The sequence below is a fragment of the Letharia lupina genome (genome assembly GCF_014066315.1).
Source record: "Letharia lupina isolate WasteWater1 chromosome Unknown contig_6, whole genome shotgun sequence".
Lineage (NCBI taxonomy): Eukaryota > Fungi > Ascomycota > Lecanoromycetes > Lecanorales > Parmeliaceae > Letharia > Letharia lupina.
The window spans coordinates 1,806,559-1,947,027 of record NW_023502975.1 but is presented as its reverse complement, the minus strand read 5'-3'; the positions used below and the strand labels follow the sequence as shown (position 1 = coordinate 1,947,027).

The window sequence follows — 140,469 nt, the reverse complement described above, 5'->3', positions numbered from 1 at the left end:
TCGCTTTCTTTTATTTCTAATAATCTTTTTATAGGAAAATAGTAATTTTTCTTTAAACGTATTTAAAGTTATCTTTATACGTTTAATATTTAAAAGAATATTTCTTTAGTTTTAATCGTTATTAATAGAGAAATTCTTACTTATAATAAGTTTTTTATTAAGTTTATAAAGTTCTCTAATAAGTAAGAGTCTCGAATTAATAAGAATATTTTATATATATAATATACTTATATAAATTATTTAGATATTTAGAATATTAAAAAGATAATTAAAATATATATTAGAATAAATCTTTCTAAATCTCTTTTTAATAATATTTATAAGCTATACTTTATAATTAGCTTTAAAATAAAGCTTTATAAATACTATATTATTCTTAAGAGATAAGAGAATAACTTAATTTATATCGATTTTTAGAGATTATTTAATACTTTTTATAACGACTATATATTTATAATTATCTTTTTAAATAATTTTACTTTACGCTTTAACGTCTATCTTTTATTAAATAAATTTAATAAATTTATTTTTATTATATTTAAGCTCTTTCTTAATAATATAAAATATAGTAATTATTATTATATTCGCCTTCGTTTTAATTATAATATAAAATATTAGAATTATAAAATAAAAGTCTTTCGTTTATTTAGAGAAATTATTTAAAAAGATATTATATTAAGAAATTTTTAAATAAATAATAAGTTTAAATAATTAGACGCTATTATTTAATGTAAAACTAATATAATATTTAAAAAAAGCGATCTATTATAGAAATATTAGATTGAGTTTATTTATATTAAGAATTATTTATATAATTATTAATTTATAATTAGATGAGATATTACTTCTTTTAAGGCTTATATTAATTTCTTTTTTAATATTTCTTATTTATATATTATTAGATAAATAAGTTTTTATTAAATTATATTTAAAGCTATTAGTTAAAAGAAGTATTAAGATTATATAATTAAGAAATAATTTATAAACTATTAAGATTATTTCTATTATATACTTTTAAGTAATAATAAAATCGCTATTATTTTAAATATTAAGTAATTTAATAATATTTCTTTTAAATTTATATCTTTTATTTTAGAAAAGGATATATATAATAATATTAAAATAGTAACCTACCGTAACGATTGTTAGCTTATTAAAATTATTAATTATCTCGAGAGTTATTTTCTTTTTTTATTTATAGTTTTAAAGAAAAATCGCTAAAAGAGATAAGTAACTTTCGTTAAAGATAAAGTTAATAATTTATTTAATTTTATTTAAGTTTTTAAAAGAGCTTAATTAGTAACTTTAGCTAACTCGAAGCCTTTAGAAGAGTAATTATTTAATATATTTAGTAATAAAACTCTCTCTATAATCTCTATAATGACGCTTTCTAAATCTATTACTCGCTTTATAAGTAATTATAATTTAATCTTAGCGATAAATTACTTATTCGATATCTTAAGAGTATATAAAAAACTCTTTTTAAATCCCCTAGCGCTATTAATAAAAGTCTTCTCTTTCAAATTTTATAAATCTCGAATCTATAAAAAGACTATATCAAACTCTTATTATAAGATATATTAAGAAATTATTATAAAAAAAGAAGTCGACTCGTTTATTATTAATAGGATTTAAATTCTAATAAATTTCTTATTAAATATATATATTTTAAGAGGTTAATAAATTTATAAGCTTAAGTGTAATTCTATAAAGAAGATTATATAATATAAAGCTCGCTAAATTATTCGCGACTTTAAATAATAAGAAAAGATCGACTTTAATAAAATCTTCGCTTTTATTATTAAATTTATAAGTTATAAAGCGATTTTTATATTAATAACTATCTTAAATTAAAAGTTTAAATAAATAGATATTAAAATTATCTTTCTATATAGTAATATTAAGAAGATAATTTATATTATTTAATTTATTAGCTTTAAAGCTAAAGACTAAAAGAATAAGATATATAAGCTTATTAAGACACTTTATAGTTTAAAGTAATCTCTTAAAGTTTAATATAATATTCTTCTAATTTATCTAAAAAAATTAGATTTTAAATCTATTACTATTAATCTCTCTATATTTATTAATAATATTATTATTATCGCTATTTATATAAACGATATTCTACTTATAAATCTTAATAAAATCGAAATATAGAATATTAAGAATAAGCTTAATAAGAAGTTCGAGATAATCGATTTAAGATCTTATATCTATTATCTTAATATAATAATTATTAAAAATTATATTAATCGAATTTTACGTCTTAGTTAAAAAGGCTATATTAAGAAATTTTTAGAAAAATATAATATATTAAGCTCTATATTATTACTTACTCTTATTAATAACGATAAATTTTATATCGCTAAAGATAATTTTATTTCTATTAATTAATCTTATTATATCTATTAGTTAATTATAGAATTATTTATATATATAATATTAGATACTTAACTTAATCTTATATTTATTATTTTAATAATCTCTAAATATATTTTAAACCTCGATAAATCTTATTAAAAGATTATTAAGTGTATTTTTTAATATTTAAATAATATTAAGAACTAATAATTAATATTTAAAGAAGATTTAAAATTATTTACTAATTATATAGATATGGACTAAGTAGATAATTAAGATACTCGATATTTTATCTCTAATTATATCTTTAATATAGATAGTATTATTATTAATTAATTATTGAAATAATAGTCTATTATAATACTATCCTTTTACGAGGTTAAATATATTAGCTAAATATAGATTATTAAGAAAATAATTTAATTATATAAACTTCTTAATTAATTTAATTTTAGCGTTAAATATATATAGATTATTATTATTTACTATAATAATTAGAATATTATAGCCCTTATTAAAAATTCTTAATTTTATATATATATTAAGTATATTAATATTTAATATTACTATATATGAAAGTAAGTTATTATTAATATCGTTATTTTTAAATATATCTCTATTAAATAATAGATAACTAATAGACTTATTAAGATACTATCTAAGAATAAATTTAAAAAGTTTTATATATTAATTAGGTTAGAATATTATTTATAATATTACTTATTTAAAAGAGTTGACTTCGAATTTAAGAGAGCTATTTTATTAATTCCTATAATTTAAATAATTTATTCGAGTCGCCCGCTAAGCCTTAGACTTAATACTCTATAAACTCGCTATTTTATATTAAAATAGCTATTTCTTTAGCGCTATTACCGCTATCGCTATTAAATCTTTAAAGCTCTTTTAAAATACTTTTATCTATATTACTACTATTATCAGCTACTATTACTAAGGATTAAATACCTAGAACGACCTTATAAAAGCTTTATAGCTGGTCGTAATGTATAAGACGGAGAATTTCTTTTAATTATTTTATTTAGTTATTCCCACGAATATTCTCCAGCCTTAAATCGATCGATTTTTGGTGTGTATTAGATGGTTTGGAAATAAAATTTTCGAAAAACCGTTTTTTAATAAAAAGTGGAATTTAGGGGTTTGATATAGTCGTTTTTAGATTTCGATTTTTCACTTTAATTATCCAGCGCTAAACTTACTTTAGCTATTTAACTCTAACTTCACTTTAGCTATTTAGCGCTAAACTTACTTTAATTACTTAGTTTAGACTTTATTTTAGCTATTTAGCGTTAAATTTATTTTAGCTATCTAGCTCGAACTTTACTTTAATTACTTAATTTAGATTTTACTTTAATTATCTAGCGCTAAACTCTAATGAAAATCAATTAAATTATTTTTTATCTTATTTACTCGATTTTAATACTATTAGTGTTAAACTTCGTATCTATTAGATTTCGCGTATAAAAGGATATATGTGAAGGGGAGTGTTGAAATTCGAATTATGTAACTCTTAGCGTCTTGGCGATTATGTGATATGGTTATATGATACGCCTTAGTATGTTTATATCTAGTCGCTCTTTTCTTCTATAGAACTCTCTAGTTAATATAACTAAGTGTTCTACCTTATATTTTAATAATAAAGAAGATTAATAAAGCTCTTTATAGTTATAATTATCTTTATTATAATAGATATAAATACTTAAAGATAATTGTAGCTATAGCGATAAATTATATTATTATTAAAATAGTTATCGAGTATCCGATAACCGCCCGAAGGCAATAAATGCGATTTCTATTATTATTATTAATATTACCACTCCATAACTACTATATAATCTACACTCAATAATTTAAATCCATTCTATAGACTCTATTTAATTCTTTCTATTATAAAATCGTTTTATATAGTCTCCTTTACGATATAAAGAGACTTTATATATAGCGTATTCCTCTCTAGTCTTTAATACTCTTTTACTATTATCACTAATTTCTCTATTAAAATATCTCTTCTAAATATCGAAATAATATATAAGATATTATCGAATAATATTTAAATCTTATTAGTTATAATTATCTCGTAGTAGTTTTAATAGAGTAATAATTAAGGTGAAAGACGATCGAGATTAAATATCTTCTCTATCTTTTTTAACTAATTGTATTACTACTAGTTTAAGAAACTTCTAATATTTCTAATAAAACGTTTTTATCGATTTATAGAGCTTTAAAATATTTAAAAGATTTCTATCTAAATATTAATAAAGTAGAAGTATTTAATTTTAATTATAAGCTCGTTAAGAAGAATATATAGTTATTAGAGTATTAAATTGATTAATTTCCTCTATATATTTATTATAGTAGTAGAAAAGCTTAAAAACTTAAAACTTCTTTTTTTATATATTCTAATTATTCTCTTTAAAAGTAAATAGAACTATATAACTATTTATATTAATCTTACTAAAATATTTTCTCTTTTTAGAGATAGAGTTATTAATCTCTCTTATATTATATATAGTAATTAGAGTTAAAATAAGATTGTTATCTTATTAGATTACTATTAATATATTATTCTAAATCACTATAGCGAGAACTCCGTATAAAATATCTCTTATAAAGACTTATTTTATCTCTATAAGTAATTTTAAGAGATCTAATTAATTTAGCTTTATAATTTTATATATTATAATTTCTTTATCTTTTAAAACTATAGCTAGTTGAAATTTAATAAAATAATTATTTATAAAGAGAATAGAGTTACGAGATAATATATTAATAGCTAATTTAAATATTATAATTAATATATCTCTAAAATCTTTAACTTTTAATTTATTTTTAAGGCTTTATATAGAAGAATACTAGATATAATTATAGATATAATCTTTATCGCTAATTACGAATAGCTTATATTTCTTCTTAATTAATTTATTTAAAGCTATTATAAAATAGTATATATATTTTATCTTCTTAATTATATATTTATTAATTATAATATAAGAATTTAGAGTATAAAGCTTCTTTTAATTACTTCGTATCTTACTTAAAAATAATTAAAGCTTTTTATATTATATAGATTATTTATATCTATCTATTCTAATAATTCTAAAATTCTCTTTAATAGAGTCTAAGTAATAAATAAATTTCCGAAGAAGAATATAATGATTTTAAGTTATATTTCTAATAATTAATAAAGTTATTAAAATAATTCTATTAATTCTTTAATAATTATAAATAGTAGGAAAATAAAAGATTTTCATATAGATTATAATAGCGACGAAGATTTTTAATTTTGAAATATTAATAGGCTTTTAGATAGAATCTAAAGTACTTTATAGAGAGATATATAAATTAATATTTCTATAAAGTATATTCTAGATAGTAATAATTTATATAAGACTAAATATTATATATAAAATAATTTCTATATTACTTAAAAGATAATTAATAACTATATAATACTTAATTTTTATTAATTAATATTCTGATAGTAAAGATATACTCTAAAGAAGAATATTACGTTATTTAAATCTCTCCTTTCTTATATTAATTTAGATATCTTTTTTCTAATATTTTATAATTTAATTTAATTTTTTTTTATTAGAAGTAGATAGAGTAATAATTTTAGCTATATTAGACTTAATATAATAAAGTTATTATAAAGAATAAAAGAAGTCGCGTGATTAAGACGCGGAGAAAAATTACGCTAATTTATTATCTCGGTCTAGGCGGTTATCGAATAGCTCGAGCTAATAATCTATTAAAATATAAAGATAGAATATTTAATTATTAACTATAGAGTTACTATAAAGGAAAGAGCGACTAGATATAAATACGCTAAGGCGTATTATATAACTATATTACATGACCGCTAAGAGTCACATAACCTATATTTTAATAAATTTTAAGATTTATATAACTTTAAAAGCTTTAATAGAAGAGAAAAATCTCTTAAAAATTCTAATTTCCAATTAAGATTTAATTAAAAAAAACTCTATTATTATATTAACTATAAGAATATTTTTAGATATTATATTAAACTTTTAATATTATTTATAAATATCTTTTAGAAATATTAATAATTTAAATTTTATATTAATATTAATTATAAATATAAGATTAGAAAATAATAAGAAATATAATATAGTATTTAAAGAGTTTTCTAATATTATAAATAGTTATTATAATAAAAATAAATAAATATATAATTTTTATATAAATTCTAGCTCTAAAATATTCTTAATATTTAATTAATATTATTTAGAATTTTTTAATTAGAATAAAGTTTATCTTATATCTAATAAGAGAAGACTTCGCTATAAAAAAGTAGAAGCTAGTATACTACTATTATAAAATTATATATATTTCTTTATTAATATATATATAATAACTAGGAAAAAAAATAGTCTTAAAAGAATTTTATATTATATTTAATTTATAATATAACATAATAATTAACATTAATATTAATATTCTAAAATAAAATAAAATAAATATTCAATAGAAAGAATCTAATCTTGTTATTATTAAAAATAAATTTAAGATTTTTATTCGAGTAACTTGAAAAAATTTAAGAATTAAGATTAAGATTATTAAGCTAGTATTTATATCTATATTATTAATAAAAATATTTTTTTTATAAATACTAAAGCGAAGAAAGATTAATATCTACGCTATATCGATTATAATTTTTTAATTAAATATAAATTAAAATATTTTTATTAAATATTAATCTCTAATATTAAAATACTCTTATTTATTTAAATTTATTTTTATTATTAATTTTTAATTTAAAACTTTTATATTAGATATTTAAATTATAATTAATAATAATTCCTAAACTATTTTCATAGCTAATTTTAAAAAATAGTTTATTAAAATTTATAAGAATTAGTTATTAGAAAAATTATCTATTTTTTAAAACTTAATTAAATTTATAAAAATAGATTTTTATGTCACTTATATCTTTATAAGAAAGTTTAAAAAGAAGTTAAATATATTATATATTATAGATTTTTAAAAAAAAAAGTTATATTATTATAAATAGATATTCTCGAATATTAGAAATTAGAATATAAGAAATAAATTAAAAAGATATTTAAAAGATATTAAATACTATTTCGATTTAATCTAAAATATTTTAATAATAAAATTAAAATATTAATATTTTTTCAAGATAAGACTAATTTTATTAAATTTAAATAAAATTCTTATAATCTATTTTAGCGAGATTATTAAACTATAGATTTTATTTTAAATCTATTAATAAAATAAGATTATATTAAAAAGATATCTCTAGAAATTTCTTTAACTACTTTTTTATTAATTTTTATAATATAAAAAAATAATAAATTTTAAGTTATCGTCGATTTAAAAAAGATAAATATTAAATTATTTTTTAATATTTATTTATTTTTTAAATAAAATACTATATTAAAAGCTTTAAGCGAATTAATAATCTTCTTATTTATTAATTTAATTAATTTTTCTTTTAATAATTTATTAAATCGTTTAATTAATAAGAAATTATTTTTATTAATTTTTATTAAGAATAAGAATAATTAAAGATTTTTATTATAGACTTTATAAATACTTTAAATTTTTTCTAATATTAAATAAAAAGACTTCTTATTTTATAATTTTAATAATTTATTTTAATTTATATTAATAATAATATTATTTTTTTAATATTTTTTAATAATTATATTAAATATTCTAATTAGATATTAGATTTATTAAAAAAAGCGAGATAATTTTTTAATTTTTTAAATATTATTTTATATATTTAAGTATTATTACTTTAAAATATTATATCTCTAAATTTAGCTTTAATATTATAAAAGAAAAAGTTAAAGTAATTTTAAAAATAATCTTTTTAAAAAAAATTAAATAACTAAAAATTAGATTAGATTTTTTTAATTATTATTATAAATTTATAGAATATTATATAACTATTACTAGATCTTTAATTAAAATTAAAATTAAAGATTTTAAAAAAGGTTTTAATAAGAGTAAATTTTAATAAAATTATATAAAAAAGAAATAACTCTTAATTAATATTAATCTAGATTTTATAAAAATAACTAAAATTTTAATTAAGTTTATTATTAAATTATTAGATTTATAAATTAATCTAGAATATTATAATATCTAAAAGATTTTAAAAAATAAACTATATAACGTATTAATACTAGTGTTCTTAAACTTTAATTATTCTTTTATATTATATATTAATAATAATAAAAATTAATTATAAAATAGTATTATATTAAATTAATATCGATAAAATTAAATAATTAATTTTATTTCTATCGCGTAATTTTAGTAATATTAAAATTTAATATTAAGTTATAAAGCTAGAGACTAATACTCTAATTTAAATATTAATTAAACTTTTTTAAATTTTCGATAATAGAGATTTTATAATAATTATTAACTATCTTAGAGGAAATATACCATTAAGATATGTCACGTGACTATATTATTAACTCGATATTTCTTATAACTTTCAATTAACTTTCAATCAACTTTTCATTAATAGTAAATTTTCTATAATAGTCAAATATTGGATATTCGAAATAAATGGATAATTATTTAGTGATTCCCTTATTATATATTAAGATTTAAACTAGTTCGAGTATCTCGCTTCGCTTATAATAGCCTATCCATCAACATCACGTGATTTATTATTCGATTTTTCGATTTTTCTCGAAATTTAATATATAAGTAAGATATATAGCCCTATAGGGCTGTGGGACTTAAAGAAATTTTCGAAAAATTTCATATATTACCGCTACTCATTAGTTCTCTACTAGTAATATATTAATGTATTACTTTATAGCGTAGTATTGAAATAAGAATAAATCGATATCTCTTTCGTATGTTATTAACTGTTCATTAACTATCCATTAATAATAAATTCGACTTAATCTTCTATAAATAGAAAGTTTTATATAACTCTATTCGATATACGTTATATAGAACGTAAGATCTGAATATATCCGGTGTGTAGTCCTTATTATACAAATCGTATTATTATCGCTAATAACTTATCTATTTTCTATTAATAGTAAATTCCTATATGTAGTAGCTCCCGTAAGGTATATTATTCTAAAATTTACTTTTTAAAATAAAATTATTAATTATTAATCTATACTTATAATTAAATAAGTAAATTTTATACTTATTAACTTTTTAATCTAAAATAAAAATTATATATAAGATTAAAAAAACTTATAATAACGCTAATAGATTATTTTAGCTTTTTATTAAAAATTTATTTATTAAAAGAAGTATTAATAAAAGATTTAGATATAATTAGCGTTTTTTCTATAGTAATATTATAAATTAAAAAAATTTCTACGACTTTATCTAATAATTTATATTTTAATTATATATATAAATAAATTTAGAAGTAAATAAAAAAGATCGAAGATTTAAAATTCGACTTATAAATCGTTTATTAATTCTATTATTTTAATATTAACTCGAGATTACTTTATATACTAAATAAATAAATAAATAAATAAATAATTTATATATTCTTAAAAAATTAATTTATAAAATCTTGAAGTATAATTATAAATATTATATTTATAAAAATATATATTAAATATATAATTAACTTTATAATTTATTTTATTTTTTAAAAATATAAATAATAATTTAGAAATATATTCATAGTTATCTAATATATTAATTATTAAAATCTTTTTAATAACTATTATATAAATAATTTTAATTAATAAAAAAATTCTAATAGTTATTAAAAGAATTATTTATAAATTTTATAATTAAATTATCTTTAATTTTTAATAAATATAATTATATTTTAATAATCATTAATAAATTCTTTAAATTTATTTAATTAATATTAAGAAATAAAAAAGATATAGTAGAAGTTTAGATAACACGATATTTTAATTACATTTTTAATTTTTAAGAATTTTCTATAAATTAATCTTTAATTAAGATTTTAAATTTATTAATATATTTTAAAAAATATTATTTTTAAAATATACAGTAATATTTAGAATAATAATAGTTTATTATCTCTCCGCGAATAAATAAATTAAATATATAAATTAAATAATAAAAATAATTTTATAATATCTACTTATTAATAAATAAAAGAAAAATTAAAATACTTTATTAGTACAAATTAAATATTCTCTAAATATTATAAAAAACATTTTAACTTCTATTATCTATTTTAAAACTCTCTATAAAATTAAATTTAAAGATTTTCTAATAAATATAATTTTAAAAAAGAATTTAATATTTATAAACTTTATTAAAATTTAAAAAATAATTTAAAATAATATTTGTAATATTATTAAATTAATATAAATTAAAATAATTATTAGATATAATATTAAATATAAAATCTCTAATCTAATTAATAATATATATTTTAAATTAATTAGAATTAAAAAAGTAAATTATTATATTTCTTAAAATTTCTTATTATTTATTAAGAAAGTTAATTTATATAAATTTTTTAAAAAGATTAATATTTTAATTTATAAGTTAAAATTTCTATCTAATATATTTAAAGTTTATTTTATTATTTTAATTATTTATCTAGAGTAAATTAAACTAGATTCTTTTAATAGAGATTTTTTTTTATATTTATAATTATTAAGAGATAAAAGAAGTATATAATAGAGAAAATTATATATTAAGAAAAATAAGAGAAAAAGAATAAATATTAAATACGCTAAAAAGAGTACTTTAAAACTATTTAAAAATTAATGAGTATACTCTAAGAGAATATATTAGAAATAATTAAGAAATTTAAAAAGTTAAGAACTCGAAAATAAGATTTTAAATTCTCGCTTTCTAAGTAACTTAATTTATACTTTTTAAATAAAAATAAATTAAAATAAATCTAAATCTTTTAAACTTATATTTATTATATAGTTATTATATTTTTATTTTTATTATATTAATATATTTATATCTTATCTTATATTAGTAATATTCTACTCTTATTATATTTTATTATTCTTTATTAATATATAAATATTACATATATAGATATTATTATAAAAATAATAAAATTTTTACGATTTTTTTATAATATTATTTATTAAAAGCTTAAATATAGATATAGCGATATTTCTAAATAAGATATTAACTCTTATTTAATAAATTAATCTCGAATTAAAGTAAATAAAAGCTATATTTAACGCTTTTTAATTATAAATTATTATTATCTAAAATTTATCTAAAAAGAAATTAAAAAATATTTTTTAATATCTAAAGAAATATTATAATTAATATTTCTTATATAAATAATTTTAAAAATTATTTAATATCGATTTTATAATGTAATAATATAATATTTTTTAACTATCTCGCTAACTTTAAATTCAAAAATCTTTTTAAACTTTATAATAGAATTTTTATAATATTAAATAATTAATATCTCTACTTTTTTAATTTAAAATATTTTATAATTATTAATTTAAAAATTATTTTACTATATTATAAATAAAGCGCTTTAATAAATTTTTAATAATATTATTAAATTTTTAAATTTTAATAAAAAAATTTATTAGATAAAAAAATATATTAATTATTATTCTTTTATCTTTTGATTTATTTATCTTTTTAATTATAATAATTATTCTCTATTTAATATTTTTTAATTAATTTACATAAATTTTACACGAAAACGTTAAAATAATTAAAAACTTTAAAAACTTTTTATATTTATTATTTATAAGATTATTAAAAAATTATTAATCTATAAAATAAAAGTAAAGACTTTTTATTTCTAAATCTTAATAATTATTTATAAATTTATTATAAAACATTATTAATTATAATTTTAAAAATAAAATAAAATTTAGATTATTTTAAAAAAGTAATTAATATTATTTCGAGAATCGCTTTTAATTATATTAATTTTTAGAATTTTGAAAATTATTATTTAAGAAGTATAAATAAGCTATTCTAGTATATCTATTATAATTTAAAAAAATTATTAAATATTAAGTAAAAATAAAAATAAGAAATTTTTTAATTATATTTTTTATTAATTTTTAATTTAATAACATTAATATTATAAATATTATATTATTTATTAATTTTTAACTTATTATTATTAATAATATTTTTATTAATATTTTTATTAAATTATTTATTAATCTTTAACTTATTAATATTAATATTAATTTATTTATTAATCTTTAAATTATTAATATTAATATTATAAATTTTAAATTATCTATTTAATATAATTTTTATTATTTTAAAAGAATTTAAAATTTTAATAATTAATATAAAGAATAAAGATATTTTATTATTTATTAAGATTTTAATAAATTAACAATTTTTTAAATTTTTAATAATTTAAATAATAAAGAAAAATTTAAGAATATTATATTATAACTTTAAATTAATTTATTATTAATAAATTTATTCTTAATATTATTATTAATATTACTAATTATATTATTAAAAAGAAATTTCTTTATTATTATAAGATCTTTATAATCTTATTTAAATTTTAAAAACTTTATACAATAAAATTATATATTAAAAATAAATTTAATTTTTAAAAATTTAATTTTAATTTAAAAAAATAGTTAATTTAAAATTTTATATTTTATAATATATTAATTATATAAAAAGATAAGAATAGTATTAGACGCTTTATTATATAAAATATATATTAATTATATAAAGATCTTAAAGAATATATAGAGCTTTTATATAAGCTCTCTATTATTATTTAAAAAAATATAAAATATAAAATATACTTTAATAAATTACTAAAAGATATTAAAAAAAAATTATTATTATTTAGAAGATATTTATTCGAATAATTATAAAATTTTAAAAAGTCTTTTATTAAATAAATAATAGAGATTTAAAAAATTATAATCTCTTTTAATATAATTTAGACTAATTTTATATCTTAGCTATATATTAATTATAATCTTAATATTAAACTCTCTTAAATATTTATTAAAAGCTTTATTAATCGATTTTTTTTTCTTTTATTATTAAACTCTATTTTAAAAATTAGATATTCTAAAAATAAGATATTAATAAAATTAAAGAGTAAGATTATATTATTTAGAAAAGTCTTTAAATTATTCATTATTATTATTTTCGCTAATTATAAAATTTAAACTTTAATAATTTTTAATTTGTATTAAAATAACGCGATAGTAATTCTAATTAATAAATTTTTAATATTAAATATAATAATAACTACGATAGAAAGAGAATAAATTAAATAAAATATTAATATAATTCTATAAAAAAGTAATAATATCGTTAAAACTCTCACGGCGAAGTTCTTTAATCTAAAATTATTAGTCGCTTAATATAAAGATTAAAATTTTAAAATTAGCCCGACGCTTGACGAATAGATAAATCTAGAAAACTATATCTAAGTCGATAAAATCTCTAAATAATTACTCGCTAACACCTATCTTAACCTTATTAATACTTTTTACGAATTTTTCTTTAACGCTTAAGATAAGCTTTTTTTTAAAGAAGAAAGATATTATAGCTATAGCTATATCTATTATCGAAGATATTAAAGAGGCTTAATATAACTTAATATAGTTTAATACTTAATATCTTAGCTATAGCTTTCCTTAGAAGAATTATTATAACATTATTATTAAAATATTATACCTATGCTTATAATATAACAGTTTTTATATTAACTTTATTAGATATAATTATTATAAATATATTAATTAAACGCTTTATTATAAAATAGCTATAATTTTTAAAAATATTAATCTTTATATTAACGCTTTTAAATCGATATCTAAAAGATTAGAAATTAATTTAAATATATAGAGCTATAAGTTACTCTATAAAAACTTATAATATTATAATTTATATATCTATAATTATTCTATTTTAAATAAAATTATTATTATCTAAGAGAGTAATATCGATAATCTATTAGATATATCTAAAGTTAAAAATATATTAATAGAGATTTTAAATTCTAAGAGATTTAATATTTAATATTAATATTTAATCTATATATTTCTACGCTATTCTCTTATCTTTTTATTTAATAAATAATTATAATATTATAATATATCTAATATAGATATTATATTAAGTAGAAGTAAAAATAGCGAAATTATTTTATAAATTAAAGGAATTATTAATTAAGATAATTTTATATAAATAACGCTTATCTTATATTATAAATCTATCTTATTTATTCTTTCTCTTTTATTAATCGCTAACTTTTTATATATATATAATATAAAGTTATTTTAATAAATTTAATCGTCTTCTTTACTATAATAGATTATTATAATATTTTATTTATAATATTTATATAGCTATTAAAAGTAATAAACTTTATTAATTAAAGATAAATTAGAAAATTATTTAAGTTAATATCTATCAAGTAATCGTTAATATTTATATTAATAAAGCTACTATAAGTAATTAGAATAATAAATAATATATTATTCTTCTTTTCTTCTATTAAAAAAATTTATAATTTATAAAAAAAATCTATTAGAATACTATTATTTTATTTATTAAATTTGATTAATTAAATCTCTTAATAACTTTTACTTATAATTTAAAATAGATTAAAATTATTAAAAATCTTTTATTCGATAAATAAGTTATTAATCGATTTAATTTAATTATTAGAGTATTTAGATTAAAGCTAAATGTCTTTATAAATAATATTCTAAAGAGAAAGATATTAGATATATTTTAATTTTTTTTACTTCTTATTATAGTATAATAGTGTTTTCTTTTTTTATCTAATAAGATAGTTTTTTAGATAATATATTAATTAGATAATAAATATAGATTATAATCTCTAGAAGTACTTTTAATATAATTTAATTTTTTATACGCTATAATTTCTATTAGTTAGTCTTATAATATTATTTAATTTTTTTTTTATTTCTATAAAGACGAAATATAATTAGTTAAAATATCGATTAGTTTTAATTTTAATTAACTTTATAAGTATTATGGCTATAATTATATCTATTATCGAAGAGACTTAATACGACTTAGTATAACTTAGCGCTTAATATAGTTTAATACTCGATACCTTAACTATAATTTTCTTTAAAGAAATTATTATAATTTTTATTATTAAAATATTATATTTATATTTATAATATAATAATATAATAATAATAATAATATTTAATTTAAAGATAATATATCTAGCTATTATCTTAAATTAAGATTATTTTAATAATAAATTAATTAATAATTTTCTTAAGAGATTTTAAAATATATTAATCGCTTTCGCTTATATTTATCTTATTCTTTTAAACTTTATTATTTTTAAAATTATTTTTTATTATTTTTTAATTATAATTATATCGTATTAAGAAGCTTAAAAAAATATTTTTTAATTTTTTAATTTTTTAATTAAATTAATTTTAAATATATAGATAATTAATAAAATTCTGAAATTATTATTTTAATTATATAAATTTCTAAAAATAAAGTTATTTTAAAAGAATTTAAATCTTATTAATCTCACTAATATTTATATTATTAAATATTTTTTAAAAAATAATTTTAAATCTCTTTAATTATATATAAGTTATTAATATTTTAATTAATCTATATTTTAAATAGAAGACTTAAAAGATTTTTAATTAATTTTTTTTTTAAATAAAATATTAATTAGATTTTGAATCTTTTAAAAATATTTTTATTTATAAAAATAATTTTAAAAGTTTTATTAATATTAATTTTATCTCTAATAAAAATAAGAGAATCTATTAGAATTAAAAGAAGTAATTTTTTTAATCTTAAAAATTATTATAATATAAATCTTAATAATTTCATATTTATCGAATTTTCTAGAATAATAAAAAAATATATAATAACATAATTAAGTATTATAGAGTAGGTATATAATTAATTAAATTAAAGATTTAATTAAGATTTAAAAAAAAAATATATATATAATATTCTAAAAATATCTATTAATAAGATTATATAATTATTTTAATAATTATTAATAGATTAATTAGAAAGAAATTAGATTATAAATTATCTTTTTTATATAAATCTTTAATTAATATTAATATAAATATTATTTAAATTATTTATAAACTTTTATTAAAAACAAAAATAAAATTATTAATTTAAAATTAATTAATAGCTTTTAAATTAAGAATTAATTTAATATATATTAAATAATTAAGAAGATTTTTAAACTTAATTTAATATAATAAAAACAGAATCAAAAATTTTTTTTTTTTTTAATCTATCTTTTAAAATTATAGAGAAAATTATTAATTATTATTAAAATTAAATAATTATTAAAATTAAAAAATTAATTATTTAAATTTATATAATTAAAAAGTCGAAAAAGATTTAATTAGATATATATTTAAAAGATTTATAAACTCGATAAATTTTTTAATTACTAGTTTTTAATTTTAATATTAATTAATTTCTTAAATTATTATCTTTCTATCTCGCTAGAATATAAAATTTAAAAATTTAAAAATTTATTTAAATCTTATTTTAGAAATTCGTTAAAATTCGGAATCTTAAGAATTTATTTAAGAATTTTATTAATAATTAAAGAAGTTTAATCGCTTTATAATTAAGAATAAATTAATTTATTTATAAATAAAAGTTTTTTAATAAGATATAAAGCTTTATTAAAATTATAATCTAAATTTTAAATCTAAATTTATTTTTAGAGAAAATTATTATTTAAAATTAATTCTAAATTATTATTAGAATTAAAATAATTATTTATTTTAAGAATATAATTATCTATATCTAAAATAATTACCTCTCTTAAAAATATAAAAAAAATTTAAAAAAATTTAATTATATAAATATTTAAACTATTAAAAATATTTAAACTATTAAAAGTTTTTAAATTAATGAATTTTTTTTAAAGCTTTACTCGAAGAATATTATAATGTTTAATTTTTAAAAATACTTTATAATTTTTTTTATTTATAATTTTTAATATATCGCGAAGCTAATGTTATAATATCAGCCCCTTCGGCTATCGCATATATGTCGCGTATTATTAGAGCTAGTAATTATTAGCTACTATTAGTTACCTATTTTATATATATAAATATCCGTACATCCTATAAATTAATAATCAGTCTTTTAATTAATTTCTAATATGTCTGATATTCTACTTTTAATAGATTATAAGCCCGGAAGCGGGTAGGGTAGTATCGAATATTCTTACACTTTCTAATATGAATATTAAACTAAGTCTTCGATAATCGTTTATAAATAGATACATCTTATGGCGATAGCCCATTTTTTTAACTTATATTTATCGACGAGAGGGCTATCGCTATTCAATCCCTACACAAAAAATATCAAACTAAAATCCTTATTTTATCCGAGGTTCCGAAATAATATAAGTAAAAAACCCTTATATCATACGAGGACCCGAATTAATTAAAAACCCTTATATTATTCCGAGGTTCTAAAACAATACAGACAAAACGTTAAAACTCTTATTTTATTCGAGGTCCCGAAGTAATACGAGACAAAACAATCAAAACGTTAAAACCCTTATTTCATTCGAGGTCTCGATCGAAATAGATATTTAAAGCCTCGGCACTCTTTCTATTTTCTCTATCGAGGTTTTTTATAGATTTAATAAGGCCGGGTAAATAATTAATTTCGAATTCAAAGCGTAGATATAAAAACTAATATAAGATACGATGTGCTGAGATTTAGGAAATTAGTTTTTAAGGCTATCGAGAAGTGTTATAATATTAGCCCCTTCGGCTATTATATATATATCGCATATTAATAAAACTAGTAATTACTAGCTATTATTAGCTATCTATTTTATATATATAAATATTCATATATTTCATAAATTAATAATTAGTCTTTTAATTAATTTCTAATATATCTAATATTCTACTTTCAATAGCTAAAAGATAATACTTTTATTTTTTAAATATTTTTAATATATTTAAATTTAATAATATAAGAAGATAAACTTCTTTAAAAGTATTAATTAAATAATTTTAAATTTTTAAAGAAGATAAAAAAGATAAAGTTTCGATTTAATAATTTTTTTATTATATTAAATTAATACTTAATAAAAAAAAAGTATCTATATAATATTAAAATTGTTAATAAAAATATTATTATTAAATATCTTTAATAAAGACTAAATACAAATTTAGCTCTTATTATAGTTATATATAAAAAAGAAATTAAGAATTTTAATAAATAAATTTATAATAATAAGATAATAGCGAAACGCGTTTATAAAATAAATAAATTTTATTAAAAGCTTAATTTATTAATAGCTTTAATATTAATTAGAATTTAATAATTCTTTAAAAATTTAATAATGAAAAAATCAATTTAGATTATAAAGTCTAAATTTAATTAATTATTAAAAATATTTAAAAATAAAATATATAAATATCGATTTAAGAGATTATTTCTTTCTGTTTATAGATATTATAATAGAGATTATTGAAATAATTATTATTAGAAAAGTAATTAAAAGATTATAAAGATTAATTTAAAAAAAAATCTTAATAAAGAGAATAATAATAATAAAGATTATAATAAATAAAAAGAAAAATCTTAATATCTATAGTTTTAAGATTTATATAATTTCAAAAACTTTAATAAAAGAGAAAAGCTAGAGAATTTTTTTAGAACTTTAATTAATAATTAAAAGTTAATTAAAAAAAACTTTATTATTATATTAATTATAAAAATATTTTTAAATATTATATTAAACTCTTAATATTATCTATAAATATCTTTTAAAAATCTTAATAATTTGAATTTTATATTAATATTAATTATAAATATAGAATTAGAAAATAATAAAAAATATAATATAACTTTTAAAAAGTTTTTTAATACTATAAATAATTATTATAATAAAAATAAATAATATTATAATTTTTATGTAGATTTTAATTCTAGAATATTTTTAATATCTAATTAATATCGTTTAAAAAAAATTAATTAGAATAAAGTTTATTCTATATTTAATAAAAGAAAGCTTTATTATAAGAAAATAGAAGCTAATAAAATAAAAGAGTTATATTAAAAGTATATATATAAAGTACTACTGTCCTGGCCATTACTAAAGATATATTACCGTTATATAACGGTTCTATAACTAATAATCGATAAACAACCGATGTATCACCGATATACAACCGATATAAAACCCAATTCATACTCGTTAGAAGAATTATTCTGACTTATGATATCACATCGGTTGTTTAACGGTTACGTGACGGTCACGTGATAATCACATAACAGTTGTCGAATGGTTGTAAAACGGTTATAGAACGGTTATACGATTTTTATAGAACTATAAATAATCTATATAATAATTAAAAATAAATTTTAATTTTAAAGTTCTTTATAAGGCTGAAAATTCGCTTAGTATATATAGGTTTAAATATTAACGCTAGTAACTTAAAATTGGGTTTTTTTAAATTTTTACGAAATTTTTATATTAGAAGATATATTATATAATACTACTAGCCTATTCGAGACTTAGTAAAAAAAATAAAAATAAAAATATATTATTATAACCATTATAAAACGATTATAGAACGGTTGTAAAACTATAACCGTAGTGGGTTCTAAGGGAAGAGGTCTTTATTTTACGACGGTTGTAAATCGGTTGTAAATCGATTCTAGAATGGTTTTCTAACTAGCATAGAACCGTTATAATATCGTTTTATAACCGTAATACGCTAGTTCTGAAACTTTATAAACGGGCAGGACGGTACGTATATTATTAAAATATTAACTTTATATAAAATTATCGAAATATAATTTTAATTATAATAAAGTTATTTTTTTAAAATTCTTAATAAATTAGCGTAATATTTAAATAAAATTATTATATATTAAAATTATTACTAAGTAGCTAGAATTAGAGTCTATTAAAAATATTCTAATCTTTCTAAAGTTTATAAACTTTTATTAATAATTTATATAAGACTTTTTATAAATAACTATATTTTTAATAGATTTAATCTAAAAAGCGAAAAAAGATAAGATAAAATTACTCTTTATATTTAATAAAAAAGTATATAAGACTTTTAAAATACTCAAATAAGTATTTATTATTATATTTATATTAGAATATTATGATCAAAAAATATTATTTATTATAAAGATTAATACTTTTAATATATATATAAATAGCGTATTTAATTAATTAAGTAAAAATAGATAATAATACTTTATTATAGATTTTAATTATAAATTTAAAGATATTAAATTTTATTAAAATATATATAATAAAAAGCTTTATATAATTATATTAAATTTTAAATTTTAAAAATAATATTTATAAGATAGTAAATATCTTATTTATATAATCTTAGATTATAATAATAAAAGAGTTTAATATAAAGTATATTTACTAGTCTAAAAAATTGGCTATATTTAACTTTATAATTAAATATTATAAAAGAAAATTTAATTTTATAAATATATTATTAAGAAGATTTAATATTATTAAATTAAATAATAATAATAATAATAATAATAATTTTTCTTCTATCTTATAAAATAAGCTTTATAATTAAAAATATTAATCTAATTTATAAAAATATAATAGTATATTTATTATAACTAAATTAATAATATTAATAAAGTAATTAGATAATATTATTATTATAAATATTTAAATTATTAATTTAAATAAGAGAGTATTTAATAGATAAATACGTATTCTAAATATTATAATATTATCTTAATTTTTAATTTATTGAATTTTAGAGTTAAAGAAATTTTATTTAAAGCTATAAAAATTAATAATAATATAATTATTTAAATTATAATATAAAAATACTTTTATTATAGATAAGAAATAATATTAAAAATATACTATTAAATAGAATAAACTTTTCAAATAAAAAGTTAATAAAAATAGATTATTATATTATAATTTTATAATTTATATTTCTAATAATCTTATTATAAAGAAAGAGATTTTTTATTTAGATTATAATAACTCTAATATTAAATACTTTACTTATAAATATATTAAAAAAAATTAAAATTAAATATTATTAGATAGATATAATAAGCGATATAATAGAGTATATTTATATTTATTTTAATTATTAAAAAATATAAATTTACTATTATAAGCTATATAGCGAGCTAACGTCAATTTTATTAAATAATTAAAATTTATTTTATATTATAATATTAGATTTTATTATAGATTTATATATAAATAAAATTTATAATATTATCTTAATCTTAATAAACGAGTAAAGGCCTATGAATTAAATTCATAATCATTTTTTTTAATTAGGGCTATCGAGTAAAATAGATAAGCGATCTTTAAATCCCTTACGCTTAAACATTTATAAGACTAAATTTAAGATTTTTTTTTTCTAAATGCTTATATTTCGTTCTATAATTTAAAAAAAATCTTAAAATTTTAATAGAAAATCAAAAAGTTATTCTAAAATCAAATAATGTGTATCTATTTTTTAATCAGGGCTATCCGGCTGTCGAGCGAACTTTGGTGAGCGAACTTTGATGAGCGATATTTGAATTCCTTGCGCTTTAATAATTATAAGAGTAAAATTAGGAATTCTTTTTTTATCTAAAAGCCCATATTTTGTTCTATAATTTAAAAAAAAATATCAAAATTTTAATAGAAAATAAAAAAGTTATTCTATATATTAATAATATATACCTATTTTTTTAATAAGGGAGGCGCGGGAGAGCGAGATTTTGATAGTTACGGACGCTAATTTATTTATTCGCGATAATTTAGTTAATCTAATTAAAGAGCGTAGCGAACTTAAATTTATAATTAACTATATATATAAATTTAAGATTTTCAAACTTAGTTCTATCTTATTCTTTTATATATTTTAATAAGTTAATTAAATATATAATATATATAATAATTATTAAAAATCTAAAAACTAATAAACTTATTAATATTTTATAATAAGAGTTTATATTATTTTATAATATAATATATAACTTAATTTTAAATTAAGATTCTTTATTTATAAATAAGTTTTAGATAATATTATATTAATATCTAAATACGAAGCGTAGATTAAATACTATATTTTATTCTTAAATTAATAATTAAATTAAGAAATAAAATTAAGTTTTTTAAATATTATTTATAATTATATTATAATTATAAATAATATAATTAATTTAAAATTTTATTAAATTTTTTATTTATATATAATAATAATATATATATAAGTATTAATAAGATATATAATAGACTTAGAAAATAGTTTTAAAAGTAGAATTTTAAGAAAAAAAATATCGCTTATTATAGAGTAAATAAAATAATTATAAGAAATAAGATTATATTTAAAAGAATTATAAGAATAAGTATTAAAGTAATAAATAAAGTATTATAATAGTAATTATAAAGCTATAATCTTTTAAAAAAAGATAAAATACTATTATAAAGTTTAAATATATATTAGTATATATAAAAGAATAAGATAGGGCTAAATTAGAAAACCTTGAATTTATATATATAGCCAATTATAAATTCGAGGTTATTACGCCTTTTAGCTAGACTAACTAAGTTACCGCGAATAAATAAATTAGCATCCGCAACCATCAAAATCTCGCCCTCCCGCGCCTCCCTTATCAAAAAAATAGGCGTACATTATTGATATATAGAATAACTTTTTTGTTTTCTATTAAAATTTTGAGATTTTTTTTTTAAAATTTTGAAGCGCTATTTATACTTTCCGAATTTTTAGGAATTTTGAAATTAAGTCTTATAATTATTAAAGCGCAAGGAATTCAAATATCGCTCATTAAAGTTCGCTCGACAGTCGGACAGCCCTAATTAGGTACACATTATTTGGTTTTAGAGTAACTTTTTTGTTTTCTATTAAAATTTTAAGCTTTTTTTTTTAAATTGTAGAACGAAATATGGGCTTTTAGAGAAAAGAAGAATTATTAAATTCAATCCTATAATTATTACAGTGCAAGGAATTCAAATATTGCTCACCAAAGTTCGCTTACTAAAGATCGCTCACCTACTTACTAGATAGCCCTAATCAAAAAAATGATTATGAATTTAATTCATAGGCCTTTACTCGTATTTTATAATTAAAGAAGAAACTTAATTATAAATAATTTAAATTTTTTAAAGTACTAAAGAAAATAAATGTATAGATTTTTAAATTAAATATTTCTATTAGATATAAAGAAATCTATTTTATATTTTATATTTTATTATTAAAGCTATAATACTCGCGTAATAATAATTTAGAATTTTAAATAATTTTAAATAATAAAAAAGAAGAGTTTATAAAGATAAGATTAAGTATCTTATTAAGTAAAAGAATTTTTTATCTTATAAAGCTTTATAAAAATTAATAAAATATCTTAAAAATACTAAAGCCGTAATTAAAAACTTCGAATAAGTAAAAAAATAATATAAATTAGTATTTAAAATAAAGTTAAAAATATAATTATTAAAAGAGATTAAAAAATAAGATAAATCGCGAAAGTAATAGTAATAGAGAGTTTAAATAAATAAATAAATAATAGTTAAAAGACTTAATAAAAATGATTAAAAGCTTATAGATTTATATATAAATATATAATCTAACGCGTTAAAGCGTTATATATTATAAAAAAGTTATAAGAGTTATAATTATTATTAATACTATTTAATATTAATCTATCTATTCTCTTATACTAGAAAATAACTTTTTATTAATAAAAATTATTAAAAGATAAGAGAGTTTAGTAATAGAAGTAGTAGTAATAATAGTAAAAAGAGTAAAAATAATTATCTAATAGTAAAGAATGGCGATACGATAAATAATTATTTATATTAACTATATACTCTAATATATATTATCTTAAACGCGTAAAGTATAATAAATATTTTCGCTAAAGATAATTATAGTAAATATAATTATTTAATAATAGAGAAAAAATAGATTAACTACGTAAATATAATCTTCGCGAAAGTATTATTTATATTTATATTAATATAAACTAATAGATAAAGTAATATAGATTATATAAGAGTTATATACGAGAGTATATATATAATATAAATATATAAGATCTTTATATATATTAGCGTAATCTCTTAATTATTTAATATCTCTTTTATTTATAAAAGATATAGAAATAGCGATAGAAGAAGCTATTAAGTTTTTTTAATTAAATATATTTTTAAAATAAATATAAATATTTATTAATAGTAGTAAGAGTAATAGAAATAACGATAGCTATAGCTATTTAATAATCTATAGAATTATATAAATAAAGATTAAGTGCTATTATTAATACTAATATACTTTTTAAACTATTCGAAAAGTATTATAAAGTATTTTTCGAGATATTTATTATATATAAAGTTAATTTAATTAAGTAACTTTAATCTTACTTAATTATTATCTTAATCGATATATATATTATATTATTATAATAATATATATCTCGCTATTACGATATTATAATAAAAAAGAATAAAGATAAAAGAATAAATATAAAGAAAGGCTTAGTATTTATTAATAATATTATTAATATTAATATTATTAATAAGAGTAAAAAGTTAAGATAAAAATAAGATTTTATATTTATTAATACGATTTTTAAAATTATAATAATAAGATTATTACGATTATAAAGTAATATTAATAATAATAGCGTATAATAATAATAATAATAGCGTATCGTAATAAAGTAATTATATATTTATATCTTATTAATTAAGATAATAATATATATAGCTATACTATTATAATTTAATATATTAATATATTAATATATTTAAAAAGATCTTAAAGTAAATAGTTTAAATACGCTATTATTATATATATTAGTTTAAATTATATTTAAACTAATTATAAATAATATATAAGAAATTAATAAGTTTATAAGTATTTAATTATAAGATATAATAATAATAAGATTTAGAGATTAAATCTTTTAAAAAGAGAAGTAATTATAAAAATAAAAGTACTTAGAATCTATTAATAGATCTTATTTATACTACTTACTAGCTTATAAGCTATATAATTAAAATAAGTATTTAATATATTTAATAAAAGTCTTAAATACTCGCGAGTTCTTTTTCTTTTCTTCTTTTTTTAGTTATTAGTTTATCTAATAATTAATCTATCTATTCTTATAACTATATATCTAGATCTTATAATTATATAGCTACTACGGAGATCGACACTAAAAGTTCTAAACAGCGCTAAAATACTTGATACTCTTAGTATTCTTAATACTTTCTATATAGTTATATTTATTTAATAATAATGCTTTATATAATTGCCTATATACTTATTAGCTCGCTCGACGGAGTCGTATAATCGTATATTATCTCTTTTACGATCTTTTCTATACTCGTTATTATCTTTAAAACGTATTACCTTCGTAATATATCTCGATATTTATTCTATTTACTTCTAAATTCTCTTTTAAATAAGCTCGTAATTTTAATAACATAGTTATTATCTTTCGACTTTCTTATAAGTTCTTAATATATCTTTTCGAGTAATATAACGTTTTATTTATAGTTAATAAGACTTAATAAGTATTTAAATTTAAGTCTTATTATTAAGATTATAGATATAAGAAGTATATATATACTTCGAGAAAGAAATTTCACGAAGAAGAAAGGTGTTTCTTTATATAATTCTAATTAATTAATTAAAGAAACTTCTAAGCTATAAAGAAACGAAGAAAGTAGTTACACGCTAAATCAAGTTACGCTAGACTAAACTACGTTAAGTTACGAAAACGTAATACTTATTATTATAATTAATACTCTAAGTATTAAATATATTAATAAAAGATAATTAAGATAGAGAATAGAAAGAAGATTTCTATTTATTATATTATATAAATAAGACTTATATATTAAAAGTCTTTATACTCTTTCTCTATTTTCTTATACTATAATTAATACTTTAATATTATCGCTATTATATATTCTATTAATATCGCTATTATATATATACTTCGTATATATATACTACGTCGCTATTATATAGAGTATTAATACTTATTAAAATAAAGAATAATAATACTATCTATGAAATTTGGAAGTATGCCAAGCACTCAGCCCTACCTGGACCCTTGTCTTGGCATGTCCAGGACTTTTGATGCCGACCTCCGTACGTAGTTTTATTAAAAGAGATCTTACTATCTTATAGATATCTAATTAAAAAGCGTAGATCTATTAAATTTATAATTAACTATATATATAAATTTATAAATTTATAATTTAGCTTTATCTTATTATTTTATACGAGTAAAGATATATAAATTAAATTCATAATTATTTTTTTGATTAGACCTATCGAGTAAATTTGATAAGCGATCTTTAATAAGCGATCTTTAATGAGCGATATTTGAATGCCTTGGCTTTTAATAATTATAAGATTAAATTTTGAAATTTTGAATTATTTAAAAGCGCAATCTACGCTCTATAATTTAAAAAAAAAATCTTAAAATTTTAATAGAAAATAGTAAAGTTATTAAATTATTAAAAGTAGAAATAGAATAAGAGATTTTAATAGTTAATAACGCCAATTTATTTATTCGCGATAATTTAGTCTATCTAATTAAAGAGCGTAGTAACTCTAAATTTATAATTAACTATATATATAAATTTAAGATTTTATAGCTTAGCTCTATCTTATTTTATTATATATACTAATATATTAATAATCTTAATAAAGTAGATAAATTTTTAATAAGTAATATTTAAATTCTTTATATTAAAATAAGTAAAGGTCTATAAATTAAATTTATAATTTTTTTTTTAATTAGATCTATCGAGTAAATAGATAAGCGATCTTTAATAAGCGAACTTTAATAAGCGATATTTGAATTCCTTACGCTTTAATAATTATAAGACTAAATTTAAAAATTCTTTTTTTATCTAAAAGCTTATATTTCGTTCTATAATTTTAAAAAAATTTTAAAATTTTAATAGAAAGTAAAAAAGTTATTTTCAAATTTAAATAATATATATCTATTTTTTAATTAAGACTATTAGTAAATTTAATAAGCGAATTCTAAAAAAAATATTTAAGATTCTTACTCTTTAATAATTATAAGATTAAATATTATAATTTTTAGATAATTAAAAAGCGTAAACTATAATCTATAATTAAAAAAAAATTAAAATTTTAATAGAAAATAAAAAAGTTATTCTATTTATAAATAATATATATTTATCTTTTTAATAAGAGATCTTAAGAGAGTTAGCGAGCTAACTTAGATAGTCTAGCTAAAAAGCGTAATAATCTTATATTTATAATTAATTATATATATAAATTTAAGATTTTATAACTTAGCTTTATCTTATTCTTTTATATATATTAATAGAAGTATAGAGAATATAATAAGTATATTTTTATACTAGTTACTCGATATTAACTTATCTTAATTACTTAATATTAATTCTACTTTTATTATCTAGCGCTAATTTACTTTAATTATTTAGCTTAAATATTATTATAATTACTCGATATTAATCTTATCTTAATTATTTAAAATTAATTTTATTTTAATTATTCGACGCTAGTCTTACTTTAATAATATAGTAAAAATATAATAAGTTATTTTATTTTATCTACTCGATTTTAATACTATTAATATTAGACTTTATATTTATCGAATTTCGCTTAAAAGAGAATATATATAAAGAAGAATATTAAGTTTCGAATTATATAACTTTTAGTAATTATATAATAAGTCTTAGCGATTATATAACGCGTCTTAGCGCGTTTATAATAAATCGCTCTTTTCTCTATAGTAACTTCATAGTTAATATAATCAAGTATTCTACCTTCATATTTTGATAGATACCTCTGCCAAGATACGCTAGGACCGAATAAGCAATAGGGCTACATAGTGTGTTAAGGAAGATGCAGGGTACGCTCGTAACAGTATGTTGTCTAAGGTACGCGCCTCACTCTTTTTCTTGTATAGTGGATGCGGGAGCAAGTCTGCAGTGTCAAAAAAGTACAACGGTATTGGATACACTAAATGACAGCTGCAGCATCTGCGAAAATTCTTTTCTATGTAAACGCGGAGCGACTGGTCACTGCTATGTTAGTAATGAGACTGTCAGAAATCCTGGTATAGAGGGCATAGAAACGCTAATGGGGTAATCATCGCTCAATAAAGTGAACCACCAAGCACATAGATGTCAGGTTGATCGCTTCAATGCGAATCATTAATCCCTATTGGCAGCAACAGACTTCTTGAGCTGTTCCTCGGCTAGACTTTGCTTCTTGATATATGCAAGCACGATCTCTTCTTCTGTCTTTGATTTGCTCAGGCCGTACTCGTGCTCTTCATGGGCTTTCTTGGAGAGTTCAATTGCCGTTTGAAAGTCATCCTCGTCGTTTCCAGCTCTTGGCTGTCCTATGGGCGTAGGCTTTGACCTTTCGATTGCAACTTTGATGTTCTCATCATCATCGGTATCGACGCCCGAGTCATCGAAATCGGCATCAGCGAGTGGGTGTCGTGCTTCCGACTGTTGGTTTTCCTGCACGCTGCGCTGCAAAGCTACCGCGAGCTCCTTCTCGTGATCGCCGGCTCCGTCCAAAGTGGTAGGTCGAGGCTTTGAACGGTCTTCACTTCGAGCTTGAGTGGCTTCAGCTGCACTTGCTTGGATCGCTCTCTGAATGGCTTCATCGTTGTCACCTTCTTTCGACGCCAGGTGAAGCTCCATTATACTTGCTCTGATTGCTTTTTCAATCACCTGGTCTTCTTCGGGGTTCCCATGAGACGTGGCTGCGACAGACGTCCGGATAGCTTCTTCGAAGTCTGCGCCATCGTGACTTGGGTCAGATTCCTTGGACTTCTGCGTCTGAGCTACAAGAGGATGAGAAGCGCGTATCTCTGCAAAGGCATCTGCGGTGGCATTGCCTTTCGCATTTTTTTTCCCTTTCTTCTCCGCGGACGACTTCCTTCTCTCCTCAATGGTTGTTTTGAGGTAACAGTGATGTCCATGGAAAACGCCGTGCCGTGCGAGCTGTTTCTCTTTCTCGATCTCGACCTGGATTGATTGCCATCGGCTGACAACATCGAGTCGCTCCTCCGGGGACGCATTGTGCCATTCGTCGTACCCTTGCGCCGTACGAGCTGCAACGATATAATTCTGAACACTTGAGCCTAAATGCTTCTGGAGTTCTTTGTATATTCCCTTAAACGTGTAGCCCGGGAGTCCCCAGATAGCTATTGAGTAAGTGGGTGTATAGAAAGGCTCATCGTGGAAATGCTTACCTGCACCCGGTTTCAAGACGACTCCTCCGATGCCCTTTCCGAACCCCTTGATCAAACCTGCGACGCCTTCCTTCTTCGCACCCTCCAAGGGCTGAGTAACTAGGCCAGATATACCATCGTAGAACCCAAATCCAAATTCCTGCGATCTTTAGCTCGCGTTGGCATATCAATTAGGTGATCCATCCATACCTTGCCAGCAGCCTTCAAACCACTTTGTAGACCAGTTACCTTGTCTGCCTGACGGACACTCTCATCGCCATAGAGCTTTGGTGCGTTGTGAAATCCTCTTGCCAGGCTAAGCGTAAAATCCATAGGCGATTTTAAACCTGCACCAACAATTTGCTTGATGCTCTTACCAGCTCCAACGGCGGCTTCTAGAGATATTTGACCTGCTTGACTACCAGATAGAGTTCTATGGGGGTGTGGCGCTCGCCTGTTGGGGCTCGAATTCCGTGAAGATGACCTTGATAGAGAGCCTCTCAGGGCACTCTTCATCGAATTCGGACGATGCGACCTGGCTCCTGGTCGAGTCAGACTTTGGCGATCCGTGTCTGTAGGCGACAACGGTGCTTCATTGGAATCGCCGAGTTCCAATGGACTTGCAGGGTCAACCGAGTCCTCGCGATTTCCTACGCCTGTTGGCGCTGAATCGAGTGATACCTTGGAGGAATTTGCAGACTTTGTTTTCTCTCCAGCTGTTTTCTCTCCAGCTGATGGGACTGCAGCTCGTGGGACAGGCGATCAGCATTCCTACTGGATCGGGAAGCAACTTCAGGATAGTGACACGAACCTTCTGAATCAGCGATGTTCTCTGATGGCTTTATCCTTAGCGCTCTCAATATCTCGACGGGGAAATCAGCAAAACCCATCATAAGGCTGCCGAGAGTCCCAAGAAGCGCTGATGCACCACCAGATATGGGATCCCACGGACCATCCTCGGAGTCGTACTCTCGTGGTCGATACCTTGTGCTAGTCAGCATCAGATCTAGACGGTTGAAGTACCGAGGGACTTACAGTTTCAGGTTGTTGAAATCCAAAAGATTTTCGTTGAACAAGGTTGTTGCTGCGAATGCACTAAGCCTAATGGTTGTTCGTTTGACACGCCATACAGCGGCGCGACTCGGTGAAACTAGGCAACGCATAGAGTCGACGTCCAATTTCTCGTGGAAGCTCTGTGCTCCAACATCTGTACCCTTCTCGGAACCTATTCGCGCTCCCAGCTCCTGTGCTCTCTGCAGCGTGTCTGGTTTCAGAGCTTCGAGAATCGCCGCCGCCAATTTGTCCGCGGTGAGTTGCTTGCTGGGTACTGGTAAAGGTCCCGCTCCTGCTTTTGCAACCATCGCTCCCCAGAAAGGCTGATCTCCAAAGAATGGGACTATCACAGTCGGTTTGCCGAGTGCGATTCCGGCTGCAGTTGTGCCAGCGCCACCGTGGTGAACCACACATGAAACATGCTTGAAGAGCCAGTCGTGAGGCACATTGCCGAGCATAAATACACCTTCTGGAATTCCAAGAGCGTCTGCTCCAAATCCACCCCAGCCTTTGGATACTAGTGCTCGTTGACCTGTTTTCTTGACAGCTTCGAATATGAGCCTCGTCATGGCATTTGGATCATCGACAACAATGGATCCAAATCCAATGTAGACTGGTGGTGGTCCTGCCGCAAGAAAAGCGGCAAGGTCATGCTCAGGCGTGAAGCTACTGGCCAAAGAAAGGAAATAGAAGCCCGAAATAGAAATGTGGGGACCCCAATCTTTGGGCTTAGGGATCAAAGCCGGTGACCTGCAAATCAAAATGTCAATCCCGTAATGGAAGTGGAGCGGTCACAAAATACAAGACTTACCAACAGTACGTATATGGAATACGCAATCGACTCGCCATACCAGGTGCCCACATAAGACTCACTGGTTCTAGGTTCAGGCTCTTCTCCCTGAACCTATTGATTATATCGCCGAGGCCCTGCCACGTCATCATCTCTACCAAAGCGTACGACATGAAATTTGTTATGCTTGTATCGGCATTGGATGATTGGATATTGGCCAGAGGATGAGGGAAAGCCTGCGTCGGTGACCAAGGCATACTGTTGGTTTGGTTTAGCCTACCCAACGGCTGGAAGCCACTCAAAGTACTTACGTGAACATGAGGTGCAAGGGGATTCCCAGCTTCTCGGCGCAATGTATATGAGCAAAACTCGGTGGGTTTGCAATGATCGCGTCGGCCACGAAGGGTTTTGCGGACGGGTCACTGTCCATACCAATTCCACTGTCGAGACTGGAACGACTGTCCAGATGATCGTCTGAAGCTCTTATACCAGTACCATCACCAACTTCAATGCAGGATCTCCAGCAACCTTGCACAATCTCATACATACCCTTACGTCGTTTACCAACGTCGCCGCTGCGAAGGGAATCCATTCCGGGCATTAAACCAGGATTCTTCACCATGAATGCCATGAGCTCCGCAGGATCGCCACCAATGCTAAAGAACTCCAAGCCATTCTCCTCTACAAATTGTCTGAACGTCCCATGGGTGGCTAGCCTTACGCGATGTCCATGGGTCTCCTTTAGAACCTTGCCCAAAGCAATGAAGGGCTGGACGTCTCCTCGTGAACCAACAACATGAATGACAACATTCAACGGCGGAGGAGGCGCTTGGCCAGGAAGTCCGCCCAGAGCAGGGGGAATGTAGCCAGGAGGGTGGTCCGCTGGATGGTCTACCTGCTGCAGGTTAAGCTGGCTTCGCAAAGCTGGCACCAGCAAGTCGGACAGGCCTCGAGTCTTCTGATTGATTTTAATGTTGAGACGACCATCGTCTGGGCGCGATTAGTCCAGTATTGCGCCAAAAGCCAGAAAAGGACATCTTTACCTGCAACCTTCGCCTTTGTGTCGAACCCGTCTTGGCTGAAGTCAACCTGACCCAGTTGCGTACCATAGGCCACTGACGGTACTTGTTCGATGGGCTGTTCTGTACTCGCTGATGGTTGGGCGTTGCTGGATCGAGCACCATCTATCCTATGTGCTTGTGAGCCTCTAGCACAGCTATTGCCAAGCCCGTGAGTCTAGCAGGAGGAATACAAGGGATGTGCTTAGAAGGATCTCAAATAGGCGTACTTTTGACGGTTGGCAGTAGAGTGCAAATGGGTTTCCTTTGAGCCCGAGGCTTCGGGTGTCTGATCTGAGGCAGATTGAGAATGACGTTGACTGTCTTCCGGTTGATTTGAGTTGGCAGCAGCTTCGGCTTGAGCGATGACTGCTTGGGGCACCTCCACTTTACCACCAGTGGTATCACTGATTTGAGGATAATGGGGTGACATGCTTCGTGAGTGCAGGACGACTTAGAGAGCGCTATTTAGAGCATCGTTATTAAAGGCAAGATAAGGCTGACCCTGTCAGCGGGCTTGGAGATTCATATGACTTGCCAAAAAGAGGAAAATCTAGGACTAATCAGAGGCTTACAATGTCAAGAAACTGGCGGGGGGAAGTCATTTGTTTATTTGCATTCTGCAAGGCGAAGTACGGTTAAATTAACTCGTATCGGAAGCCTAGAAACACACTGGGGTTTTGCCCCACGGAGGGGCCCATCTTGTACTAGGATGACTAATCAAGTATACTTTAGCGAAACTTTCTTACCTCAGTTCCTTAGAATATACTAAGATCGCTAAGCCCCTTCGGGTTAGCTCGTCTCGCTAAGCCCCTTCGAGTTAGCGCCTTTTACTTATTGCGAAATCTAAAAAAAGCACGTTTAAGGGCAAATTCGAAATTTATATTTAAATTCATCTTATTTCTATCGATGATTATTAAGATATATACGCTTTATTACTTTAAGATTAAATATATCCTCTTAGCGATATAATATAAAATAAAACTTATTTTTATAGTTCTATATAATATTTATATACTATAAATATTATTTATATATAAGAGTAATTTTATTATAGATAAATTTTAATACGATACTTTATATAGTATTAAGTATATTTATATATTATAAGATCTTTTAGCGATTTATATATTAACTTAATTAAATATATATTTAATAGAATTTATTACTTCTAAAAATTCTATGCGAGATCTATATAGATTTATTTATTAACTATCTAATAGAATTTATCTAGCTACTATATAATTAAGCTATAAAAAACTATCTCGATTATAATTAATCTCTTATTTAATTTCTTTATTAAATGCTATATTACTTAAAGTCTTTACTTTATAAATTCTTAGCGAAATTAAATAAAACTTTATTTTTTTTTAATCTCTTAGATATCTTCTCTTTCTTATTTAAAATAGCTTTCGCAGATATAACTTCGCTATTCTTCTTTTTTAGAATTAACTATATAAAATCTAGTATAAGAGAAAATACGTTATTATTAGAATAGCTAGGCGTAGATTAAATAGCTATAAAATAGCTTTTTTTAAAAGTTACTTCGATATAGAGATCTTTTTTAAAATTTAATTATTTTAAGTAAAGATTTTTATTTAGACTCTCTTAATTATCTAGTATATAAAGTCTTCGATATTAAAGATAATATTAACTTTTATTCTTTTTAATAAGAATCTTATTATTAATATCGATATTATTCGCCTTTTTATAGATTTTCATAATATACTCTAGAGAATTATAAAGATTATAAGTTATATTATTCGAATTAAATTTAGCTCTTTAAAACGTATTTAGTTATTTCTTATTAAACTATTTAGATTTAATAATAATAGTAATATATAGATTATTAAGACGAATATCGCTCTAAGAAATAAGTTTAGAATCTTTAATATCCGCGAGTATAAAGAGGGTATATAAAAAATAATTATCGAATTTAATATATGGATAAAAGACTAAATTATTTATATTCTCCTTCTTCGAATTATAGAGAATATAGTAATTCGTGAAGAATTTAGCTATTACTATTTTAACTAACTTCGTTATATCTAATATTCCGCATTTTTTTTTTATAAAAGTTAGCTCGAAAGTTATTATATTATTAATTTCGTTATTAATAAATTCATTATACGCTCTCTTTAATTCTTTATTTTTAAACTTTTAAGTAAATTTATTCTTTTAAAGTCTTTTCTTCGACTTTAAAATTATTTTCTTCTATTTAATCGACTTCTTAATAGCGTTAGAAGAGTCTTTTAATTTTTTAATATAAGACTCGATAAGAAGAAAGAAAGAAGGCGAATCGAATAGGTTCTCGATATTCTTATTACTTATCTTAATCTCCTCGTTAATTAAAAAAATATCTTTTATATATTTCTCGAGTTAAATTACTTTTAATTTAGAGTCGAGATTAGACTAATAGCTATATTAATAATAATATATAGAAAAGAGATATTAAATTCGTATTAAAGCTTTATTCTACTTCTTATTACTAGCTATTTCATCGTATAACTTATTATTAGCTATTTTATTATATAACTTACTATTAGCTATTTCATTATATAACTTATTATTAGCTATTTTATCGTATAACTTATTATTAATTATCGCGATAGCAATTACATTAAAAAAAGTCTAGTCGTTATTCGCGATTATATTTATATTAATTATAGTAATAAAATAAAAGAAAAGATTATTAAAAGAGTGAATAAATTTATTTTAATTAAATAACGATAATTAAAGTAATATAATTTCTAAAATAGTTTAAAAAAGTTAAAAAAAAAAGTAGATTATAAGTTAAGTCTAGTTTATATATTAGAGAATAAGTAAAGATAAATCGCGATTAGAAGAGAGCTATAGATAATAAAAGCGTGTTATATAATTTTATATCTTAATATTAGACTATATAATCTATATACTATTATTTAAGATATAAGCTTCGATATTAATCTAAGTTAATAATCTATATATAATAAAATCGCGCTACGCGCTTTTATAATTTAATATCTATCTAGAGTCTAAAATTATAATACTATTATCTTAATTATATATTCTATCTTTAATATAATTTAAATAACCCTCTCCCCCTTCAAATTTCAACTTTTAATTTTAAAATTTATAATTTTTTTAAAGAGATTAAAAAGCGCTAGCAAAATATACTAGTTAATTAAATATAATAGTTATTATTTATTAATCTAATTATTATTATTATTACCTTTATTAATATTTACTTTTATTATTTATAAGTTTTCTTTTTTTATATTTTAAAATATTTTAAAATATTTTAAATTAACTTTATCTTTCAAATTCTTTTAATAATTTCTTTTAATTCTTTAAGCTATTAATTTTATTTTAATCTTATATTATAATATCTAGCTTTATTCTTACTCTTAATATTAAAGCTTTAGAGAAAATATTAATTTAAAATATTAAATAAAGAATATATAATCTAATTATATAAGCTAATAATAATAGAGTATAATTAATATTAATCGAAAATATACTAAGAAAGATTATAAATAGCTTAAAAATTATAAATAAGATATTAATAGAGATATAGAGAATAATAATAAATAACGAACTTTAGAAAGCTAGTTTTAATATAAAGTATAACGTCTATAATATCTTAAATTTAATATTTCTAAAGAATCTACAAAAGCGAGTAAGCGAAAATTGAAATTATAAGAATAAATATATTATAATTATTTAAAAGGCCTAGAGATAGACTATTAAGGGCTAGGCGTTAATAGATTTAAATAAAAACTATCTTAAATATATTAATTATACGACTAAGCGATTTTTATATATTAAAGCGATATATATAATAATCGCATTTATTATAAGAAGATTAAGATATACTTAATTTAAGCGTTTTAATATTAGAGAAATTATTTTTAAAGATTAATAAAATCTTTAGAATATTAATAATAAGAAGATTATTTAATTTTACTTATTATTATTATTTATAAATATTAAATTTAAGAAGTTAGATATAAAATATATAAGCTTAATATAATTTAAGCGAAATCGAGATAGCTATTTAACTTCTCTTTTTAATAAAAGATAATAATATTCTTTTTATAGAAAGACTATAAAGATAAGAAGTAAAAGCGATATTATAAAGCTAATCGATTAATAGAGTAAAGATATTAATAATAATAAGAATTTAAATAGCGAAGATATAGATTATATAAATAATAATAAAGATATTATTATAGCGAAATAGACTTAATCTATTTATAAGTATAAGAGTCTTTTTAACGATTTTCTAAAGCGAATAAAATAAAAGAATTCTATTATAATCGATATAGTAGATAATATAAAAAGAATAAACACGCTTTATATTCTTATCGCTTTAAAATTAATATTAATCTACATTTATTATAATTATCTAAGTTCTTTTAATACACTCTTCGATCTTTAAATTAAGTATTATAATATAAAAGACCTTTAATATCGATTAAGAAAATATTAAGATTATTATCGCAATCTTAATATTTTTAAAATTTATCTAAATATTAAGACTTAATAGTAAATAAGCTCGCGATTATAGCGAGAAGAAGATGTTTATAGCGTATATATAAAGCGAGTAATAAGAAATAACGTTATTAATCTATTAATTATTAAATAAATATAACTTATTATTATCGAGATTAGTAAAAAGAATATATAAGATATCTAGATTAATATAAATAATTTTATTATTAAGAATATATTTTAATAGTTATAGAATAAGATTACTAGTAAAAAGAGTTATAAAGCTAGAATTAATAAATTTATAATCGACGAGTTTAATATATATCTTTATTATTAGACGAAATAGAATAGCGTCTTAAATAAAGATTAAATCTAAATAATATTCTATTTATTAATATAATAAATTATTCGATAAGACTTAATCTATTAAGCTCTTTACGCGTATCTTTAATTAGATGAAAATATATATTTAATATTATATCTCTATTATATAAAATTTTCTTAGCTTAAAGACTCTATATTCTTTTATTATCTCGATATAAATATTCTAATATATCTATAATATAATTATAACGCGAATATTATTTAGAAATCGATTTTTTTAAATAATAAAATTATTAATAATTATATCGAGATAGTTTCTAGATTTTATTATTATATTAAAGAATAGTAAGATAAGATTAAATCGCGCGAAGTATTTATAAATAGCTTAATTTATAATATAAAGAGGTTTTAAATAGAAAAGAGAGATAATTATTAATTCGGATACTTTATATTAATATTATTATTATAGAGTAATATATAAATTATAAAGCTTAAAATTCTTTATAAATCTATTATTATTAAGTTAAGCGCGCTAGCGTAATATATAATACTATTTTAATTTATATATATTTAAGAGAATAGCGAGATATTAAATAATATAGAGTTTAATATATAATTAATCTTAGCGCTTATATACGTTAAGTAAACTATATTAATTAAAACGCTATTAAAACTTATTAATAAATATAACTCTATTTTTTATAAGTTTTTAATAGAAATCTAGCTTTTTCTAATTTATCTAATTAGTTAAATATTAATATATCGAATAATATAAGATAATCTAATCGTTTAAAAATATATAAATATAATTCTAAATAAAGATTAAGTAATAGCGAAGTAGATAGTATAAGCTTATTATCTTAAGATGTTATAGATATTTAAATTAATATAAATTTAAATATAGACGATAGAAAGATTATTCTATAAAATAGAAAGTTATTTTTGAAAATAGATATTTTAAGTATTTAATAATATTAATAAAGAACTTATCTTAATTAAAAGTAGTCGTATTATACTATTAAACGCCGGCAAAATCGCGTTATACGATTTTATCTAATATTAATTTTTTATCCCTCTTCTCTCTACGCTATAATACTTTCTATTAATATTAATATTAGCTATCTACACGTAGTGCGCGTTATAATAATTACTAATATTTATTATTAAAATAAAAACTATATCTTTACTTATTAGACTCTTAATAAATCCTATAACACTCGCTCGCTTTTTATTATCCCTTTTTAAAATCTTTAATTAGCTATTTAAAAGACGCCGCCGCGCTTTAGCTAGTAATATTAATTTTATATCTTTAAATACTATAACGCCTTTCTTTTTTTAGCTTTTCTTTAGTAATAAGTATTTTTAAAATAATTAATAATTAAAATCTAGAAGCTAGTTAATAGAAAAGAAAAAGTGTTATTTTAGATACTCGAATAAAGGAAAGATAAAATATATATTAAAAATACTATATAATGTAAGTTGAAATATAAAGCGCTTTCTTAAAGCGCTATATAAATATTAAAGTATATATATATTTCAAATAGCGCAAAAGTATTTTCTAAACTTTATATATATTAAGTTTTTTAAGAATATTAATTTTAATAGAATAGTGAAATCTAAGAAGCGCGAATCTATTATAATCTAAGGTTAGAAATTAGTTATCGAAGTATTATATCGAGAACTCGAAATATGAGCGCGTTATTAGGCGTTTAGCGATTTCTATTCTCTCGCGAAAGAGATTAAATCTAATAATTTATAGCTCTTTAAAAATATTATTCTTATAATAATCGAGTTAATATCTCATTAGCTTTAACTACTTTAAGCTATTTATTAAGAGAATTATCTCTTCTTAAAAATAAATTCTCTTAATATCTTAGTTTATTAGCTAGCTACTCTTATTCTAATAATTCTTTACTATTAAATACGCCTCTATAGATTATTAAATTTCTAGATTATCTTAAAGCTCTATTTATATTAAGAGAGAATTTAATAACGAATATTTAATACGTTATATTAATTTAATTTAGTTATTTTTTATTTAATATTATAATATCGAATATTTAATTTAAAAAAGAAAGCGAAGTAATATATATAGATGATAAGATAGATTTTAAGTACTATCTTAATATATAATAATTTTAAATATATAGAAAAGCGGTGTAAGAAAAGAATTGATAATTATCGCGAATTTTAATTAATTATAATCGCTTTAATATTAGAAGAAAAATAGTTTAATTAGAGATTATTAAGATAGTATATATAGTATCTTAATATAACGCTATTATTAGTTAAGCGAATTATTTATAATATAATATCTTAATATCTTAATACGTAGATTAGTTATATTTCTTTTATAATAAAAGATATATTAATAACTTAATATTAATTACGCGATTATTTAAATTTAGCTATACTATATAAAATCGGCAATTTTCGTAATATATATATTAATATTTTAAGATATAAACTCTCTATAATTAGTAGTAATGCTAATAATAAAATAGCTAAAGTTAATTAAAATAAAATATTTTCTAATTATATTAATTTTTAAAAATAAGAGTATAATAGCTAATAATATATATATATTAAATAATATATTTAAGTATTAGCTTAAATTAAAAAAAGATAATTTGATATTTAATATAATTATTTATCTTATATATAATAATCTTAAAATATAATTAAGAATATAGTCTATTAAGACTTTACGCGGCGAGATATTAAAACTTCTATTTAATCGCTTTAAATAATTATTATCTAACTTAAAACTTTAATATCTCCGCCTAAATCTATTATAGCTACTTTATAAGATTTACTAAAAAAATAAATAACGCTATTAATTTATTTACTTTATAATATATAATAGATTATTAAAATCGCTTTAGAGTTATTTAGTTAAAGAACTTTTAGATATTAAAGAACTTAATTATTTATAGTTATTAAATATAAATAGTAGAAATATAGATTAGATTATTAAGATAGAAGTATATTAATTTAAATAGAGTAGAAGATATAAAACTCTAGCTTAAAGTATAAAGTATTAATTAAGGCGACTTTTAGCTTTAGATATTAAATTAAATATTAATGAGAATTTATATCTTAGTGTTATTTATAACTCTTACTATATAACTCTTAATCTATAATTAATAGTATTAAAACTATTAAAACTTTTATATTTATATTAAGCTCTACTTAACACTTAGCTACGCTATTAAATATATAGATATTAATCTTTTTCGCTACGCCTTATATTATATAGTAATTCTCTTTTAAGCGAAAATTGCTAATATCTTAAAGTATATATAAACTATACTTTATACGCTTTATATTATAAACTTATCGATAATAATAAAATAATTATAGCGATATATATTAATAAATAGTCTTATTAATCTATAAGATAAATCGAATATAAGCTTTAAGCTTAATTATCTTCTTAAGCTTCTAAATAATAATTTTAAGACTTTTTAATATAATTAATTTTACTATTTTAAATATAGCGATATCTTACTCGAGAATTAGATATTTAATAATTTTTATTTTTTAGAATTAAAAAGAATAGTAAAGCTTATCTTTAATAAATTAATATTAAATATTTATTTAGCGAAGTTCGCTATAGAGAATATATAAAGTATAATTATTAATCTTATATATAAGTCATTTATATAGTATAAGAGAAAAGATAAATTCTCTCTAAACTTAATAATCAATCTATTTTATTTAGAACTTAATCGCTTAAGTAAAAATATATTTAAATATAATAAGCGCTACGTTTAAGGCTTTTCGGCGATAAACGATAATAATTAAAAGAGTGACTTTTTCTCGAATCTTATTATTATAGATATCTTTATATTTAATAGCTCGATAATTTCGATTTCAACTCTTAATTCTTAAGATAAGACTTATATCTATTATAAATAGACGATAAATCCGCGCCATATAAATTTACTATCTCTTACTCACTTATAATATCATATAAAAACCTCGCGATATTTACGAGATCGAGTCGATAATAACTTTATATATTTATTCGTCGATAGTTTTTATAGTAGCTATCGTGCCCGCCGCGGCGTTATTAACTATTTTATTAATCTTTTCGCTTTTTCTTCTAAGCTCCCCCTTAATATTAAATCTTCTTTATTATAAGACTTATCGACTTAATTATTAACAACCTACTTATCTCTTTTTTTTATAATTTTAACTAACTACTTTAATCTTACTATCTTCTTATTAAGATTATTACTCTTTATACTTATATTATTAATAATATTATATATCTTTCTTATAGCCGCCCTTTTAACTTTTATTATAATAATATCTTTATATTTATAATCAATTATCTAACTATTCTATCACTTATCGAAATTAACCTACTTTATATTTACGCGTAAATCTAAATATCGCTTTCGCTTTATATCGTTTTAAAGTATTTATATATTAAATATTTCTTCTTAATTAAAGTTTATTACTCGCCTTTACTTTAAAATCTCTAAAATCTTTAAATAATATAATAAAAGTCTAGATTATTTATCGCTAATTTACTATTATATAATCTTTTTATTATAAATATATTTCGCCTATATTATTAAACTCTTTAATACTTTATTAGATATTATTAATAATAAAAAAAAGCGTATATAAGAATTAATAAACTTTTTATTTATCTTATACTCTCTTTATATATTAAGTTTAAAAATAAATTAAGATTATATAAGCGAGTTTTTATTTACTAACTTATTTAACTCGATATAGATATCTATAAACACTTATAACTTCGAATTATAAACTAAATAATATAAAAAAGACTTAATATAATCTAACTATCTATACTCTTTATTATTAAAAAATTTAAGATTAATATTATAAATATAGCCTTTAGCGGATATATTAATAAGATTATATAATTTAAATATTATTCGAGCTCGCTAATTAGTCTTCGTATAATTTATATATAACTTCTTCGATTTAGAAAAGATCTTTATTATTATATTATTCTTAATTATAATTATATTACTTTTAAAATTTATATATTAAGATAGATATAGTAAAGTAAATTACGCTTATCCGCGATCGCAGTGTATAATATAATTTAAATATTAATATACTTTCTAAATAGACGACGATAGTAGCTATTAAATAACTCTCTAAATATTTAAATTATTAACTTTTATTCTATAGATATTTATTATAATAATAATATATAGCGATAAATATTATTCTAATAATATACTAAAGCGCGCCGCGATATTATCTTTATTATACTTCGCTATAAACGCGAAATAAAATATAATTAACTTATTACACTCGATTAAATAAGATAATATTTATATCTAAATCTATATTAGTTTATATATATTTATAATAACCTTTACGAAATTTATAAAGATAATTATTTTTAAAATATTTTCTAGAGATAGTAATTTCGAGTAAGAGAAGATATTAGAGATTAAGTATATTATTTAAAAAATAATAGATAAGACTTAATTATAGATATATTTCTAGTTAATTAAGCGATATCTTTATAATAATTATATTTATAGTAAAATAATATCGATTTTATATAATTTTAAATATTTTTATATTAATTATTATTAATATATCTAAAAGTAGAATCTAATCTAATAATTATATATAAAGAATCTTAAAATTAAAATACGCTAATCGAAAGATCTATTATTTATTAATTAGATATATCTTATTAATAGCTAATAAATATAGATTCGAAAAAAAGCTAAAATATCGTAATATATCGATATTAAACTCTACTTTAATAGTAATTTCTAAACTTATAAAGATTATATAAGTAAGCTTTCTATTAAAATAAAGCTAATACTAATCTTATTATATATAAATTAGTTAAAGTATATAGCTACGATATTAATAGAATTATTATTATCGCTATTTAAGATAAATAATTAATATTTAGATATATAACTTAACTTAGTATATTACTTATCTAATAAAATATTTAGAGATATAATAATTAAAGTTATTTTAAATAATACGAAAAGTAGTAATATAAGTTAAAAGATAATACTCTTTTCGAATCTCGTCTTTATAATTAAAATTAAATTCTTTACCTTATTTATTAATATACTTAATATTTTTTATTACTCCTTCTTTAATTTTACTTCTAAATAATTTATAACGATATTCTCGATATACTTTTAATTTATATATCTCTTAAAAATATTTATTCTTATTATTAATTAATACGCGATTATTTATAAAATAACTTTAAGTATTAAATTATTATAATCGAGTTAGATACTATAATTAAATATACTTCTTAAAAAGTTATATTATTAATATTAATTATTAATAATAAAGAATTAAAGTTAGTTAATAATATTAAATATTATATTAAAAGTCGAAATTCTATATTAATTTAGATATTTTTTAATTATATATATTAATATCGCGATATTCGAGTTATATAATATTTTAAAATAGCGTATTTAATAAAATATATATAAAAGTATTAGTCTATATAGCGTAATATATTATAATAATTATAGAGTAATTATAATTATATCGCGAAGATAAATATTAATAAAGAAAAAATATAACTTAAAAATTTATATAAGGCGTATACAAAAATAACGCGGATCTAGCAAGATTACGGGGTTTTATACTCAAATCTATTATCGTTTAGCTGCGAAGTTAGTAGGCTAACCCGAAGGGGCTTAGCGATCTTGGCAGGTCTAAGGGACTGAGGCAAGGAACTTTCCAGCCCTAGGTCTGAGAGGTCTGAGCAAAAGCAGGGTAACAGTAGGAATCCTCGAACAAAACCGAGTCTTGGTACAGTAGGGTACTTCTTAGCATTAGTCTTCCCTACGTCAGCAAAAGAGAGTCTCTGCTCAACGTCTCATCGTGAATGCGTCAGAGCTTTTCCTATTCGATTTCCTTAGCCTCTACTGGGGGGGGGCCGGAATATTATTAGAAAGCTTGCTTTCTTAATGCTCAAGAGTTGAAATCCTAAATGGCTTCTACGCTAAGAGGCTAGTGACCAATCAGATCATCGGATTTCACCATTTTCAGTCTAAAATATATCTTATTTCTTTATTTTCGATCTAAATGCGGATACACACGAGTATATCCAAAAGAGAAAGCTAAAAAAGAACTTTAAAATCTTCAAATCCATCTTTTTTAATTTCTTTTCTTTTATTAAAAATATAATAATAAACTAAATACGTAGAGTTATAGAATTACTTATACGCTTTCAAATAATATAGCGTAAACGAAATTTGATAAAGTATTCGTCTATCGAGCTTACGAGAAGAGCCTCTTCGATAGAAGCTCTCGAAAAGCCCCCGAAGGGTCAGAGGGGTTTTAGAGGGTCCCCCCCTAAGTATATTAACTATCACTCTCGATTCTCAAAGTTAAACCCCTTAAAATCCCTTAAACCCTTCGAAGCTCTTTAAGAGCTCTTTAAGAGCTTCTATCGAAGGAGCTATTAAAGTAAACTCGAAATTAATTAAATATTACTTAAATAATTAAATTTCGAGTTTACTTTAATAGTCTCTTCGATAGAAATCCTCGAAGAGCCTTTAAAGAGCTCTCGAAGGGTCCGAGAGGTTTTAGGGGGTCTCTCTAAGAATTAAACAGTTAAAAATCAGTACTCGGCAAGCTTTTCACTATTGAAAAGCCCGCGCCCCAGTATATATTATTGCCGAGCCGATTTCGTTATACCCCTATAGATAAGTAAGTAGTCTTAGAAAGGTCTTACGTAGTAGATCTAAGTAGAAAACTCTGTCAAGCGTCATTTTTTTGATAGTTTGACTGATATAAGATATTCACCTCTGGGTATATATTAGCATTGATAGGTTTCGAGATAACTTTAACCCGAAGCAAGCTATCTCGAAAGTATTTTAAAGAAAGTTAATAATCTATAACTTCGATATATTATTACTCGATAACCGAACTATTACTTTTTATAAAAATTTATAAATATATTTTTAATATATATAATAATAATATATCAAATTTTCTAAATTTAAAGTTTGAAGTCTTTAAAGTTATTAAGCTTTTTACTTTTTTTTCTAAAAATCTTAAAATAATTAAATAATTAAATAAATTAAATGAATTAAAAAATAATATTAATAAAACTTTATATATCTTTATTTATATTTATAAATTATAAAAGATTAATTTAAAATTATAAATAAATTAATAAATTAATTAAGATAATAGTTTAGATAAATATATTTTAAATAAATATTTAATAAATATAAATTTATAAAAACTAATCTAGCTTATTCTATAATAATATTCTTAAATAAACGTATAAATGTAACGAATATTTTAAGATTATTTTTGAAATTTTCTCGATATACGTTAAAGAATAAGAGGGGGATTAAAAGTATAATTTTAAAACTCTAATTTAAATCTTCTAAAAATAATTAATTAAGATATTTTATTGAAAATCGAAAAAAGAATTAAAGGTCTACGATATTTAAATAGTTATTTTATAAGAAATTATTTTTTTATTAGAGTGCGTAGTGAAAAGTTATATATAAAAGAGATTATTTATTTTCTATTTCGAATTTGGATTAATTTTAATAAGAATCTTATATAAATTAACGATTAATGTAGCGATTTTAGAATTTTCTACTTAGACTCTAGAGAAAGGGTATAACGAAATTTCGGCTCGGAAAAATAGAATTTTCGACCTATTACTATCATTAACCCTTTCGAATAGAGTTTAAGTACTAAGACTATGAGTAGAAAACTCTAAAATCGCTACATTGACCGTTATTTTATATGGGATTCTTATTAATATCAGGATCAGCATAGGTGCGATATTAGTATAGGTGAGGTAGATCAAGGATAATAAGGCTACCGAAATATGTAGGTGGGAAGGAGACATGATATAGTAGGAGATGCATCCGCCAAGGCACTAGGCTATAGGGCTGAGTGATGTGTCAAGGGTACGCTCGTAACACTACCCCCCTCCCTCAATAGCCATGACCCCCATGGCTGGTAGACCGGAGACGCACGCCTATTGCTTGCCCTATCTCTTCTAAATATCTATACTCGTGCTGTCCAGAAGTGAGTTCTTTGATAGAGCGAGGACATCAATAGATTAACCGATACTCGGCTAAGTGGAAGGATTTATTGGTGTCCTCGCTCTATCAAAGAACTCACTTCTGAACAGCACGAGTAGTTCTTATAGACCTTAACTAGAGAAGATTTGCTAGGGCAAATTAGTACCTTTCTCCGACGGCGACGGCGATAGCAATATCGCATTTTGGAGATTTCGCTAGGATATCGTCGATAGCACTTTCTTATAGCGTTAATAGACTTTTAATTTAATAAAGATTCATTAATATTCGATAAACGCCGACGTTAAGATAACAAATTTAATCGAGATTCTTCTCTTATATTTAATTGCTTTCTTATTTTAATTATTAAATAACTTTACTATTAATAATTTAATATATCTTAAATTACTACTCTATCTAGTTTTAATAAGAACGAATTAAATTAGATCTTAAAGTAGTAAAAAAAAGCTATAAAAATTAATAAGAGATAGATATTTCTTAAAAAACGTAATAATCTTCTTTAGCGTATTTTACTACTTTTAAAGTATTAATTAATAATAATTAAGTATTAAATAGTTATTAATTATCTTTTAAGTAATTTATTTCTTACTTTACGTACTATATTTAATCTTATATAAACTATTACTATTTAGAAAATACTTCGAAATAATATTAATTTATATATCTCTATTTAAAGTTCTCGCGATTCTTATTAATACTCTATAACTATATTAGAGCTTAAAATCTCTAATCTATACTCGTATATACTCGAAAGTACTCGATATTTAATAATATACTATTACGAAAAACGTATCTTATCGCTAATTATAGCGCTAAAAGAGCGTAAACTCCTATTTAAATAGTAAGAATTCTTTAAAGTATATTAAATTCGTAACATATACGATCTGAAATTTACTTTAATAATTTCTTCTTTTATAATAGTAGTATAAAAAATATAAAAAATTAAATAATAGAATATAAAGTAAGGTTTCTAAAGCTTTAAGAATTTTATAAATCGTAGTTATATTAATAACGTTATATATTAATATAATAAAATCTATTTAAAATCTATAAGTTCTACGCCGCGATAAGCTCGAGATAAGATTCTCTAAAACTCACCCTCGGATTTATCGAATTTAAGATCGTATATTATCAGATATCGAGCACTTTCGAATATATACGAGTATAAGAATCTTTTACTTTTCTACTATTTATAATTATTAGAGAATTAATAAAATTACATCTATAGCTTTAATAAATTCTTTCTCTATCTTTATACTATTAAAGATATTACGAGATAATTATAATTAATAAGACTTAAAGACTATTCGAGCGTATTTTATATATCGTAAGAATATTTAAAATCGAGATTTTAAACGAGAGATTAATGGAAATAGAAATAATACTTTTAAGATACGCGAGAAATATAAAGTATATTAAATCTTTTTATATTATAAAGAAGACTACGTAAGATAATTTTATAAAAGAAAGAATATATTAAACTCTATATAATAGATCTAGATTATATTTATTAAATTATTAATATATATAATAGAATAAGATAGAGCTAAGCTTGAAAACCTTGATTTTGTATGTGCAGCCAATCATAAATTTAAGGTCACTACGCTCTTTAGTTAGACCGGCTGAGTCATCGCGGGTAAATAAATTAGCGTCCGCAACCATCAAAATCTCGCCCTCTCGCGTCTCCCTTATCAAAAAATAGGTGTACGTTATTCACGAATAGAATAACTTTTTTGTTTTCTATTGGAATTTTGAGATTTTTTTTTAAATTATGAAGCGTCATTTACGCTTTCCAAATTTTTAAGAATTTTGAAATTTAGTCCTATAATTATTAATAAGCAAGGAATCTAAATATCGCTCACCAAAGTTCGCTCGACAGCCCTGATTAAAAAACAGGTGCATATTATTTAATTTTAGAATAACTTTTTTGTTTTCTATTAAAAAATTTCAATTTTGTTTCAAATTATAAAGCGTAATTTAGGTATTTTAATTATTTCAGAATTTGAAAATTTAGTCTTATAATTATTTAAAGGTAAAGAATTTAAAGATTTCTTATTGAAGTTCGCTTATCAAATTTACTCGATAGCCCTAATTAAAAAAATAGATTATGAATTTAATTCATAGGCCTATACTCGTATTAATATAATAGAATAGTAATCGAAATAATAATACGAAGAAATAATTTATTATCTCTCGACGTTTATCGGATATATAAAAGAATAAGATAGAGCTGAGCTTGAAAATCTTAAATTTGTATATGCAGTCAATTATAAATTCGTTAGATTTACGCTTTTTAGTAAGATACCGCGGGTAAATAAATTAGCGTTCGCAATTATTAAAAATCTCTTTCTCTACTTTTAACTCTTTAATAACTTTATTATTTACTATTAAAATTTTAGAATTCTTTTTTTAAATTATAGCCCGCAGCTTACGCTTTTTAATAATAAAATAATTTTAAATTTTAGTCTTATAGTTATTAAAGCGTAAGGAATTCAAATATCGCTTATTAAAGTTCGCTTATTAAAGTTCGCTCGACAGCCCTAATTAAAAAATAGGTGTATATCATTTAATTTTAGAATAACCTTTTTATTTTCTATTAAAATTTTAAAATTTTTCTTTTAAATTATAGAACGTGATATGAACTTTTAAATAAAAGAAGAATCTTAAAATTTAGTCTTATAATTCTTTAAAGATAAGAAATTCAAATATCGCTTATTAAAGATCGCTTATTAAAGACCGCCTTAATTAAAAAAACGATTATAAATTTAATTTATAGGCCTTTACTCGTAAATAAATAAATGAATAGTAGTTAAAAATATAATCTACTATATTAAATAATAAAATAATTATTTTAAATTTAATATTTTAATAGAAGAATAATAGCGTAGTAATATAATCTAATTAGTTAATTACTTTTAAATCGCTCTTAAGCTATAAATACTAAATGTAAAATCTAATGTTAAATAATTTTAATATAAGTTTCTCTATAGAATACTATATAGTCGATATTAATTAAGACTATTAATAACGATAGCGAGTTCTATAGATAAAGTACTATAGCTTAAGAAAATCTTCGAGTATATAATAGTATAAGAAGTCTAATTAGTAGATTTAATATAAGATTATTATTAAGTAATATATATCTAAAGAATCGATTTACGAATTTAAAGAAATAAGATTATTTAATATACTTATCGTAAATCTTTAAAAGAATTAAATAATTTCATCGCATATATATATATTATACTCGCTGAAAATCTATAAAAAATAAAGAACTTTTAATATCCGGGATTTTTAATATAGTATTCTTCTCTAGCGACGATAGTAGTAATAATAGACTTTACGTAAATTTCTATATTAGTCTTATCGCTAGCTAGAGATATAGCGAATATAAAAAGTTTAATTTAAAGAAAATCTATCAGTATATATAAAAGAATAAGGTAGGGCTGAACTAGAAAACCTTGAATTTGTATGTGCAGCCAATCATCAATTCGGGTTCGCTACGCTCTTTGGTTAGACCGGCTGAGTCAGCCCGGTAGCTCTCCCGCGCCTCCCTCATCAAAAATTTGTATGTAGAAGTTTTACACTTTGAAGTACTCAGCTTGCGATACATATAGTTACTTCATAATTCCTCAAATTGTAGAGCTCGCTTTGCGCTTTCTAACGCTGTAAAAATTATGAAATTTGGCCTACTATTAGTGGATTAAATGAACATTCAAATATGGTGGTCATGGTAGTCACACCAGACGCGTCCGGGATCGGATAATAATCCTTCCACCTGTTTGTGTAACCATTCTTCTTTCACCATTCTATCAATTCTACCAATTCCACCAATATAAACACAATCGTCTTCGGTACCCCTCGCCCAAAGGTTACTTAACGTCTAAGGCATGTACACCCCTTTACCCGCCTCTTAGAGCCCCTACTGACACCCCCAGGCGATGCTACCTCTCAAGACGCGTCTTCCTCCCTAATCCGTTTTTCATCACTCTGTTTTAAAGCCTCTCAACGCGTGTTAGATCCTGAACATCGTCAAGAAGAAGCTCCTAAAAATATGATAATCACATCAGACGCGTCCGGGATCGGATAATAATCCTTCCACCTATTTGTGTAACTATTCTTCTTCCACCATTCTACCAATTCTACCAATTCTATCAATTCCAATATGAACACATTTACCCTCGGTACCCTCGCACTCAGTTGAACAAGAGGAGGATCTACAACAGGCGAATGCGGAGAACACTGCGGAGAACATTGCGGAGACAGTCATCAGCAGCAGTGACACAACAGGCCTACTCTCCACGGTCTCACACCAGCCCGATACTTAGTAAGAGGAGGAACCACTGCAGCAGGTAAATGCGGAGAATATTGCGGAGACAGTCATCAGCAGCAGTGACACAACAGGCCTACTCTCCACGGTCTCACACCAGCCCGATACTCAGTAAGAGGAGGAACCACTGCAGCAGGTAAATGCGGAGAATATTGCGGAGACAGTCATCAGCAGCAGTGACACAACAGGCCTACTCTCCACGGTCTCACACCAGCCCGATACTCAGTAAGAGGAGGAACCACTGCAGCAGGTAAATGCGGAGAATATTGCGGAGACAGTCATCAGCAGCAGTGACACAACAGGCCTACTCTCCACGGTCTCACACCAATCCACTCAGCCAGTGCAAGAGAAGTCAATACAGCAGGCGAATGCGGAGAACACTGCGGAGAATATTGCGGAGATAGTCATCAGCAGCAGTGACACAACAGGCCTACTCTCCACGGTCTCACACCAATCCACTCAGCCAGTGCAAGAGAAGTCAATACAGCAGGCGAATGCGGAGAATACTGCGGAGAAACCAAGCGGCAACAGGGCCCCCAGCACCAAGAACACGGCTCAGCTCTCCAAGATCCCACGGAGAACACCACTGCAACTTAGCCTATTATCCCCACTGCATTAAGGAGTAAGAGGAGGAACTACAACAGGCAAATGCGGAGAACACTGCGGAGAACACTATAGAGAACACTGCGGAGAAACCAAGCGGCAATAAGGCCACCATCGTCAGGAACACGGCTCAGCTCTCCAAGATCCCACGTTATATACTCTCCACGGTTCCACATCAAATCATCACTCAGCAAGCGGAGAACACCACTACAACTTGGCCTGTCATCCCTACTACATTGATATAGTATATCACTGCAATAACGTTATAAGAGGAGGATCTACTGCGATGATCACAGTTAATTAGGCCTCTGCAGGAGGGACATCGGACGATACATATTTGGACGAATTGAAATCGTCCGATGTCTACAGCTATCTTATTATTCGAAAGATTTCACTGTGGTAGGAGATATTGTGGGATTCACACCACTAATTAGCACGTTATCTCCATTTCTTTCCGGTATTTCGATACTTCTTGCCATGAGGACATGGCCTTTCTCTATTTTTTGTAGGTAATTGTTACGGATCAATCCTTCACACTCGATATACCTTCCTAATTAGGCCTTAGCGCGCCTCTCTCCGCACATATATGCCTATACTATATAGATTAAATCAATTTTATAGTAGTGAAAGTAGGTTAAAAACGTATAGCAAGCGATTAGAGTTCGATTTGACTTAGGGCTAGGGCTAAAATTCGATTTAACTTAGAAAAATCCAACTCCATGAATTTAATTCATGGGCCTTTACTTATAAAAGAATAAATAAGTAATAATTATAATTATTTTAATAATCTATAATAAATTTTAAGTCGATATTTTAGCGTAAAGAATATTAATAATATAAAATTATATAATTAATTAAGAACTTTCGAATCGAAGCGAGCCGTAAGCGCTAAATTATAAATTAATATTAAATTATTCTAATATAAGTTTCTTTATAAGATACTATATAGTCGATCTTAATTAAGACTATTAACGACGATAGTAAGATTTATAAATAACGTATAATAACTTTAAAAGATCTTTAAATATATAATAATAAGAGAAGTCTATTTAGCGAGCTTAATATAAGATTATTATTAAGTAATATAGATCTAAAAAATCGATTTACGAATATAAAAAATAAGATTATTTTAAAGATATCGAATAATTTCAATTTATTTAAAAATACGATATTCGAAGATTATCGAATTATATATTATTCTTAATTATAACGTTCTTAATTATAGATAACTCTAATAATTAAGCTTATATTTCTTCTTAATATCTATATCAAAATCGATATATTTATTATACTTTTACATATATTAAGATAACGTAAGATTCTTAGAAATCTCATTTCTAAGAAAGACGTTTTCTAAAAAAGACGTTTCTTAAGTAGTAATAAGATGATTCTTCTTCTATAAAATCTAATTATCTAAATATATATATTAAATTATATTAAGCTATTAGCTATTAGCTTCTATCTATTAAATATAATTTATAATATATATTAATAAGAAAGAAAGAAAGATAGCGTTCTCGCTAAGATAAAAAACTTATTTCTATAAATAAAGAAACTTATTTCTTTAATAAAGAATAGTCTTTTCTTTATATAAGTTAGATAAGAACTTTAAATATAATATAAAATTTTCTTTCTTCTTATAGTAAAATAAATAAAAAAGATTTAAACTCGTAATAAGATTCTTTATAGAAAGAAGAAATCTTTTTTAATAAAAAAGATATTTTATTGAGTTAGTAGTTATATACTATAACGAATAATAAAAGAATTAGATATTAAAATAAATAGATTTAATAATATAAATAAAGGTAATAGCGAATTCTTCGCTAAGATCTATACTCTTACTATTAATTAACTTAAAGACTTTACTTAAAAAGTATAATTCTCTTTTTAAGAACGATTTATCTTTTTTATAGTAGTAGATTAATTCTTAATAGCGCTAGCTTTAGAAGCTAGTAGAGTAAATACTTTTTTAAATAATACTTATATAATTTTCTTAGCCGATATTTACATAATAGATAGTTTCTTTTCTTAGCGATTATTTATAGAATTAATAGTAATATATATATTATATTCTACTATAAGATTCTTTACTTTCGAGAAAATATATAGTAGATATTAAGTATTATACTTCTTTCTACTATTTTTTTAATATATTAAATATTTAATATTCTTTCTAATTCTACGTCTATTACTTAGTCTATTAATTTCGAATAATAGAAATTTCATCGTAAATTCTAAATCTATCTTATCTTTCTTTTTTATTATTTACGATAAATATAAAGTTCTATAGTAAGAATCTTCGAATTAATCTAAAGTAGGTTTTAGTTAAATTATAGATATTATAAAATGAATATATATAATACTTAAAAGATTTAGTTAATAAATAAGATTTTTAACTTTTTTTAATACTTTAAAAGATTTAACTCTCTAATTAAAAAGTTTAGAATTAATATCGAGAATAGAGTATCTATAATATAATTATAGATAAATTAATAATCTCTCGCGAAGATTAATAGCTTTATAACTATTATTATAGCGAGTTTTTATTATAATATTAGCGAAAGTAATAGCGTTATTAGCTTTCTCGCGTTCAATAAGATATAATTAATCGAGATTCTCTAACTATAAATCTATAAGTAGTCTTAGAGTATCTCTTATTCGAAATTTATAGACGATTTTATTTAGTATAAATTTTATTAAGATAACTAAATTATTAAGAGATATTTAAAAAAATAAAAAAATACTTAACTAGTTATTTATATTAATAGTAAAATAAAATTATAGAGTAATTTCGATAGTCTAATTTATTCTTTTTAATTATTTATCTATCTAAAAGTAATAAGTAGTTAAAATTACTATAGTAGTTTCGAGTTTCTCAAAAATAGTTTTTTAGAAGATATTTATAAACTTAGTATTATAATCGTTAATTATAATAATAGAAATATTCTAATTATAAGATATTAAAATAATAAATAAAGTATTTATCTAATCGATTATAGTCTATTTATTAAATTCTAATATAAAAAGTTTTCTCTTTAAGAATTTATAAGTTATAATAAAAAGTATATTCTTATCTTTTTAGAAAGAAAATATAATAATAAAATCTATTATTATAGTATAAAAAGAAATTAGCGATATAAAAATTAAATTAAGCTCGCTATAAATAAAATATCGCTTAATTTAATTAAGTTAATACTTAAAATAATATTTTAAATAAATTTAAAAATACTTTAATAAGCTTTTAATATATATTAATAGCGAGATTCTAATATAAATAATATAAAAATTAATATAGAAATTCTAATTATACGCTAGCTAGAAAACTTCTTATTATATAAACTTAAAGATATAAAGTTATTACTTATTAACGTAATTAAGTATAATATTATAGATAAGATTATTATATTTTTAAAAGTGAAGTTTTTTTAAAAGATTAATCTCAGACTACTTAAGTAAGTTTAGAATCTTAATTTATTAAAAATTCTTACTATATATTTTAATAAGACGTTTTTTAAAGTTATTACTTATTTCTATTAGAATTATATAATAAACTAAAATTTCTTTAAGCGATACTATCTACTTATATTTAACTTTTATAATATTATTATAAAGACTTTCTAATATTACTTACTTTTCTTTAGAATCTATATCTAATTAAAATTTAAATAATACGTTAAGAATAATATTCGATTTACTAATCTTATAATATATAATAAGATTAAATTTTAATAAGTATTAAGAAATATAAATTAGTCGAAGATTTAGCTTATCTATAGATAAAGTAAAAAGCGTAATTTATCGAGCGATCTAAATAATAATAGAGTAATTAATATAAATTACTATTAATAATATTTCTAATACTTTAATTAAATATCTAATTTTACGAATTATTTATACTATAATAGCGATCTTAAATTTTATAAATTAGTAGTTATATTTCGTAGTATTAATTAATTTATTTAGAAATATTATAGTTTATATATCTTCTCTAATAGATATAAAGACTTTCTTTTCTCTTTATATATAATAAATTATAATAGTAAAACTTTATACTTTAAAAGTATTAATATTAATATATAACTTTTATTTTTAATTAAAATATACTAGAAAGAAGAATAAGCGAAAAGTATTCTATAAATTCTAGAAGAAAGAAATTTCTTTTTAAGTTAATTTATAATATAGCTTTATAAAAATTCGCTTATATATAAATTTAATAAGTTACTTTTTAAAAGTAATAGTAGTAGATATAATAGTTACTTTAAATTAATCTAAGAAAATAATTAACTTAATTATTATTATTTAAATAAGAAAAGTCTTTTATTTCTATAATAGCTAAGTATACTATATATAGCGAGAAATCGAATTTCTTAATTATTCTATTAAGTTAAAAAAGATTTTTAAGTTATAAAGATTTAATAAAAATTAAAATACGATAATTATTTTAAATTTTTCTTTTATTATAGATATACTAAGAGAATTAACGCGCTATTCTAATAGTACTATTAAAAAAAATTCTAGAAAGAATTTTATTAATATTAGAGAAGTATATTTCTCTTATAATAACTAAAATAGCTATTAGAGATAAAATTTATATTTCTAAAAGATTCTACTAAAGATAATAATATTATTTATAAAAGTATATATAAAAATATAAAGTAGATATAATAGAATATTAGTCTAATATTATATATATAATAGAAATCTCTTATATCTTATAAATATTATATTAGATTTTATCTAATCGCGATAATTAATAATAATAAATTTATAGATATATTTTATTATTAATATAATAATATCTAATTATAAAAGTAATAGATAGCTATTATCTTTTATTATAATATTAAATTCTTAAATATCGATAATAATTCTTTTTTTATAATTTTATAATATATCTCGCTAGATTATAAAATAAGATTAATTATAAGAAATTAGTTAAATAAAAAAGCGAAGCTTTTCTTACTACTATAGCTTATTAAAAGTAATATTAATTACTTCTTAATCTTTATAACTAAGAGAATAAACTTTTAATAATTTTACTTTAATATCTAACTTTAATAAAATCGATATTTACTATTTCTTAGAAATATTTATAATATTTTTTAAATTTATAAAAATATTTTTAAATTCTACTATAATAGAGCTAAAGATATAATAAGTCTTATTCTTACTATAGATAATTATATTATTTAAAAATATATATTTAAGATTAGAATCTATTATAGTAGTATAATTCGTATTAATAGAATTATTCATAACTACGATAATAATAGCTATCTTCAATTAATCTAAAATACGCTATCTATAAAATACTAAGTTTATTAATTTATAAGAAATTTAATAATATTTATTTATAGTATACTCTATTATAGTATCTAATCTCGTATTTCTAGAAAGTATAACTAGTACTTTTATAGAATTTCTTATTTATATAAAAATTATAATAAAAATTATAATATAAATAAAGATATCGCCTTCTTTTTTAAGAAAAGTTAAGAATTTAAATTTAAATAGATAATTATAATTATTAGAAAGTATATTATAATAGCTAATTAAGATATTTATTATAAAATTAAATAATAATATAAATATAGACTTTACTTTTATAACTCGCTTAACTTAAAAATAAAGCTTTATTATAAAATAAATAAAAATTTTAATATTCTAATAATTATTTATAATAGTAAACTATAATTTATAATCTAATAGAAACTTATATAATATAAAAATATCTATTTTAATTAATATATTAGTCTTAAGATTATTTATTAAATAAACTTCTATTTATATCTTAATAAAAATAACTTCTTTTATACTTTTTAGATTTTCTAGAAAATATAAATCTATAAGAATATACTTTATAATATTAATAATTTTATTATTATAACCTTAAATCGAAATATAAAATATTTATTTCTAGATTTTTTTCTCGAAGTTAAATAAGAAAGCTAGTAAAGTATAATTATCTAAAATAATTAAGTATTTAAAATTTAAATAAACTTCGATATTAAAAGAATTTAAATTTAGATAAATATCTACTTTAATATACTAGAAATTATAAAAAGCGATTTTTTATTTATATCTAGATAATACTAGAGTAATAGACTTAATAATTTTAAATATAAAAACTATTTTTATAGTATAAGTATCTACTTTAATAATATACTTAAAATTCTTAAAATTCTTATTCTCGAAATTCTTAGATTTTCTAAAAATTTTATTTCTAGATTCGTAATTCTAATATTACTACTTAAGATAATAAAATAGCTTATTTCTAAATTTAAACTTTTTATAATATTATTAATAAAAGTATTTTAATAGCGACGAGTTAATAAAGTTAACTTTCGATTTTATACTTTTATAAAATTTATAAAAGCTCGAGTAATTAAGACTTTTATTCTTTTACTTTTTAAGATTTTTATTATAAATATTATAGAAGCTATTAGAATTCTTTAAATAACTTAAATTCTATTAAAAATCCTTAAATTTCTTTACTTTATTAATTAAGATTTAATAAATCTATTATTTTTATAATTAAAAAGATTAAGTAATAGTATTCTAATAGATTTTTTTAAGTTAATATAAAATATAACTAAATTAAAAAGACTAATAAGAATTATATATATTTTATTATTAATATTAATTTAGATTAATAGTAATTTAATACTATATTAATAAAACTAATAGAGCTAATAGTATTTACTATATATCTCTTTAAAAATAATTTTAATAAGTAAAATCGTTACTTTAATAAGCTAATTAACGATTTTAAGATTAATTATAAATTTAATAATTCTATTAATTAAAAAAAGCTGAAGATTATTACTATAATTAATTAAAATTCTAGAAATTAGAGTTTATAGATTAATTAGATATATCTCTTACTTAATTATATTAATTAAAATTATCTCTATAAAATAGATTTAGTATATAAGAAGTATTATTTAAATTAAGCTTTATTATTCTCGAAGTCTTTATTTATTATTAATTCTTTCTTATATTTATAGTTATAAAAAATTAATTTAGCGTAATTTAAATAGTAAATAAATCTATATTAGATTAAAACTTAATATTAAGATTATTTTAAATAATATTAAGCTAATTATATTTATTATTAAATTTTACTACTTTAATAACTCTAATAATAATTATAATATACTTATATAACTTATAATATCTTATAATATTATTAAATATATATTATTTTTTTAATAATAGTAGCTATTCTCGATGTTTTAATAAGTCTAAATCTCTTAAATAAAGTAGTACTTTATTTTTTAACGTTATTATTATAAATTAGTAGACGCTTATTATTAATAATAAGCTAATATATATATTACTCGAGTACTTTATCTCGAAAATAGATTTATAAATTATTTCGTAATAGCTCTATATTCTTAACTCTCGTAATATTTTTAATTTTATTAATAAAGATAGTAATATCTTAAAAATAGATTTCTTTTCTAATATACTCTATATCTACTATTATATTAAAAGATTTATTATTATAGAAAAATTCGAAAAATTCGATATTACTATTAAGAAAGCGAGGTCTATTACTTTTATTACTTTTATTAATAATATTCTATTCTAATATTTCTAAATTCTCTAAATTTTCTAGCGAATCTAGCGGGCTAGAAGATTCTAAATTTAAATAATTTCTTATATAGCGATTAATAGTATTAATAATAATTACTTCTATATTAATAACTTAGAAGTTTACTTTAAATTTTTTATCTACTATTCTACTATTATTATAATAACGAATAATTTTATTAATATAGATATTTAAGATTTCTAATAAACGACGTTATAGATTATTAAACTTAATAATAAGTTAAGAATTACTACTTTAAGATTTAGTAGATAAAATATCTATAACTTAATCTAAAGGAGTATATCTTTTTATTTCTAAAGTATTACTAATTAATAGAAAATCGAAGAGATAACGTTTTTAAGTTATAGATTCTTAAAAGAAATAAAGTATTATTTTTAGAATAGTATAGTCGATTATCTAATCTTCTAGCTAAGTTTACTAGAAAAGCGAATTAAATAATAAAAAATAAGACTATATTTATTACTCTTTTAATAATAATAATATTAATTTAGTAGATCTAAAGATATTCTTAATAAGATATTAAATAACTCTTTAAGTAGTTTTATTAATAAGAAAGATTATCTAGTAATTAAAGATAATAAAATCTTATAGCTATTAGATCTAAATAACTATATTATAAAAAGCTAGCTTAATAGATATATAGAAGTAATAGAAGATAAAGAAGTATAAGAATTCTTATTTTGAAAAGTATAAGGATTCTTAACTTCGAATTAATATTAATAAAAAACTCTATTAATTTCTAGTAGTAAGTTATTATATAATGACTATTACTATATAAGTGTTATTATTACTATTAAGATAATATAAGATTTTTAGAAATCTTATTTCTAACAAAGACGTTTTCTAAGAAAGACGTTTCTTAAGTAATAAAAAGATAATTCTTCTTCTATGAAATCTAGTTATCTAAATATATATATTAAGCTATATTAAGCTATTAGTTACTAGCTTCTATCTACTAAGTATAATTTATAATAATATATAAAATTAATTCTTAAATATAAGATTCGATAGCACTCTTAAGAAAAGATAGAATAGATAAATTGGAATTGAGATATTAAGATATACTTATAACGATAGATAATAGAAGATAAAGTATTTAAGAAATATAAGTAAAATATAGTTAATACTATAGCGAAAAGATATAAGAGAGATAAAGACGAAGATAGAGCGCGGAAAATATATATAATAAAAGAAAGAAATATAATAAAGAAAGTAATATTATAATTAAGTATATTATAGAAAAGCCTTAACGCGAAAATTATAAGAGAAAATATATTAACTTAAATTAAGATAGCGATTATATCTCTAAAAGCTATTAAAAATATATTATTTTAAAATTTAAATACGCTTATTTAAAAGATTTTTAAAGATAATATAAATTAGATAATAGCGTTTATATAAATAAAAAAATATTATTAAAAGAATTATTAAAAAAGAAATAGATTAGAAAATTTATAGACGCTAATAAATAGCTAGAAGAATATATTAATAAGAGAGATCTTTTTTATAAATAGCTAAAATAGAGATAACTCATTTAATAGAATACTTAGAAATCTAATAAAAAATTTGATAGCGATCTTATCGATATTTAATATAATTATAATAAGAAATTTAAAAAGAATAAAGTAACTAATAATAAGATTAAAGAGCGAGAAAAAGAAGAAATTTACGCGAAAAATAATTAATAAGCGCTTATTAGCGATATTTAAAGATAAATAATATATATATATAAAGTAAATTATAACTATAAATAGAATAAAGAGTAAGAATCTAATAATAAGAGTAATAATAGAGGAGATTAAAGAGATATTAGAATACGATATTATATAAATAAAGAAGATATATCGATTAGCTAAAATCGTTAAAAATCGTTCTCGATAATAATATATAGAATATATATCGCGATATTCGATATAAGATATTAAATAGTAATTAAGAAGAAGATTAAAAATAATAATAAAAATCTTTATTTAGAGTTAATAGTTATTAAAATATACTAGATAAATAACTCTTAAATAATAATAATAATAAAGAAAAAATAAAAGCGCTATTTCTTACTAATTATTAATATTATTAATCTAGAAATAATAAATTAATTAATTATAAATAGCGTAATAGAGAGTAATAAGATAAAGAGAATTAAGAGATATAATCAAATAATTTTATTAATCTAGTACTTTAAATATTAGAAATATAAATATATATCTATATTATATAATAATAAGATTTAATACGCGAGATATAATTAAATATATAATATTTAAAATTATAAAAAGCTAGTATCTATAGCTTTAAAGGCTTATATCTTCTATAGAAAAAAAGAATATATAATTTTAAATAAGAGCTACTTGTTAAAGATTAAAGAGAGATAAAAAATTATATAAAAAATAGTTAATAAAGTCTTACTCTATAAATATTTAAGAATATTATTAATAAATCTCGCTAAGATTAAAATAAGATTTATATTAATAATAATATCTAAAAAGAAGTAAAAGATATTAATCGATATAATTAATTTATATAAGAATTCTAATACTATAATAGATAAGACGTTATAATTAAAAATAAGAATAGAAAGATTAAGATTATTTACGACTTTCTATTAAGAGAGAGATTAATTTTTTTTTATAAATATAAGACTTATTAAGAGTATTAAAGCTTTAATAATAAGTATTAAAAAGTATTATAACGATTAAATAAACTATAAATTTAAAATTTAAAAAATTAATTAAGATCTTAATTAAAAAGAATATTATAATATAAACTCTATAGTTAAAAATATTATATTAAAATATTAATAAATAAAACTTCTATAATATAATATTAGAAAGAAATTAAAAATAATAATAACTTTATTTATAAATTAAGTAATTTAGAAGATCGATATTCTAGCTATTTAGAAATTATACTTTATAAGATATAATAAATTCTTATATAATCTTAATATTAGCGCCTTTTATCTAGCGTATTAATTTAAAAAATATATAAAAACTTACTTATATATTAATAAGAAGCTTAATTAAAATTAATAAAAGATTAAATATCTATTAAGAGATATATATATATTAAAGATATAGCTAAAAAAGAACGATAGTAAAAATTAATTAAAATTAATTAAAATTAATCTTTATTTATAATATATATAATTTAAGTCTAATATTAGTTAGTAGAAATAACTCCTTTAGCTTAATTATAGTTAAAAAATAATTAAATAATTAAAAAGAGTATATTTTACTCGATAATTTTAATTTATATTATTCTAATTAAAATAATTTAAAAAGGTATATATATTATAAAAAGACGAATAATCTAATAACTATAATTATAGTTAAAAATATAAATATTTCATTATTAAACTATATATTAATATAAAAAATAAAAAAATATAAAAGCGCTATTAATTTTATTTTTACTATATTAAGAATAATAGAAGTAATATAAAAGTATTAAGTCTTTTTAAATTTATAATATAACTCTAATTATCTATTAATAATAATAATAGAAATAGAATTATATATAGAAAACTTCTTAATAATATTAAAAAGAATTTAGAAAATAGCGAAATTAAAGAAAGTAGAATAAGAGGCTTGAAGGCTAAAATAGATTCTCTCTCTCTTACTAATTAAGAATCTAGAATAAATTAATAAATATCTTAAGAGATTATTAAAAGAGTTATAAAAAATCGTTAAGACTATAATATTATAAACTAAGTTATTAATGAAAATTAACTCTTTCTAAATTTTAAGATATAATATTATTATTAAAAAGATAAAAACGCTAATAAATAAATATTAGATAAATTATAGTATTAATAATAAGAGAAAATAAAGCGAAGTAAGAAAAAATAGAGATAAGATTTTATAAAAAGCGAAGATTATTAATTTTAGAAATAAGATTTATAAAGCTTTATAATTATTAAAGAAAGTATAAAGCTTAATAAGATAGATAAGAAATAATAGTATAAAATTAAAATCTCTCTCTTAATTTCCTCTTTTAAAAGAGTTAAATAGAAATCTAGTAATTATATTTAAAAATAAAATAACGATATTAATCATATTATAAATAATATTCTTTTTTTAATTACTTTAGATAAAACAAACTAATATTATTTAAATAATATATTCTCTTTTAAAGTAGATAGATAGTACTCTTATATAGAGAGAAATACTATAAATTATCTTTTAATTAAAACTCGATAAAACTTTAGAAATTAATAGAATATTAAATTAATTTTTATAAATAGTAATAGAGAAATTACTACTATAGTTTACTTATCTCTTTTAAATCTATCTAAAAAAAAATTATCTCTAAAAGTTTAAAAAAACTAATATAATAATATTAAAAAAGTCGAAAAAAGATAATTATATAAAATTTAAACTATATAAATTAATAGTCTTATTAAGTATATTAGAGAAAACGCTTAAAATAATAATAGCTAAATATTTAAGCGATTATATAAAAAATAATAATCTTCTCTTTTTAAAATAAATAAAGATAAAAAGAAAGATATTTATAAAAATAGCGTTAAAAATAATAATTAAAATAATATATATAATCTAAGATTATAGTAGAGATAATATTATTAATCTTTTATTTTTTAATATTATAAAAGTCTTTAATAATATCTCTTATTAAAAATTACTTTAGAATTTAATTTTTTTTAAACCTATTAATAAGATAGATTAAGAGCTTTTTAAAAAATAGAGCTATATCTATTATACTAGAAAGAAAGATTAATATAATAAAATTCGCGAAAATTAATATTCTATAGAGATTTCTAATATTATTAATATTATCTCTATTCTTTAATATATTATTTATTAAGAAATACTTTAAAACTAAACTTTAACTATAAATTAAAATATTTATAAATAATATTTATCTATTAATATATAAAAAATTAATTAAAAAAAATATATAAAGTTTTTAAATAAGCTTATAAGATTTATTTTAAATAGATAAGAATATATAGAATAACTACGAGAATAACTTTTATTTTTAAAAAATATAAATTAATATATTTTACTTATAATCTAAAAAAGTTTAATATAAAAATTACTATTAATTTAGAGATTATAATTATAAAATTTAAAAAGAAAATTTAAAATTTAAATCTTTATATTAATAGAAAGCTTAAATAAAGATTATATATTAAAAAAATTTAAGATAAAGATAATCTTATAATATAAAGCGTTATTTATAACTATTATATTTATTTAAAAAGCTATATTTAATAAAACGAGATAGATATATAGCGCTATAATAAGGCTAATAATAATCTATATAATAGTAATATAATATATATCGAAAGAATTAAAAAGAGGTTAGAAAATATATATAAGATATTTAGAAATAATTTAGAATAACTATTTTAGAAGAGTTATAAAAGTATATAGAGTAATTTTAATATATATTCTAAAGATAAAAATAAAGATTCTCTTAATATAAATTATTTTAAATAAGATAATTCTTAGAAGCTAGATTATAAAAGAAGTATACTTAATAATAATAAAGAGTAATTCTTATATTAGAAGAAAGATAAGAGAGAAGAAAAAATAAAGATATAAGATAAAAGAGATTTTAGCGAAAGAAAAGAAATTATAAATTTTAAAAGCTATAAAGCTCGCTAGTTAAGATATAATATGAAATTTAAATTAAACTTAATATACTCGAAAAGTATAAAAATTAATAAGAGATTAAAGAAGTAGAGAATAAATAATATATTAAAATTACTATTAATTAAAGGTTCTTAAATAAATAAAAATATTAGTATAATAGAGAGAATTAAAATCGAATTAAAGATCTCTTTATTAAGATCTAGCTAAAATTAAAAATTTCGCTCTTATTTAAATATATATATAAGAAAAATTAGATTTATATACTTTTTCTATATAAGTAGAGTATCGAATATTATTTTAAATAGCTATACTTATAGCTAGAGAAAGTAAAATATTAAATATATTTTAATATTCTATCTAAAGTAAATAAAAAAGAGATAAATCTTAATAAGAAAGATTAAAATTAGCGATATATTAATTATACTAATATTCTTAAAAGAAATAAAAATAATCGCTAGATAAAATATTTAAATAAACTTTTAAATTAATATTTACTCGCTAATATATAGCTATATCAGTTAACTCTCTAGAGATAAATAAAAAAAATTAAAAATTAAAAATTTAAGAGAGAAATTAAAAAGTTTAGAATATAAATATAATAGAAGAATTAAAACGTATTATAAAGGTAGCGAAAGAAAGAAAAGTAAGAATTTTTATTTTAATCTAAAAAGATCGAGTAAGATTTCTCTTATAAATATATATACTATCTATATAATAGTCTATTATTACTCTTTATAATTTAAATAAAAGCGTATATAAATAAATAATTAAATATAAGATTCTCTATTTTAGTAAGATTTAAACTCTCTATATTAAAAGTAAAACGAGTTATAATTAAATATTTACTCTTCTTTATATTAGTCTCGATCTTTACTTTTATATATTACTTCGTAAATCTCTTAATCTTCTCTTCGATTAATTAGTATATATAAAAGAATAAGATAGAGCTAAGCTTGAAACCCTTGAATTTGTATATACAGCCAATTATAAATTCGAGGTTATTACGCCTTTTGACTAGATCGGCTGAGTCACCGCGGGTAAATAAATTAGCGTCCGCAACCATTAAAATCTCTTACTCTACTTTTAACCCTTTAATAACTTTAGTATGCTCTATTAAAATTTTAAGATTATTTTTTTAAATTGTAGAACGAAATGTGGGCTTTCAGATAAAAAAATAATTTTCAAATTTAGTCTTATAATTATTAAAGCGCAAGGAATTCAAATATCGCTCACTAAAGTTCGCTCGACAGCCGGACAGCCTTGATTAAAAAATATGTATACATTATTTAATTTTAGAATAACTTTTTTATTTTCTATTTAAATTTTGATTTTATTTTTTAAATAGTAGAACGAAATGTAGGCTTTCAGATAAAAAAAGAATATTTAAATTTCGTCTTATAATCATTAAAGCGCAAGGGATTCAAATATCGCTCATCGAAGTTCGCTCACCTATTTACTCGATAGCCCTAATCAAGAAAATAATTATGAATTTAATTCATAGGCCTTTACTCGTCTCTTAATAAATTATTATTACTCGAGCTATATTTTTATAATATTTTTCTTTAATTTAGATATAGTTTAATCTCTAATTAATAGATTAATTAAGTTATAGTAACGAAGTTTCGATTTTTTTCTTATATCGTATATTAGACTATTATTCTTAAAATCATATTCGATATATTTAATAAGATCTTCTTAGAATCTAAAAAACGATTAATTTTCTTAGCTTATTTTATTAAAATACGTCGATAGATTTTCTTAAGAATAAATAGAGATATCTTATATACGTTATTTAGATAATCTAGAAGATTATCGACTATTAAATATAAGCGATATTATTATCTAATAGATATATACTTACTAGTCTTCTCTTTAAGTCTCGCTATAATATAAATAATTTTAAAAATATTAATAAGAAAATAATTACTATTATAAATAAGCTTATCTTAAATTCTTATTTTCTAATTATCGAATAATATTAAATTAGTATTTATAAAGATAGATAAATCTTATAGTCTTAAGCTAAGTAATTATTTAATTTATTATTAAACTAATTATAGCGATATTAGTTAATATCGATTAACTCTAAATATCTCGAAATTCTATATTATAAATAATAGTAGAAATAAGAGTAAAAGAGTAGAGATATTAATTAAGTTTTAGATTTATATCTTTTTTTAATACTTTAATATCTTCTATAAAGAAAAAGAAGCTAGAATATTAGATAGATTCTAATTTTAGATCTTCTCTAGATAACTTAATATCTTATAATATTATTAATAAAGATCTTTAGTAGATAGAGAGCGTTATATCTATAGTATATAGAGTAATAATTAGTTAAAAGATAAGTATCTTCTATATAGATTATCGTATATAAGATAAGACTAGTTATAATATATAAGTAATTAACGATATAAAGAGATATATTTTAATATTAATATAGATGAATTTAAATAGAAATTTAAGAAACTTATAATATATTAAATATAGATGAAAATAGAGCGAAGAAGATAGGTGTAAAAATTATAATTTTAATTAGATTTTCTTATTCGAATAGTATCTTTATCGAGTAAAATTAAGAGATTTCTAAAATACTAGTACTATAAAGGCGTATACGAGTTAAGAAAAATGATAAATCTCTATATTAAGAGTTAAAGTTTAACTATAACGCTTAAAATAGTATTATTTCTTTATAGAGATTTATTATATTTATTTCTTAATTAATTAAATTATCGTAAAAATTATAATTACTTTAAATAGTATTCTTCTAAATAATAGAAAATCCGCCGATAATTTATTATTTAGCTATAGATTTTTACGAGAAATAAAGTAGAGAAGAATTTCTTATATTTAATATAGGGGACTCGTTTTTTAATAAATTAAGCTATCGTTAATAATATAGATTATTTAATAAATTAAGCTATCGTTAATAATATAGATTATTTAATAAATTAAGCTATCGTTAATAATATAGATTATTTAATATAGATTCTTTCGAATAATATAGATATCTAATAATTTAAATATATAATAGAATTTCTATATAATAGAAATATCTAGCGTTTTCTTTATTAGGCTCGATCGCTTACTTTAAATAGAAAGTAAAAAACTCTCTTCGCCGAGAGAGTATACGAAAAAGTCTTATTATAATATTAGAATTAATATAAATACGATATTAGTATAGATAAGATAAAATAAAAATAATAAGACTATCGAATTATATAGATAAGAAGAAGATATAATATAGTAGAAGATATCTTCGTTAAGATATTAGACTATAGAGCTAAGTAATATATTAAGAATACGCTTATAATAATTAAAATTAACTAAAATAGAAAATACGTAGTTTCTTTTATATATAACTTTTTATTACGTATTAGATTAATTTAGTAATATAATTTAATAAAATAATTTAAAGCGAGAATAGTCTTATAGTTCTACGACTTTACTTAATAAGATAAGAAAGTAAATTATTTTAAAGAATATTACACGTAATTATCTAATAAGTAGACTTTAAGAGATTTCGAGAGATTATATCTCGAAGAAATTACGATATGTAAATCTAATTAGATAACTATATATTTAAATTACTATTTTATAATATAAAATAGTAATTTAATTTATAAGTAATCGACGATATTAAGTATTATTCTATATAATTAGTCTATTAAATTATTATCTTTTTTATTTTAAATTATTCTTTTAAATTATATTACTAAATCTATCTACTTTAATAAAAAAATTATCTTTTATTAAATAACGAGTAAAGGCCTATGAATTAAATTCATAACCGTTGTTTTTTGATCAGGGCTGTCGAGTAAATTTAGTGAGCGGTCTTTGGTGAGCGATCTTTGATGAGCGATATTTGAATTCCTTACCTTTAAATATCTATAAGACTAAATTTAGTAATTTTCTTTTTATCTGAAAGCCCATATTACGTTCTATAATTTAAAAGTAAAATTATAAAATTCTAATAGAAAATAAAAAAGTTATTCTAAAATTAAATAATGTGCACCTGTTTTTTGATTAGGGCTGTCGAGCGAACTTTGATAAGCGATATTTAAATTCCTTGCGCTTTAATAATTATAAGACTAAATTTAAAAATTCTTTTTTTATCTATTAGCCTATATTTCGTTCTATAATTTAAAAAAAGAATCTTAAAATTTTAATAGAAAATAAAAAAGTTATTCTATATGTTAATAATATACATCTATTTTTTTGATAAGGGAGGCGCGGGAGGGCGAGATTTTGATAGTTGCGGACGCTAATTTATTTATCCGCGATAACTCAGCCGATCTAATTAAAAAGCGTAGAGAATCTAAATTTATAATTAACTGCATATATAAATTTAAGGTTTTTAAGCTTAGCTCTATCTTATTCTATTATACGAAGATCGATATTAAAAGTTCTAGATATATTAAGATAAGGGTTTAGATAGGGCTAAGTGCTTAATATACTTTTAAATTTCATAGATAGTATTATTATTCTTTATTTTAATAAGTACTAGTACTCTATATAATAGCGACGTAGTATATATATACGAAGTGTATATATAATAGCGATATTAATAGAATATATAAGAGCGATAATATTAAAGTATTAATTATAGCGTAGAGAAATAGAGAAAGAGTATAAAGACTTCTAATATATAAGTCTCATTTATATAATATAATAAATAGAAATCTTCTTATTATTCTCTATCTTAATTATTTTTTATTAATATATCTAATACTTAAAGTATTAATTATAATAATAAAACTTAAATTTAAATACTTATTAAGTCTTATTAATTATAAATAAAACGTTATACTATTTAAAAAGATATATTAAGAACTTATAAGAAAATCGAAAGATAATAACTATATTATTAAAATTATAAGCTTATTTAAAAGAGGATTTAGAAGTAAATAGAGTAAATATCGAAATATATTATAAAGGTAATATATCTTAAAGATAATAATAAGTATAGAAAAGATTATAGAGAAGATATTATATAATTATACGACTTTATCGAGCGAGCTAATAAGTATATACGCAATTATATAAAGTATTATTATTAAATAAATGTAACTATATAGAAAATGTCAAGAATACTAAGAGTGTCAAGTATTTTAGCGCTGTCTAGAACTTTTAATATCGATCTCCGTATATACTAATTATTTAAATATCGTAGAATTATATATTTTTTCGATTTTTAATAAAGTATCTTAATTACTTATTTTTTAAAGATATAATTTAGAGATTTAAAAACTATATTTTTAATTTCTCTCTTATTCTTTAAGTTATATCGAGAAAATTTTAAAATTACTCTTAAAATACTTTCTATATTATTTATAAGTTTATTTAAGAATATTATTATAGAATATATTAGATTAAAGCTTATAAATTAATATTTATAAATTTTTTTATTAGAAAGATAATATAATTATACGAGTAAAGGTTTATAAATTAAATTCATAATTTTTTTTTTAATTAGGGCTATCGAGTAAGTAGGTAAGCGATCTTTAATAAGCGAACTTTGATGAGCGATATTTGAATTCCTTACACTTTAATAATTATAGAACTAAATCTAATAATTCTTTTTTTATCTAAAAGTCTATATTTCGTTCTATAATTTAAAAAAAGAAATCTTAAAATTTTAATAGAAAATAAAAAAGTTATTCTAAAATCAAATAATGTATATCTAATTAGAGCTATTCGACTGTCGAGTGAACTTTAATAAATAATATTTGAATTTCTTACGCTTTAATAATTATAAGACTAAATTTTAAAGTTCTTAAACGTTCGAAAAGTATAAATAGCGCTTTAAAATTTAAAAAAAAAATCTTAAAATTTTAATAGAAAATAAAAAAGTAATTCTATGTGTTAATAATATATATTTATTTTTTTACTAAGAAAGGCGTACGGAGGGTGATATTAAAAGTTCTACATATGCGCTAAATCTCTTAATATGCTTGGCATTTTAATAAATATAATCTTTTTCTTAGATAGCTTTATTTTTCTAATAATAATACTTTATATAGCTATATATATACTTATTTACTCGCTTTATAGAGTTATAAAGCCGTATATTATCTCTCTTATAACTTTTTCTATACTTATTACCGCTTTTAAAACGAATAACCTTTATAATATAGCTCGATATTCGCTCTATTTACTCTTAAATTCTCTTTTATATAAACTTATAATTTTAGTAATATAGTTACTATTTCTCGATATCTTTACGAGTTTTTAATATATCTTTTTAAATAGTTTAACGCTTTGTTTATAATTAATAAGACTCGATTATATTAAGATTCGAAGAGTTATTATACTAGGTTATTTAAATAATATTTATTAATATATAAACTACTTTTTAATACTTTAATATATAAGTTAAGATCTTATCTTTTATAACTATTATATTAAGTCGTTCTTATTTATACTTCTAAGCGAATTTTAGAAGTTTTAAAATAAGAATTTATATCTAATAAGAAGAAGAAGAAGTATAAGAAATATAAGCGTATATATCTTTTTCTAATAGCGATATTAATTAATTTCCCCCTTCTTTCTCTTAATAATAACTTTCTTAATCTTAATAATAAACTTTTACTTAAGTTTCTTATTAGAAAGATTTCGTAGATCTATTCGTTATATATTAATCTTAAATTCTTAAACTTCTTTAATTTTAACTTTTAGAGTATTATTAATTTTAATAAGATTCGTAATATATTCTTTCTTTTTAATTATAATTTCGACTTTTTAAATATAATATAGTCTCTTTTTATTATATAAGAAATAATCTTAGAATATAAACTTTATAGTATTTATAAAACGACGTTATATAGTAGATTTAATAAAGATTTTATTAAGTTATCGCTATATATATACTTTTCTCTATTAAGAATTTAAGATTATACTAATTTCGTTATTTTAAATTATCTTTTTTTATTTCTTTATAATCTAATCTTAATATCGTAAAATAAATTAATATCGAGCTTTTATTATAACTTTTATAAGAGAAAGTTTTTTAATAGTCTTATAGAGTCGAAAATTATTTCGTTTAAATATATATAGAATTATTATTAATAAGAGTTTTTATTTAGTAATTAATATAAATAAGATTTTCTTATAATTATAGCGATCTCTTTATATAGTAACTATAATAGTACTCTTAACCTCGAAGATAATAATTAAAAATTATCTAGATCTCGATATATTACTTATATATAATAGTAATAATTTTTAAAACTTATTAAAATTAAATTCTCTATTATAGATTTATTTCTATAGATAATTAATAGTAAAGCGAAAGATCTTAATAATAGTAATAATAATTTTAATTATAATACTAGCTTCGATTAAAATAAGTATTTAAAATCTAATATCGTTATTATAATTAATAGCTTAAGCTTTATTTATAAATATTTTAATATAGAGAATATAGAGAGAATTACTTCTTATAGCTATATTAAAAACTTTATATATAATATAAAGTCTTAAGATTCTCTCTCTTTTCTTATAGATTAATATATTTAATATTAATATTATAATTCGATAAATATACTCTTTATATATAGCTATAACGTCGCTATAACGCGTATATACTTCGTATATATATACTCTATATATATATATCTCGTATATATAATATTAATATCGCTATTAAGTAAAAAGTAATAATATTAAAAATATTAAAAATATTTAGAATATTTATTAAGTATATTAAGAGATTTAGCGTATATATAGAACTTTTAATATTACTCTTTATAGAAGAGCGAGATTTTAATAATTACGAATACTAATTTATTTACTCGCGATAAGTTAGTCGATCTAATTAAAGAGTATAGCGAATTCGAATTAATAATTAGCTATATATATAAATTTAAGATTTTTAAGCTTAGCTCTATCTTATTCTTTTATATATATTAATTATAATTTAATATATAATATAATAGATTATTAAGAAATTATTATAATTTAACTTTTATATATATATATAATATAAAGTTATTAATTAATTTATATATCTTATAAATAGATATATATAAAGAGAGACGCGCTAAGACTTAATTAGAAAGATATATCGAATATAGAGAATTAATTTATAATAAAGATATTAATTATTCTATATATCTATAAGATAGATATATATAATATCTAAGCTACGCTAGATTTAATTAGATAATATTATAAAGAAGATCTTAACGTATTATAATATTTTTATTTAATATTTATCTATTTAAGCTATTATTATAAGAGTAATATGAAAATATAGATATAAGAGTAATATGTAGTAAAGATGGTTATTCTTCTATTGAGAAGTAACTACTTATAATACTAAGCTAAGGTTCTTATCAAGATACCTCCTTAGCAAATACGAAGGTAGGTCAAACCATGTACCCATGCAGTCACGACAGCTTACTATAACAATATGGCGTCAACAAAAAGCATAGTGACCTCGGTATGTATATAAGCAAAGAGTACCAGCAAAGCAAGTAAATACAGTAGTAATCACATGGTCAGTTCCTTCCTTCTCGATATCACAACCGCAATAGCTTTCTCCGTAGTAGGCTTCGAAGGTTCCATTAACGATAAGGGTGCTATTATAGCAGCATGATCGATTACAGAAGGCTTCTGTAAATGCGGTGGAGGTATCACAGATAGTGGCTCTGGTAGCGGAGGTAGTGATAGTGTAGTAGCATGATCGATTGCGGAAGGCTTCTATAAATACGTCGTTGGTAGCGGAGGTAGTAGCTCTGATAGAGGCGACATAGCGATCTCATAGTCTTTCACTAATTCCGGAGTATCGCCTAGCTATTTAATATTATACTATTAATCATACTTAGAGTTATATCCTTTTTAACGTACTAGATATTCGATTAAATAATCTTTACTATAATATCTAATACGCTTATTAAGTAAGGATTATAATTTATATAACTTATAATTATTAATATCGCCTTTTATATAGATAGAATTAAGCTTTTTTAATAATAATTTATAAAAAGAATTAATACTAGCGGACTATAGTTCTAATTATACTATTAAGAATATAAAATAAACTCTTTAATAACTAAGTATATTGAGATAATAAGCTTATTTATTTATTTTAGTAATAATTTCGAAAGAGTTAATATAGTATTAGTTAATCTTATCTATCTTAATAGTATTAATAGATTATAAAATAGAGTAGCCTTTATATAGACGTAAGAGTATCTTATTTTCTTTTCTAAAGTATATAGACTAATACTTATAATTATAATAAAATTTCTAAAATATTTAGACGAAGCTTATTATATTAATAGCTTTAATTCTAATAATAATATATATTTACTATAGTAGTTTAAATAATATAATAAGATTAAAGATTTTATTAAGAGGAAATCTATAGAAGAGCTTATTCGATAACTTAATTATAATAATCGATTATATATTATTAAGAAATACTTATATATATAAGAGAATAGTAAACTATATTAAAAGCTTTTTTAGAGTATATAAGTAGAAATATAAAGCGATTTTAGTCGTCTAGTTAGTTCATTTATTATTATTATTCATTTAAGAATAATAAGCTATAGAGTATAGTAGCTTAACTCTTAATCTATCGAATATAGCTTTTTATAGCTTTAATAGAAATTTAAAATCTCTATTAGATAGTAAGATCTTTAATATTCTTTAGTTATCTATATCGAGACGATCTAATAAAATAATAGTCTACTTTTTAATATCTTAAATAGATTTATTAGAAATATAAGTAATTCGCTTTATAAACTTATTTATAACGATTATTATATAATTAAATCTCTTATTAGATAGTAATATAGTAAGAATAAAATTAAGTATTAAGATATAAAAAGATAGAGTAAGACTCTCTATAAGCTATAGATAATTATAAGACTTATAATAACGAGTTTATAATATTAAATACTTAGAATAATATTTAATATAGCTATAAAGGTACTTAAATAATCTTTATATATACTATAATTTAGAGATTATATTAAAAGATCTTTTAAAATTTAGATAACTATTTTTATAGGCGATTTCGAGAATATCTTTAATTAGCGATTAGGGTATATATAATTATTTTAGATCGATAAATTTATTTTTATAAAAAATAAGATTAGAATCTATAGTATTATAATAAAAGAAAGCTTAACGCCTTTATTCTTTATTATTAGCTTTATGTTAATATTAATAATATCGATAATTCTTATTTAGTATAGATCTATATTATATTTAATAAGAAGCTTACTGCGAAAGACTTCGTTTATCTCTACTACGGTAGTAGAGTAGCTATAAACGCTATTATAATCTATTACTTGCGTAGTATATTTAATTTGCTAGTGCTAGCAAGACGTAAAAGAGCGTCTAATATAATATATTTCTTATTAGACTTATATCTCATATTAAGGCGGAATTAATAAAGGAATTAGAAAGTATATATTAGGCGTATATTTAATCTAATTATAGACGTTATAAAAGTAATAGAAGATTACTTTATAATATCGAGAATAACTAAATAATTAGTTTAAATGATAATAAATCGCTTAAAAGATTTTATAAGATATCAAATCTTCTTAATAATCTATATAAATTCTACTATCTCGAGTTTTATAGATTAATAATTCTTTTTAATAAATATTAATATTCTTAATAAATATATAATTGACTCTATAATAGTTCTAGATAATTACTTAATATTAGTTATTATAACGTATTTCTTTTTAATATAAAATATTTATATATCGAAATTCTATTCTCTAGAGATATTTAGATCTATTTATAGATCTCTATCTAGATTAAAGTATATAAGTAATAAGAGCTTACTTAAAGCTTTCTATAGGCTTTTAAAGCTTTAATTCTTCTATAAAGAAGCCTTTAATAGATAAAGCTTAAAGAAGTAAATACGATATAGATTATTTTTAATAGGTGCCTCTTTAAATAAGTGAGTCTTTAATGCTTATAGAGAACTAATAAGCTATATATAGTAGTAAATTAAACTTTTTAGATAGTCTATTAATCTAAAGTAGTACTCGAGATTACTAAATATATCGAGATAGATAATCTTATTAATAACTTTTAGCTTATTCTTAGCTATTACTATATTAAAAGAATTAATTTAATAGCCTAATAGATTAATATTAAGATATTCTAGAAAGGTTTTTATAAATATAATAATAATATTATACTTAATTAAGATTTAAAATAACTTTCGTAGATATATAATATATTTCTTTAAGGTCTTAAAGTCTAATATAATATTATCGATATATACTTAAATAAAGTCTTTAATAGATTATAGAATTTTATTAATCTATCGCTATATATAAGCTATAAAATTTATATATCTTATAATTAATACGTTAAAAGTCTCTTAATCTCGATAAGAAACTATAATAAGTATATAGCGATTATTATAGTAAATAAGCTATTAATAGAAAAAAGATATTATATCGAATATAGATAAATAAATATATTCTAGTAATCTTATTATAATATCTAATTATAATAATATAGAGTATATATCTAAAATAATAAGATTATTAAGGCCTCTAATATCTATTATAGCTCTTTTCTTTTACTTATTATTTAATAGCGTTTTCTAAATTATAAAAATAGAATAACTAAATAGAGTAGACTTAATAGTATATTTAAGTCTATCTTATTATTATAAATCGTTAAATATATTATTAATTATCGCTTTATTATTAATATCTAGAGAGTAAATCTTAATACAATTCGACTTTAATAGTTTATCTTATTAGTTATCGCATAGTATAATCTTTATTTAATTATATTTAAATATTTTAATAAAGTCTTTATCTCTTTATAAGATAGAAAATTTATTAATTAGATCTATTAGAATCTAAGTATTATATTTATTACTATAAATTATAATATTATTTAATAGCTTAATCTCTTTAGCAAGATCTAATTAAGATATAATAATATTATAAACAAGCTATAAGAGGCTATTAGCTATATTTATTAATATTACCATAATAAGAATAGCTACTTTCTTAATCTAATTACTTATAATAAACTTATCTATAAAAGACTTCGACGAAGGCTCTATAAAGAAGATATTTTTATAATTAATTTTATATAGTATATCTAGATAAAGCTTCTTAGAAATTTAAATAACTTAATTAGTTTTATTTTTAATTAGGATTTTAGTAATATATAAGTCTATAAGATAAGCGTATAGAGTCAAATTTCGCTATACTATTAATTTGAAAATATAGTCTCTCTTAGATAATCTTTTAAGAGAGTTAATAAATATTATAATATTAATATAGAGCGCTATAATTAAGGCTTTATAAGTATAAATAATACGTTTCTAATATAAACTACGTTATTAATTAATAATATTAGTAATAATAGTATAGCTATTAATATATACTTTATCTTAAATAATATTAAGTATAATCTTCTTAAGATTTATAATATTATTTTTTAATAGTATATAGGCTTTTAGACTATTAATAAGATAGATCTTTTTTTAAATACAATAGAGAATCTTACTATTATCTATCTTATTAATAGAGATATATATTAGAATAAGAATATACTTATTAATATTATATATAGCTGAATCTAAGCCCTTAATATGAAGAGATAAAGTTATTTTTCGAATTTCTACGAGAGATAATAATATTAATAACTATGATTTATCTACTAAAGTAACTCTATAGCCAATATTAATATAAATCTCTTTATTAATAATATTAAGCTATAGACGTATAAAGATATAAATATAATTTTACTCTTAAAAGATAACTTTTATATCTAGATTAGACTTTTTAATAAAGTTAGAATTAATAATTTTAATAAAATCGAAGTCTTAATAGTAGAAGACTTTTAATTAATAAATAAAAGGCTTTTATTTAACTACGGAAGACTCTTATAAATAGCTCTTCTATAAGTACTTATAGAGTTTTATTTTAGATGCGAATAATATCTCGTAATTTTAATAGATTATATAAATATCGATAAAGTTAATATAGGCCTCTTTATATAGCTATTCTTTATAATTGTTAATAAAGCTTTTCTTAGACGATTCGCCTTAATAAGCTTCTTATACTTTATTATATTCTTAAAAGATATTAGAATAATCCTCATTAGTATAATTAGCTTAATTATAAGCTATTTAATCGTTATAATTAGCTTAATAAGTAGCGGCCTAGCTATAATAGATACCTTATAGCTACTATAGCTACTTACCTCTATTACTTTAGTAGCAATTATCTCGCCTTAAAAACCTTTCATTTTAAGAAGAGTTTAATTACTTAAATTAATTCGAGAACATCGAATCTAATATACTTAAAGAACTAGCGATTTAAAGGCGTAACGGTATAATAAGCGAATAATTACTTTATAAAGCGTATTATTAATTTAATTAATAATTATACTATTAATTATTATAAATATATTATTCTCTATCGTAAGATCTATTCTAATAATTAAAAGGCTATTACGAATAGAACTAAGACTAAAAGAAGTTAAACGATTAATTTTTATAGTTCTACTAATCTTAATAATTAATATTTAATTAATCTTATCGAAGATCTTATTAAAAGATTTAATTATTGCGTTATTATTATAGTAGTTAACTTTATTAAAGCCTTTAATAAAATAATTTAGATTTTTTAAATTATATATCTTTCTTTAATTTAAGTACTTAAATAAATGAAGAAATCGATATTATAGTAGATAATGAGTTTACGAAAGTATATAAGTCTACTACGATATCTTAATAGATAAATGTTAACTAATTTTTAATATTATTTATATTAGTAGACTTAATATATTAAATAACTACTTATATATAGCCCGAAGGCTCTCTTCTATTATATATATTTATTAGAGTATACTTTTTAGTAATAAGATAAGCGAGTATTACTCTAGTTAATTTCTTAAATTATCTTAATAGCATCTTATACTATTTTTTAATATCATTATCTATTTATAAATTAAGCTTTTTAAGATTTAATAATTTAATAATATATTATAATAATACTATATCTCTTAATATTATATTAAGATTAGCTTTAATTATAGAAAAGCCTTTTATAATAACTATATCTTATAATTATTTAATAAAAAGAATAACGCTACGAAAGTAGATATCTTTATTAATTATAATAATCTTATTTTCTCTATAGAATTTATTGAGATAAGAGTCGAAGTAGTTAAAATCTAATAGATTCTATTAATTGAAAATACTTAACGAGATAAATAACTTTCTAGATAAATCTTATAATTCTAATTCTTCTATAGAGCCTATAGGGCTAGATAATATTTATAGATTTTATAATATTTAGATTATAACTCTTTAAATAGTATTATTAAGATCTTATTAAAGCTATTAATAATTAAAAGAAGAGTTAAAAGCTATAATATTATTATAGATTATAATCTTTATAGAGGTCTTAGAAGTAGAAGAAGAATATTTACTAAATAAGCTTATTAATATAGAGCTTTTTATTTAAATAAGATTTAAAGATTTCTATATAGCTAGCGAGAGAGAGCTTAATAAAGGTGAATTTAATAGGGTAATATCGATTAAAGAAGGCTTTAGTAGCTCTACTAGCTGTATAATAAGATTATTAAAATCTTTAACTATCTTATAAAAGAAAGGCTTATTAATAGCTTAATCTAATAGTTATAATATTAATAACTTAAATTCTAAGAAATTAGATTTAGTTTTTACTTTATTATTTTATAATATAGATAAGAGTCTTAATAGCTCTAAGAGCTTAAGAGTATAAATGATAAGATATTAGATTATAGATACTATTAAAGACTTTAGTAGATTAAGATATAAGTATACTATTTTAATAAAGTCGTCGATTCGAAAGACTAATATAATTGCTCTTTAATTGATATAAATATAGACGATATCGATGTTAAGGAGATATTCTACTAGATTAGAATTACTTACTAGATTAATAAGATAGTAAAGACTTTTTAATTAATAAATAAAAGAGCGTTAGTAAAAGATTTAGATAATAGAATAGCTATAAAGAATTAAGTAATAAAGTGCTATTAAACGAATAGATAATAATAGAGAAGCTTCTAAATTATTTAATAGTTAATTAATATCGAATAATAATATTACTATTATATTATAAAAGTAATATAGAAATATAAGTATAAGAGTAATATATAGTAAAGATAGTTATTCTTCTATTAAGAAGTAACTACTTATAATGCTAAGCTAAGGTTCTTACTAAGATACCTTCTTAATAGATACGAAGATAGATTAAATTATATATCTATACAGTCACGATAGCTTACTATAACAATTATCTTAATTAATTTATTATTTAATTTATAGTTTTATATTATAATATAATAACTTATAAATATAAGTAAATATATTTAAAGTTTTATAAATATTTTATTATTTTAAGATATTTTAAATAAATAATTATAAGACTTAATAACTTAAGAAATTTTAAACTTTAAACTTAGAAAATTTAATATATTAAGAGTATTTATATATATCTTTATTAAATCTAATAATTCGATTAATAAGTAATATTATATTGAAGTGAAATAGCTTCGGGGTAGCTTCGGGGTAGCTCGCTCCGGGTCAAAGCTACCCCGAAAGCTACCAATGCTAATATATACCCAGGGGTGAATCAGCCAAACCATCAAAAAAATGAGGCTTGGCAGGGTTTCCTACTCAGACCCACTGCGTGGGGCCTTTCTGAGACTAGATTTCCTAATAATTACCCACAAGCTTTGATGCCCACTGGTTGAATCGACGTCTGCTGTGGCACTCGCCTTCTCGACATTATACCAACAGCCCCACTTGCTCGACGGGATTCGATGGAAGCAGCCTGTTTCATTGTCTTGTAGTTCCAAGATTCTACCCCAGTGACAAGGCTACGTACCTTCAGAGCGGTTGAATGACCGAAGACTCCAAGTCTCTGGGCATTGTGGTTTTTGACCTGTGCGTGGCTCGAGTGGCTCCAAGTAGATCGGATTGGGTATCGATGATCCACACGGCCTGCCTTGACGATACAAGAATCCAAGGAGTGCTCTGATGACTGACGGGTGCAAAGAGACTTCGAGCGGGCCTTGGACCTCACAGTCAATATGCTTTACTCTTGAACCGGATCCCCTTCTTGCAGATACTGCGAATCTGGAAAGACATATGTCGTGCCACAGATCGAGCTTTTGGGTTAACGCTTTCGCATTTTGGGTTGAGACTTTTTGGTCCCGTTTGTAGCTGAACGCTTGGCGGTCCCTTGGTCTTCGCCACTCTCACCACTTTCTGCACCGTTCATCCATTCCCTACCCTCACCAGGGCTTTTACGCCTCATTGTGCCTGGGCCAACAGCAACAATCTCCTCTTCGCTTTCGCTGTCGCCAACATCCAGCAAGACTGGCATGCTGAATGACTCCTCTTCAAACTCACTCTTGGCAGGCTCGATTGTTAGGACGTCTACAGCTTCATCCTCAAGATCTAATCGACGCTTGTGAATTTCTTCGATCGGATGAATGTCGAATTCGTCTTCACGCTCAATGTATTCAACGTTTTCCTCGACCTCGGCAAAGTCTGGTGCAAGCGCTGACCAACGCTGCGGGGTGACGATGGACCACAGATAAACCCGTCCTGTCTCGAGGCCGCAAGCAGAAACGAACGGTCGATGTGGATGCCACTACTACGTGTCAGCCAGACCATACACTCCCTACTGAACAGCTGCCAACCTCTACTACTCCAAGCTCTTCTTTTGGGCCCTCCAAGATCTTGACCAGGCTGCCATGACCCCTTTCCCATACGTAGATATCGTGATTCATGTAGGTAGTGGCACAAACATACTCTCCTGTTGAGCTAAATGCGACGTGATTCCAAGATAACCTATTGACCACATCCTGGAATTTGTGCTCTACTTCGACACTGATGTCATCAATATCTAGGTCAATCTTTGATAGATCTGGTACGTGAATGGTCCGGATTACTCGGTCGCTAGCGTTGCAAACCATGTGGCGTCCAGATGCCGTAAGGCGGAGAAAAATGACCACACCTGCGCATAGTCGAGTTGAATGTATAATCGCGCAAGTTTGTGTCTCTATGATGTTTAACCACCCTTTGCTGGTGCCGGCAATGATATGGTTACCTAGAGATGTGAAGATGGTAACACAGGTTGATTGCTTCGCATCTTGTGCTGCTTGCTTTTCGTTGATATCTTCTCCTTCCATACGAAGTCTTCTTGGGGCGGTTGGTAGCTGGCGCTTAACGGGCACCGTACCGGATATGTCAACTAGCATCGGCTGGTCTTCAAACAGAGAGGCAACGAAGAGCAAACTAGGTAGATCTGAGCATGTATCTGAACACGAATCGCGATCCTACGTACTGATTGTATGGATGTAGTTCGGCAATGTACACTGGTGCCTCAAAGCGAACAATCCGAACTCTCGTACCATCACTGAGATCCCAAAGTATGCATTTCGAATCCTGCGAGGAGCTGAGGAGATGACGGCCATCGCGTGACCAACTGTAAGGGTTGAATCATAGGAAAAGAGCCAATCAAGGGTCGCTCTCGTACCTCAGTGACTGGATTTGGCGTGTATGACCACGAAGCTTGCGAGCCACTCCACTGGTTTCAATGTCGAAAATCACGATAGTTCCATCCACCTAAGCGGAGCGATTAGTGCCAATCCTTGCGGTGACGTGTCGGATACGTACCCGGCCTGAAGCAAGAAAGTCTCCTCTACGATTGAATCTGAGACACGTTGCATGCCCAGATCCTGGTCATAAGTAGTCAGCAAGAACATAGCAATGCATTAGAGACGATCGTACTGAGCTTGCCCGTGAGCGCTTCTGGGTAGTCCTGAGCGAGGATGAACGGATCAGTCAGAGCAAGATTCATGCTTGAATATGAGCGACCATGTATTGGTCCAGAAAGCAAAAAGAGATTTCATATGAGTAACGCTTCAGATCAGTAGCATGCTCTAAAACAAGAGCAAGTGTGAAGATGCAGAGTGTTGACCTCAAGTGAAGTGGTGAGTGAGTCGAATCGAAAGGAAGGTCAGCCGAATTAGTCTAAACCTCAAGCGGCTGCCATCGACGCTAGTCCTACTTGTAAATTTGAAAAGCGACACAACTTCCATCTCTCACGATACCGGCGACATTCCATCATTCATCCGGCCGTCGCGCAGTATCGCTCTCGCTGTTTCAGAACCCACGGCAAAAGGTGCACGAAGAATATTACGTTTGAGTATATCGCTGAGATCTCGAGTGGAGGGTGATTCACTGCGAAGGGAGCCCTTTGCGGCCAGCCCGGGCGCTGACCAAGAGTCGCGACAGTGTTCCCTACACGACCTGCATCGACTTTTGACCTCGTGTCAATAGTCGAGGGCTCGGATGGGTTCAGGCAGGCTTTTGTGATTTTACAAGGAGGTTGATCTCCGTGAACACTTAGATCTCACAGACTCCAACTCCTTGCCACCTTCGGCCTTGTTTTCGATCTTCAACATCAAAGATGGCGAACCTCAACTTTCAATACTCTAGTGCGCCTCTGCGCTCCATCCAAGAGATCCAGTTTGGGCTTCTCTCACCCGAAGAAATTAAGAATATGAGTGTGGCTCCTATAGAGTACCCCGAGACGATGGACGAGCAGAATCTGCGGCCCCGACAGATGGGCTTGGCGGATCCGCGACTTGGTTCTATTGACAGAGCTGTCAAGTGTGGTACCTGCGATGAAAACATGTCAGAATGTCCAGGACATTTTGGACATATTGAACTCGCAGTACCTGTTTACCATGTTGGTATGTGGTAGGGAGTAGAACTTCGCTCTAGGTATTACTGACGAAACGCCAGGTTTTATGACGAAAATAAAGAAACTGCTGGAAACAGTATGCCACAACTGCGGCAAGATATTAGTAGATGAAGTTAGTCATCCCTTACGGGATGGCCGATCTTGTCCTTTGTATGTTGCTGACGCCTTTCGTTTTAGAGCAACCCAGCGTTTGCGGATGCGATACGTCGCAGAGACCCCAAGAAACGCTTCGACTTGGTCTGGCGGCTTTGCAAACCTAAAATGATCTGCGAGACCACGATGGCATTGGACGATGACGCCCCATCGGACAAAACAAAAGAGCCAAAGCATGACCATGGTGGCTGTGGAAACATACAACCTGAAGTGCGACGAGAAGGACTCCGACTGACTGGTACCTGGAAAGCCCAAAAAGGCGACGAGGAAAACGAGGGCCAACAGCCTGAGAAAAAACCCATCACGCCACAAATGGCCCTCAATATCTTCCGCCACATCTCTACAGAGGATATCAAACGAATGGGGTTGAGCAATGATTATGCACGCCCTGAATGGATGATTATCACTGTCCTTCCTGTGCCACCTCCGCCCGTACGGCCTAGCATTTCTGTGGACGGAGGTAATGGTCCCCGTGGCGAAGACGACTTGACATACAAGCTTGGCGATATCATCCGTGCAAACGGCAATGTCCGACGTTGCGAAACAGAAGGCTCCCCCGCGCATGTTGTTAATGAATTCGAGCAGCTGTTGCAATTCCATGTTGCTACCTATATGGACAACGATATCGCTGGTCAGCCCCAAGCCCTGCAAAAGTCTGGACGTCCTGTCAAGTCCATACGTGCTCGTCTCAAGGGCAAGGAAGGTCGTCTACGGGGGAATCTCATGGGAAAGCGCGTTGATTTCTCCGCTCGTACCGTTATCACAGGAGACCCGAATCTCTCTCTTGACGAAGTAGGTGTGCCGAGAAGCATCGCAAGAACACTTACATACCCTGAGACCGTGACTCCTTACAACATTCAAAAGCTACACCAGCTTGTCAAAAACGGACCAAACGAGCACCCAGGTGCGAAGTACGTGATTCGTGATACAGGGGAGCGGATAGATCTGCGTCACCATAAACGAGCCGGAGAAATCTCCCTACAGTACGGGTGGAAAGTTGAGCGACACATTGTGGATGGTGACTATATCATTTTCAACCGACAACCTTCGCTGCATAAGGAGTCAATGATGGGGCATCGCGTACGGGTCATGCCTTATTCCACATTTCGCCTGAATCTCTCCGTCACCTCTCCCTATAACGCTGATTTCGACGGAGACGAGATGAATTTGCACGTACCTCAGAGCGAAGAGACACGCGCAGAAATCAACCAGCTCTGCATGGTTCCGTTGAATATTGTATCGCCTCAACGAAATGGACCGCTGATGGGCATCGTGCAAGACACATTGTGTGGTATCTACAAGATGTGTCGACGAGATGTATTCTTGACCAAGGAACAAGTCATGAACATACTGCTCTGGGTTCCAGACTGGGATGGTGTGATCCCTCAGCCTGCCATTGTCAAGCCGCTGGCGAAGTGGACTGGCAAGCAGATCTTGAGTCTGGTCATCCCAACAGGCTTAAATCTTCTGCGAGGAAGCGAGGAAGGATTCTCGCCGCTCAACGACGATGGACTGTTGATATCTGGCGGCGAACTGATGTATGGTCTCCTCAACAAGAAAACCGTTGGTGCTTCAGGGGGTGGGGTTATCCACATCGTTTTCAACGAGAAAGGTCCCGAGGCTGCCATGATCTTCTTCAATGGAGCTCAGACGGTTGTCAACTATTGGCTACTGCATAACGGATTCAGTATTGGCATCGGCGATACCATACCAGATCGCCATACTATACAGCAGATCGAGAATGCGGTCAATAATCAAAAGGCGGAAGTATTGGAGATCACTCGGAGCGCAACTGAAAACGAGCTTGAGTCTCTTCCAGGTATGAATGTTCGAGAGACGTTCGAAAGCAAGGTCTCAAAAGCACTGAACAAAGCTCGTGACGACGCCGGCACCGTAACTGAAAAGAGCCTCAAGGATCTCAACAATGCCACTCAAATGGCTCGCTCTGGATCTAAAGGCTCAACTATCAACATCTCTCAGATGACAGCTGTGGTAGGTCAGCAGTCTGTCGAGGGCAAGCGGATACCTTTTGGGTTCAAATACCGGACTTTGCCTCATTTTACAAAGGATGATTACTCACCAGAATCGAGAGGGTTCGTCGAGAACTCGTACTTGCGAGGCTTGACCCCGACGGAATTCTTCTTCCATGCCATGGCTGGTCGTGAGGGCCTTATTGATACAGCCGTGAAGACAGCCGAGACGGGTTACATTCAGCGCCGTTTGGTCAAGGCATTGGAAGATGTTATGGCTAAATACGATGGCACTGTACGCAATTCTCTTGGCGACATTGTCCAATTCGTCTATGGTGAGGATGGCCTCGACGGTGTCCACATCGAACAGCAACGTGTTGATATCATCGCATGCTCGACCAAGCAATTTGAGCGGAAGTTTCGGGTTGACCTCATGGACTCGAAGCCGGAAACAAGCATCTCTCCAGAATTTTTAGAGCAAGCCAATGAGATGATCGGAGACGTTGAGACACAGAAACACCTCGATAACGAGTACCGACAGCTTGAGAAGGACCGCGCTGAATTGCGCAAGAACAGGCAAGATGACACTGAGAATCTGCAACTTCCTCTCAATGTCATTCGCATGTTGGAAACGGCGAAAACGACATTCAAGATCAAGAATGGCGCACGAAGCAATCTGCATCCGGCGGAGGTCATTCCACAAGTTCAAGATCTACTCGATCGGCTCGTCGTCGTTCGAGGCACCGATAGACTTTCCGAAGAAGCTCAGCATAACGCGACCTTGCTTTTCAAAATACAGCTTCGTTCGCGTTTAGCCTTCAAACGTCTGGTCATGGAGAATTCTCTCAACAAGCTCGCATTTCAGCACGTACTAGGTGAGATTGAGAGTCGTTTCTGCCGCGCTGCTGTCAACCCTGGCGAGATGGTTGGAGTCTTGGCCGCACAGTCGATTGGAGAGCCTGCTACCCAAATGACTTTAAATACCTTCCATTTTGCCGGTGTTTCCTCCAAGAACGTCACGTTGGGCGTGCCTCGTCTGAAGGAGATTTTAAACGTGGCCACGAATATCAAGACTCCATCAATGACGGTCTATCAGGAGGAGGGAATGACAGGAAACCAAGAGAGCGCGAAACTGCTTCGAAGTGCTGTGGAACATACAACTCTCCGCTCTGTCACCGAAACTACTGAGGTATACTACGATCCGGACATTCAATCAACGGTCATTGAAGCAGACCGTGACATGGTGGAGTCTTATTTCATCTTGCCCGGAGGCGATGTTGAAGACCAATTTCGACAATCACGTTGGCTTCTTCGGATTATACTTGGCCGTCGCGCTCTGCTTGATAAGGGTTTGACCGTTCAAGACGTTGCTGCCAAGATTAAGGAGAATTACGCTAAAGATCTTGCCGTCATTTTCAGTGATGACAATGCTGATGAACAGGTGGTTCGAATCCGCATGATCCAAGACCATGGCAAAGGAGACGAGGACGACGATCTTGAAGAAGATCTGATGCTCAAACGACTCGAAAACCACATGCTTGACACGCTCACTTTACGAGGCGTTCCTGGTATCGAGCGAGCGTTTCTCAACACGCGCATGAAGATTCGTACGACAGAGGACGGATCTATGGTTAGCTCCAAAGATGATCCTCTCTGCAAAGAATGGTTCCTGGACACCAGTGGCTCGTCTCTCGCCGAAGTTCTGACCATACCTGGTGTTGATACGAAGCGTACATATTCGAACTCTTTCATCGAAGTCTTCGAAGTCTTCGGTATTGAGGCCTCCAGATCAGCTCTCATGCGCGAATTGACTCAAGTGTTGGCTTTTGACGGTTCATACGTCAACCATCGCCATTTGGCACTACTTGTCGATGTGATGACTGCTCGGGGTTCTCTCATGGCCATTACTCGCCATGGTATAAACAGGGCTGATACAGGTGCATTGATGAGATGTTCTTTCGAAGAGACGGTTGAGATTCTCTACGAGGCTGCCGCCTGCGGGGAGCTCGATGACTGTCGAGGTGTTTCCGAGAACGTCATGCTTGGACAATTGGCTCCACTTGGGACAGGAGAGCTGGAGGTTTTCCTAGATCAGGTAAAGTTTCTCATTCAGATGCCTGTTTTCTCGTTGCTGACATTTTACTTCAAGCACATGCTTGACACGGTCATCAGTGACAATGCACGACTGGGCATCATGCCTAATATCGGTGTCAAAGGCAACGTCATGGCAGATGGGGCCGCTACGCCATACGACAGTGGCTCACCTATGCAAGACGGAAGTGGATACCTAGGAAGCCCCGATTATGGCGCGGCATTCTCACCGATTGTTCAGTCTGGCGGCGCTACCCCTGGCGGATTTACTGAATACCAGCCTCAGGGTTTCGGTGGTGGCTTGTCTCCATACAGTAGCAGAAGTCCAGGTGGCTATAGCCCAAGTGTAAGTCCCGTCTAGTCAGTCTATAATGAATCATCCGAGCTTGCTGACGCCTCGCATAGTCTCCGTTCAACACTTCGCCCACAAGTCCTTTTGGTGCCTCGCCGTCGTCCCCAGGGTTCTACAGTCCGACGGTACGTTGTTCCAATTGGAACATGCAATGAGATGCTGTTGCTAATCTTCTCTCATCCAGAGCCCGTCAGGAGCTTTTGCATCCAGTCCGAAGTTCTCGCCTGCCTCGGTATGTTTCAATACTCCACATCTCTCTGCTCTTGCTGACCATCTAAAGCCGGCCTACGCCGCCTCACCCGCGTTTACTCCCACAAGTCCTTCCTACTCGCCTTCAAGCCCTGCTTATGGTCTTGGCGTCTCTCCGACCAGCCCCAGCTACAGCCCAACGAGTCCCTCATACAGCCCGACGAGTCCCTCATACAGCCCGACAAGTCCATCATATTCTCCCTCTTCGCCGGCATTTGGCAAGGCCTCTGGAATCTCGCCCACCAGCCCAGTATACAGCCCGACAAGTCCCTCATACTCCCCTTCGAGCCCCAACTACAATCCTCAAGCTGCCGGCAAGCAACAAAGCCCTACGAGCCCGGTTTATAGCCCTACTAGTCCAATGGGCTACTCACCTTCGAGTCCTCAATTCACCCCTGGATCAGATCCAAGGTCCATCAGTCCATCTTCAAGTTCACCGAAGTGGACGCCTACTGTAAGACTTCTCCCTTATGACATCCGATAGTCTACGCTTGCTAACTTTAATTTTGCAGAGTCCAACGTTTAGCCCAGAGCAGTAGTAACGGTTATGATTCGCTCTCACGGTCAACAGATCTTTGGAGCTTCTTAAACACAGTAGCTTTGGCTACTCATGAACTTCTATTACATTCCTGCATTTCCACGTATCAACTCCTCGTTGTCGAGGTGGATGCTGTAGGACGTTTCGAGTTCTAGTCGGAGAGAGCAAGCACGGATGGCGTTTGGTGTTAACAATCTCCAAGCTCACACAGAGCAAAAGTCTATCCTGCGAAGTTCAAAACAGAATGTGCTTGCGAGACTCTCTCGAAAGGAACTTCTAGGGTTGGCGTTCCAGATACTAGTCGGTGGCTTCAGCGTGGCTGGGCACTCCCGGCGTTACAATATTTGTAAAATAGAGCAGATAAACAAGGAATCATAATTAGCCTTGTGTACGGTTGTGACTTATTCTATCGGCAGACAGTAATCTCTAAATCACGAATCCGTTGATCCTCTGCCCTAAATTTCAACCTTTACCATTCTGCACTGTCTCCGAGCTATACTCCGTGCATTGATATGGCAAACTCGAAATATGAGTACGTCAAAACGTTTGAACAGTCGACTACGTTGCTTCCAGACACCTACATGACTGTACGGATTGATGGGCGTGGATTTCATAAGTTGGTACCCGATCTCTGCTCGATATCTCCTGCGCAACTCATATCTCCAGACTTTCAGCAAAGTACAAATTCGAGAAACCCAATGATCGCCATGCATTGGAGTTGATGAACGCCGCAGCCACGGCGATGATGAAAGAGTTGCCAGACATTGATTGCGCCTATGGCGAAAGCGATGAGTTTAGGTATGATGCCGGCTCATGGATGATTTCTCTCGCGCTGATTGTCGACTTAGCTTCATATTCGACCGATCAAGCCGACTGTTCGAAAGGCGAGAGAGGTAAGTGGGTTATTTCTCGTGATGAAGAGAAACGAATCTTAATATTTGTTCTCAGCAAAATTCTCACTACGGTGGTGTCCACTTTTACATCGTATTATATTCATCTTTGGTCCGATTTCTTCGCAGACAAGCCGTTGTCGCCTCCCATGCCAACATTTGATGGGAGAGTGGTGCTTTACCCGTCCTCCTCGACTTTGCGGGACTACATGAGTTGGAGGCAAGTGGATTGTACGTCCTTCTGCCCTGCGTGCAATAGAAGGGGAAGCTCAAGTATTTCCCAGGTCATATAAACAATCTTTACAATACTACGTTCTGGGCTTTGGTGCAAAACGGCGGCATGGATGCCACTCAAGCAGAGGAGAGGCTGAAAGTATTCTGCTTCAATGGTGTAAGCATGGTGGGCTTTTAGCTGATCTTGACGCAGGGCACAATGGCATCAGAGAAGAACGAGATCTTGTTTTGCGAATTCAAGATGAACTACAATAACGAAGCAGACATGTTTAAGAAAGGCAGCATCATCTACCGTGATGTATGCTAAGACAGCGCTCCCTTAATCCAAGAGGCTGCTGATGCCGTACAGTGTGATACTTCCAGCTCTGACAGCCAGGAGGCCCATGCGCCTGCTGTGTTCAACAGCGAGCAATCCGAGATGTCCAAGACTGCAAAGAAAAAGGAGCGAAGACGACGTGCGCAAGCCAGTATTACAATAGAGCACACAGATATCATCAGAAATGAGTTTTGGGACCAGAGACCTTGGCTACTTTCAGGGCCATCTCAATAGCTAAAACACCCGATAATGTGCCTTCCAAAATCAATGACTCAGGCCGCGGAGATCGCAATTCTGAGTCGAACAACCAGTCAACGTCCACTGGCAAGCCTCAACCTTCTCCAAATCAACGCAATTTCGTATAAGAACGGTCTGTGCGGCCCATACTAAGATATCCACGATTCCACGGCGAGGATTCTGCTGTTCACCCTAGAGCTTGGAGTCTTAGACTGGCTCAATTAGCTTACAGCATCACCAGTCTACATCCCCTAAGAATCAAGCCCCCTGCGCCAATGGTGTTTCAGTGGTCTCCTTTGCCGTTTTCGAAATCTAGGTAGGCGCTTGCAGGACTTCGCCCGCCAGATATTTGTTGAATTATGCTGTTTTTCAGTGCAAGACCATTCCTCGATTTGTCAAGGCGCGGAATTTTTGTAATTGTCATTGGGGCATCCAAGATGCTCGCTACTGCAGATGTTCCGTTTGTTCCTCGGCAATGCAATACCACGAGACTGAACGAAATGCTCCATTCAGGAGGTGCACTGAGTATCTGCCGCTCGTCGTCGCTTCCCGCTTTTGCCCTTTCTCTTCACATCCTGCGACGCATTGCGAGGCCTCGTTGCAACGGGTTCTGCATCCTCGGCTTTGTGCAGCTGTTCCTTGCTTCGCCTCTTGGGTCTGTCTGACGTCGAAATATCATTGCTAGCAGTTGACCAAGGCTGTTCTGGCAGCTCACGGCTCTGACCAGCTTCCAGAGCTCTCCTAGCCTTTTTTTCTCTCTTTCGTTGCCGTCGTTGTTCGTTGGTCTCCGTATCTTTCGGTCTCTCCCGTAGCTTTTGGTATTCTTCCTCTCTCCCAACATCCTTGGGATCTTGTTGAACTGCATCAACAGCTACCAATTTGGAAAATTCAGCAATGTCTTCCGCCTCTTGGTGCCGTCGCTTTCTCTTGCTCCTTTTAACATCCTTCACCGCAGCCGCAGTGAGATCCACATCGTTGCTGCCCCTCTCCTGTTTCCTCTGGTCCTCTGACTGTGACTGTGTCTCCCGGTGATCGTTCTCTTCAGGTGTCAAAGTACCATTCAAACTCTCTCCTCTCACAAAATTGCTGTAGAGACCGCCCTGCCCAACCCACTTCGCCCCTCCAACCCCCACCATTTGCAGCGCTTGGGCACCAGAGCCAAACGCTATTCCTTCCGTCTTCCCCGTTGCCTCATTCTTCGTATTATTCAGCCCCTTCAGCGTATCATCAAAGGCTCTCGCCCACCATTGATCGGCGTGGGCATCATGCTGTTTCTTCCCAACGCCGAGGACATTCGCCTTTTGGGATATATGAATGGGCTTTGTAATTCCTCGGCCTGAATGATGAAGTGCATGGCCATCACCTCGCCAGCCTTGATTTGTCAAGTAGGCTGCGGCGTCCATCCTCTAGCAAGGACGTGGGCACATTCTTTGCACAATCCATGATCTTAGTGCGTCGCAAATTACAGGATTTTTTATATTTTATCTCCGTTTGACTATTTCCGGAGCGAGAGCCTTTATCCTCTTTGACTATTTGAGATTCCGAAAGTGAACGGTCGAAGATTATGGGAACGGTCATTTATAGAATTGACTGATCTCTTCCTGCAAGCAGATTTTCTATTCTCCTACTTTACAGCATACAAGCGAGTCAGAGCATGGCTTGGCTCTCATTGGTAAGATGGTTGCCGCTAATCATCATCATCTCCCAACTCGCTGCCCCTCTCGATTAAATCGCTCGCAGAATAATCGCCCTTTCGACTCTTCCGTCGAATGTTCGGCCATGAGATACTAGAACGGCTGCTCTTATCCTGCTGTGGTGTACTACCGGCACTTTCGACGCTCTTTCCTAGAAGCTCCTCATTGTTTGCCAACTCGTCGATCTCTCCCGGCGTTGAAGGTAGGTCTCGCTTTTTGCCCCAAGGTACGTTAAACTTGCTGGAGCTACTTTTGCGGGTGATTTTCTGCATCAACGTCTCCTTGGGTCCGGAAGGGGTCACCGCTTCAGAGGGAGTCCCAGACGTAGAACGATCAAAAGAGTCGTGAGAATCTGCAGTTGAAGTTGCTGTGGTGATGGATTGAGCATCTCGGGACAGTCTTGGGTTTTGAGGCGAAGAGTCAAGGACGGAATCGAATTCGTCGGTTTCTCCCTTCTCCCCCTCCTTATCCTTGGGCTTTTCCGTATTCTTGCTGCCAGTCCTTTCACCTTTCGTCGTTTTCTTAGTGTCTCCCCGAGTGAAGAGCGTCTTGAAGCTTGGTGCAGCAGGATTCAATCTAGGAGTGACGGGTCGTTGAGAGGACTGCGGGCGTGTGCCGATGGGAGCTTGCTCAGAACTCTGCTTTGAGAATGATCCAGCATATCCTTCAGGATCGAGGGGAGTACTACCAATAGAGAGGTTACTAGTCGAGCCATGTTGCACCGAGGGACGGCGCGATGGAGCGCGCGACCACGGCCCGCTGCCTGTAGACCAATTCACGCCCAAGGGGCTGCTGCGGGTTGGAAGGCTGTCCGGTACTGCCCATCCTAGGCGTTGACTATCGCTCGACGGCCTCGAGAGGATCTGATCATAAGAGTAAGTGGAAGAAGGTCTGGAAGAAGATGGTTGATCTGCAAAAGCCGTGGTTTCTAACCCGTCAAACTTCGAACCGAACATGTTTAGTCGACTTCTGCGGCCGGACCCGGTGCGAGCGGTAATAAGCCCAGAATCCTCTGGATTGCCTGTGTTTCGATTCAAAAGTCCTGCCATTGGGTTGGCCCAATTACCATGGCTTCCTCTCCTTCGCCGACTCCCACCAGGATCGAGGTGGTCTTGCTCTAAGTTCCTCGGAAAAGACTGACTCTGCCCTTGCTTTAGTGTACCTAGAAGCGGAGGTTCTTGTGTGCTAGGCTTTGCCCTCTGCCGATTGAAAGTTGAAGAGAAAAGATTGGCGAGCCTACTGGTGACTAAAGGATTGGAGTCTGCAGCTATTGAGGACTGGAAAGGCGCACTCGTCGGATTGACCAGGTGACTGTCCCCTTCCATAAATGGGTCTGGGCGCGTTTGATAGCCATGCAAGTTGTGCAGACTGTCATGCGGACTTGAAAAGAGACTCCCTGCTCGACTGCCTGCAGATACAGGTGTATGAGGCCCATGGGTCGATGCATCTGGGTTTGATACGGCATGCCCAAGAAAAAGGTCCGGATTTGCAGTACCCAAGGGCTCCTGACCAGCGGTATCAGTGAAGCGCTGGGCAATGGCATCGTCATCCCGGAAAAGATTGGAAGGAAGAAGACTATTTGCAGCCGGGCTCATCGGACCTCCGCCAGTCAACATCTCGGCGTCAGTCCGTGACAAGCCTGTCCGCTCCGACCCCGAAGGGACAGTCATCCCGTTACTCATGTTGAAGAACGGTGATGTCGCTGCAAATGGTGGGGAGATGGCAGCGCCGTTATGGAATGAGACGAGGCCGCTCTGGTAGTTAGCTGGGGGAGAAGACATCGTGCTGGCGCGTGAATTGTTTTGTCGATTTCTCCGTGACCTGCTACGTTGAATCGAAGAAGCTAGTTCCAGAGACGGAGTTGCGGCGAACTGCTCCGGATTTCTTGCTCGCTTGGTGAGCCACCAGTTTAAGTGCTCCTCAGCCTGCTGCTTCTCTAATTCGGCATGTTGGACGGCCTGCCAGAACGATCCCAATTGGGCTTGGATCGCCTGAACCTTTGTCTCCCACTCTTGATCGTTCTCTCTCTCGGACATAGAGCGCTCATGTTCCTCGCTTCCATCGTTGCTCAGTTTGTCTCTATCTTTCTCCATTGCCTTGATTTGGACGCCTTTAATACGGATTTCTTCCTCCAACGATTTGATAACAGCAACATCTTCGGCTATGCGTTTTCGTATGTCTGCAACCTCTTTGTCCTTGGCAGCAATGACATCGGCCTTTTCTCTCTCCATATCCTCTGTGTCTTGCTTCATCTCAATCGTTTCTCTTTCCCATCTTGCGGTGTCATCCCTGAGTTTCTGCCTATCCGCTTTCTTCTGTTGCAATTGCTTTTCTTTTGCAGCTTTTTTGCTTTGTGCTGTTCTATTCAGCTTGTCCAAATGGTTGCCGTGCCTCCGGAGTTCCGAGCTTGCTTCTTCTTTCTCTTTAAGGATCTGCTTCAGACCATCTTTCTCCTTGGCTAGCTCTGCCAAATACCGTTTAGATTCGTGTTCTTCTTCATATGTTTCCCTGTCTGTTCTTTGGACCTCATTTCTCAGGAAATCAAGCCTCTCTATCAGGCGTTTGATAGTCTCTGGAGATTCGTCCTCATCGCTGCCCTCTGTCTGGATAATTTGTCCACTGAGCTGTTCACCGCCAGAAGTGGCTGGTGAGTTTCGACGTCCTGACACTGTTCTCTTTGTCTGATGCTGGGCACCACTGAAGTCCCGGACAGTAGGAGATGGGAGGGCCGCTTCGAATGGCGCAGATGTAGCACGAACAGCGGCAGGCTCAGTGTCGCCGGCAGGATCGCTCGGAATGCTAGCGGCCTGTGTACTGGACTTAAGCGAGGGAGTGGTACGTAAACGTATGAGAGGTCCAAGCGACGTGAATTTCGCCGCGTTCGTTGCAAGGACTCTTATGTTGTAGTAGTTGCCGGGCTTTAGACCGGTTATCTGGATCGAAGTGTCCCCTCGACCGAATTCGCCAACTTTGAGCGCCACAGATTAGCATCGCTGGAGAAAGCATGGCGATTCCCAGAGAGAATCCGTACCTTTGATTCCATTAACCTCTATGGTGTGCATTAGGGATGCAGCCTGATTGTCCGGAGGCTTCCAATATAGTAGAACCGACTCAGATGTGATACCAGCCAAGGAAACTTCAGGTATGGGAGGAATGTCCAAACCCAGGAGCTCTTGAAGTTCTTCCACAGGCTTCTGATTGATCTGCCAAAGGCGATAGAGAATCCTACAGCAAACTTAGCATCTCATGCATGGAAAGAAAGGAATAGCCGGGTAATGATGACTGACCATGCAAGTGCGCATATGAATGCAGCATCCTGGAACATAAAGAAAGCCATGGACAGGTGTGGGGAGGCGAGCCTGGGTGATACCATGGACGCCCATTGCTCTAGGGCCGCATCCCATTGTAGGAAAAGCATGGACTGCACGTCTAAACCCTGGGACAATGCAAGGATCAAAAGGCAAAAGTAACCTGAGTAGCACGAAATAAGGAGTGCCCAGTATACTTGGCAAACGATAGGCTGTCTGAGCTTTGGTGTACCTATTGCTTGATTTTCGACGTGTTCGTCTTCCACAAGTTCTGCTTCAGCCTGTTTAGCCTTATTCTTGGCTGTACCGGGCCGTCCCGTCCGCCTCTTAGCCATAATCCAACGGTCGATCAGTCAAGCTTTCATATGAGGCTTAGCGGGATTACTGTAAAAGTATGGTAGATGATGACTTGCAAGCTTTCATGTGATGTGACATTTAGCACGAGCCTTAGACAGGTCTGAAATGGAAGTATGATTTCGCGCACAGAGTCAGGCTTCGATCCATATCCTAGAAATGTGATCCACAAAACATCAGCTCTTCTTTCCTGCACATGAGGAATTGTCTTGTTGCGGAATTGAAGCCCGTTGATAACGACTGATATTTGGATTGTTTACAAAATCTGCTGTCGTTTGGGGAGATGCAGTATGTGAGGAGTATCGGGGGTTCAGTATCCAAAACATGGAATTCCATTAATCCAGCGACACTTAGCGGTGCTATCGATGTTATCGTTGTTGAGCAGGAAGACGGTACAGACAGATCTTACAACCACGCTTTACTTCTATAATTGACCATGCCGATTAGGATCACTAGCATGCTCACCGTTCCATGTCCGCTTTGGAAAATTTTCACTACTGAGGCCGTATGAAAAGAAAGTGTGCTACTCTCCCATCTGGCGCCTGGGGCTCGGCTTACTAGGCAATCAATCTAGGTTGAGTTCAAGGTCAACAATGCCAAGCAAGACCATTCTATGAAGCTTGGAGAAGGCGGAGAAGCCTTCTTCGTATTCGAGACTTCTGACGAAATCCCAGAGAGCCTGCAAACATCGCCCGTTATTTCACCAGCAACGAGTCCGCAAAGTCTATTAGAGCAGGATGTCACCTCGGTCCCTACATTACAGGAGCCGGAGTTCCTAGATCTAAATATGGATGGGATTAACGATCGAAGACGGGACACGGTTGGACGAGCGAGGCCAATCTTGTCTGATGCTTCGAGAGCCAAGAGTGATTTTGGTAGGCACTATCTGATCCCACTGGTGTGCAGGAGTAACGCCAGATACAGGTGCGCTTACTCCGCTATCTACTAGCCCTGGGGCAGCTTCGGACGATGTTGGAAGGAGAGATTGGTCGGCTTCCAAGACTACGTCTTCTCCACACATCAAGCGCGCTGCTTCGGCGGAGTTTGTACAAACGTCCACACGTCCACAAAGCGAGATCCACGGCGATCGTACACACATTCAGGCGCATGGAGGCGGGTTGGGTCTCGACAATGGACCCAGCCTGGCAACGTCTGCTCCTACAGAACGCTCCATCAGTCCACCGCCTCTCTCTTCGAACGATGCATTCAACCGAGCAAAACTGCTGTCAAAGAAATTGTCGATTTCTAATATTCCTACCCGCGTCACGGACAACGGAGATTTGATGCTTGATATGACCGGCTACAAAAGCAGTGAGGACGAAGCTCTTCGAGCAGAGGTAATAGCACGCAAGATACTGGCCGAGGAATTGGAAGGGAACTACGACATCGGCGCTCTGATAGGTGCCGATGAGCAGGGCAACCTATGGATATATAGTAGCGAGGAGGCCAAAGAGGCTGCTGGACGTAGAATTGGACTTCAAGGTCTGGCCCCAGGTGCAGTGTTCAATGATGCAGCATCAGATCCCGGTTATCACAGCGACGACGAAAGACTACCTACGACCTCCCAGATTTCAAGCAAGCACCATCGGACCAAATCAGATGCCACCCCAACTGGGCTTGTGACACCACCACATACGCCTCCAGCCGAGGAACCCGGCAGTGGGGATCCCAACAGGAACTACGCGAAAACCCTACGACTCACCAGTGATCAGTTGAAAGCTCTGAACTTGAAGCCAGGGGAGAATTCTATGAGTTTCAGTGTCAACCGCGCTACGTGTCAGGCCTCTATGTACTATTGGAAGTACGATGTGCCAATTGTCATATCAGACATTGACGGCACAATTACAAAGTAAGTTGTGCGGCTCATACCCAACACTGCGGAACTAAACATCAGCTGTGCAGATCCGATGCTCTCGGTCATGTGTTGAATATGATTGGCCGTGACTGGACCCACATAGGTGTTGCAAAGCTATACGCGGACATTGTGGCAAATGGATATAATATCCTATATCTAACCAGCAGATCTGTTGGGCAAGCAGATACGACTCGGAGCTATCTGAACGGGGTCTCTCAGGAGGGGTTCAAACTACCCAAAGGCCCAGTGATCATGAGTCCTGATCGAACAATCGCTGCATTGAGGCGCGAGATATATCTTCGTAAACCAGAAGTGTTTAAAATGGCCTGTCTCCGCGATATTTTGAATCTCTTTGGCCAAGAGAGGAAACCATTTTATGCCGGGTTTGGGAACCGATTGACAGACGCTTTGAGCTACAGATCAGTCAACATTCCGTCGACACGAATCTTCACGATCAATTCGAACGCGGAGGTCTCTCTTGATCTTCTCACTCTGAACAAATACAAAAGCAGCTATGTTACCATGCGAGAGGTTGTGGACCACTTTTTTCCCACTGTAAGTTTACTTACGAATGGTGGTGCGGAAAAGGAAACGGATTTCGTTTTCTGGAGGGACGTGCCTGAGGAAATTGACTATTTGTCGGAAAGTGACTCTGAGGTTGAAAAACAAATGAGAAAAGAGAGGGAAAGTATAAGGAGTGAAGACTATGGAAGCGAAGGTCTCGATGATGATGATGATGTTGACGAGGAGGATGAAGAAGAGGAACTAGATGGCTTGGGGGAAAGCTATTTGTCCAGGGATTCGATTGATGAAGGAGAGGGAGAAGACTTGGTTTCCTCAATAATCGGAAGCATCTCACTTAACGATGACGGAAACGATGGTGTACCTGATGCGGTAGAAGTTGAGATTGCTGACTCTGATGGAAGATCGTCGAAGGCTGATCTCAAAAAGATCACAGCAGCTGAAGTCACACGCTCTGCTACCGGGGCGGCAGAAGACGAATGAACATCGAGCTAGGTACAGGAATGATAAGGTCAGAATTGGAGCTACCGATGCAAGCAAGGCGCTGGAAGTAGTTGGTGTATTGGGAAAAGCTCTTGCATATGTGGGGTTTCACGCATTATGGCTGCATTGGAGCGGCATTGGATGGCGCTTTTGACGAGGGTCATGGTCCTGAAGCCTGCTGAACAATCCTTTTGTTATGGAGTACAGCGTCCAAGGGAGACGTTTCAACACTCTTTCTGTACAATTTTGTAAGGTACTGAGGCGGAGGACAAGTAGCAGGTGATTTGGCAAAGTGCTCTGACACATTGAGAATTCAAGCACTGAAGAACTGACGCTGACTCATCTGGCTTGATACCTATTTACCCAGAGATGAAGCGGTTGTTCTCTCAACTTGCTTGAAGTAAGGTAGTAGTGGTACTCTACACGATGAAACGATGAGACCATTTTACCCAAGTCCTGTCTCGGTAGACCTGCCTCAAGCACCTTAATTTCATTTTCGCCGAGGCACTTCGACGTATATTCATCTACCACCTCTAGCTCGCTACAATCTGCAGACTGCGCTGTGCGCTCATCATGGCGGAAGCCAATGGCGCTGTTCCAGATGCCAATCCAGCAGCTAATCAATCGTCTAGTCAAGATGAACCTACAGCGGCGGATCTGATTAACCCCAGCTTTACCACAAACTCTCCGGTGGACAATGGCCAATCAAAGAGACCTCGAGATGCCCGACTCATACACCTTGTTCTTTCAAACTACGGTGTGAATGCCTATCAAGAACGAGTCCCTCTCCAGCTTATGGATTTTGCCTACCGCTATACATCTTCGACATTACAGTAAGTATTCTCTGAGAGCTCCAATCACCACTATATGTTAACAACTGATCCCAGGGATGCCCTTCATTTCGTCAGCGAAGGTTATGGGACCTCGGGTTCTGGCACAGGTTCTGGTAAAGCTGCGGCACAAAATGAGTTGAGCTCCGTCACATTGTCAGCACTCCGATTGAGCATAGCCAGTCGTACACACTATCAACTCAACCCTACATTGCCAAAGGAGTTCTACAATGAGATTGCGCAAGAAAAAAACCGCGTGGCGTTACCGCCAGTTTCTAAAGACTGGGGCATGAGGCTGCCGCCAGAGCAATATTGCCTAACGGGTGCTGCTTGGAATTTGCGCGAAGAATGGGATGAGGAGGACGATGAGATGGAAGATGCAATAAAAGAGGAAAGAATGGAAGACGTCGACGGTGAAGGCGCCGAGGGCGATGATGGCGGAGATGAGGAAGGCGGTGGCAGGATGGAGGACATCTTCGGAGACGGCAACAATGCAGAAGCGGGCGGAGACATGGAGCCATAAAGCTCAACAGTGAATTTGTCTCCTTTGCGCAAGCGGTTTAGCGGTGCATTGGAAGGCGTTCTTGAGGCTCGAGGCCTGGTAAGGATTAGGGATTTGCAGACAGCAGATGGACCCAAAGGCAGAGAAATGCCTTCTTAACTAAGTAACAGTAACAGTGTCATTGCCAACCAATGTCCTGCCTCCCGCGTCGGTTGCTCAAAAGTCGTAAATGCCTGCACCCAATTTGTTGATACACATATTCTAATAGATGCCAGCGATGCCTACTCAGTCCTTCTCGGCCTTATCTTCCTCGTTTTGACCTGAAGACTTCGGGATATCCCACCATTCCTTGAAGAACTTCTCAGCCTCCACCTTTTGACGCCTTTTTTCTTCCATTTCAAGTCGCCGCAAGTCCATGTTGGCGAACCACTCCTCTCTTGCCGCATCCTGCTCCTTTTGTGATGCATATTGAATCATGCACGAATTCATCGCCAGGCGCTGTTTCCGACATGCCCAGGTTGCAGAAATAGTGCGGTTGGTAGCACATGATGCGAAGTCTAGGCGTTGGATTAGAAAAACGGCCACAAAGTAGAAGGAATAGATATCTTACGTACCCCGTATCTCATTGGCACAATGACCTCGGACTTTCTTATAATAGAGATCTCTTACCTGAGATTCCTGGGCTGCAGAAAGCGGGAGAGGATTTCGGGAGGGGACAGGACTTGATTGGAGAGATTCGGGTTTGGGTCTGGCCATCATGATTGCAGGTCACGGAAGCCGAGCGTGTTGGGTATGATCAACCGAGTAGTATTGCTGTTGCACGCGAGTTATGAGTATATACTTCATGTTGAGCGTGACGTAGAAAGCAAATGAGTTGGGAAGCGCTCCTGTTCATGCTTTCACATACCTATCATGAATATTACGCTAGCTGTGTATTTTATCTCCCAGCTAGTTTAGTACCGAACAATTTTTTTATCCAACAAACAAACGAACGCTGTCGTTTGTATAAGAGCTTCATCTTCTGGTTTGGTTTTTGTGGAGGAAGAGATATCCATGGCAGAACATTATCTGGTGTCTATTGACATCAAGAATCTTCCTTCTTCTGAAGACAATGGCCTTGCTTTGAATACAATCTCTTACCTGCACCGAGTTCATATTACCGCTACGCCGGAAACGCAGCAAGATGCAATCACTTTCCTTCACAAGAATTTCAATCTTTACACCATCTATTGCGATTGTACAGCCTTAGAGTCTTTAGAAGACATTCTATCCTTACTGAACAATGGCGGCGCTAAGGTTTTCGTAACGTCCTTGCAGATGAAAGCAATAGTCGAAGATCGTCTCCTTGTAGGCCAGGATCTCGGTCGTCTTGTCATTTCTTTTGACCGTTCGGAATCTGATGGTGAACCGGAAGAAACCGCCAAGAACATCCTTAGCAAAGTCGAGGCTTCTATTCCAGACACACCCATTGGCATCCAGATCCAAGGAGTCCATGATTGGAAGCTGCTAGATACGATGAACCGGATGTCCAAGACCGGGTATTACCCTGGTCGATACGTGACTTTGACCCACAACATCCAAAGTGATTATATCAGGGCAGTTAAGGATGGTCATGTGGCTATCATTCCTGCGAGTGGGCTTACAACAGATCCCAAGAAGTACCCAGATCTTGTGCCAGCTCACGTTTTGATCACTTCCGCAATCCGTAGCGATCGACCAGACGGATTGTTTCCCACGGTTGTTACTGACGAGAATGGGATTTGTCTGGGACTGGTATATAGCAATGAGAAAAGTATAGAAGTAGCGTTGCGAACAGGACGTGGTGTATACCACAGCCGCCGTCATGGCATATGGATCAAGGGTGAAGAGAGCGGAGATACCCAGGAGCTGATCAATATCTTCATGGACTGTGATGCAGATGCTCTGCAGTTCAACGTAAGACAACGTGGAGAAGGTATAGTAATTTAGCTCTCAATCATCTCCTATGTCACTCACACGAGATAGGCTTCTGCCACTTGAAGACCTCAACCTGTTTCGGCCCTTATTCTGGTGCCTCACGTCTCGAACAAACGCTAAAAAATCGCAAAGAATCAGCACCTGCGGGCTCTTATACTTCTAGACTATTCAGTGAACCTAAGCTTCTCGAAGCTAAGATCATGGAAGAAGCAAGCGAGCTATGTGAGGCAACCGACAAGAAGGATATTGCAGCTGAAGCTGGAGATCTACTCTATTTTGCTCTGACCAAGTGCGTTGCTGCAGGCGTCAGTATGGAAGACATTGAACATAACCTCGATCTGAAGAGTACAAAGATTACTAGAAGAAAAGGGGATGCTAAGCCTCAATGGGCCAAAAAGGTCGGCCATCTAGATAAAAGCAACGGCTCTGCAGGGGCCTTGAATGGAAATTCGGAACAGGAGATTCTCAAAGAGGCAGCGTCCGTCCCGAAAGAAAAGGATGATGCTGCAGGCCTCCAAAATAGAAGGATACGGATGAAACAATATAAGACTAGAGACACTGACGCCAAAATCATTAAGGACGCACTCCAACGTCCATCCCAAAGATCTACTGATGATATTATGGATATTGTCAAGCCTATCATCAAGGAGGTTCGTGAGGGCGGAGATACCGCCGTCTTGAGGTACACGCACAAATTCGAAAAAGCTACCTCTCTGACTTCACCGATTCTTCGTGCGCCGTTTCCGCAAAATCTGATGCAACTGCCCCAAGAGACCATCGACGCTATCAATGTCAGCTACGAGAACATTCGCCGTTTCCATGTGGCACAAATGGAGGAGAAGCCATTGCGTGTGGAGACCATGCCCGGCGTTGTCTGCTCGCGATTCTCTCGTCCAATAGAAAGGGTTGGCCTCTATGTGCCCGGCGGAACAGCAATTTTGCCCTCGACGGCGTTGATGCTCGGTGTTCCTGCCATGGCCGCAGGTTGCAAGAAGATCATTCTGGCCTCTCCCCCGCGCAGGGATGGCACGATCACACCTGAGATTGTCTATATCGCTCACAAGATTGGCGCTGAGAGCATTGTTCTTGCAGGAGGAGCACAAGCTATTGCAGCCCTCGCTTACGGGACAGAGACCATTTCCAAAGTTGACAAGATCCTTGGACCTGGTAATCAATTCGTGACCGCTGGAAAGATGGTTGTCTCCAATGATACCACGGCCCGCGTCAGTATCGATATGCCTGCTGGGCCGAGCGAGGTGTTAGTCATTGCAGACAAGTCGGCAAATCCTAAGTTTGTGGCTTCGGACCTCCTCAGTCAAGCAGAACATGGTATTGATTCGCAGGTCGTATTGATTGCCGTGGATCTATCGGAAGAGCAACTAGCTGCCCTTGAAGATGAATTGCACGCCCAAGCTATAGCCTTACCAAGAAAGGACATCGTGCGAGGAGCCATCGAGCATTCGGTGACACTGGTGGTCAAGGACATCACAGAGGCAATGGAATACAGCAATGATTACGCGCCAGAACACCTGATCCTGCAGGTCGAAAATGCCGAGTCCGTAATTTCTTCAGTTGATCATGCGGGAAGTGTTTTTGTGGGACCCTGGGCTCCTGAAAGTGTAGGAGATTACTCTGCAGGCACCAATCATTCTTTGCGTATGAATCCCAGCTACAAGCCCATTGCCAGTCACTCCGCTAACTCAATCACAAGCAACTTATGGCTACGCCAAACAGTACTCAGGAGTAAACCTTTCATCATTCACGAAGCATATAACCAGCTCCAATTTGACTCAAGAAGGATTGAAGAATGTCAGTAGTGCTGTCATGCAGTTGGCCAAGGTCGAAGAATTAGAGGCTCATCGGAGAGCAGTCAGTATACGGCTGCAAGAAATGGACGAGATCAAGGAGTGAGATACGTTGGGACAGTTGAAAGAAAAAGCCAAACGGGAAGCATTAGGGATCTTGCAGAGCATCAGTGGTGTCTCGGATATTACTTGGCATCGATCCAGAGCGGTCGTGGATAAATTTTCGAGACTTTCAAGGAAGTAGCCATGGAGGATTCGAAATATGAAAAGCTGGTAGCAATGCATCCCAATCATTTCAGAGTAGGAGGTAGAAATGCTTATTGACCCTCTATACATAGCTGAACAGCTTGAGGTCTGTGTCCTTACGGCACCTTTTCCCTTCCGGTCAATAGCACCATCTACGCAACACTGTGAGCGAGTTCGTGCCTTCATGTTAGCGCATAGGTTGCTCTAATGTTGGACAATTTGGCAACAGGTAGCTTCATCTGATGGGTTTTACGTCACAAGTACGAGGGATTTCGTACTGATATCTGTACAATGGCTGCGTGCAGGACTCTCGAAACATGGTCTACTAGAGCAACGCAGCCTTTAGGCATTGCGGCTCATGTCGTTCCTAATTCTGCGTATGGAGTCAGCATTAGAAAACTTAGCGGCGACTGACCTTTGCTCCCCAGAAGTGTCTCGCGACTCAGGCAGAGAGACTGGATGGAAGGAGACGGAAAATCAGTCCGGAATGTACGTACCGGTTGTAGTCCAACAAACCCTCAATACTCCCCACAGCGCTGATTGCCACATCTTGATCCCAAAGTTTCCTCCTCGCAAAAGACATGACATCCTTCTCGCTTATACTACCGACTACCCTCTCTACCTCCTCTGGGTCCATGCGGCGGCCTGTGGTGACGATCTGGCGGCCAATATCTTCCGCGACGGCTGTAGTGCCGTCAAGGGAGAGCAAGATGGAAGCTTTGAGCTGAGCCTTTGCTCGTTCGGTTTCGGCTTCAGTAACGTTGTAGGAAAGACGGGACCACTCTCGAAGGGTGAAATGGACAAGGTCGTCGATTTGAGTTTTGTTCTCCGTAACAAGGTATATGCCCCACAACCTAAAGATTTGGATCAGCAAAGCCCGGTGGAGGGAGGGCTGAGTAGTTTCATGGTTTACCCTGTATCACTGTAACTGGTAGAAAAGCTCATGAAGCTATTTGCCAACTTGTTCTCGTGGATGAAGGTACTGAGCTTGCTGCCAAGGTAGGGAGAATTACCCATTGCCCTATCCCAATTGCCGACGATTGCTTGCGTGACCAGCGCGGTAAAATAATCATCGTCTTTCCAGCTCACACCTTCAACTGCAATGGCGATGTTTGCTGTTGGGATAGTGTCGTCTCTCACTCGGACTTCAGAGCCAATGAAGTCAGGTATTTGCTTTTGAGCGGCAGCACTTGAGGCAGCTGCTCTAGTTGGTGGTTCCATTGGTATATTGGAGAAGTACTTCTCCGCAAGCTCCACCAACTGCTTGTGAGGGACACCACCAGCGCCGACCAGGACCATACGATCGGCAGTATAATTCTTCGTGATATAACCGACCAAGTCATCCCGCTGGATGCTCGCAATGTTCTCCTTTGGTCCCAGAATGGTCCGCCCTAAAGGTTGACCTTGGAAGGCGGTGGCATGCAAATGATCAAAGACGACTTCCTCGAGCTGCTTGTCGACCTCCTCTTGTTCTCGTAAAATCACATCACGTTCTCGCTCTATGGCTTGGGGCTCGAGTTTGGAGTTTTGCAAAATATCCGAGAGTATGTTGACTGTAGCAGAGACATCGGAGTTGAAGGACTTGGCATAGTAGACGGTATTTTCACGCTATATTGGAGTGTTAGTGCAGCTCCGACACATGGTGAAAAGTAACCCTTACAGAAGTGTACGCATTCAAGTGGCCTCCCATGTTTTCAATCTCAAGCTCCAATTGCTGCTGTGTTCGATTCTTGGTACCCTATGCACAACGTTGAGCTCGCGGACACTTGCGAAGAGGCAAATTTCCATTTACCTTGAATGCCAGGTGCTCCAAGAAGTGAGCTGTGCCATTGGTCTTGTCTGTCTCTGCCCTTGATCCTGCGTCGATCCAGACACCAACAGTAGAGGTTTGTGCCCATGGAGAATGCTCAGTAGCAATCTAAGGGATACGTAAGCTTCCAACAGCAATTGATTTGGAGTAAGTCATACGGTCAGTCCGTTGGACAGAGTTGTGCTTTCGGTATTGATGCCCTGGTGGATTGGAGTTGCGAAACCTCTTATGGGCTGAATTGATTTGAGGGCCGCGCGACTACGCAAAGCCTGATTCAGGTTGAGCGCCAGTCGCCTAGAGGCCATGGCTTGTGGAATAAATAAAGAAAGGACAAGATGCCTCGAGATTGCAAGCTTCCAAGTCCAGCAGAAGTTGAGATTGTCTACTGCCTTATTCTTCCTGCGGACTCTTTCGGCCAATCAAACACAACCGCCAAGCTTTACGCTAACAAAGGCGTCACCAACCGACAAGCGTTCACTTCGCTCCCAAATCCGCGGTGGAACGCTGAAAGACATTTCTCCTCACTCTTCCAAGCCCAATTAGCTGCACAATGGCGTCTATTGTGCGGCCTTCGCTGCTTCGGCAATCGGGTGTTGCGCCGGCGGCAGGTCGAGATCTCCGGAAACGAGCCCCGCAGCCATACGCTCTTTCCAAGCTCAATAGCTCTAGCTTTCGCACCCAGTCCATTGCGAGCCGCATCTTGCCTCTGAGATCCGATGTACTGAGGGGCATTCCGCCGAGTATGCTCAGAGTTGCAGGCTTTCACGCCAGTGGACGAAGACCCATCCTCCCTGCCGGCCCTCGTGAGTACAATTGATCATGGACCAAAGCACCTGTATGGAAGCTAATGTTCCTTGGCAGAGATCATTGATGGGACTGGTAAATATTACAAGATAGGCTATAAGCCCAAAATGGCTGCATATACTGAAGAAAGTCAGCAAATGATCCAGCACCTATACCCCAACCTTCGCCCACCCATGGGAGCTACCACTGGGCTTTTGAGAGGCACGAGCATCATTCTACAGCCATCACATCCCAGCTGACGAGACGACTACAGACTCATATCCGCTGCTCTAGTACCTTTGACAGTAGCTCCATTCGCTGCTGGGACCCTTAACCCTGTCACGGATGCAATCCTCTGCGCCACCATCCTCATTCACTCTCATATTGGTTTTCAGTATGTGGAACATTACGGTCTAGAGAGAAGCCTTGCTGACACTGCTAGGTCCGTAATCATTGACTATATACCATCGAAACGACTGCCGAAAACCAGAGCCTTGTTTTGGTGGGGTCTGCGTGCGGCAACTCTGACCGTGGCTGTGGGACTGTACGAGTTCGAGACGAATGACGTAGGCTTGACTGAGGCGGTTAAGAGGATATGGATCGCTTAGGGAACTCAAAGCCGAATCTTCATGTATATGATCTTTTGGGGTGCATTAGGGACTGAAACGAGCGTTTTTCCAAATGTCCTTTCGTTGCTACATTTTGCTCGGCATTCTCATTCCACCATCAAGCCGAATAACCACGCCGTTCAGCATAGAGTTTTCTATGCCCTCTCTTACAATTCTTGCAAATTCATCGGGTTTTCCTGGTCTGAGCGGAAATTCCATGACCCGGGTCAAACTTGCCCTTACTTTGTCGCTCATCAGAGCAGTCATACCAGAGTCGAAAAGACTTGGTGCAATGGTAACGACTCTGATTCCGTATTTTGCGAGATCTCTTGTCAACGGTAGGGTCAGTGATGCCAATGCTCCTTTTGACGCTGCATAAGAGACCTGACCCGGCTGCCCATCGAACCTATATGGATTTTTAGAATTCTTAAAATGAAGCTTGGCGTATTGGATACTCTACTCACGCCGCAGATGAACTAACGAGCAGCACCACACCTCTTTCACCATCTAGGGCCTCGGGTTCCACCTTGATCATATGTGGCAATAGCTGCCTCACTAGATCTATAGACCCCCTCACATTGATATTCATAACAAAATCAAAGCTTTTAATATCGAAAGGATCCCCATGACGATCAATGATCTTCGCGGGTGTGGATACTCCTGCAGCCGCTATGATGCCTCCTATCTCTTTGCCGGTCTGCTGGACCCACGACTTTGTGCCCTTGACAGCTGCTGCTATGCTTTCTGTATCTGATACATCTGCTTGGAAGAACCTGGTGGAACTAGAGCCGAGCTCTTGGACTAAGGCTTGACCGCTCTCTTCGTTCATATCAAGGATCGCAACGTAACCGTCTCTATCTACAAGTTGTCGTACCGTAGCTCTTCCCAGGCCTGACGCACTTTGAACGGTTGGTTAAAAGATTTGTACCAAAAATGTTGGAATCGACCGACTCACCCCCCAGAAACCACAAACGTCCTCCCTTCAATCTTCATTTTCAACCCGATTTGTCTGAATGCTGTGTACTAATGTTGCACGCTGGTGCTCAAAACTTCTGCGGGAACCATTTGTGGGTGATGCCGAGGTTCATTTTGCTCATGCCCTACTTCTCTGCCCTAAGTCTTCATGTCTTGAACCCCATCAAGAAGAGAGGTAAGGTATCTCATGGCTTTAGAGTCTAGACACATTGCTGAGATGAGGGTAGCTGTGTCTCCACACGGCATATTCATGGCTTGATAATCGAAATCGAGGCTGGACTCGAAAGCATGACCGTTTGGGGGGTATATTCAGCGCTCATTTATATACGTTCTGGTTCTCTCTTTACTTTTTCCTTTCCCTCACCTTCCATTTCACCCCAGCCTTGGTGGTTCCGCCCACGCTATTGCTCATCTTTGCTCGCTGGAGATCCAGCTCATTCTCCGCTTTAATGAGGTCCCTTTCCCGAGCGGTTAGCGCCGCCAACTTCGATCTTCGTGCATTCTGCTCTTTTCTGTGCTGCTTGCGCAGGAGCTTATCTTGCTTCAAGGCAAGCTCTTGACGTTCGGCCGCACGACCTGACTTGGGAGCTTCTTTAGGCGAATACATGAGTGGCATCCCATCTGAGTCGTCCTCTTCCTCGTTCATAGAAGAATATCCCGGCTTTCTCGTTGCAGAACCTGGCGGAAAAGCAAATTCTCCAGCCGCTTTGTACTGCGTCTGTTCCTCCCTACTGTCCACGAAGACCGTATGGCTTCCCGTTTCCTGACTCGATGACGCACCCAGCACTTCAGCACCCTGGTCCTCACTTAGAACAAACTCCTGCTCTAATCTTGCCCGTGCCCGCTTCGTCTTTTGAAGCATAGTAGTGACATATGCTGCGTCCTGAGTCTTCGATAATTTGACCACGTCTTGGCCGAGTACCGGATTTTGCCGGTCTGCTAACTTCTGCCCTTTTCTCGACTGCCTGCTCAGCATTCCATAGGAGAACTCGTCCGGGTTTCGCTCGGCAGCCTTTTGCCTAAGAATCTTGAGTCTCTTCTTATTTTCATTATGATTTTTGCTTCTTAGCGAGTAATCCTGTATCCTGCGTTAGCAAGCGAGCACGAACTGCAAGACACATCGATCAGCGGACCTTGTGCTTCTCAAGGATTCCCAGCCTCGCTTCTCGTTCTAATGGCTGTCCTCGTTCTCGATGATTGCGGCGCTGTGTTGCATTTCGCATTGAAGACATGGTTGCCGGGCTGTTCAAAGAGAAGATTGTTTCAGAGCATGGGATGTCCGGCGCCAAGGCATCTTTCAGCCCTACTCGTACAAGCGAGACACAACAAATCCACATTCTCAACCAAATTTATCGACATCATTTACACCACGGAACCCTTCGGTCCTTAAATCCTTTCGTGGAAGGCAAATAGGTAAGTTAAGAAATTATGACTTCCAGTCATCATGTGTCCTGCCATCCACTAATCTGCTGTCGCCCTTCCCAGTCACAATGCCTACTCCTAAGACCGCGCCCAAGACGACCAAGAAGCCCACTACCACACGATCCGCCATCGCCGATGTTGTCGCCCGCGAATACACCATCCATCTACACAAGCGAGTATGTTTCTCCTCTACATAAACACCAGATTAGTTTTGTGAAGTCCACTCTATGGCCCCTTCGTGGGTATTCAGGACGGAAGACTAATCAATTGGGTTTTTGTGCAGGTACACGGTGTAGCTTTCAAGAAGAGAGCACCAAGGGCTATCAAAGAGATTCGGGGTTTTGCGATAAATGCGATGGTACGTGGAACATTTCCATATCTCCATAACCCCTCCAATCCAACACCCCCATTACTAACATGCTTGCCTAACGTCAGGGAACCAAAGACGTTCGCCTTGACCCTCAACTCAACAAGAAAGTCTGGGAGGCTGGCATCAAAGGTGTGCCATACAGACTGCGCGTGAGGATATCAAGAAAGCGAAATGACGAAGAGGGTGCGAAAGAGAAGCTGTACAGCTACGTGCAGGCGGTGAACGTGAAGAACCCGAAGGGATTGACTACTGTTGTGGTGGAAGATGCTTGAGGTCGTCAGAGCTAGGTGCTGCATTTTCCACGGGGCACGCGTACCGCAAACTCGGTGGCCAAGCCCACAGGTGCCAAAAGCATGCGAAATCAGATATTGAAAGACATCATGGCAATCGCAAAATCACATGTGGTGGATGATGCGTCGGTATGAAAAAACATGTTTTAAAACCAGTGGTGATCATTTGTATCTTAATTAAAATGCAGTGGGTATGCCCTGCGCCATGCCACCATACGCTATGCAATGAATAGCCATCCCTTTCTTGTCCTTATTGTGAGAGCATTACCCTCTGCTCATCTGGCTTGTACACGGCATCCTTGCAGAGCACAACGACCTTTTTGAAGAACCTTCTCCATTCCACTGGATCTCCTTTGGCTTTCACAAAATTGATCTCTATCAAATGAGCATCAATGCCCGCCATTTTCTCAATCGCCACGTCGCCAGTCAGTGGGCAATGCCTCGTATCTGTTGCCCTGATCTTGATCCATACTGATGAAATCGTTGCTGAGGATGCGGCAAGCGGTGAAGCCGGAGTCGGGACGCCGAGGCTGTGCAGAGCATCTGCAATAGCTGCATGAAGACGGGCAAGTGGCCAAAGGGAAAAGAAACGTGTGAGGGAGTGTGAGGGTACGATGTCTCGGAATTGACGAGCGAACTGCGTCTTGCTTAGCGGTACCTGAGGACTAGCTGAGAATTGAGAGAAGGATGGTTCCTCTGCTAATCGGTCGTCCCAAATGCTTTCACTCATGGAAACACCGTTGACGATGCTTGGTTGACTAGCTGATACACTGTTACTAGCAGTAACACGTGGAGGCCGCTCCCAATCGAACATGATGTCGTTGGTTGGAGTCTCCGGCTGCGTTGAAGAGAGCTTTATCGTCACATCCTGGCTGTCGACATCCATTGCATCTTCAAAGCTTTGGCTGCGCTGGGTCTGTGAAGCCAACGGATCTTGAGAAAAGTCTATCTTCATGCTTTCGAACATCTGCGTTGCTAAGGCTAGTGGATTCGCGATCTTGCCGTCCGAGCTGAGAAATTTGTTCTCCCTTGTGAACCAAGGATGGCGACGGATTTCCGCCAACGAGAAACGCTCCTTCGGATTGACCCGCATCATGCCTCGTAGAAGTGAGAGAGTTTCTACAGGCAGATTGTGCCATAATTCGTCGTCAGGTCGGCCATTCGTCTTGACATATTGATCAAATTCATAGCTTCTATCCAATGGCTCGTCCCAGGGCGTATTACCGACTAGTAGAACGAAGAGAACAACGCCGCAAGACCAGATGTCGACGTAATCGCCTTGGTAACCATGATCGAGCTTCTTCGCAAGTCTATTGTCGCAGTTCACGACCTCTGGCGCAGTGTATGGTGGACTACCACAACTCGTTTTACACAACTTTTTCTCCCCTTTGTATTCGAAAAGAGTTGCCAGACCAAAATCGGCGATCTTCAAATTACCTTCTGCAGATAAAAGGATGTTTTCTGGCTTGAGATCCCGATGGCCTACACCTTTGGAGTGCATGTAGGTCACAGCACTAACGAGCTGCGTGAAGTACAGATGCGCAACGTCCTCGCCGACTCCGACGTCTGACTCAATCTTGTCGAAGAGGTCGCCGCCCTCAGCCAACTCCATGGCTATCCATCGCCAGGTGAAGTCCTCGCCTGCTTGAAAGAATTGCACAATGTTTCTGTGTTGGCCAAGGAATTGATGAAGATTTATCTCCAGATCGAGCTGCTTCTTAGTGAGACGACCATGTCGGACAGCAAATTCCTTGTGAATGAATTTGACTGCGAAGATGGGCTTCGGAGTATGGAGTGGTGCTGCTTTCTTGATGCTTAAACACCCAAACGTCAGCTTTTGCATGGATACAGGAGATGAGAAGCCCAACCAACCAAGCATATGCACCTTGCCCGATCGTCTTTGAGACGATTCGAAAGGGCAGCTCGCTGGGCAACGGGGCGAGCTGCGAATGGGCTATCATGATTGGCAAAGGCGTTTTCCACACATGCTACGCGTATCTATTGGAGCTCTGATGGTAGTTGGTGAGCGTCAACATGGACGTCTCTGCTCCAGTCCCCAGCTCTCAAAGTATAGATGTTATTTAACAAGTCGCGTGCTCGACGTGATGGGTGTTTCATATGGCAGCGGAAGTGCCCGCGTACCCCACCAAAGAATCCCTGTTCCGGCAGATCTTTAGCGCAATTGGTTGCATGACAACGGCGAGAACAGTAAACAATGCCCTGCACTTTCTTCATAAATACCTATTATCCACACCTCATCCACACCTTCACACTCCACACCTTCACACTCCACACCTTCACACTCCACACCTTCGCACTCCACATCAGCCTCACAGTTTTCGAAAGCATTGATACACAATAAAACTCTTCCATCACTGCTTAGCCCACACCACAAGTCTCCAATACCCATACGTTATTCGACGCAACAGTGTCCTCCATTAAGCCTTGACAACTATGGCTGACTTCACCATGGAAGACACACAGAATTCCGCTCCAGGTCAGCCATCTGTACATGAAGTCTCGAAACTCTCCTCCACTTCTCGTCGTCAGGACACACAAAGCGTGACAAAACGGTATGGTCTTTGAATTTCATGATCATTCCAGCAAAGCCTTGGTCACATCCTGCAACTTAATACTAACTTGTTTCTAGTCTCCAAACAGAGTTGATGCAGTTGATGCTTTCCAGCACTCCTGGTATCTCAGCATTTCCCTCTTCTCCAGAAAATCTACTCAACTGGACTGCCACCATCGCCGGCCCTTCTGAAACGCCCTACGCTTCCCTCACCTTCAAGCTTTCCTTCCAATTTCCGTCCTCCTATCCATACGCCCCACCGACAGTCCTATTCAAGACACCCATCTTCCATCCAAACGTCGATTTCAGCGGGAGGATATGCTTGGATATCCTGAAGGACAAGTGGAGTGCCGTCTACAATGTCCAAAGCGTGCTTCTGAGCCTGCAGAGTTTGTTGGGGGAGCCAAATAAGTATGCTCCTCTGCCTCTTCGAAATGTTCTGGGTTGTGATGCTGATTCCTCTTCTTCTGCAGTGCAAGTCCTCTCAACGGTCAGGCGGCGGAGCTGTGGGACTCAGACCCCACTGAGTTCAAGCGACTAGTTTTAGCGCGTCACCAGGACCTGGACGAGGAGTAGTGATCGATTACTTCAGTGCGACATGTTGTCTGTCAGCGAGTCCTTTCGATGCAGGCTCGACGAGTGCGGAGAAGAAAGGTCCCTAATTGCATTGCGTGGTTGGAGTACGATAGGTTTATGGCGAGGAGCGCAATTCAATTGAAAACCTCTGGGTATGATTGATGCAGACATCACTGGAGAATCAAAAATTGATTTTATGTCAAAGTCTTGCAACTGACCTCGATGAGCAACTTGTGATATCATCACCACACTCTGACTACTGAACGTATAAGCATCCACTCATACAAAAACGGTCATCCTGTGGCATCTTAAGGCCTTCTGAAAGCCTACCTTTGAACCCCAGTCGAAAACAAAGAATGGTTGCACTATTCCTTTCTAGATCAGCCGCATATATCATCGAAAAAGATTATACATAATGAGAGTAAATTTTCAATCGGTTTCCCAGTATCCATCGATCAAAGTCGTCCTGGATCTTACAGCCCAGCATTCGAAAACCCGCGTCTCATGAACTTGCAGCGCTCGGCGTGAAGTAAGCTGCCTGATCGGTAACTAGCATACCTGCAATGCTCGCACTTGTGAATGTGCTCAGAGCCCCTGAGATAAGCGCGGAAAGTGCCAGTCTTGAGACATCTCCTCCCCTTCCAGGCGCAATCTGGCTCAAGACCCCTATCTACGTGGATTTCGGAGTCAGCACTGCTTATTCGAGGCAGAATATGGAATCGCAAGACCGGCCACGGGAATAGAAAGGTCCTCTTGCTCCCGAAACACATCCTTTGACCAAATACCAATACCATATAGGAAAGCCTAGGTGAGAAATGTACGGACCTGGGTTCCCAAGCTCCCGATGTTTGCGAACCCACACAGCGCGTACGTCACTATCAACCTGCTGCGAGAGCTAATATCCGAATAGGCAGGGTCTGTCTGCAGGGCCGTGTAAGCAACAAACTCGTTAGCAACGAGCTTTGTGCCGATGAGTTGGGCAACTTTCAGAAGGTCTACATGATCTCAGAGTCAGCTTCTCTTTGGAAGTATTTGTAAATTCAGAAAGCCTTATAGGGCAGAGGTGATTCGGAAAGCATGTTCCTATCCAGCAACATGCCCTCCAGCTCATGAACCAATACTGGACAAGAAAGCATGATGTGAAAAGGTGCCTACCTCCGTTGCGCGGAACGCCGAGGAGGAACGCAATTGGATAACAGATGTAACCCACGATAAGTTCGACGGTGAGGGGTGGATCGTTGATATTGAGATATCTTCCCCACCAAGTGAGAAGTCCGTTTGCTAGTCCAAGCAGGGCTATAATACAGAGAAGGGTTGATAGGATCATGCCCGCGATTTTGAGACCAAGCCAGGCGCCGTTGGCGAAGGCATGGAGAGAATTGGCAGCCTTATGCTCATCCTCGTCGGGTATAACAACTCGACCAGTGGTTAGCGTCTCCTCTGTCTCAGGGTAGCGTAACTTCGAGATGGCAAGAGAGGCGGGAATTGACATGACACCTATTCAGTCTAGGTGTCAGCGTTTGTCCGAAGGTTATTCAAGTCTGGGGAGTCGAAACCCCTTGAGAAACGTCTTGCGACTCAAAACTATGTGAATGAAAGGAAATATCTCTAATGAGGCACTTACAGGAGCTGACGAGAGCTTGAGCGTTGACACCCAAGGAAATGTATGCGACGAGCACGGAGCCAGCAATGGTAGCGAAGCCACAGCACCTGCAGTATTTGACCAGCAATTAGCATCGAGTCTCCAAGGTCGGAATTTGAGTTGCAAGGCACCTTGGGGAATCAGGGATTTACTATGAAGGAACAGACTGGGAAAAACCTACATGACTTGGTGAAGCTCGGCTTGAGTAAGATGTTCGACGAACGGTTTGATGAGCATTGCAGACTCGCCTTGCCCAATAAATGGCGAGGCCGCAGCAACCACCGCTTCTGCACCGGATACTCTCTTTTCGGAGTCAGCAAAGTCTATTCGAGGCAGAGATTGGAGTTGCAAGACAGGTTCCGAGAGTAGCATGGTCCTTTGCTCCCGAGACAGGTCTTGTACTACCGATCAGGAAAAATCAGCCCCGAACTGTACGTACCATAGACCAGAAAAAGAAGACAGCGAATTTGCCGATGAACCATTGGAATATCCCATTGTAAAAGCAGAGTTGGACAAGGGCCACGAAAAATATAACTGCCTAAATGGTATGAAGTCAGCAATCTTCCTAGAGCGAAGACCTAAGCCGTGGGACAGTCTGGATGGGTATTAAGAGCCTTTTGATCTCAAAAAAACATGTCTCTCAACTCGAACAACGGTCCGTCATAGGTCCTACGAAAATGAACGTACCGGTAAAGTGGAAACAATGAACCAATGGGTTGATGGGACACTTTCCGCTGTGAGGAATATCGTTCCCTGGTTCGCAAACCCAAGTAGATCTCGAGCAAGTTCCGAAATAAAACTGAAGATATCATATCCTACGCTTGATCTCAGGACAAAGAGGGCTACAATAAATTGGACCTACACAGAATCCTGAGTCAGCACACATTCCTCATGGGAAGAACCTGGGCTATTGGATCAGTCTTTGCTCCTGGTGCAGTGTTCATAAATAAAACCCTGGTACCAAAGAGGAAAGATCATTCTCCAGAAAATACATACTAGCATTCCTACTATCACAGTGTGCCAATTCACAGCCTTTCGATTGCGTGATGTCACATAGAGGACGAATATGAAGACAGCCAGCCCGAATAGAGACACCGCTCGATTATCGCGAGTATTGTCTTCACTTTCGGGACTGACAAATCCGCCGATCAGAAAGACGGATATGGTCAGGAGAGCGGCCAGTGGAATTTTGAACCGTTCCGGCAACAGCTCTGCAAAACGCACGCCGGTTTTCTCCCACGTCCAGTGTATGGGCTTCGTGACAACAGTAATGGGAACGTGGAAGAAAACAATTCGTAAGGTAACTGCAAGCCAGAAGAGGAATGGTTTGAGCCACCCAGTATTCGAGCTTAACGAGTCATGGATGCCATGGAGTAGCAACCCGGCGATCCACCATCCGGTAAAGACAATCCAAACAAATAGATGAAAGAATATGCGGTATCTTTTGTAAAAGTTCGAGAACGTGTGGGTTTGAGGATCCTCTTCAGAGCGACTGGGGCTCATGGTACCTTGCTCAGGATCAACGGCTGCCGCTGGCTCTTTTGCCATATCTGCATGCCGCTTTCTGTGAAGATCATGGTCCTGCGGATCCTGGTGCGGGATAGTCCGCCCCTCAAAGGTTGTACCATGGGAGTAGATGAGCACGTCTTCCCGACCTTTCTCTGCCTGGGCATCATGGTGCACGTGATCATGATGATGCTCATAGGAGTTTTGAAGGGCTGGGTCGTCATTCTGTATCACATTCTGCTGAGGAGAAGAGTTATGATCTCTGACATCAATGTAGCCCGGCGTGGTTGACATTGTTCCCACTTGGCGCAGATGTCTGGGAAAAGATACAATTCAAATATGGGAGCTCGCTGGGACAAGGGTCCTATTAAGATACGTTTATCCATGTGTAAGATAATCGCCAATGCCTCGGCGTTGAGAGACATTTTCGAGGATCTACGTTGGAGGGAGCGCAGAAGACCCAATTGGCTGTTGATGCTGCCAAGTAGACCTGTGCATACCTAGTCTTATCGCAACGCCAATGTGCATACCTTGTGAGTGAATTCATCGATGGTCAAACTGCAGCTCGTGCAGTAGGGGAATTAAATACGCTACGGAGCGGCAGGCGTGTGCAAAGGTATAGAAATCTTGGCACCGAAGAATACCCACACCTCTTAGGGCCCCTTCGGTAACGAGCTTGCCTGGGGTTAGACTTCACCACGTTCGCAGTACCCTCTTCATACAGGCTTCTACCCCCTTTTCGCTTAGGGCTTAACCTTACGCAAGTACTTGCCAGAGATGTAAAGGGTGTCAACATCTTGCACCGATCACAGATAGCCGAACGTTTCGACGTTCCTACGAGCGTTCCCTCTATCAGGACATCTTCTACGTCTGCAACAAGGCTAAGTGTGAGGTAGGATTGTTCTGCTTATCGAGTATCATCTCTTGCCTGAAATTCCGCTTCACAGCACTGTTCCTAAGCCTAAGATATGGCGTCCGGCCCTGATAATCAGCCTGAGCCCGGGTCAGATATTTCAGACTGGGAGATCGAAGAAGGTCTCCCGCAATTTGAAGACCAATTCATACAAAAGTATTTCCAAGGCCGCGAAGCCCTTATAGATCAAGAGAAATCTCAGCGGAGTGATGCAGCTTTCCGCCAATCTCTCACACCACTAGCCACCGAAGCGTGTGCAATAGTATCGCGGATATTGGTCGAGGAACATCGGACTATTTGGACCAGCGAGTTTCAAGATGACCTTGCTCGGCAGGAAGGCGTCAACTTACATCCAGGAATGATGTTTGCGCTTGCCCGGGACACAATGGAGAAAACGAAATCTTGGCGAATAGTGAAAAAAATGCCAAAAGGAGCCTTGTTGCATGCGCATCAGGACGCTATGATCGATGTGGACTGGCTCATTGATGAATTGCTTGGGACAGAAGGAATGGCTATGCTGGCAGAAGAGGCGTTGTGTGGTCCAACAGCGAGGGCGCACGGAAAGGTGGTTTTCCGTTACTCAAAAGGATCACTAGCGACCGCTTCATCGATTTGGAGCGAAGAATACCAACCATCTCATCCTGTTTCCATGAAAGAGGCTGCTGGGAGCTTTCCTGATGGTGCTACAGATGGTTTTAAGGCCTGGCTAAAAGCCAGGTGCACCATCACCCCGGAAGAATCCATCAAGCATCATCACGGACTTGATGCCGTCTGGAAGAAATTCACAAGCTGCTTTCCACTACTAGACTCAATGGAGTATTATGAACCTATACTGCGGGCGTCTATGCAACGTCTTCTACGACAAATCGTGGGTGATGGCTTGAGTTGGGTAGATTTTCGATGCACATTCGCAGCCGATTTCAGATTAGAGGGTTGTGAAGAACCGTCTAAAGGTCCCGATGATCTTGTTCGCATCTTCAGCGAAGAGCTGAAGAAATTCAAGGCTACCGAGGACGGAAGAAATTTCTGGGGATATCGATTCATATGGACAAGTTTACGATCCTGGAGCAAAAAGAAAATTGTGGATCACATGAAGCAATGCATCCTCATGAAGAAGGCCTATCCTGAGCTCATCGCTGGCTATGATGTTGTCGGACAAGAAGATATGGGGAGATCACTGGCAGATCTTACACCCGAACTATTCTGGTTCAAGAAGCGCTGCTTCGAGAACGGGGTTGATATGTACGTATTCTTGGGCGTCTTCCCAGCTGAAAATCAAAGTACCGCACTTGAACTCATAGACCGTTACCGTCTTGATAGCAAAGACAGCTTGTCATTCTTCAACATCGTCTATTTACTCCAATTTATATTTTGAGAAGAAGCACTGATATGGAGATCTGTAATAGTCCGTATTTCTTTCACGGAGGCGAATGTCTGGGAGACGGCGATGAAACGGACCAAAACCTCTTTGATGCCATACTCCTTGGGACCCGAAGGATTGGCCATGGATTTTCGCTATACAAGCATCCTCTCTTGCTGGAGATGGTCAAGACAAAAAAGATACTCATAGAATCGTGCCCAATCTCAAACGAAGTATTGCGCCTCACAAGCTCCATCAAATCACATCCTTTACCAGCCCTTTTGGCTCGAGGCGTCCCCTGCGCTCTCTCGAATGACGACCCAGCTGTCTTAGGGCAAAGGGAAAACGGTGTGACGGACGACTTTTGGCAGGCATTGCAGGGGTGGGAGAATCTTGGCCTGGCTGGGCTTGGTTCTCTTGCGGAGAATAGTGTACGCTGGGCAGCACATGAGGATCAAACAACGAAGGAATGGACTGAAGACATCAAGAAAGGAGTTTATGGCGAAGGGATACGGGCTTCGAGGCTAAGGGAATGGCATATGGAATTCAACAGATTTTGCGAGTGGATCTTGTTAGAATTTGCTCTTGACTACGGAGGCGATGAAGACTAGATAGATGCACACAAAGACTTTGAAATGCAAGGACTGAGCACAGCACAGTACAACCTACATATGATACCGTTCTCCGCCTTTTTGGCGTGGAAAAACAATGTCAACATATTCATGTCAGTTCGGGAAATTGACCCTGAAAGACAATCCTCTCAGAGGGGGCTCTTCTTATATGTCAATGATGAGTACATTGCAATGGCCGTATTTTGATAAGAAGGACGGCTTGAAGACGCAAGGCATTCGAGATGAGGAAGAGGTAACAATTACTTTCCGTATTCAAAAATATCAATACGGTAATCATACCTTAGAGGATTCGAGTTTCTCCAAGCCCCACCAGACTACTAGGTATTGACGTGGGGGATGGTCACATTCAGTAGAAGAACGGGCAATGAATCATGTGTTGACTGCCAGATTCTCTTAAAATTTACACACGTCTGTGGCAAAAGAAATCTACTGTTTGACGACGACAGGTGTCTCCCCCAACATGAGTTATCAGTACAGGCCTCCACCGAAAAAGAACTTAGGATGGTCTCTACCCTCGATCACTCCTCACCAGGTGCGACTCCGCGTCCAGCATCGAAAGGTCGTTGCGATGATAAGCCGATAACCGTCTTTTGTGGTTTGCACCAGTGACAATGACTTTCTTCCTTCCGTCCTATTTCCAGAAGCGGATCTTACGATATGCTCTTTCACGACTAGAGCTGCTGGACACCGATGCTTTAGATCTCGAGAAGTTGGATATAGTATGGGGTAAGAGGAGCACAGTTGAGCTGAGGGATGTGGCCGTGCATACGAAGGTGGGCATACCATGCAGGTCATTCTACTTCCCGTCGTGCAACGGCTGAGCAACTGCTTTCAGAAACTTGCCGATTTACTACAACTGCCAAGGAATTTGGCCATCTTTTCTGCTCAGATTCAGTATCTTCGGCTTACGATCCCTGCGGACCTCTACATAAGTGGAATATCAGTTGAAGTGCAAGGAGTGCAGGTGCGCGTGAACGCAAACCTCGAAGATCAATGCGGAGGGGGAAGACCCAAATCGACACCACCCAAAAGAAATCGGTCGGGAAAACCGTCAAAGGGCGTCAAAGCGGACAACCCAAGAAATACACAGTCTCACGTTCACGACCCCGGTGGCGGTTTTCCCAGCCCTGTACTGCAAACAGGTGGTGACAGCCGTGCAGGAGTCTCAGAGTACTTGCCAACTACCGTTGACCTAGCTAAGTCATTCTTACATGACGAATCAAAGGAAGAAAAGGCCGAACTGCAAGATGCTGTTGCAAAGTCCCAATACCTGGATCAGTCTCTAGTGACTAGCGATGATGGTGACGAAACGTCCGATCTTGGTGTTGCCAACACACTTCCCCTTCCAGGGTTTTTGGCAGACTTTCTGAAAGGTGTTGGGGACCGTGTCCAGTTGAAAGTCAAGGATGTGGAATTGGACCTGGACATTAAGCTAGATATTGCTTCGGAAAGCTCTGCCAACAGCGATACATCAGAAAGGTCGAATGTCTTGACCATTCGGTTTTACATAGAGGACATAATCGTCAACGCTATCACCCGCCTAGCAACACCAAGCGTAACGGATCAAGGGAGTGTCCAAGAAGCTTCTAACTCTGTCTTTCAAGAGACCCGTCGCGTGACATTGGCCAATTTTCACGCTATGCTCATCTCTGATGCCTCGTTGTTCGCCAACGTTGCTCGATCTACCGGACCGTCGTCTCCGGAGACTACCCACGCGAGCATTATAGCGAGATCTGGCAGCAAGCCTATAGACTCTCCTGCTTCAAGTACCATTGGCGAACCCAAAACGATAAGCAGTCCTCTCCCTGCGAGCCTAGACAGACAAGATTCTCAGGATTCCGAAGCACCAATGATATATGACTTCAGTCAAGAGCCTACGGATTCCGAGGGTTCTGATACGGATCATGAATCTACCGCTTCATTGGGTCTGTCCAATGCTGGCGATAGTCAGTATCATGATAGCGCGGTCACTGGCTCCTTCTACTCCGCCTCCGGAGACACCCCACAATCACCCGAGGAAGGAAAAGATCCTAAAGATCTTAGGTCGTTTCTACACGAGGGGGCAGCCAACTATGGATCTTCTGCCCCATTGTCGAGAATGTCTCACAACTCCGTTGATGCAGCGTCGCTTGAAGGCGGTCGGACACCTCCAGCAAAATTCGATGCATTTCCTCCAACATCACTCCCTGCTGGGAACTCACAAACGGAGCTTGGGTTCGACATGCGAAGTCAAGGTTCCATGCGCCCATCTGAACCACGAGCCAAGCCCCAGGATCCTGGCCGGCCAATGGGTATCAGTACAGAAGCTCTGCCTTCGAAGTCCTCAAGTCCCAGCAGTCATACAGTTTCTCCAATTTCTGAAGACCTTGCACAATCAAAAATCTTTAGTCACGAGGAGGCAGAAAGCATGTACATGAGTGCCATCAGTCATGTTTCTGCTCCGCAAACAGATAAGAGCACATCAATACCTGGTCAGTGGAACGCCTCGAGCTCGGACAGCGGCGACGAGGGTAGTGATTCGCTTGTTCCAGGTAATCTTTCAGTTCTGCAGGACAAACCGACCAGCATCTTACGCCAGCATGAAACACCGGCGAATGGAGATAGACTTGCAAGCCATCATGATGACCATGGTCCTCGGATCCCCCGGATTTCCAATCCAGAATCGACTGAACACATGTTTCCATCTTCGACATTGCCCACCAATGTAAGGCATGAGCCAGTGTCACCCCCTAGACTTCCCAGCCAGCGAGATGGTTCATCCCAAGGTTCTGAGGCCTCTTCGGCAAATCTCAAAAGCCCCTTCACCATCATGAAGCGCATACTATTTGTTGACTTCATTGCCCTGGAGATTCCCCAAGGTAATGCCAATACAGCAGACAGCCCAATTGGGATCAAGCATCAACCGTCTGCTGCTTTGAGCCAGACACTCTCTGGAAGCTCAAGGTTAACCTCGCAGACCACCCACGCCGCTGCTCACGGAATCTTATCCTCGGATTACAGCTCAGACTCCCAGCAGTCTGGCCGACGGCCATCTATAGATGTAGGTAATATTCAAGTCTTGGGTGATATGGGTCTCGCCAAATTGATGATTCTGGTTATTGAAAAAATTAATGCCATGCGTTCATCCTCTTCCTCCGAGAAGAGCAGAACAGCTGTCCCGCAACCAGCTCCAAGAGAGGTGAGCCAGGTAAGATTGAAGGTGAAGCGGATGTGCTGGAAGTTTCTCGACGTCGTCAAAGGAGTGCCTGTGAGAGGTATACGTTCCCAGAACCCCGTGGAACAAAACGATCTGCGTGGAGACTCAGAAGTTTTATTGAGAGCGGAGATGAAAGAATTCTGTGCTATGTACCGCAAAAGTGAAGCATCGTCTGTATTGGAACTATCGACAAGAAAATTTTCATTTGGATACGTCTCGGAAGACATCCTCTCCTTTGATTCCGGCTTGAAGATGAGAGAATCTACCCGAGACATACTTGCACCTATCGACAATGACATGAAGTTAACGGTAACGAAGACAATTAGCGCCACGAAGGTTGAGTTGACAACACTTCCGTTGCATATCGCTCTAGACTCACGCCGACTCGACGAGACTTTTACCTGGTTCGGCGGATTCAGCAGTATGCTTGGTCTCGGAAGCTCGATGATGTCCACTATGACTGTGGTAGACATGGCGGCTAAAACTTCCCATCACAGCAGGCCAGTTCGCGGTGTACACTTCGAAGGCCAAACGCAGAACAGTCCAAGACTATCTCCTCCAATTCAGACGCAGAACAAAGTCACGGCAAGGATTGGGGGCATTGTCCTTGATCTTCGGGGTACACGCTCTTCTTTACGTCTTGAGAGCACGGCCATGAAGCTTGTCAGCCGAACGGAAGGTCTCGGCTTACAAGTCGACCGACTGAACATCAGTGACCCGTATCTGCGGCATGCCTCTTCTGAGCCATCTACAGCGGTGAAGCTTTCGAATCTTAGAATAGAGTACTTGTCAACACCCAAAGAGAAGGATTTAGATCGGCTACTTGCCCTCTTGTCTCCTTCCAAAGACGAGTATGAAAGGGATGATGATATACTGCTGGATACTCTCTTGCGTCAACGACGACAAGGAGGCGTAGTCCGCGCTACAGTCGAAAGCCTTGAAGGCATCCTGTCGGATCTAGACGATCTACAACGTATTGCAGCGTTATCGGAAGACCTCAAAAAGCTCTCGACTGTGACAAAATATCTGCCTGAGGATGATCGTCCAGGTATCCTAACGCTGATGTTGGTTCGCGACCTCAGACTCAAGATCCAAGTCAACGACAGCTTTGGTGCAGCTATTTTGGCTTCGAAGGACTTGGAGGCAGCATATGTCGCATTCCCCAGCTTGGTCGCTCTTGGAATTACTACATTGAACCTTCATCGAAACGGTACAGAAGAGTTGATCGGACACGCTCTGCCCATGCAGATCGTTGGCGAGACGTATTCACCCATGGTCATGGCTCGCTTTGTCGGCAACGAAATGGAACCTACAGCAAAAATAAAGCTTTACAATGTACGCTTTGAGTATCATGTCCCCACTCTTATGGCAGTTATGGGAATGAAGGATGCCACATCCGTCCAATCAATTGTTGCTGATATGGTGAGCTCTGTGGCTACTCTTACTGCCCGAGCTGCCGACAGAGGATCTACACCAAAGCCTTCGGCTCAAGAACCCGCGAGCAGTGATCGTTCGCAAGGTTCGAAAGAATTGAGACTTGATGTTGCTGTGCGAGACTCGACCCTGGGGCTCAATCCACGCAAATCGCCGGCCAAAGGCCTTGTTGTTTTCACTGATACTCACTTCGTAGGTGCCATGCCCAGAGGAGAAGAAGCCGACGCAGTGCTTGATATCAGAAAGGCTTCACTCATGGTGATCGGCGACCGTGAAAATGCCCCTTCTACAGCTCAAAGCTCTATCGACCGACGAGGTCAGGTTGAAATTCTGTCCGACCTAGGTTATGTATCTGTCAGCTTGATCTCTGCAGCAAAAGCTACGATTAAAATTGTCAAGCTCGAGAATGATTCCAGCAGGGCAATCGATGTAGAGATCCGGGACGATCTTTTTGTCCTAGAGTCATGCGCGGACTCCACCCAGACATTGCAGAATATCATAACTGGACTGATACCGCCAACGCCGCCCTGCACAGAATTGAAGTACAGGACAGAGGTCATACCCGTCGAAGACATGCTCGCTTCGCTCTCGGGCAATGCTTTCCCAGCAACTCAGATCAGTCCTAATACCGATAAGGAATTATCACTGGAACTTGACGAAGGCGATATAGTAGACGACGACGTCCCGCAGAACCTCGAATTCGTAAGCAGTATCTATAATCCTAACCTCGAATCAGTATACGAAGGCATCGCAGACAGCATGCTTGAAGATGATATAGAATCTCTACCAAACCCTTCGATCGTCCAAGGAATGGGAAACAAGAATACCATGGAAAATTACGAAGAGCAGACACAGATTGCTCCTGATAACTCCTCTCTTGATTTCGTCGACGATCACTTTGGAACGAGCTCAGTGGTGGGAGGCACTGCTCATCAGCGGAGTATCCAGCAAAACACCTACGGATTGAGCAACGAGTTCAGAGTGCGTGGCAGTCCTTTGAGAGTTCGTGTGCGGGACGTACACTTTATATGGAATCTCTATGATGGCTACGACTGGCAGAGTACCAGAGACACCATCAGCCAAGCCATCGAAGACGTTCAAAACAAAGCCACAGAACGTTTGGCTCGCAATGATAGACGCAAACCTGCGGACCCCGACGAAGAGGAGGAATCCGTGATTGGTGACTTTCTTTTCAATTCGATCTACATTGGTATTCCCGCGAATCGTGACCCAAGAGAGCTGGCTCATCAGGTCAATCGCAATCTTGACGATCTTGTTAGTGAGACAGAAAGCTATGCGACTTCCACACCTTCAGGCTCGCCGAGCCGAAAAGGTCAAGCACCACGTTCGAGAGGCAGCAGGAAACTGCGGTTGAAACGTAGTAAGTATCACAAGATGACCTTCGAGCTGAAGGGCGTCTCTGCAGATGTGATAGTCTTGTCGCCAGACTCAGGCGATACTCAAAGCTCTCTAGACATCAGAGTACAGGACCTCGAGATATTCGATCATGTGCCAACTTCCACATGGAAGAAGTTTGCTACCTACATGCATGAGGTTGGAGAACGCGAAAGTGGAACAGACATGATCCACCTTGAGATATTGAACGTCAAGCCTGTGCCCAGTCTTGCAGCGTCGGAGATCATTCTAAAGGTGAGAAAGGAGGTTTTACAAAATACGAAAGCTAATTCGTGCTCAGGCCACTATACTTCCGCTACGACTTCATGTCGACCAGGATGCACTTGATTTCATCACCCGTTTCTTCGAGTTCAAGGACAACTCTGCGCCGATGCAAACCTCGCAGTCTGAAGCGCCGTTCCTTCAGCGCGTGGAAGTGAACTCCATACGAGTCAAGTTCGACTTTAAGCCAAAAAGGGTCGATTACGCAGGTATTCGTTCAGGACATACGAACGAGTTCATGAATTTTTTCATACTTGAACAAGCAGACATGATTCTCCGACACGTCATCATCTATGGCGTCTCTGGTTTTGACAAGCTCGGCAAAACCCTCAATGACATTTGGATGCCAGATGTCAAAGGGAACCAGCTGCCCGGTGTTCTTGCGGGACTTGCACCTATTCGCTCGCTCGTGAATGTTGGAGGCGGTTTTCGCAACCTAGTCGCTATCCCTATCCGAGAGTATCGAAAGGATGGTAGGGTGGTTAGAAGTTTGCAGAAAGGCGCGGTTGCTTTCGCGAAGACAACGACGAGTGAACTAGTCAAACTGGGAGCTAAGCTTGCGATCGGTACTCAAACCGTGCTTCAGGGTGCCGAGGATCTTTTAACTCAGCCGGTGAAGAGATCAGATGTGAGTGTTGGTTGGGAAGACGCCGAGTTCGAGGAAGACGAAAAGCCGCAGATCAGTGCGTACGCCGATCAGCCAGTAGGCGTGGTCCAAGGCCTTCGGGGTGGCTATGCCAGCCTCGAGCGCGATCTACTCACCGCCAAAGATGCCATCATAGCAATGCCTGGGGAGATTTTGGAGAGTGGCACGGCAGGCGGCGCCGCGAGGGCAGTTTTGAGAGGCGCTCCTACAATAATTTTGAGGCCTGCAATGGGCGTCAGCAATGCGGTGGGGCAGACATTACTGGGGGCGACAAATAGTTTGGACCCTGGAAACAGAAGGCGGATTGAGGATGTACGTCCATCTCCTCCCTTTGGCTTGCAAATACTGATTCACGGATAGAAATACAAGAGGCATTGAGATTCTCTGAGCTCATGGCAAGCCAGCATGCAAGAGGCGTCAGCGGCGCACCTTTTGCGGGCTTTGGCATCGCGGACTGCTGGTTGCATAGCGATGTCTTTTTATGTTTGTAACTCTTTACACGTAGTCATGATTGGACGAGTTCAATGAGAGATCTTGTGGAGCATGAGCCATAATTTGTGTAGAACGAAATATAAAATTTGGTCTAAAAATAATGAAAGTTACCTTAGGTCTTTGTATAAGATACGACTTAGTGTGGCAGTCTTGAGAGCGGAGATCGTCCGTAAAGCTAAATTTTCTCTCTCCTCTCTGAAGCCTCAAATCTCGTGTCATCTTGAACCCATATAAGACCCCAAGGGATGGCTCCATAACCATAAGCCTATACAATAGATGGAAGACTGTGCAATCACACCTTTTGACCAAAGAGTATGATATCGTTTACCCCATGCCGGCGGTTCAATACTGATGCCTGCTGCATGTGATCCTGGATCAAGTCAGCTCAAATGGCCCCGCAAGAATTTTGCATAGGATTATTCAAGATCTGGAGAACTATTGATATGATTAGAAGACTTCATTTGTAAATCCGAAACAGTGATGCCTGAAACACATTGAGCCAAGCCCATCACAGCCATCCCATCCTCTAAGACAACGTGTACCTCAAGCTATTGAATCGGAATGCCTAAAGCTACGAAACTTCGAGGCAGCCTCCTTTCATCAGATTTGCAGACATAAAAACCACCAGCGTTTGAGGTAAAGGGAACAGAGTACCACACGTCTACCCCACTGCGTCTACTCCACTGGGGGAAGTGTGCTAGGCTGCACGCCCACATAGCTCGTTCAGCTTTAGCCTTCTCCAACACTGCTGTTGCTAGCACCGAAGGGGACAAAGATATCAACATATCCTGGGGAAAGATATACAAGCCGAACGTCAATCAACAGAAACTTTAGGCCTCTCTTACACACACGGGTCTGACAAAGCTCCTACACCGCTTTGAAGTATCGCTGAATGCCAGCTTTGTCTCTTTCCGCAGGGTTTTGCACAGTGGACAATCGTCTGAGATGAGATGAGATGATGTGGACATTGTTGTCCACGGCCCAATTCCTTATATGGTCTTTTAGTTCGAGGTGCTATGCACCACAGCCTGGCGACAGCATAAGTTTCTCAGACCGCTCCAAGAACAAGGGTCTCTTCCGGTCTTGCAAAACCTCTTTCCCCGTCAGAGTCTAGTGTTACCTTTGATGTAAAGCAGGCCCGGCTAGGCGGTTTGGGAGGGCTTGAAGAGAGATCGAAAAATGGAGTATTGCCCTTATTGCTTTCACAAATGTTCTCTTCCCCTCGTAATTCCTTCTTCCTTCGCTTGTTCTTCTCAACCACTTCTGCTTTGCTTTCTTGGTCTTTAGTGCTTTCTCCAAGTGATCTTTTGATAATGTTGCTTGTCAATTTTCTTGCATGATCTCTGACTCTGTAAATCTTGGATGATATCTTGTTTCTCTGATCGAGAACCCATCTTCGTTAATGTCAATGCTGAAGTAGACAACACGACTGGCCCTGATTCCGTTCCCAATCGTCTTTAGGAAAAATAGCCGTTACATCTGAGGAAACCATGGCTGAATGATTGATACAGTGACCAACGGAGAACTTGACTGGTGAGTGCTCCTGCCTCCGCCATTGGAGAGCTATGTGATCAACCTGCGTTTGCTAGGTCAGGAACAAAGACATTATCGCAAAGTCATGACGGGGAGATGAACAGTGACAGGGAAGATGAAGTGATACACAAGTACACGGATAGGTCTTCGACAAACATGATGATGCCATGACCGCTTGCCTGGTTATCCAGACGATCGTCCGACGAACACGCGAAAAGTGAGGTCTCTTAAGGCTCCGAAAAACTCGAAGAAAGGAACACAGCTTGGCGTTGTTGACTGTTTATGTTGGACGGAACACTGGCTGCGGGAACACTAAAGACTCCTGCTTGTAGGCAGGGTTATGAGAAGTAGTGGTAGCTGAAGATCGACTTCATAGTTGTTGTCAGGGCTGCAGGAAGGGAAGAGATGGCAAGTCGAAATGGATGAATCAAAATTAGGCCAAGTTGTTGATCAACTATCAACACTTCGCCTAGATCGGTCATCCTCGACACCCCTTTTCCACTTCTCGACTCCCCCAATTCACCAGGTTCATCGCTACCAGCTTGCCATCGCTTGATTATTGCAAGGCCAAGACGACCTTCGAACGGCCTGTTGTTGCAGTTACTAGAAGAGGCTGCAGCCAAGGGCTTCAGATTCTCATCATCCAAAACAATCCAACGACCAGCCTCCTCCATCATCAATACCACCAATACCCTTCCTCACACTCCTGACTTCGGAAACCTGACAGTAACATTAAATCTACCCTGCCAAAGTCTACCTTGCCTAAACGATATTGATTCCGAATTGCTGCACAGGAGCTCTTACTTGGGCGCAGAATTCAGCGAGTTCCTGTATCAGCCTCCTTTACTGTAACGGAATTTCAAAGTCAGGATACCAACTATATTGGGCCTTGCTGATCACAGCTGTGGACGTATTAAACTGGGTCTTTCCAAGACCGTAAGTTCACATCCTTTCCTGTTGGAGTCCTTGTGTCTGAATTTGCTTTGCAGCTTACCCTCATTGTTAACACACGTCGCGTCCAGGGTTTCGCGTTTTTGAGTCATAGCTTGTCAACTTACCTTACAAGTGGAATCCTTGCGGTTGGTACCCTTAAGTTAATTTTGTCGGTCTAGGAAGGTGTCTCTTCAATCGGGTCCTGTTTGACTAAATCTTCAGCTCCTAAACTATTTGAGGATCGGCCACTGAGGCAAACAATTTCCGGCGAAGAGTTAAGCGTCAGGATGCTACCCCCGTTCAACCAGTTCTTCCGAAGGAATGGCGGAGATTCTCCAGCTGAGCCAGCTGGTAGTGAAGACCTTGAGTGTGGCCATGGATCATTGGTCCCGCAAACAACGACGGCAAGTGGATATCAATCGTCCCCAAGCAGGGTGTATCTGCCTGAAACACAGAGTATCCGTGCATCAACGGTACTTCAAACACGAACACCAAGCCGCGAGTACTTTTCTTACGTACACCACAACGGTCAACATGGCTCGGCAGCGCAAGTGCCACTTACGCCGAGTGGACCTTCGAGAGTTGTAGGATACCTTCCACGAACAATATGCAGCGGTTCCTCACCTCTTGTCGGCCCGACGGGGCTTATCATGCTGTCTCAGCCTTCCGAAGACGCCAGCAATAGAGACTTCATGACCAATACTGGACCTCAATGTCGTTCGACCTCGAACTCCAACACAGCCTCGCATAGGTCTCCTTCTCCAAGATCTCCATTTGATCCTGGCAAACATGGCCAGGCTTTGCGGAGATTGGAAACTCACGGATCTCTAAAAACCATCCCATCTGGTCAACAGGGAGGTGATGCTATCAACCGCACGTCCATCTCATGGTCCGAAATCGGCCGGGAAATTTTCGAAGAACACCACGATGCCAGACTCCAAGGCTCACTTCCTCAGCAGCCAGAAAGTCGGAAATCAGCAGACCCATATGAAACAGTCGATCAGCACTCGGGGGCCGACCTTTCACCACCACCAATCCAATATCTTTCCAACTTCGTTTACCAACCAGGAGTGCTTCGCCAAGGAGACTATTCCAAAGTTGTCAACTTGCCCGATCCGCCGAAAATTGAAGCTGGGCAGAGTTTCACAGAGGCTTCACCATCCTTCGTCTTTCCATTGCCAAATGTGGAAGCAGATAATTCAAATCAAGTGACCCAACAAGCACTGCAATGGAGCCAGGCTTCGCCTAAACCACGTCAAGCAATATCTTCGAAATCACTGGTGGGGGAACCCGATGCCTCGCCAGATCTTCCGTCCAAGAATCTGAGCTCTAAAGAAATGCCTGAGAACAACACAATCGGAAGCATTGTGCGAGACTTTGGTACTCAAGGCAGTAAACAGTTTGAAGACGTGTTTGCTTATGAAGCGAAAGGGGAAGAAGAACAGCAAAGACGCATTGGAAACCTAATTCCAAAGCACCCTCATTCTGCCCACACCTTCGCTCAGAGTCCAACTTTCGAGGAGATCGATGAATATCTCTGGAGTCCTGCCCCAAGTGACGATGGCCAGGAAGCTCCATCGGCACCGCACACGCCAGTCCCACGCCATGCGCCATCGGATGCCTTACGTGCCTCTCCTATTTCTGGACTTTCACCGGATTCGTACGGCGGCTTCTCACGGTCGTTAAAGTCTTATGGCATCGAGCACATTCGTTCCCGGACCGGCTCGTCGGGTAGTCAACGCACCATAGACAGCCCATTGCCACATATCGATGTTCTCATTCCAGCCGGAAACATTGATCTTCATTCTCATTCAGACTTCTTAGGCTCATCCCAACATGCGTCAACCATGGGAAGTAGAGATTTTTCGAGCATACTGTTACGCTACTCGGGCGTAATCACGGATGGTGCCTCCTCGCGGCCCATGTCTGAGAACGAACTCAAAGGAGAGGTACTACATTCGCTGGGAGATCGAACGAAGACTGGATTGAGTATGCTGAGGTCGAGGGACTCAAGTAGCCAAGCGGATCGTCATACCAATTCTGAACAGATCCGTGGAGACCATAAGCCAAATGCTCTACTCGAGGCCTTTCCGCTTGATCGAGTCCTCAGTCCGTCTGCAGATGCTGGACCTGGAAGCAGTCAGACCTCGTCATCACCGAGCGCAGACCGCTATGGTGGTGATCCGTCCGGCCACAAAGCGCGTTTAGGGAATGATGGTCTTCCGGCTTCTAGGACACGGTGCCCCACTCCGCCACTGCTTTTCGGAAAACACGCTATTGGTGAGCCCAAGAATACTAGTACAACGTCAAGGCCAGCTCTTGGAGGTAATACGAGTCGCTTCGATCAAAACCCGGAACCCATTAGACTGAAGGAGACCGGCCGCTTGCCCACGGCCTTGTGCAGCTTAGGTGAACAAGACTGGGAGACTGTTTCTGCTGAAACAGAAGCTGGTACGCACGCTTTTAATGGCATCGCCTTCGACACTGAGACCGGTAGCAGTCTGGCGGATAATTCTGACTCTGGTAATTTGTCCCCGTCAAAGGAGCCACATTATCCTTTCTACGGTGTCAGAACTCAACCAGTGATGCAGCATCCGGCGCATCCACGACACAATCATTCCTTTGTGCTCCTCAAGAATAGCCAGACAGGGGAATTGGTTCAAGTGCCCGAATATGAGTATGCTTCCGGAGGGCGTTTGCCAAACAACAACACTAGTGCTCAATTAGTGTCAAGCGTACGTGCAGACAGTACATATCAGCACCCATCTCCTTTACGGGTCGAGCATAATCATCCTTTTTCTTCCTCACTATCTATCATTCGCTTGAATAAACCATCAGCGATAAACATTCAAGATAGTTGTGTGATGATGCAGCAGAATCATCTGAGTTCAAAGCCGTCCAGTTGTGGGCTGTCAGAGGGTGTTCAGGAAGTAAAGGAAAAGCAGACTCAAGTTCCGTTGTACAATACAACTCAAGACGCGTCCCGTGATCGTGATCCTGCGGTGGATCAGAATCAACTTATTATAGACTCTAGAGAGCAGTCACATCATTTGTCTCCCTGGTTGAGTACAGTTAGCGAAGTCGCCTCAAGCGAACTCTCACTACCTAGGAACGGAGGTACTTTCACAGAGATGATAGTCTGGGATGGAAAAGCACATGTGCATGGCACTCCAGAGCGGGGAGGCAATCGAGAAGTGGGGAGCAGTCTGGCAGATGCAAGCAGCCCGGGCGCCAACTTCTCAAGTAGCCCAGCGCCGCTCGCCAGCTCACCTATTTATTTTCCAGACACACCATCATCATTAGGTCAGGGTCTTCACGAGCAGGCTGTCCGACACAATTTGGACGATGGCAGCCTAAATCTACTAGGCGACTTCCACAAATCACTTGCAAGATCATTCAACCGCGAAGACCCAGCAACCTCGACAGTTAATATAGAGGATCGTTCTAGATCGCATTCAGTATCTGGGCCACGACTGGACCACCGCGAATCATCACCACGTCGACGTAGGTCTTCCAGTGAGAGTCATTCTAAGCTCATGGATACGCCTTCTGCCCAAAAAGCTTCGGCGCTGAACTTGTCATCCTCGGATGGCTATGCTCAGCAGACCACTAGCTCTGTACTTCTCCTCAGAAACCCTTTCTCGCGTTCAGACGACAATGATTCTCGGTATAGCCACCACCAGCACAATTTCATGGAGCGAAAAGGTCGCCAACCAAAAGCGGATGACGCCTCAATCAACGATCCCACTACACCCTCATCAACTGAATCTCGACCTTTCGTCAGAGACGGGGTTGTGCATACTGATGCCGCTCCTCCAGTCCTCCGTCATCCTGTCTATGGTCGCGACCGTCCTTGGGATCGCATAAGACCAGGCCTCCCCCGTCCAAGACCGCACCCGGACCCACTGGGACGTCCACTCTTTCAGCGACCAGTTGCTCGAGCTGAATCACCTCACCTTCACCGTATCCCACATCCGCCTACCCCAGAGCTCCTTGAGCGCCACGTACTACTTTCTCGCATTTACCTCATACCATCCATGGTGATCCCCCCCATTGCCCTTGTTTACGGACATGGCTACATGGACGGCATCACGAGATTCCACACAGCGGGTGAAATCAACGGTTTTCGCAACACAGAGAAAACCATAGCTCTTTGCTGGGGCTACGGCTCGAGCGCTATTTGCATCCTAGCTATTATCATTGCCATGATCATCATTTCCGCCTCCGGTTAGCCAAATGCTTTACAAAGCCACAGCATTCAGCAAAGTCGCATCTCGAGATCCTCTTCAACAGTCTCTACCGACAGACCTACACACCGTACCGATGCCTTTGAAACAATCTTGAGCCATCAAGATTTGCCACAGTCTTTACCACAATCTTCTAACGGCCACATTTCCATTGTACAGTCCTTGCAATCAGTCTCCATCGGTGATTCCACGCATCCTAAATCCGTCGATATCTTCCATCTTGAGTCACCACGTCAAACCACAGTCTCTACGGCAACCTCCTCACGGCCGAATCAATGGTACTCCCAGCAGCATTATATCACATCGATGGGATCATTATCTTCGGCGACTTCAGTTCATGGGTCGACGCCAAACTGAATAGCCCGGCGGAGGGGATCTCACGTCAAACACGTCTCGGCCGCAACGTCGTAACGGCCGAATTCATGATATCCCCAGCCAGCAGCAATTGAATACATTTATTACTTCGTTTCTTCGGCAGCTTCTGCCAGTGGGTTGAAAACCATATCTTGACAGGACTTTTTTCACTGTGGATGGGGACCACTTCATGTCACATACCGAAGGCATTGCAGAGCCAGCTTCAGTCTATGGGGGGTCTGGACGTCTGTGAGAGGGACACTTTTCCATCCCACCAAAAGGCAGCGCGAAAGTTTACACGGGAAGCTGTGAGAGGGTGGAACGTGTCAAATGAGTAGCATACATTGGCGTCTGCAATGCCACTCAGTATGAAGAATTTTCTATACGACTTCTTTCTTGAAAAAGGTGTCGAAGCTTTTAATAATGTTTGGAAATATTCCGACCTAGCTAGCTTTCAGACACCAAAAATACCAAAAACAGTTGTAAGACAAAGTTGGCGGTTCTCATGCTTTGATTCGCTACTGATTGTGACAATGATTCTTGGTGAAGCTTTTCACAATCTGGCTGGCGAGTACTAGTACCCCTTACTTACCGCTTCTCCTCAGTCTTGTGGCAAGCCTCTGTATCGGGGTTTCAGGCTATGGAGTAGTAGAGCGATCTTATTAGAAGAAGTCTACCAAAGTGCTCCTATGGGTATGGGAGGGATGCCGCAAAAGACAATCTCTTTGGCCCTTCTCTGCACAAAACATTTTATGCCAGCCTTGGCGTCCATATTGGGCCGCGTCACAAATTCGCCACCGGCTGCCAAGGTTCTAGAAAGCATAATAATCAATTGTTAGGAAAATGTATTGATTTACAACTACTCCGCACAGAATCTCGGAGCTGTCGCGCAAAGGCATCCATACCTACATTGATATCATTACACGCACAGGGTTCTTCGCCATGGCATTCTGCATCACCTTTGGCACGCATCGTACGCTCCTCCCCCCCCTCTCTCTCTCGCGCGCTCTCTCTCGCTCCATCTTTCCAGCAAGCACTCAATTGGCTCCAGCAAAAGGCTAACGGTTGGGAACAGAGTTCACGTCTCAGCTAGAAGGATACGAGGGCGTCACGGCGCAGTGTCACAACTGTGGGATTCCTGTACTCATGATGGACGGGGGAGGAGAGAGAAGGGGGGAGAGACAGAGAGCGGAGGCTGATTGGGGAAAAAACACTTAGGTGGAAACTGGTCCGCTCATTGCATTTCGACATGGTCGTGGATCACGATTTGTTTCATCGTACGTGCATCCGAACCCACCCTGCCCCATCTATCCTCCGTTCGATGTGCGAGAACGATTACCGGGCAACGAAGACAAAAGCAAAAGCTGACGCACGACCAGCCCGTCATCCCGCTCTCATTCCACAAACGCAAAGAGGTCGCGTGTCCCATCTGTAATTTCATGCAGGACTTGGGGTGAGAGTCTTTCTCTTCCTTTTCGCCTTCCCCTATCTCCCTCCCTCCCCCCCCCATCTGCCCCAGCCGTATGTGTGACAGAAATGGCGGATCGGTAGCTTACCGAACTTCGTTTTCTGTGCTACAGTAATCGACCAGACGTACAATCGCAACATCCTGGCGCTGGCAACATGATGCAAGGATCAGGGGGCCCGCCGCCGCAAGGGTACCAGCCGCCGCAGCAGGGCTATCAGCCGCCGCAGGGAGGACCGCCGCCGCAGGAGCAGGGAGGGATGCCGTATAAATGATACGGGACGGCGAGGGAGGGAGCAAGCGGATGGTGGTGCTGCAAGTATGGCTGGGAAGAACAAGCAGAGTGCGTGAGGGCGTGAGGAGTTGGAGGACCAGCGGTTCAGGGGCTTAATTCTATCCTTTCGTAAGGGGTGTCGAGTGGTGTTGTTTCATTCGTTACGCCCGCATTGACGATATCGAGCAGTGACTTTTGAAGAGCGAACTGAAATCATTGTCTCCCCTGATAAAGTCTCGGGAATGCTACTGAGATTTGAACAAGTCGAACTACTGATTGCGAAACGCAAATGCAGAACGTGGCAACAGGCTTTCTGGAGTACTTATAAGACCATGGGCCATATACACCGCGGAGGCAGACTCCATCCTATCTACCAGCTGTCACTGGATGCTGCAGAACATCCATCATCCTCAAACGCCCTTTTGGCTAGACTTTCGGTCCGTGTCGAAACCACAGCATTCAGCTTCGGGTCAAGAAGGCGAGGGACTCTTTCTTCAATCCCTACTAGTGTGTCTCCCTCGCAATCCCACCCGTCGTCCCAGGCTGAACCGGAGCTTTCTTCTCCAAACTGCCTCCTCCACCCGCCGCTTCCGGCTCCGCGGCATGTTTCTTCAACGCTTCCATCGTGATACCGTTCTGGAGTGCGGACTCGTCGGTGGCGTGGAGGAAGACCCTAGAGTAAAGAAATCCTCAATCCATGCTCAAGCGGACCGATACCAAGGGGAAAGGGATTGACAAGAGAACCCACTTCGGCACGACGGGATCATCCTTCCCCTTGGCAGCTTCCATCGCCTCCTTCCACCTCGCCGTACACAAGCACCACTTGCAGCCCGGTTCGAGCCCGATCGATCTCAGATTGTTGCCGCGCGAGGCGCTGAAGTCGAGGAATTCTTTGGTGAGGACGCCTGTACAGCAGAAAAAAAAGCATTAGCCGTAACGCTGGCCGGCTGAGGAATCGGATGGCAGAGATGGGGACACGGACCGGCAACGGCGTGGTTTCCGCCATCTTCGGGTCCCACCCGACAGTAGCCGTCACGGTAGAAGCCCGTCATGGGTTTCTGGGAGAAGAGGGCGAGCGGCTTTTTGAGGACTGTTCGGGGCGGAGGGTAGGTGGTTAGCGTTTGTTCAACAGGATGCTGGGAGCGAAATGACGTTTCCCGTAGGATTGCGTCTGTAGCATTGGGCCATCTCATCGAGGGCAGGCAGTGCTCACCATTGAGATTGTGGTTGCTTTGTTTGGTGGCCATGTTGAAGGCTGCGATGAGAGCGAGTATGAGAAGTGGTAGTAAGAAGATGACGGAGGTGGTCAGAGAGTCACGCTGTAATGGCATTGACTAGAAATTCGGGTAGGATGAGTGTACTGAAGTCATTCGCAACTCGAGCAAAAATGGAGTCGATGATGACGTGCACTCAACCGGACTTACACCGCTGGTGCCGGACTTAGCATCCTGGCGGCGATCAGGAACAGAGGGACTTGAATCTGAGATGCTAATTGCTGGATACACATACGACTTTGGTGGGCTTCAGTAGGCTTTTTACATATTGCACAGGAGCATTGCCACTGCCATTTGGAAGTCTCATTGCTGCATGCTAGATGTCAAGGAAGAGAATGGCATTGCTGCAAAAGAAGCTTTCGCAACCACCTTTCTAGCCCCAACGGATGCTTGTTCGATCCTTTCTCGAGTATCAGCATCCAAATCTTGCTTCATCACCACACAAGTTGCCTCAAATGCTATGGCTCGTGATTCATGACATCGGGCACCAATCATCTCTTTGAAGAGCGCCTCTTAGAAGTCAAAGAAATTGCAGCCTCTTCCTAGATCTGTGGATGTTCAAACCCCCAGTGCTTTGCTGGATAAATCATAAGCTGGGAATCCGTGGAAAATCCAGCAACGAAACCCCATGGGCCACATTCGAACCTTTCTGCCTTCTTGTATCGCTAAATGCCGACCAATCCCATCGTGATCTCGTCTTTAAGTTCAAGCAAACGTTGGTGCATCCGTTTGACATTGTCGATCTTCTCCTGTGGAACATCTGTGGACTCCGAAACCTCACGATACAGAACCTCATATTTGGCATAGTAGGTCTTGAAATCTTGTGCTCTCTTCAATGCATGGCTGGTAGCGAGCGGTGAGTTGCTGCTTTCGGAAGTAGAGGGAGACGCGGCGGACGCTTTATGGCGCTTTGCACCGTTCACTTGTCCATTGGTTTGACCATTACTGTGAACATGGATGTTGGCGTCCAGATCGTCAGCCTTGCGCTTCAGAGAATGCTCTGATGTGTTGTGTGCATGCCCATTGACTGGGGGGGGGACACCGTTAGGCTTGATGGTTGTCTTTTGGGCCTGTGATACAAGAGAAGTCGAAGAAGCTGAAGAGGCACCATTCTCGAGATCGGAAGCATTCGTCGGCGGTGAGGATCCGAGAGGGGATGGTTTATGAGGCGAACTGGTGGTCCGCTGGCGGGATATCGTTTTCTTCATCGCAGTTGAGCCTTGACTAGAATCTGAGACTCGATGTTTTCTTGCCGGGCTCGACGAAGCAGACGGCAAAGGTTTCTTTTCATGGGCTTTCGCAGGTGGCGTAGAAGTTGTCTTTCCACTCTTGGTTTCTGATTTTTCGCTCTTGACATCTTTGCTCTTGGCGATTTTGCTGTGTTCGTGATTGGCGGCAGCAGGCTTCGGCTTCGAGGTCGCGTCTGAGCGAGATGGTGTGATGGGCTTTGACTTACTTCCCTTGCCAGCTGTAGTAGACTCAATGTTTCGAGACGATGAAGCTGGCTTTGGAACCTTAGGGCTGATACTAACCGTTTTTTGGGTTGATGCAATAGACGGAGGAGACGCAGCGGCCTTGAATGGTAGAGTTTGGTCAACATGCTTTGGTGTCGTAGATTGGGCCTGGAGCGTTGCTGCGTCTTCCAATCCATCCTCCTCGTCAGAGTCATTGACAAATTCACTCGATTTCGGAACATTGGCTTTCTTGGCCCCTTTCTTCACCGCTGGATGATCCTCTTTGACCTTCGGGGCTGGGGTGACTTTCTTTGGTCCGCTCGTTAGAAGGCGCTTGGATCGAGCTTCTTTCTCGCTGACCTTCTTCTTCTTAATTTGGTCCTGCGACTGCGAGCGAGCCATGGGTTCAGCGTCGCTGGGCGCAAGTCTGTCTTTTTGATCGCTCTCGTGACCAGTCAAATGATCACTTGCATTAGAATCATGTGGAGGGTTTTGCACATGGATCCTTGGAGTGTTGCTCTGCTTGATTGGGCCTTTGTGCAAGTCCAAGTTCGAGAGAATCTTGCCTTTACCGCGCTCATTCTTTGGGAGCAACATATCCCAAACCTTTTCCTTGGTAGAGATCCTCATCCTATCGAACGCTGAGATGGCGCAATTGATTGCGAGTTGACGATCATCCTGGTTTGGGTAATCGAAATTCCATACGTCCAACTCTTTGAAGGCCTTATCATTCAAGGTCCACTTGTCTGGAATCGGGCGAAATTCTTTGCCGACCTTGTTCAAGACCTCGAGTAGCTCATCTTGTTTGCAGCCCAGGTGTCCAACAAGTAATGTGATTGATGCGGGTCGTGCGGCTAGGAAGTGAATAAGAGGTGTTCGTAACGCCTTGATTTTCGCGGCCCTCTCATTGGGAAGCGATGGCACTGAGGTTGGTGGTGTCTTTTGAGTGAGGGGTGTGCGAGCAGCGCCGAGAGAAGGACTGACAGGCATCGAGCGAGTGGTATGGTTGAGATGTGCGGGGTTATGCTGTTTCTTAAGGAAAGAGAGCGGGTTGGTCTTGACAGACTGATGTTTGAGAGCAGCTGCCGTCTGTTTGGTAGGAGGTGGGAGTTTGGAGTTATCAGGCACGTATTTGATTCTGAGTAGTCGTCCTTGTCAGTAGGAAGTGAATGTACCAGGAGAGACATGGGAGCACTGACTGCTTCGACTGCTTGTCTTTCTGGTGGGAGGCCAGTTGACTTTGTAACTTCATGAGAGCTTCATCAGCACCTGCAATATCTTCTTGAGCTTTCTGCATGGCGAGTTGGTGACTTAATCGTCCAGTCAATGCAAGTTTATTCTCGTCTTCTGTAGAGGACTCGTAGATTTGTGTAGAGGAAGAATTACACGGCGATGCGTCAAGAGGCTGGGATTTATTGCCATAGTGAAGAGTCTGTTGAAACATGTTAGCGTGCGTGACAGTTGTCAATAACTATTGAGCAAACCGCTTACTATTGTCTTTCCGAACTGAACATTCACGCCCTTCCCACCATGGCGGGCGCTCCTCAACATATCCCCAAGAACATTGGGTGGTAACTCGAGCTGCATGACTTGGGCAAGTCCGGTGTTGTGCTTGGAGGCAGCATCTTTGGGTCTCGACTGGGTAAAGTCGATGAGGGCAAGACCGCTGTTGGGAACAAGTAGCTGCGCCATGGCGTGTTTCCTCACGCCTCCTCAGATACGACGGCGTGTTCCAACAGCTCAGGGTTTGGAGTGCCAGTTAAGGCATAATGTAGAGGTCACGCTGGTCCATTTGCTCCATGCGTAAGAGCGGGAAGGACAAAGTGGAAGCAGCAGGGATACGAGGCGGGAGACGAGAAGTAGTAGCAAACGGATTGCAATGGATAGGTGTGTATTACTGCAAAGGTTGTAGATGGCGATGGGAAGAAAGGAAATGGAAGGAAAAGAAATGGAGAATGGAATGGAGAGAAAGAGTGTTGAGGTGGTAGTGAATGGAAATTGAAGTGGAAAGGAATGAGGACAATGTGGAAGAATTGGGCTTTCCTCAGGTCCCAAGCGTATTAGGGCAAGATGATGGATGGAGACATGGAGATGGAGATTTATGGATTGAGTTGAATCAGAGGCT

The 140,469-nt window shown here is 32.9% G+C and overlaps 22 protein-coding genes across 22 annotated transcripts; 11 read left to right on the top strand and 11 right to left on the bottom strand.

Moving 5' to 3' along the window:
• Positions 1-28,576: 28,576 nt before the first annotated feature.
• HO133_009332 (uncharacterized protein) lies at positions 28,577-32,944 on the bottom strand (the record flags this gene model as incomplete). Its single annotated transcript, XM_037300193.1, has 9 exons — positions 28,577-29,583; positions 29,632-29,770; positions 29,821-30,350; positions 30,422-30,594; positions 30,646-31,413; positions 31,475-31,711; positions 31,765-32,443; positions 32,497-32,642; positions 32,742-32,944. 9 exons carry the CDS (start codon positions 32,942-32,944, stop codon positions 28,577-28,579), a joined length of 3,882 nt encoding a protein of 1,293 aa, XP_037155019.1.
• Positions 32,945-80,720: 47,776 nt separating this feature from the next.
• Positions 80,721-82,412, bottom strand: HO133_009331 (uncharacterized protein; the record flags this gene model as incomplete). Its single annotated transcript, XM_037300192.1, has 6 exons — positions 80,721-81,200; positions 81,250-81,847; positions 81,897-82,037; positions 82,089-82,177; positions 82,229-82,290; positions 82,343-82,412. The coding sequence occupies 6 exons, from the start codon at positions 82,410-82,412 to the stop codon at positions 80,721-80,723; spliced, it is 1,440 nt and encodes a 479-aa protein (XP_037155018.1).
• A 612-nt stretch (positions 82,413-83,024) lies between these two features.
• Positions 83,025-88,675, top strand: HO133_009330 (uncharacterized protein; the record flags this gene model as incomplete). The annotated part of the gene is made up of 8 exons (XM_037300191.1): positions 83,025-83,310; positions 83,363-83,433; positions 83,499-87,539; positions 87,594-87,881; positions 87,941-88,012; positions 88,072-88,119; positions 88,168-88,590; positions 88,649-88,675. The coding sequence occupies 8 exons, from the start codon at positions 83,025-83,027 to the stop codon at positions 88,673-88,675; spliced, it is 5,256 nt and encodes a 1,751-aa protein (XP_037155017.1).
• A 511-nt stretch (positions 88,676-89,186) lies between these two features.
• On the top strand, positions 89,187-90,348 carry HO133_009329 (uncharacterized protein; the record flags this gene model as incomplete). Its single annotated transcript, XM_037300190.1, has 7 exons — positions 89,187-89,290; positions 89,341-89,472; positions 89,523-89,567; positions 89,623-89,795; positions 89,849-89,937; positions 89,992-90,096; positions 90,148-90,348. The coding sequence occupies 7 exons, from the start codon at positions 89,187-89,189 to the stop codon at positions 90,346-90,348; spliced, it is 849 nt and encodes a 282-aa protein (XP_037155016.1).
• Positions 90,349-90,860: 512 nt separating this feature from the next.
• Positions 90,861-91,754, bottom strand: HO133_009328 (uncharacterized protein; the record flags this gene model as incomplete). Its single annotated transcript, XM_037300189.1, has 1 exon — positions 90,861-91,754. The coding sequence occupies one exon, from the start codon at positions 91,752-91,754 to the stop codon at positions 90,861-90,863; it is 894 nt and encodes a 297-aa protein (XP_037155015.1).
• A 284-nt stretch (positions 91,755-92,038) lies between these two features.
• Positions 92,039-95,688, bottom strand: HO133_009327 (uncharacterized protein; the record flags this gene model as incomplete). Its single annotated transcript, XM_037300188.1, has 4 exons — positions 92,039-95,013; positions 95,077-95,270; positions 95,333-95,481; positions 95,551-95,688. 4 exons carry the CDS (start codon positions 95,686-95,688, stop codon positions 92,039-92,041), a joined length of 3,456 nt encoding a protein of 1,151 aa, XP_037155014.1.
• Positions 95,689-95,990: 302 nt separating this feature from the next.
• On the top strand, positions 95,991-98,567 carry HO133_009326 (uncharacterized protein; the record flags this gene model as incomplete). The annotated part of the gene is made up of 5 exons (XM_037300187.1): positions 95,991-96,099; positions 96,155-96,225; positions 96,282-96,582; positions 96,632-97,556; positions 97,610-98,567. The coding sequence occupies 5 exons, from the start codon at positions 95,991-95,993 to the stop codon at positions 98,565-98,567; spliced, it is 2,364 nt and encodes a 787-aa protein (XP_037155013.1).
• A 573-nt stretch (positions 98,568-99,140) lies between these two features.
• HO133_009325 (uncharacterized protein) lies at positions 99,141-99,920 on the top strand (the record flags this gene model as incomplete). Its single annotated transcript, XM_037300186.1, has 2 exons — positions 99,141-99,400; positions 99,455-99,920. The coding sequence occupies 2 exons, from the start codon at positions 99,141-99,143 to the stop codon at positions 99,918-99,920; spliced, it is 726 nt and encodes a 241-aa protein (XP_037155012.1).
• A 264-nt stretch (positions 99,921-100,184) lies between these two features.
• HO133_009324 (uncharacterized protein) lies at positions 100,185-100,658 on the bottom strand (the record flags this gene model as incomplete). Its single annotated transcript, XM_037300185.1, has 2 exons — positions 100,185-100,456; positions 100,514-100,658. The coding sequence occupies 2 exons, from the start codon at positions 100,656-100,658 to the stop codon at positions 100,185-100,187; spliced, it is 417 nt and encodes a 138-aa protein (XP_037155011.1).
• A 294-nt stretch (positions 100,659-100,952) lies between these two features.
• Positions 100,953-103,766, top strand: HO133_009323 (uncharacterized protein; the record flags this gene model as incomplete). Its single annotated transcript, XM_037300184.1, has 3 exons — positions 100,953-101,853; positions 101,904-103,511; positions 103,567-103,766. 3 exons carry the CDS (start codon positions 100,953-100,955, stop codon positions 103,764-103,766), a joined length of 2,709 nt encoding a protein of 902 aa, XP_037155010.1.
• A 482-nt stretch (positions 103,767-104,248) lies between these two features.
• On the bottom strand, positions 104,249-106,021 carry HO133_009322 (uncharacterized protein; the record flags this gene model as incomplete). Its single annotated transcript, XM_037300183.1, has 6 exons — positions 104,249-104,279; positions 104,404-104,760; positions 104,820-105,514; positions 105,567-105,644; positions 105,699-105,824; positions 105,875-106,021. The coding sequence occupies 6 exons, from the start codon at positions 106,019-106,021 to the stop codon at positions 104,249-104,251; spliced, it is 1,434 nt and encodes a 477-aa protein (XP_037155009.1).
• Positions 106,022-106,266: 245 nt separating this feature from the next.
• Positions 106,267-107,107, top strand: HO133_009321 (uncharacterized protein; the record flags this gene model as incomplete). Its single annotated transcript, XM_037300182.1, has 5 exons — positions 106,267-106,519; positions 106,578-106,595; positions 106,655-106,721; positions 106,774-106,893; positions 106,942-107,107. 5 exons carry the CDS (start codon positions 106,267-106,269, stop codon positions 107,105-107,107), a joined length of 624 nt encoding a protein of 207 aa, XP_037155008.1.
• An 87-nt stretch (positions 107,108-107,194) lies between these two features.
• On the bottom strand, positions 107,195-109,314 carry HO133_009320 (uncharacterized protein; the record flags this gene model as incomplete). The annotated part of the gene is made up of 5 exons (XM_037300181.1): positions 107,195-107,513; positions 107,572-108,006; positions 108,063-108,094; positions 108,447-109,160; positions 109,216-109,314. The coding sequence occupies 5 exons, from the start codon at positions 109,312-109,314 to the stop codon at positions 107,195-107,197; spliced, it is 1,599 nt and encodes a 532-aa protein (XP_037155007.1).
• Positions 109,315-109,572: 258 nt separating this feature from the next.
• On the top strand, positions 109,573-110,146 carry HO133_009319 (uncharacterized protein; the record flags this gene model as incomplete). The annotated part of the gene is made up of 3 exons (XM_037300180.1): positions 109,573-109,680; positions 109,788-109,862; positions 109,940-110,146. 3 exons carry the CDS (start codon positions 109,573-109,575, stop codon positions 110,144-110,146), a joined length of 390 nt encoding a protein of 129 aa, XP_037155006.1.
• Positions 110,147-110,414: 268 nt separating this feature from the next.
• HO133_009318 (uncharacterized protein) lies at positions 110,415-112,125 on the bottom strand (the record flags this gene model as incomplete). The annotated part of the gene is made up of 2 exons (XM_037300179.1): positions 110,415-111,978; positions 112,037-112,125. The coding sequence occupies 2 exons, from the start codon at positions 112,123-112,125 to the stop codon at positions 110,415-110,417; spliced, it is 1,653 nt and encodes a 550-aa protein (XP_037155005.1).
• A 493-nt stretch (positions 112,126-112,618) lies between these two features.
• On the top strand, positions 112,619-113,312 carry HO133_009317 (uncharacterized protein; the record flags this gene model as incomplete). The annotated part of the gene is made up of 3 exons (XM_037300178.1): positions 112,619-112,737; positions 112,815-113,147; positions 113,210-113,312. The coding sequence occupies 3 exons, from the start codon at positions 112,619-112,621 to the stop codon at positions 113,310-113,312; spliced, it is 555 nt and encodes a 184-aa protein (XP_037155004.1).
• Positions 113,313-113,814: 502 nt separating this feature from the next.
• Positions 113,815-116,754, bottom strand: HO133_009316 (uncharacterized protein; the record flags this gene model as incomplete). Its single annotated transcript, XM_037300177.1, has 8 exons — positions 113,815-113,982; positions 114,138-114,307; positions 114,468-114,809; positions 114,937-115,022; positions 115,136-115,257; positions 115,394-115,492; positions 115,642-115,812; positions 115,951-116,754. 8 exons carry the CDS (start codon positions 116,752-116,754, stop codon positions 113,815-113,817), a joined length of 1,962 nt encoding a protein of 653 aa, XP_037155003.1.
• A 674-nt stretch (positions 116,755-117,428) lies between these two features.
• On the top strand, positions 117,429-119,344 carry HO133_009315 (uncharacterized protein; the record flags this gene model as incomplete). Its single annotated transcript, XM_037300176.1, has 2 exons — positions 117,429-118,615; positions 118,780-119,344. 2 exons carry the CDS (start codon positions 117,429-117,431, stop codon positions 119,342-119,344), a joined length of 1,752 nt encoding a protein of 583 aa, XP_037155002.1.
• A 632-nt stretch (positions 119,345-119,976) lies between these two features.
• Positions 119,977-126,696, top strand: HO133_009314 (uncharacterized protein; the record flags this gene model as incomplete). Its single annotated transcript, XM_037300175.1, has 4 exons — positions 119,977-120,138; positions 120,201-125,645; positions 125,692-126,630; positions 126,679-126,696. 4 exons carry the CDS (start codon positions 119,977-119,979, stop codon positions 126,694-126,696), a joined length of 6,564 nt encoding a protein of 2,187 aa, XP_037155001.1.
• Positions 126,697-129,563: 2,867 nt separating this feature from the next.
• Positions 129,564-133,508, top strand: HO133_009313 (uncharacterized protein; the record flags this gene model as incomplete). The annotated part of the gene is made up of 1 exon (XM_037300174.1): positions 129,564-133,508. One exon carries the CDS (start codon positions 129,564-129,566, stop codon positions 133,506-133,508), a length of 3,945 nt encoding a protein of 1,314 aa, XP_037155000.1.
• A 2,612-nt stretch (positions 133,509-136,120) lies between these two features.
• On the bottom strand, positions 136,121-136,863 carry HO133_009312 (uncharacterized protein; the record flags this gene model as incomplete). The annotated part of the gene is made up of 4 exons (XM_037300173.1): positions 136,121-136,289; positions 136,365-136,521; positions 136,599-136,706; positions 136,830-136,863. 4 exons carry the CDS (start codon positions 136,861-136,863, stop codon positions 136,121-136,123), a joined length of 468 nt encoding a protein of 155 aa, XP_037154999.1.
• Positions 136,864-137,555: 692 nt separating this feature from the next.
• Positions 137,556-140,036, bottom strand: HO133_009311 (uncharacterized protein; the record flags this gene model as incomplete). Its single annotated transcript, XM_037300172.1, has 3 exons — positions 137,556-139,482; positions 139,544-139,776; positions 139,836-140,036. The coding sequence occupies 3 exons, from the start codon at positions 140,034-140,036 to the stop codon at positions 137,556-137,558; spliced, it is 2,361 nt and encodes a 786-aa protein (XP_037154998.1).
• Between the last annotated feature and the right edge of the window lie 433 nt (positions 140,037-140,469).